Source organism: Sardina pilchardus, chromosome 6 (assembly GCF_963854185.1).
Source record: "Sardina pilchardus chromosome 6, fSarPil1.1, whole genome shotgun sequence".
In the NCBI taxonomy this organism is placed as follows: Eukaryota; Metazoa; Chordata; class Actinopteri; order Clupeiformes; family Clupeidae; genus Sardina; species Sardina pilchardus.
In genome coordinates this window covers 11,839,188-11,961,083 of record NC_084999.1, presented here as the reverse complement: position 1 = coordinate 11,961,083, position 121,896 = coordinate 11,839,188, and the positions used below count along the sequence as shown (strand labels likewise).

General features: G+C 44.0%; 5 protein-coding genes, 1 long non-coding RNA gene and 3 other non-coding genes across 11 annotated transcripts; 4 read left to right on the top strand and 5 right to left on the bottom strand.

Moving 5' to 3' along the window:
- The first annotated feature begins 1,991 nt into the window (after positions 1–1,991).
- On the top strand, positions 1,992–2,182 carry LOC134083491 (U2 spliceosomal RNA). Its single transcript, XR_009939735.1, has one exon. It is a non-coding gene; the product is annotated as a U2 spliceosomal RNA (small nuclear RNA).
- A 1,734-nt stretch (positions 2,183–3,916) lies between these two features.
- On the top strand, positions 3,917–4,081 carry LOC134083496 (U1 spliceosomal RNA). Its single transcript, XR_009939740.1, has one exon. It is a non-coding gene; the product is annotated as a U1 spliceosomal RNA (small nuclear RNA).
- Positions 4,082–7,725: 3,644 nt separating this feature from the next.
- LOC134082614 (uncharacterized) lies at positions 7,726–9,555 on the bottom strand. The gene is made up of 2 exons (XM_062538447.1): positions 8,753–9,555; positions 7,726–8,656 (listed from the first exon to the last, which is right to left on the bottom strand). Exon 2 carries the CDS (start codon positions 8,640–8,642, stop codon positions 7,983–7,985), a length of 660 nt encoding a protein of 219 aa, XP_062394431.1. The 5' UTR covers positions 8,643–8,656; positions 8,753–9,555; the 3' UTR covers positions 7,726–7,982.
- Positions 9,556–11,370: 1,815 nt separating this feature from the next.
- Positions 11,371–12,697, bottom strand: LOC134082044 (uncharacterized). The gene is made up of 2 exons (XM_062537678.1): positions 12,402–12,697; positions 11,371–12,255 (listed from the first exon to the last, which is right to left on the bottom strand). Exon 2 carries the CDS (start codon positions 11,993–11,995, stop codon positions 11,486–11,488), a length of 510 nt encoding a protein of 169 aa, XP_062393662.1. The 5' UTR covers positions 11,996–12,255; positions 12,402–12,697; the 3' UTR covers positions 11,371–11,485.
- A 504-nt stretch (positions 12,698–13,201) lies between these two features.
- LOC134082613 (uncharacterized) lies at positions 13,202–18,969 on the top strand. The gene is made up of 4 exons (XR_009939642.1): positions 13,202–15,411; positions 15,508–15,678; positions 15,867–16,033; positions 16,131–18,969. It is a non-coding gene; the product is annotated as an uncharacterized LOC134082613 (long non-coding RNA).
- Positions 18,970–23,399: 4,430 nt separating this feature from the next.
- On the top strand, positions 23,400–23,590 carry LOC134083489 (U2 spliceosomal RNA). The gene has a single exon (XR_009939733.1). It is a non-coding gene; the product is annotated as a U2 spliceosomal RNA (small nuclear RNA).
- Positions 23,591–24,837: 1,247 nt separating this feature from the next.
- LOC134082612 (protein disulfide-isomerase A3-like) lies at positions 24,838–33,222 on the bottom strand. The gene is made up of 13 exons (XM_062538446.1): positions 32,926–33,222; positions 30,394–30,472; positions 29,931–30,048; positions 29,402–29,509; positions 29,056–29,185; positions 28,439–28,552; positions 28,176–28,301; positions 27,718–27,900; positions 27,007–27,115; positions 26,423–26,551; positions 26,155–26,234; positions 25,525–25,582; positions 24,838–25,426 (listed from the first exon to the last, which is right to left on the bottom strand). The coding sequence occupies exons 1-13, from the start codon at positions 33,084–33,086 to the stop codon at positions 25,337–25,339; spliced, it is 1,485 nt and encodes a 494-aa protein (XP_062394430.1). The 5' UTR covers positions 33,087–33,222; the 3' UTR covers positions 24,838–25,336.
- A 152-nt stretch (positions 33,223–33,374) lies between these two features.
- On the bottom strand, positions 33,375–63,316 carry gon4lb (gon-4 like b). 2 transcript variants are annotated; one of them, XR_009939641.1, is made up of 32 exons: positions 63,188–63,316; positions 62,206–62,447; positions 59,389–59,481; positions 58,896–59,158; positions 58,237–58,311; positions 58,079–58,129; positions 57,947–57,985; positions 57,415–57,513; positions 57,198–57,320; positions 56,748–56,924; positions 54,663–54,885; positions 53,189–53,290; positions 52,364–52,404; positions 51,954–52,072; positions 46,273–46,474; positions 45,607–45,693; positions 44,693–44,867; positions 44,005–44,143; positions 42,555–42,705; positions 42,193–42,309; positions 39,768–42,059; positions 38,281–38,560; positions 37,765–37,928; positions 37,105–37,311; positions 36,750–36,893; positions 36,159–36,455; positions 35,928–36,038; positions 35,622–35,781; positions 35,092–35,407; positions 34,772–34,874; positions 33,970–34,385; positions 33,375–33,938 (listed from the first exon to the last, which is right to left on the bottom strand). XR_009939641.1 is itself a non-coding variant. In XM_062538445.1 (31 exons), exons 2-31 carry the CDS (start codon positions 62,435–62,437, stop codon positions 34,272–34,274), a joined length of 6,696 nt encoding a protein of 2,231 aa, XP_062394429.1. In that variant the 5' UTR covers positions 62,438–62,447; positions 63,188–63,316; the 3' UTR covers positions 33,375–34,271. The 2 variants fall into 2 exon arrangements, 1 of the variants encoding a protein (XP_062394429.1); XM_062538445.1 differs by having other exon boundaries at positions 33,375–34,385.
- Positions 63,317–65,447: 2,131 nt separating this feature from the next.
- Positions 65,448–119,734, bottom strand: npr1b (natriuretic peptide receptor 1b). Of its 2 annotated transcripts, XR_009939640.1 has the most exons (24): positions 119,360–119,734; positions 118,852–118,964; positions 117,259–118,081; positions 102,801–102,988; positions 99,715–99,828; positions 96,343–96,481; positions 86,798–86,892; positions 85,254–85,389; positions 84,009–84,093; positions 83,636–83,756; positions 83,422–83,496; positions 83,250–83,327; positions 82,892–82,996; positions 81,839–81,910; positions 81,039–81,198; positions 80,489–80,644; positions 73,140–73,308; positions 72,535–72,681; positions 72,120–72,243; positions 69,601–69,669; positions 68,403–68,577; positions 67,700–67,798; positions 67,444–67,614; positions 66,834–66,956 (listed from the first exon to the last, which is right to left on the bottom strand). XR_009939640.1 is itself a non-coding variant. In XM_062538444.1 (23 exons), the coding sequence occupies exons 3-23, from the start codon at positions 118,037–118,039 to the stop codon at positions 66,805–66,807; spliced, it is 3,240 nt and encodes a 1,079-aa protein (XP_062394428.1). In that variant the 5' UTR covers positions 118,040–118,081; positions 118,852–118,964; positions 119,360–119,734; the 3' UTR covers positions 65,448–66,804. The 2 variants fall into 2 exon arrangements, 1 of the variants encoding a protein (XP_062394428.1); XM_062538444.1 differs by lacking the exon at positions 67,444–67,614 and having other exon boundaries at positions 65,448–66,956.
- Positions 119,735–121,896: the final 2,162 nt, after the last annotated feature.

Genomic DNA, 121,896 nt, shown 5'->3' with positions numbered 1-121,896 from the left:
AACCAGCAGAGCATCCATCCCAAGAGCCATCGCCTATGGACCCTGATGAGCCGGAGGTGACAGGTGTAGCAGGAGGGACCACGTCCTGTCGAGGTGTCTGTAAAATACAGGTGAGTTTCAGCTTTGTGCAATGCCCAATACAAACTTCAGTGGTTGTTCCTAAAGTCAACTTAAAGGAACACTGTAAGTAACACCGTTTTTTCATATTAAACTACGTTATTCCCTTAACTAAGACGAGTTGATACATACCTCTCACGTTTCAATGCGTGCACTCACTGGCTCTGGCGCGCAGCGCAACTTTGATAGCACTTAGCTAGCCCAATGCATTCATTAGGATCCAAGCAGAGATGAAGTTAGAAGCGACCAAACACCTCCATGTTCTCCCTACTAAAATACAGTTACACGAGTAGTCACATGACCAAGTATGGTGAGACAAAATAAAACGTGGTGCATTTGTAAGCAGGTAAGAGGGATAACTATATATATGCTGCATGTATCGGGCATCAGTTTTTGGATATTTAACATGTGTCATACAATGGTTTCCACGCTGCATTTCGGTCGTTGTTTTTACCTTACCATAAACCGATGCATTCTTTGCCAGTTATGTATCCAACTACTGTCTGCAGCCTACTTCCAAAACTCCAAAGCTGCTGTCAGATTTTGTTCCGAGGACACAAGTTACCAAAACTCAATAACATGTTATGTGATGTACTAATCAATTCAATTCCCAACAATATCACAACAGCTAGTACTGGACTATCCAACTGGCCCGCTTGCTTGCGAGACATCGGCTGCACGGGCTGAAGTTTGATAGCCAAGCAAATTCGCTACTTGTGTAGCTGACTCACTAGGTGCAACACCCAACCAGGTCCGCGTGTAGATACTAATTACATTAGCAATAGCGGCAGGTTCAAACACACCTGGCTCCGCCGAAATTAGCGTATTAGAGTCTTTAGTGCAAGTAGCGAATTAAGGGAGTTTTCCGGGAGAAACAACAAAACGGGAGGGTGGCGGGAGATGACCTTAAAATACCGGAGAGTCCCATGGAAAACGGGAGTGTTGGCAGCTATGAGTTAGATATGGGTAGAGGCATCAGTCATTGGTCAAATATATGGACAAAATAAGAGAAGGTAGAAGAGTTGTAGCAGCAGTGCAAGGATAAGTTTGATAGGATGAAGGTATTTGGGTTGTGCATGTGGGCTAATGTAGCCAGTAAAGTAAACAGTGTCAACAGTACACAGTGTTGTGCAGAAATTCCATGTAAGGCCATGTAAGGTGTATAGGAGGGTGAGGTAGGGTGAGATAAGGAGGTGCAGATATACTATGCATAGAAGTCCAACTCTCCTTTTCCCCTCAGTGAGGAATTGTAGAGTTGTATGGCCCTGGGTACAAATGACTTCCTCATAATGCTTGTATCAACGCGAATATCCATGTATATCATGCTTGTTCAGTGGTTACTTTATGAAGCTAGTGAGTTAGGGGATTTAATTATCATGTTGGTCTATGTTCAGCATTTTTAGTTCTTGCAGATGGAAGTGCTGTATGACCAGTGCTGTATTTACATTTACATATCACATTTATCCACTAGGTGGCGGGATCCCCATCATTATACGTCGATTAAACGTAAATCTTGGAACCACAGTCTTTTCCTGCAACCGCCTATGATGTGATTAGTGTTGCAGGAGCTTTAATTCATAGAATCTATCGGTACAATTTCCCTTAAGTCGTATTCATATTATTTGTACATTTTTAATTCCGTGAACTCGTTTCTGATTGGTTGTGATTGCCTCGCCTAAGCCATTATTCAAAACAGTTGTTCTAAAGTCCGAAATATAAAGCGATTAAATTATTTTAAAACGTTAAGTGGGTAATGACAGGGGAATGCGCAAATATTCTGGCGTCTCGGTAAAAAATGTACCAGTTACTATGAACGCCGCAATCGTGAAAATTGGGACAGAGAATCCAGTCCCTCATTAGTGGTTGAAATCGGTATCGCTTCTCGGCCTTTTGGCTAAGATCAAGTGTAGTATCTGTTCTTATCAGTTTAATATCTGATACGTCCCCTACCCGGGGACCATATATTAAATTGATTTTTGGAACTGGGAGATGGAATAGGGGCTTGCTCCGTCCACTCCACGCATCGACCTGGTATTGCAGTACCTCCAGGAACGGTGCACTCCCCTTTACATGTGAAATACAAATTGATGAATGTTTGACATTTTCAAATGGCTCACATTTTGGATTACGCCATTTCTCTCATGTGTGTTAGTGCTGAGCCTCGTCTTATAATTGTTTGGTAGGTGTATTAACCGTCTTTGACTTCATATTGCTAGTGAATGTTGCATTGTTCAAGTAATGAACATTGCGATTTTGGTCAAGTTAAAACCAGCTGACGCATGGCAGACCATATTACTAACGAGAGAGTTGCGGGATGCTGTTTTTAAATAGATGGTTGTGGTTTCTGTTAAACCATGCAGTGGTACAACCCTCATGTATGTTTCAAATATTGGGGAATGTAAACGTTGAAGGAGTTGTAGGCTACACAGGAGTTTTTTGTAGCAAAAGCAAAGATCCCGCAAAGCTTTGAAGTAGTTGGTAAAATGTCTTTCAGCATACCGTAATATGTTCTCATCGTTGCTCACGTTGTAGACGGAACCTTTGAGCAAACGTGCTCTCTTTCCCCTCGCCGGACCTTTATACATGGTACACAGCTGCGCTGGTTACGTTCGGTTACGTTGTTATGAACTTTTGGAAAAAAGAAATGAGACTCCCAATGAGACAAATATTTATTTTCCTCATGCCGTTGACTACATATAATCAACAATACTTCGATGCCTGTCATATCGAATCGCAGCTGCTGATTGCTTGATGTATGCATGTTTTGATAACAGGCTATCTGCTGTGTGTAGAAGTATTATGAAAACACTGTGATAATAACAGAACTCCGACGATGCATTTGGCCTTATCATTTCGTTTGTAGTGACAGAAATGTCATGTTTTTAACTTTGGTCCATATTTAACGCATTGCAGCATTTTGCTTTTCATACTTTATAAACAGTTAAAGATATTGCTCGGACGTAGTAGGCTATGTTCGAGCAGTAGGCTATGTTCAACATCTTCAAGTTTCATGTGGGATACAAAGTGGGATTTTGGCATGACACAAACACAGGGGAGTTAATGGCAAGTACATTGAGTTGTATTGAGATCCCCATCAATACACGATGCAGCCTCACATCAGATACTATTAATAGGCAGAGCATGCACAAACAGATGTATGTTCTGCCATCATGATCACCATGTGTATCATGCATCACATATTTTATTGTCTGTTTTAAGATTCAGTCTCAAGCAATCTGTTTGGTACAGTTAACAACTGAAGTTATTTTTTATGAAAGTCCTAAGTTCATTTTGTGTACAATGTTGATTGAAGCATTCTACCCTTTCTCAGGTTGACATGTTAAGATTGCTGCTGAATAGAAACAATAGGCTAAGCAACTGCTAGCTAGACACAGCCATCAGTAGTGATCATAGTTTAGACAGAATGGTGGAATACACACACTGCTGCAGAACAAGATGGTGTACTGTTGGTGCCTTTTAGTTTTACAAATGAAGTTATATACCTACTTCTGGGCTATTGAAGACTCCGTGTCCCAACAGATCACATGGGTTGCTTTGTCTATAGCCTTCCCTACGTCATGGCTACTGGTGGGTCATGGTATAGCCAGAATAGCATTCATTGTCTGTTTTATGTCTTATTTCAAGCACCGCATGATTTTAGATTGTCAGTCACCAGGTATAAAGTTGTGCGTGAATGTGTTATTGTTTGGTGTGTTTTATTATAAGAACATCTATAGCATAACGTATATGTGAATTGTATGTCACCTAGTCTAGTACCCTCGCTTGCCAGTAGCAACTCATACTTACCTGGCAGGGGAGATACCATGATCAAGAAGGTGGTTCACCCAGGGCGAGGCTCAGCCATTGCACTCCGTGCTGTGCTGACCCCTGCGAATTCCTCAAATGTGGGAATCTCGACTGCATAATTTCTGGTAGTGGGGGACTGCGTTCGCGCTCTCCCCTGATTTGATGTTAAAAAATAGTGTGTCTGTAGTGGCCAACCCTTTTGGGTTCACTTGCTTAAGATGGGAATGGCATTAGAGTTTTATTGATAAGCATGCTGGTCTCTAAACATATTAGCTCCATTCCACAAGCATGAGGGGAAAAACCTAAGCATTATAGCAACTTTTTATGTACCATCATTGTGATCTAGAGATTCAGATTGTGCGAGATTTGACACCTACAGTTATAATAGTGCACAACTAGTAATGGAACGTAAACCTGGTTAACTTAATGACTGCAAAAAGGAAAATAATATAAATGAAATGCACACAAGAATTATATTAGTTGATAATTAGTAAATTAAATAATACAGTAAGATTAATATAAGATTAAATAAATATAAATATTAGATTATAGAAAATCTGAAAATGTATATGGAGCCCCCAAAAGACCATGGTGGGAATTCTTCTTAGAGGTTGGAGTTTATTTTTAGAGCCCCTATTACATTCCCTCGTAACACTTTTGACTTCGATCAACATTAATATCACGCTAACATATTGGACCTCTTCTCTCTCCTGAGAGTGGCCTTTTATTGTGGCCACCTGTGCAATAATCATGCTGTCTAATCAGCATCTTAATATGCCACACCTGAGGGATGGATGGATTATCTCAGAAAAGGTAAAGTTCTTACTAACACAGATAATAGACTCATGGTAAATGGGGGCAAAAACAAAAGCGTTGCATATATAATTTTGTTCAGTATTTAAGATTAAATAAGTATTAGATTAAATAAAATGTGAAAATGTATGTAAGCCCTCAAGGACTTTTTTGACTTCAATCAGTCAATCAATCAATTAATAATGTGAGTGCTACGCTGATGTTTCTGAACAGAAGCAATTTCTTCACTCGTGTGCAGCCTTAAGGAAATGGGTCCACAAAATTCTGTATCAACAGGAAGGGGTTTATTCCAGTTTTCCAATGTAGTAATCACAACAGCACATGAAAAAATGATTCTTATTTCTCAAATGTATTACGCTACGGTAAGAAAACGGTGTTACTCCATACTTGTAACACCCTCAACTGAAATAATAGTAGTTAACAAACAAAAACAAAGGTGTGTTCTAAGAATGTGGGTGTGTGCGAACCTTGTCTCTCTCCTCTTCTCCTGTCTTCTGAAGGCCCGTATCTCTGTCCTCTCAACCTCTCTTGCAGGATACTGTGCTGCCTGTTGATTTGCCTGTTGAATTGTCAAAGTTAAAATGGTAATTTTGAGTAACTAGTCCATTAGTGTTCTTTCATATTTAGTATATTTATGCATAGATATGCAATTTATGAGGTCAGTTGAAACGTAAGTTATCAGCCCTTCTCCGTAATTCTTCCTTTATGTAGCTTTAAGTCACTTTGTTTCACTTTGAGTTCTCTGTCTAGTGTTGTGTTTCCTTTGTTCTGTGTGTTCATGAGTTTAGATGGTCGATTGTTCATTGATAACCAACGCACACAGCATGCTAGTGCTCAGAGGACACGACACATTATGCCCAGCTAATCTGTTTTCTGTTGTTTGCTTGTTTTTGTTGTAGGTGGTGAAGAAACTGTCTGGGGAGGGCAAGGGCTCGGCCGCGTCAGCAACGAGCTCTCTCAGCTAGTCACCTTCCTGCTCACCTGCGAGGAGTCTGCTGAGAAGCTGGAGCCCACGTGCTGCGGAGTGATGGAGAGATTCCGCCTTGCCAACCAGCCCGTCCCCCAGATCCTCCACATCAACCGGGGCTGCTGCAGGGCCCAGGGTCCGACCACGATGGAGACGCTCTTCCAGCCTTGGGTGGACAATGGGATGGTGGTGTGGCCTTTGACTGCAGCTGACTCTCGATCGCTGTTCACCATCAGACGTGTAGCCCACATCGTCGTCCTCCAGAGATTCGACTAGCTTGTCGGTAGAAGCTTCCTCCTCCTCGTCCTCAGTCGTGTTCCAGCCAAAGATAGCGTGACCTCATACTCCACCTGAGGTCGGCTGGTATGGGGCCTCTCCACTGGCAACTCTGGTGCAGGGGTTTGAGTGGTGGTGTCATCATCACCCGCTATGCTCTGGTGGAGACAGAGGACATCCAACCCCTGGTCCGTGTTACAGGAGTGCGTGTGTCCCTGTATTTGTGTGCGAGTGCACCTCTCTCTCCCTCTCCCTCCCCTTTTCAGGTGACATCGAGTCCAGTTCCAGCAGGAAGCCTTCAGCGCACACTCTGACCTCCTGGCTCAGCGGAATGATGAAGAGGTGGTCCTGTACTTAAAGTCAGAACATGACAGAACAAGACAGAAAGGGCTTGACTGCCCGCTGGGCCCCACACAAGACACACAACACACACACTCAATGGTAGAGTACAAGTAAAATACAAAACTATTTACAGTATTACATACACAGTATGTACACTTCACTCAGAGGCCTGTGACTGACCCAAAAGACTGTCAACTGCCTTCTGAAAGTCCCCAAATGTCTCAAATGTCTGACCAGAAAAGTCCTTTGATGGGGAGGACTTTGAAGCTTCACAGAAGGTCTTCTTCCTGTACTTTCTGTGGCCTTGTGTAAGCTGGCCGCAGAGGGCACAGGCGTAGGCTTTCATCTGGCGTGGCGGTCCAGACCCTGCGCGCTCATCTTTTCTTCTTTTGTAGATCGTTGATCTAGATAGAGGCTGAGAGGACGACGTGGACGCCTGTGACAACGACGACGAGGCAGCAGCAGTTGCCGTGGGAGCCTGGGACCACGAGGACGAGGCAGCAGCAGTTGCCGTGGGAGCCTGAGACCACGAGGACGAGGCAGCAGTAGTTGCCGTGGGAGCCTGGGACCACAAGGACGAGGCAGCAGCAGTTGGCAACTCTGGTGCAGGGGTTTGAGTGGCGGTGTCATCATCACCCGCTATGCTCTGGTGGCGACGGAGGACATCCAACCCCTGGTCCGTGATGTTCTTCGCAGACAAGGCCTCTTGTCTGCGGATGAACTTGGACACACACTTGGTGTTCACTTTCAGGATCGGAATCCCCAGCTTGCTGAGCTCGGCGACATCCACAGTCACCCTCTGCTGCACCCGCTGGTACATCGAGGTGATCTGCTGTTTCTGTGGTGACCCTCGAGCCTTGCCGCCACAGCTGGGATGGAGCCAGAGCTGCTTGATGATGCAGTACATCAACCTGTTCTTCCTGGAATCCAGCAGATGTGCGGCGGAGTACCTCTTGCTGAATTTCAGCTTCTGTACCAACGCCGACTCTGCTGGATCGCCACTGGTGCGGCTGAAGAGGGCATTTCCCCAGCGAGCAGAGTAGAGGGAGTCAAACTGCTGGATGCTTCTGTCGTGGAGGTCCAGCTTGTTCCATGCAGCGATGACTCTCTGCCTGGTGGAGTTGGTGATGGCAAGCTTCCCCTCCTCCAAGGCAATGTCGACCAGGACACGGCTCAGCTCCTCCACATGCTCGTACCCCGGCAGATGGCTGGGCCCGCACACGTCCTCCACACAGGGGTCGAGCTCGGCAGCCACGGCCTGGTCGGTGAGGGAGATGTTCCTACTGAGCGGTGTAAGTGTGTCACCCTCACCGTCAGAGGTGTAGCCTGCATCGCCGTCCTCCTCCACCTCCTCCTCCTCCTCCTCCACCTCCACCTCCACCTCCTCCGCATCCACTGGGGATTCCTCCACCTCATCATCGCCTCATCACGGCGTGTCCAGCAGCAGGTTGGTCCGACCCCTCAAGACCTTTGTGCCGGCCATGCTTGGAGTGGGCACGTACTCCATGACTGGGTAGTCGGGTGGAGGGAGCATGCCAGGCTGGCGGGGAGCAGGAGGCAGCTGCGCACAAGACACAGAGGCGGTCTGCTGGCTGCCTGGTGGCGTGCAAGTTCACCAACCTTTTCTGCTGCCGGATGAAATCCCTAACGGTCTTGGTGTTTATCTTTGGCAGAGGGATACCAGCTTTTCAGTAGGTGTTGTACTCACAAAGGCAGGAGGATTGACCGAAGCAGTTTCGCTGCTGGTCAACGTGATGCGGGGCTCCACATCAGGATGGTCCTCCCCCTCGCTCTCGTACGCCTCGTCAACGTCTGGGTCAGCCTCCCCAGGCTGAACAACCTCCTCGGGCCCAGGACCGTCGTGGATGATGCCCTCCAGAGAGAAGGCCTCCCCTGTGCTCTGAGCAAAGAGGTACTCAAGCCCGAGCAGCTCCTCAGACGGCATGTCAGCCGGGGCCCTGAAGTTTCGCTCCACCGGCTCGCCAAAGAGCTGCTGGCAGCGGGCGTTCAGGCGGTGGATCAGCGGCGCCGAGTAGACACGGTGGTGCCGGCCTCCTCCCCCAAAGACAGAGCTGCGGTCGGAGTTCCACCGGGCGATACCGCTGATCAAATAGACCTGGTAAGGCCTCGCTGCACAGTGGGGACCTGGAATCATGTGGGGCAACGACTTGTGAAAGCCCTCCAGGCTGTTGCTCCCACGCAGGCTCTTGTAATAGGGCAGGTCCACGCCATTGATAGTGGTGGTGTGGGCGACGCGGTACATGACCATGCCTGGGGGGTCCTGGATACATTCCAGGTGTCGCTGCTGGGCCGCCCACATCTCATCGATGGCAGCTGTAAACACACAAACACACACAAACATGCATGTTGAGCTGTAGTGTTGTGCGCACCTGTGTGTGTGTGTGTGTGTGTGTGTGTGTGTGTGTGTACCAGGGGACTTGAAGAGGCTGACGCCGCTCTCATCGAGCCGATGAGGAGGTGGACCAGACGGAACGTCTCCTGGGCCCCGAGGGTGACACGCCGGACATGATGCTTCAGCTGGTCCCGAGAGATGTAACGGCGGACCACGTCCTCGTCAGTCACCACCTCCATGGTCGCCGGGTCTCTGGCTAAGACAGCCGTGATGAGGAGCTGGAGGTCCTCCCTGTTGTAGGCCAGCACCGCCCCGCCCCGCCCCGCCCAGCGCAGACTTGAAGGCCGCGTACTTGGAGTGGGCCTCTGTCCGCAGAGCGGCGTTAAAACGGTGGAGCCAGTGGAAGATGTCGAGCCTCACCACCATGCCCTCGTCCACCCAAGGTTGGAACAGCGTCTCCACCGCCGTCAGACCCTGTACCTTGCAGCAGCCCTTGTCGATGTAGAGGATCTGGGGCACGGGCTGATGTGCAGCTGAGTACCTCTAGCTGAATTTCAGCTTCTGTACCAACCCCGACTCCGTCAGAGGTGTAGCCTGCATCAACCTCCTCCTCCTCCTCCACCTCCTCTGCATCCACTGGGGATTCCTCCACCTCATCATCGCCTTCGTCCTCTGCCTCCTGGAGCGTCTCACGGGCCTGACAGAAAGGGCTTGACTGCCCGCTGGGCCCCACACAACACACACAACACACACACTTAATGGTAGAGTACAAGTAAAATACAAAACTATTTACAGTATTACATACACAGTATGTACACTTCACTCAGAGGCCTGTGACTGACCCAAAAGACTGTCAACTGCCTTCTGAAAGTCCCCAAATGTCTCAAATGTCTGACCAGAAAAGTCCTTTGATGGGGAGGACTTTGAAGCTTCACAGAAGGTCTTCTTCCTGTACTTTCTGTGGCCTTGTGTAAGCTGGCCGCAGAGGGCACAGGCGTAGGCTTTCATCTGGCGTGGCGGTCCAGACCCTGCACACTCATCTTTTCTTCTTTTGTAGATCGTTGATCTAGATAGAGGCTGAGAGGACGACGTGGACGCCTGTGACGACGAGGCAGCAGCAGATGCCGTGGGAGCCTGTGACAACGAGGACGAGGCAGCAGCAGTTGCCGTGGGAGCCTGGGACCACGAGGACGAGGCAGCAGCAGTTGCCGTGGGAGCCTGTGACAACGAGGACGAGGCAGCAGCAGTTGCCGTGGGAGCCTGGGACCACGGCAAACCAAACAGGTACTCCAGTCCTATCCGCTCATCACCAGCCGGAACAGGAGGCCTGTAGTTCACCTCCTCCACCTCCCCAAACAGCTCCTGACACCGCTGGTTCAGGCGGTGGACAAGAGGAGACCGGTACACCATGTGCCTCCTTCCTTTTTGCCCTCTGACACTCGCCGACTCCCTGTCAGAGTTCCAGCGAGCGATGCCGGCGAGGAGGTACACCTGGAAGGGTACGGCAGCACAGTGAGGGCCCGGGATCATGCGGGGCAAGAAGGAGCGAAAGCCCTCCAGGCTGTTACTCCCCCTCACGGTGGTGTAGTGTGGGAGCCTCACACCGTTGCGGATGACGTACCTCTTCACGGTGTACATGTTCCGCCCCGGTGGATCCTGGATGCACTCCAGGTGCTTCTGCTGGTTGGCCCGCACATGATCCCCTGCTGCGGCGTCTTTGAAAAGATGGACCTGATTTTCGTCCATCCCAGCGCCGCCCTTGAGGATGTCGATGGCACTCTGGATGCGCGCAAACGTCTCCTGGGCCCCAACAGTGATCCTCCTGACGTAGTGGCTCAGGTCGCGCTTGGTGACATGCGTCTCCATGAGCTCACCGTCGGTCAGGGAAGGCATACCTGGTCGCGTGCCCGGCACGAATCGCGTGCAGAAGAAGTGCCATGTCGTCCTTGTTGTACGCAAAGACCGCAGCAGACAGCGCCGACTCGAAGACGGCGTACTTGGGGTGGTGGTCGGTCCTGAGGGCGGCGTCAAAGCGGTGGATCCAGTGGAACACATCCAGACGAACGAGCATCCCTGTCTCTGCCCATCCGCTGGACAGCTGCTCCACTGAGGTAACGCCCAGGACACGACAGCAGCCACGGTCCACATACAGGAGTTCAGGCGGTGCCTCTCCTGCCCTCGTTCCTCGCCATGAGCCCCTCAGCCATCGGCCTCATTTTATCCAACGACTCCTTGCAGGTTAGGACCGAGATGAGGATCTGCCCCCTGCTCGTTGGCCACGTTCGTGCACCACTCAGCAGTGCCTTTGCCGTCACCAGACAACTCCTGCACCTGCCTCCACACCTTTGTCATCGTGTTCCCCTCGGTGCGGTCCCTCAGGAGGTGGAGAACACAAGAACTATATATACTGTACTATTTACAATGGGCCCTGAGAAAGTGCATGAACAGTGCAGAGAACAAAAGGTGCAAGTCAAAGGCACAGAACAACAAAGAACGTACAATAGTAACACAACACAAGAACTATGTACACTATTTACAAAGGGCCGGCCATTCACTCCTCCAGTCCGTCCACCACAGAGACAAAGTGCTCATAGTTTTTGAAAGCTCTGTTTTCCAGTCCCTTGGAGGGAGAACGGTTGATCGCAGGGCAGAATGTCTTTTTTTTTTTTACTTTTTGTGTCCCTGGATTGTTTGCCTGCATACCTTGCAGGTCGGGAGATGCTGCACCCTCGTCAGTTTCACGCCCAGCTCGGTGGGGTGGTCTGCCACAAGCGTCCGCTTGTAGTGCGTGGATCGGGACCATGACGATCCTACCTGTCCAGAGGGCGGCGGCTGCTGAACAGCTGGCCTGATGGAAACAGGCAGAGTCTGACCAGCAGGTTGGTCCGACCCCTCAAGACCTTTGTGCCGGCCGTGCTTGGAGTGGGCACGTACTCCATGACTGGGTAGTCGGGTGGAGGGAGCACGTCAGGCTGGCGGGGAGCAGGAGGCAGCTGCGCACAAGACACAGAGGCGGTCTTAGAGGTGACTGCTGGCTGCCTGGTGGCGTGCAAGTTCACCAACCTTTCCTGCTGCCGGATGAAATCCCTGACGGTCTTGGTGTTTAACTTTGGCAGAGGGATACCAGCTTTGCAGAGGACCGGGTCCTCCACCAAGACCCAGTGCTGGATCCTCTCATAGGCCTTGAGGATGCTCACCTTTTCAGGGCTGGAGTGAGGGGCCTGAGGCGAACGCAGCCACAGCAGCTTGACCAGCACATACATCAGCCTGTTGTGCTGCGGGCTGATGTCCTGCTGAGCTGGCGCGTACCTCTTGGCCATCTTGACCCGCTGGACCACGGCGGCGTCAGCCAGGTCGTCCCTCTTTGTGCGGCAGTAGAGGGTGTTGCCCCAGTGGGTCCGGTACAGCTGGTGGTACCGCTGTGGCTGCTTGTCGTGCTCCTCAACAGCGTTCCATGCGTCCAGGACCCGGTTGCGCTGAGCAGTGGTGAGGAGCAGCTTCTGGTCAGTCAAGCCGACCTCTACAAGAGCAGCACAAGCTGTTGGAACCCAGGCAGAGGGTTGTCAGTGCAGACGTCCTCCTGTAAGACACACACAGTAGGTGTTGGTGTGGTCCTCAGAGTCCTTGGCAGCTTTCCGGCAGGCGTTGCAGGCCAGAACCTCCGTCAGCATGGAGTACCAGCCCCCGACGTCACAGATCTGACGGACGGTTCTTGAATACCCACACCTGTAGAGAACTGCGTTGCTCTTGTCCCTCGCAGGACACTCAAGCCTGGGGCAGCGAAGACCGTACCGCCACACCCCCACCGGTCTCCAAAAAAACACGCGGCTCTTGAAGATTCCCCGCTCCTCATCCTCCTTCAGCCACTGCTGATCCGGTGTGGGCAGACCGTGGATAGCAGACTCATCTGAAAGTACAGAAAACAAACAAATAAAGTGAAACCCACTTGGCACACACTAAAAATAAAGAATCATTTTCTGTCGTGCTTTTGTCAGTTTCAAGCATTATCTCAAGAGAGTACAGCCTCTCCTTCAGCCGGCAGGCCTTGAACGCTGGAGGGACAGTGGCAGTGGTGGAGACAGCTGCGGGGGCCTTGAAGGCTGGATGGACCGAGGCAGTGGTGGACACAGCTGCAGGGGCTGCGGAGATGGAGGCGGACGATGCAACAGAGGCCTTTGGGGCACTGGAAGAGGCAGCCGTATCCTGTTGATGTTTCTGTAATATACAGTTGAATTTTTCAAGTCAAGTTTTGAAGTTTATATTGATCATGCATGGTCCTTTTTGTTTTACTACAAACAGGGCCTAACTTACCTCCTTGTCAAGGATATACTGTCTGAACCTCTTCAAGGACTTTGCGCTGATGTCCTCCTCCTTCATGGCCAGCCACTGCTTCACGGACGTGTGTGCCTCCAGGGCCATCCGCCGCTCATGATCACTGCCAGGTTAGGGGTCGGCGTGCAGGCGTTTGTGCAGACTATACCACTGCCATATCTCCTGGAAGGTAAAGGACCTAAAGCGTCCCTGTCCGTAGATCGCCCGGTCTACGTTTACCTCCAGGTGGCAGGAAATGGCAGGGAACAGCTGCACATACTTCACGAGATGGTCTTTGACCCACTGGTCATTAACGGGACCCCTCTCAGGATGGCGGCACTCCGTGCTATGGCGATCAAGGACACTAAAGCATTGAATAACAGTGTTATTTTGTGGAATACACAGCCATAGACACTGTAATACTAATTACTGTGGCATACTTACTATTTAATGTACCCCACATCATTTTCAGCCAGCCATCTGAAACTCTTCCCTTTGTACTTCCCAAAGGTCAGCATCAGCTGGTCCAGGCACTGCACCTCGGTGGGGTCTGGAGTGACCATCCGGCATCTCCTTTTAGCTAAAGACAACGTAAGCACAAATGGTTCTAGTGCCCTGCTTTTAATTACCATGGCTGGATGTAAACACATCTATGACTCCCAACTACAGTATTACCTTCTTCCCAAGCTGTTTTGGGGTCTCTTAACCCATCGTCACCTTGTACCGGATGGGGCTGCCTAACAGCTTTGGCCTCCTTAGATGCCCTTAGGAGGCATTGTTGCCTATCTTGAGGCACTGTTTTGTCCAAAATGGACAGGACAGGCATCAGAGGGTCCATTTTTTTGGGCTGTGAAGACGAGCAGTAAACTCAGAGTGCTTCATGTGGTGGCCGGTCCTGAGGGTGGCGTTGAAGCAGTGGATCCAGTGGAACACATCCAGACGAACGAGCATCCCTGCCTCTGCCCATCCGCTGAACAGCTGCTCCTCTGAGGAAACGCCCAGGACACGACAGCAGCCACGGTCCACGTACAACAGTTCAGGCGGTGCCTCTCCTGCCCTCTCATACCTCGCCATGAGCCCCTCAGCCATCGGCCTCATCTTGTCCAAAGACTCCTCGCAGGTTAGGACCGAGATGAGGATCTGCCCCCTGCACGTTGGCCACGTTCGTGCACCACTCAGCAGTGCCTTTGCCGTCACCAGACAACTCCTGCACCTGCCTCCACACCTTTGTCATCGTGCTCCCCTCGGTGCGGTCCCTCAGGAGGCGGATCACCGCCTTGTCCACACCACGCCTGAAATCACAACACATTGGCAGTCAATCTCAGATATGTTATTGTACAGTCAATAAAGAATTCAAATCACTGTGGAATTATGCTCACTGTAACGGGTGGAAATACGGCTCTGTGCGCTGGGGTGAGTTGACGCAAGACGCCCTCCTCCCACTACAGGAACCGGCCGATGGCGTGGTCCTCGGAGTCCTTGGCAGCTTTCCGGCAGGCTTTGCAAGCCAGAACCTCCGTGAGCATGGAGTACCAGCCCCCGACGTCACAGATCTGACAGACGGTCTTCGAATACCCACAACTGTAGAGGAACGCGCTGTTCTTGTCCCTCGCAGGACACTCAGGCCTGTGGCAGCAAAGACCGTACCGCTACACACCCACCGGTCTCCAAAAACGCACGCGGCTCTTGAAAAAGCCGTCCGCCGAGGGCACTCACCCCCCTACCACGCCAGGGGTCTCGGATGGGTAAAACCACATTCGGTCATCTTTGAGGACTCTCCTCCACCGCGTTCTCCCATATTTGTCTACGTAAGACATGGGCTTTTGGAAGAGTCCCCGCTCCTCATCCTCCTTCAGCCACTGCTGATCCTGTGTGGGCAGACCGTAGCTAGCAGACTCCCACATCCTGTGCCATCCCTCATACTTCATCTGAAATTACAGAAAAAAAACAGGGCCTAACTTACCTCCTTGGGCCTGTTCTACGAAGGAAGTTCAACCTACCCAGATGTAACCCAGGGTTACTTTGCTAAACCGGGGTTGACAAAACCAGACGTGAGGATCTGCCCCTGCTCACTGGCCAGGTCGGTGCACCATTCTGCAGTGCCTTTCCCATCCCCAGACAATTTCGTTCAGATCTGAGAACAGATTAACATTGACAAAACATTAAGAGGCTTGAGTGCCCAGCAAGTGGCAGTAAGACCGCATTATCTGTACCGTTGTGGATACTCCCACACAGTCAGACAGATCTGCGGAATGTCTGGCTGGTTCTCCATGCTGACGGAGTTGCTGGCCTGTAATGCATGGAGGAAAGCGGCTAAAGAGTCACAAGAACACCCCATTGGCCGTTTCCTGTCATGGGAGGCATGCATAATGGACCAGCTCATCCCAGCTCACAGGGCTGTGTTCCCTGCTGTACTTATCTTACGGTGAGTGAGTCTGCATCATTTCACAGCCATTTGAATTCTAAATCATTGCAATACATGAAGATTCGAGGTTATTGAATGACTGTGCTCTAATTTCAGGCGTGGTGTGGACAAGGAGGTGATGCGGCTGCTGAGGGTCCGTACTGAGGGCAACACAATGTCCAAGGTGTGGAGACAGGTGCTGGAGAGCCATTGCGAGGAGTTACCTGCAGAGGAAGGACCTCTATACCACCCTCCTCAGCCAGTGCAATGAACCTGGAAAGATCACGAGTAAGTCAGATTTTGTTTTTCATTCAGTGTTCAGGCGAAGACTACAGTAGTGAGACAGGGCAGACAGACATAACAGAAAGCCTTCATTGTAACAGATGACATAAGCTCTAATGCTACTGTCCTTTCTGAAAATGAGTTTTTCCATCACTAATGAGGTCTGTATCTGTGTATATTTTCTCTGCTTACAGGGAATTTGAGTGTGTCCTTTCAACCTCCTCCACCAAGGGCAGAGCCACCATCAGCAAAACTGCTACGGAAGGCCTCAATGATTGCAGAGGCAGACAATATAGAGGATTATCGCACCCAGATCATGTCGACATTTGGAAAAGTCCTGAAGTATGACTCCACCAAAAAGGTAAATCAACAACAACACCACCACCTTGCTAAAACACAAAAGCCAACAGTGTACCAAAAAAATATCTAATTTTTTGTCAATGTTAATCTGTTCTCAGATCGGCAAGAAATTGTCTGGGGATGGGAAAGGCACTGCAGAATGGTGCACCAACATGGCCAGTGAGCAGGGGCAGATCCTCATGTCCCTGGAGAAGCTACGTCCAATGGCTGAAGGCCACCAGAGCGGGAGAGGCGCCTCCCGAACTGATGTATTTGGCCAGCCTGGGAAATTGGGTTTGATTTGGTTTTCCACCATTTCAGTGGATCCTCTTGTGTAGTTGCAGGCATGGAAGAGTACCTGGACATTTCTAGGGTCAGCATCTGTTCAGACGTGTAGTCCTGTTCTCTATCCTCTTGCTGTTTTCTCATTGTCTTTTTGAGGAGACCAGAAATTCCCTTCGATGCAGAGCTGGCTTGAGCGATGTCTTGAGGTTCTCCAGCAGTTGAACTGGTGCCAGCTTCCTCCACACTCTCTACCTCTCTGTTAAGAAGATGGAGTACGTCCACGTTTTCGACAAAACTCGAAATCGAGGGTCAAGGGCGCATGTCATAATGACCACATCATCTATATTTGGATCTGAGTAACGGGACAGAAGATCTTGCTTGATGGCACTCTTCATACTGCCCACTAGATTGCTGTCCCCATCCTCCATGGCCAGGATATTCTCTGTGAGATGTAAGAGTACTGGTTTGAGGGCAGAGACAGAGATGCAAGTCTCTGAAGACATTGAGTCAGTGAAGGCTCTTAGTGGCTTGAGGACTTTGGCTGTGTCTTCAAGGGTTGAGAGAAATGCCCCTTTGAGCACAAGGTGCCTGGTTTTCCGGTCTGCCATGAGTGTCGCAGCCACTGCAGCATGTTGTTCCACAAACCTGAAAGCACACAATGTAATTGGTTATGTTTATTATACAGCTCTTGCAAGTAGAACGCTCTCTTGACTTGAATGGGCTTTAGCAAAGGTCTATGGTCACTTGTTTTCGTTTCAGTTTTGAATGCAGCTTTCATGTTTGCAGCGTTGCCTGTTGTCACGTTCACCACTGCATTCTTGCTGATTACCCGCTCCTCCAACAGATCGTTAAATGTCTTTTTGATGTTCTCACTGGTGTGGTCGAGGGGGAGTGATGCAGTTTCAAGGCAGGCTGATTTCAGCTCTCATCCATTTGTTGAAAAATCAGTTGTTAAGCTCATAGGTGGCCTGTCACACTCGTCCTAAGATCAAAATGTTCCCCTTCTTGCAACAAGCTCATGACCCCAGCCTTGTTCTTTAGGCAGAGCTTTGGAATCGCTTTCTCTAAAAAAAAAACTTTCTCAGAGGAATTTTATATTTTGGAGCCAGCGCTTTAACAAACGCATAAAATCCTGGCCTCTACACCATTCTAAAAGGCATCATATCTTTAGCAATAAAATAGGTTTAGGCCTAAACTATGGTAACTCTAGATTTTAAATAGGGTTTTAATAGACCATTCCGATCTGTCAATCAAGCCTAGCGGAATATCAGGTTGTCTGATAACACCCACATGTAATTTGTAGGGCTAACATACCACCAGAGAGGGTTAGAGCGGAGCGCAACCACAAGATACTTATGTCAGCAATGGAGTGATTTGGTTACACACCTCTTATCACAGCCGTGATCTTTAAGACTGCAAAAGCCTTCTTTCTCCCCCCTTGTCCCAGCCAGTTGAATTGTTGGGCAAACTGGTCCTCCGTAATGTGGCGCAGCACCTTCCTCACCACATCCCCGGGGTTGCAACCTCCCAGGGTTGCAAGGTATGCAGCCTACAGATAAGAACAGAATGGATACTAGTGTTTCAGAAAGAATAACTTGGTTTGTGGTTTATACTGTACAGTAATTTCCCGCATATAAGCCGAATTGTGCCGCATAGGGTCCCGCATATAAGCCGCAGGACAGTGTTTCATGCAAGTTAAAAAGAACAAAACCATATTAACACCATATTAACTGGCCCCCTGTATTAACCTCATAGCTGAGGAAATTTTGCAAAATCAATGTATAAGCCGCGGCCAATTGTCGGGAAATTACGGTAGTTAGAATAAGGTGGAAAATGAACAGTGTTAGCCATTTCACTAATGAAGGATCTTTGATACCACCGTACTAATGTAACATGGTTTCACATGATGGAGTTTTTAAGTAAAAATGTCTTGCAGCTGCTGTTACATTGTATTACTGTGCCAGCCACCCAAAAGTTTAACGGCAGTGCTATTGCTAACGAACAATAATCAGTCTGTGCTACTGTTCTGTTCATCATGATGACACTTCCACAAATCCTTCATTCAGTCACTCTTTCATCTTCTACTACGCTAACGGCCTTACCAGATATGTTTGTGAGGTACTTACTGTAGGCTATAGCACTGAACTTATGACATCATCTTATGCTAAACCTATACGTTATCTGCTTACCCTCTCCATGGTAACACAATGATTTGGGTGATAGTTTGAAAAATTGTTGAAACATGTATTCACATACATATTGATAATCTGAAAAAACATACTATGTGTGATTAAATATAATGAATGATTAATGAAATGTATTCCTCTACATTGATGAATGAAAACTGTATTGAGTAATGAAACTAACTCCATACTGTAATTAAGGATACAAGGTTATGTAAAATCATATTCTTTGTAACCATGTACTCTTATATTTGATAGATCCTTTGAACAATGTGTTCTTTTGTTTTCCTATGTACCAGCAATCTTTTTATGCTATTGTGTATCAGCAATGTTTTGATATGTTTAGCAATATTTTGGTCTGTGTAAAACACCTGATTTACCAGGGGAGATGAAAGTTTCACTAGGCCCAAAATGTAACCCGCAAGTTCTGTTTTGTTATTGAGAACAGAAGTTATGTTCTGTTTAAAAATATTCCCCCTCTTACACATGTCTCACTTACGGTGGCCGAGAAGGGCCAAACGCGCTCAGTTAGAGAAAGTAGTTTCAAATACAAAACGATGCAAATTAACAAAAGAAACGTGGTACAAATGGAAAAAAAACGCACTGCAAGAAACAAAAGCAAATGCATCTTCATGAAATGCGCGGCAGATAGAGAAACTATGCAAAAAACAAAACGATGCATCTTCATGAAATACGCTACAGATAGAGAAACGATGCAGAATGCCAAACGCGCTGCAAACAGCTCCTACAACGGAAGTGCTCCAAAACTCCAGAGGGCGCTCTCACCGTGACAGCGCCATGGAGAGGTAGGCACACAGGAGGATGATGAGAGAGATAGAAGAACGTTGTTAAACAAAGATAAGACCATAAATAAACAAATTAAAAAGTCACATTACCTTGCTACGCTGTAACTGCAACTACTTCTTGCGATCTGTTAACAGTTTTTGATTGCGACGTTCTTCTATCTTTCTCGTCATCCTCCTGTGTACCTGCCTCTCCATGGCGCTGTCACGGTGAGAGCGCCCTCTGGAGTTTTGGAGCACTTCCGTTGTAGGAGCTGTTTGCAGCGCGTTTGGCATTCTGCATCGTTTCTCTATCTGTAGCGTATTTCATGAAGATGCATCGTTTTGTTTTTTGCATAGTTTCTCTATCTGCCGCGCATTTCATGAAGATGCATTTGCTTTTGTTTCTTGCAGTGCGTTTTTTTTCCATTTGTACCACGTTTCTTTTGTTAATTTGCATCGTTTTGTATTTGAAACTACTTTCTCTAACTGAGCGCGTTTGGCCCTTCTCGGCCACCGTACTCACTGGACAAAAAAAAAGCCAGGGCTAAGTATTGCAGTTTCAACCATGTGAAAATATGTGGCAAAGTGCATCTTAGAGACCCTATTTGCGTAAACTCCTGTATATAAGGAGGTCCTGGACATAATTCATCAGAGTCTGGTGCAAACCTTTTTTTGTTGTATCCTCTCTCTTTGCAAAGATAATACAATTGTGTTGTCATTTGGAATTCACTGGTTCTTGTTTTCATTTGCATACAAACATACAAAATTATCTATCAGTGATGAATTCTTAGGTGAGAAGCCATATTGCTACTTGCGACACTAGTAAGTTAGCAGCCGTACCGGAGCGAGCAGCGAGCTATTCGCTCAGTCCTCCAAGCCATCTATGACCGTTGACAAAGTGAACAAAGTTCCTGTAAACTCTGTTGCCAAGACCCTTGGAGGGTGACGGGTTGAACCCTGAAGAGTTTTACACCAACCTGGGTGGGTTGGTCTCCCGCCAGCTCTGGCTCGGCTCTGGCTTGGGGAAGGGGCAGCACGGGGGCAGATATGGGGACCGGCAGGATGGACACTGGCCAGCACATGAGTCGGTTGTCCTGCGGGCTGATGCCCTGCTGGGTCGGCGCGCTCCTCCTGGCCACCTTCACCCGCTGGATCAGGGCAGGGTCGCGAAGGTCATCCCTCTTGGTCCTACAGTAGAGCGTGTTGCCCCAGTGGGTTCTGCACAGCTGGTGGTGGTACCACTGCGGCTGTTTGTCGTGCTCCTCCACCCCATTCCAGGCATCGAGTGACGTGCTGGGCGGCGGTGGGCTGTAGTTTCTGGTCAGCGCTCCCAAGCTGCACCAGTGTAGCGCAGAAGACCTCCAGCTCCTGGAACCCAGGGAGGGGATTGGCACTGCAGCCATCCTGCAAAACAGCGAGAGGGAGAGAGAGAGAAACTTCAGATGTATGCTATGTTCTTTCTAAAATAAATGTCTAATATGAATGTCTTATATATATATTTATATGTCTATAAATGTTCATATGAAGATGTTTTTGTGGTTCAGCAGCATGCTAGAGACGGATACTCACAAAGGCTGGCGGGTGGACGGTGGCCGTCTCGTTGCTGGTCAGCCTAGCCGAAAAGCAGCTGGCACCAAGTGTTGAGGCGGTCCATGAGTGGCACCGAGTAGACTCTGGACCCCTGCCCCAAAACACAACCGCCATCCCACCGTGCGATGCCCCTGATCCAGTGGACCTGGTAGGGCCACGCAGCACAGCAGACACCTGCAGGTGCATCACAACAACAGAGGTGCATTCAAATTGGCAAACATAGGCGAACGTTTGCAAACAGTTTTCCTTAAGCCTTGAGTTTTCGGCGAATGTTTGTGAACAATTGCAAATAGCCTTAGGAGGTAGTTCTTCCGAACATACTGTAGAACTGGACTTGAGTGTGACGAAGGTAACAATGCAATTGCCGTTAGAATGGAATGTTGGCACCAAAACATTCGAATTGAACTGTTCAAAGAGAACACGTTCAACATGAACGTTCGCCACTTTTTGCCAAATTTGAATGCGCCTCAGGTATGGTATGAGAGAGAGAGAGAGAGAGAGAGAGAGAGAGTTTTTGTAAGGAGTTGTGTGTTTTGTTTTTGAGTGCAAGTTTTTGTTGTGTTGATGAGCGTTGATGTAAGGAGTTGTGCGTGTTGTTTTTGAGTGCAAGTATTTGTTGTGTTGATGAGCATTGATGTAAGGAGTTGTGCGTGTTGTTTTTGAGTGCAAGTTTTTGTTGTGTTGATGAGCGTTGATGTAAGGAGGTGTGCGTGTTGTTTTTGAGTGCAAGTATTTGTTGTGTTGATGAGCGTTGATGTAAGGAGGTGTGCGTGTTGTTTTTGAGTGCAAGAAAGTATTTGTTGTGTTTTCTAGGTCACCTGGAGTCATGTGGGCGAACTTCTCCAAGCTGTTTCTTCCACGCAAGCACTTACAATATGGGATCTCCACACCTTTGATGGTGGTTATGCGATCCAGCCGATACATATTCATGCCTGGTGGGTCCTGGAAGCATTCCAGGTGTCACTGCTGGCTGGCCCACATCTCACTGATGGTAGCTGTAAGCACAAAACACACACACATGTATGTAGTGACTTGGGCATTTGGCACATAATTGACTTTGAGCTTTATCCACCCAAAGCTGAAAGAGCATCTCCACCTCCGTCGGACTCTGGGCTCTGTAGTCCCGACATCATTGATGTGACTTGGACTCGACTTGCCCTTTGTCTTTCCTTGGGACTTGCCAAACAGTGACTTGGTCCCACCTCTGCAGGTCAGAATCGTAAGTCATGAACTTCTGTCAGGCCCCTGCAGTTTGATTGGTAGTCTATATTGGCCACCACAAATGTAAACAGTTTGGCTCTCTGATACTAGTGATTCAACCTCATACAAGGTTTGTGATGTGTTGCTCAAAAACTTGCTGTTTTATGCCGAGACCGTCACGGTGTCCGTGGGACCGACATCAATGCCTCTCGCTTACGGTCCCTTTCTTTAAAATGTGCTGGGATCTAATGATTAAGTTTGAGATTGTTCTTTATTTCTGTAAAATTTGGGGAAAATAAGTCTTTGATATGTACATTAACTTAACATAGTGCTTAAACAATTGTTTAAGACAATGCATTGTAATTATGATATGTCCTCACTATCTGCACTGTGCTTGTAGTACGTGCAATCTTGTGTTTGAATGCAGTTCTAGTTCTGTAAATAGGAAATCGATAATTTGCTCAGAGCAGCATGGATGGTAAGGATTTAATTTTATTGGCTGTTGAGGTTAAATGCCAGCTTTCCCACCCTAGAACTGCAGACCACCACTTATTAAAAACCAACAATGTACCTGTGCTTTATCACAGAAATGCATTTTTTTGCAGTGGCTAATATAGGCTACTCATGTTGCACTATACTCATGTTGCACATGTTGTTTCTGTAAGGATATACAGCACCTCATCCTATGTATTTTGTCATGTAGGCCTGGTAAGAATCCAAACACTTTCTAAACGTTGAGTTTTGGGTAAACATAGACAGGATTCCTGAATCTGCCTTATCATACTTATTCAGAGGTGAATTTCTCAAGCTAGTGCGTTTACGCTGTTTAATTCGAGCTTTGGTATATGATTTCAGGAGTTCTTGACATGCAGTATGACAGTCTGAAATCTGACCAATGCTGTATTTACATTGCCATACCACTTTTATCCACTAGGTGGAAGTATGCCCGTATTTATTCGACGATTCAAATTGGACCTATTTTTTGTAAGACGATTTACGTAAACTTAGATCCACAGCCATTTGTTGCACCCACTATGCGATGAGCGGCTGTGATTCATAGACTCTCCATAAACGTTCCCTTAAATTATATTCATATTCATTTTTCCATATACTCGCTTCTGATTGGCTGAATGCCTGCCTCAACCAACCCTGTATTAAAAGCATTTGCTCAAAAGCCCGAATTATAAAGTGAGAGAGTGACTTTTAAACGTGTATTAGGCATTGACATGGAAAAACGTGACCATTGTGGTGTTCCGGTAAAAAAATATGTACCAGTTACTATGAACGCCGCAATCGTGAAAATTGGGCCGGAGAATGTAGTCCCTCATTAGTGGTTGACATCGGTATCGCTTCTCGGCCTTTTGGCTAAGATCAAGTGTAGTATCTGTTCTTATCAGTTTAATATCTGATACGTCCCCTACCCGGGGACCATATATTAAATTGATTTTTGGAACTGGGAGATGGAATAGGGGCTTGCTCCGTCCACTCCACGCATCGACCTGGTATTGCAGTACCTCCAGGAACGGTGCACCCCCCTCTACTTGTTGAATGGAAGTTCATTGATAGTTAAATATGTGAAGTGCTTTTTTACCATGTGAATCATCAGTTCTTTCGTATTCGTTAGTGCGAATCCTTGTCTTCTAAATACAAGTTTTATTTGATAGGTAGCTTGGACTTTGGCTTTATTTACCAACTCTGACCTGGAGTTGCTAGTGAAAGGATTTGTTCAAGTAATGAACCTCGCAAGGCTGGCTCTTGCGATTTTGGTAAAGTTAAAACCAGGCGAAGTGTGGCAGACCTACGTATTGCTTAAATGTTACCCGACAGAGTTGTGGGATGTTTGTAGCGAGAATACAAAAACATACTGCTATACGTTTTAAATGGCTAAAATCTTCTATCATCAAAATGAAAATGTAGACGGAACATACAAACATCCTTGATGTTCTCGCCGGAGCTTTTTCAGAGGTACACAGTCGCACAGGCGCTGGACGTACTGGACAACTAACTTATAAGGGCAGACGCAGAAATATCAAATTGCGGCATATTTCCTCACGCCGGTGACGGCAAATAATCAACATTACCTCAATGCTTGTCAATAACACGATTCCCAGCTGTTTGTATGATACAGTATCTAACGTTGTGTAGTAGGCTATGCTAATAAATAACACGCGATAACCGAACTCCGATGATGCCTTTGCCGATGCATTTTCATTGTACTTACAGGAATTATATTTACCGTTGTTCCATATACGCTTATTGTCGAACGTATTGCAGCATTTTCTTTCCTATTATGAAATGTATAACATATTTGCCTACTATTATTGATCTTTGCACGTGACGTTAACTTGTGGGTGCCTGGCAAGGACGTCATCCAGCAGCGAAACACTAAACTAAACTAAACTTACTTCACCACATGACCAAATGTCACTCACTTTTTCATTTTCGTAATATGCGTGTTGTCAATGGAAGTATGTTTTCATTAATATATGGTCAAACTGGTGCATCTCAAAAAGGTGGAGTTCATTGACTTTGTGTAATGAATCTAGACTAGAGTAGGCTATATTAAACCTTTTTTGTTTTAATCTTGATCATTATGGCTCATAATTAATGGAAATTAAAAAGCCAATATTTCCAAATACTGTCTACATTCTAGAGCCCAATGCCGTATCTGGGTTTCTAATATCTAGAATTAATTTATAAACCCACTGATTGAAAAGGTGAAAAGGGACAGTCTCACTTTTAACAACATTCCACACAATACAAATGAAATGAAAGTCAATTAGTGACAGTGGCAAAAATCATTTTTATTTTCTATGGACAGAGCTCTAGATTCTTACGACATTTGTCTGCATTTGAACATCAGTAACTCCAGATGTTTTTACAATAAAAGAAGTTTCAAAACTCAGCCATGACATTCATGTAATAATGAGCAAGAGGATCTCTGGCCTAATGAAATGTGAAGTCCCAGAGGAATGAAGAGCAGACAAAAGATGACGCATGGTGTAAAATACACAATTCAGATCGACAGCAATTGTATTTGAGCTTCAGTAGTATTTAACCTGTCACTTTGGGTTCTTGTGTACTGTAAAAGAGATTAAAGGGCTTTCTTACAATGTCTACATTTGTCTTATCCTCAGTATTGCTATTGTTTCAGTGCTTCTCGTAGTGCAGAGACTTAACTTTTCACATCTCTGAATGGTGTATTTGTTGCATTCAATAAAGTCCACAAAAATTCAACATCCCAAGGATCGTTTTTCACAAGTTCTTTTTATCCTGTTTGTTTCACAAATCCTCCCTTGCACTGTCTAACACAAGGGAATTGGTAGCCTCCTTTTCAAGATAGCTGATGAAATCATTAACCTCACGGCCTCCCTATATTAAGGGGAAAAAGATGTATGTATGTAAAATGTATGTAGGAAACTTGTATGTATGTAAAATGTATGCAATTTGGTGAACAGATTACAACTTACCTCATATCGCAAAGGTTGATCTTTCTGTCCTGCAGGTGCAAAGTATATTGAAGGGAATCTAGTGTTCAAAGGAAAGTAGAAATGAGTACTCATGCAGAGGATTCCTTTGTGATTGAGTCTGAGGGTGCCTCTCATTCATCTTTTTACACATTCTCTGTCCTCGTTCCCACTGATCTAGATAAAGAATGATGGGGCGGCAACAATGGGATAGTCTATCCAGTCAATGTTAGTTATAGATCAGTGGGAACGAGCATCAAGGAGAGAGGTTGAGAAGCACCCCGAGTGTCTTTCCACTACACGACTAAAGGTCTGAGGTGCCAACTGTTTTGGTTGCATACTTAATTCTTGTCAGTTCTTTTATTGTTTCTCTCTCAGTAATTTGTACCACGATAAGATATAAAAAGATAGATGGATACTTTATTGATCACCAAGGGGAAATTCAAGAAAGTGAGGACCGATTCAATAGGTGACTGGTATACTTCTGTTTTATACCTTTCATGCACTATTGGGTATTTTATACACCCCACACAACTGTGTGAAGGACAGGTGGTGGTCAATCTCTGTGCGCAGGTATCTAAAGATCTCTGACCTGAGTATAGGGAGGCAGATATTGGGTTTGGAAAATCTTACCCCTGAACATCATATGGAGGTGGAATATCATTTGCAGTGGCGTCCATCTTGGCTATTACAATATTTGGGTCATTGGAGAGCTGGAGCAGCAAAAAACATTCAAGAAATTAAATTGAATTCAAAGGAGATGGCACAGTATTCAAATTACAGGAACAAACACCACATACAGAATTGACACACACAAGTCTGATGAACAACTCAACGCTCCTTGAAAATGAAAATTGATATTGAATAGCTCTACAATGTTCCCGTAAAGTTCTGATCTCACCTTCTGCCCGAGTTCAGTGTATTTAGGATCAAGGCTTTTGCAGTGACCACACCATGGAGCATAAAACTCAATCAGCACATCTTTTTCCATATCATTTACAATGTCGTCAAATGTCTCTGCAACCACAACCTGTTGAGATAGGCAATAACAGTCAGATAATTCAACATTACATGTCTAGGTGTGTCAATTCCCTCATGTAAAAACTACACATCTGAAAGAAAGATATAGGTTACAAATACAAAGTTAATTTTATCCTCAAAGGAGACACATTGGTACATTTGAATCAAAGCACATCTTTGCAGGGAGAAACAGCATTTTTGTAATATTGGTATTGGTAGTATTGGTAGCATTTTGGTTACATTGGTATTGGTATTGGATATTTTTTTTTTGCTGTGATGCATTGCAACAATTACCACTGTACAGAAGGAATTCACATGCTTTGCTATCATTAAATGAAAGACCAATTATTCAACCACGTCGATAAGGTCAATACTGATAAGTATTACCTAGCCATGAATCATGTTATGCTGCAAAGAGGGGAACCAGTGATGAAATATAGTACACATATAAGGACCAATACAGACCTTGACAGGGCCATCATTGGATTGAGGAACAGGCTCAGACTTAATATGTCTCTTCACCCGACCAGCAAAGAAATCCTCCAAAAAGTGCTGAAGGGACGTACCATCTCGCCTGCAGAGGGTTGATAATATCATAATGCAGTACCACAGTCAAACTGCACAGGCAGAACGCGACTAATTTGAGAAAGAATGTATGCCATCTTCTGCTGTAAAGATGGACTTAAAGAGGATCCCGTGAGGGAAATTCGGTCTCTGCATTTAACCCAATTTAACCGAATTAGTGAACACACACAGCACACAGTGAGGTGAATCACACACTAACCCAGAGCAGTGAGCTGCTTGCCCAACCAGCGGCACTCAGGGAGCAGTGAGGGGTTAGGTGCCTTGCTCAAGGGCACTTCAGCCGTGGACTGGTCGGGGATCGAACCGGCAACCCTCCGGTAACAAGCTCGAAGCCCTAACCAGTAGGCCACGGCTGCACATAGATGTGTTTCTCAAGGTCACCGAGTACTGTCGGGACGAAAACTGCTACACTCTGGAGGCATGTTTATGCCTCTTGTTCATTTAGCACTGTAGCTGCCAGGCAGCTTTAGCACTTGGGTGCAGCAACTCGAGCTAGGTAGAACCGATTGTTTTACGACAGTAAACGGTCCAAATTCTAATTTAAAAACAATGGATGGACGCACATAGGCCTTCGCCGCACTGAGAACTTACGAGAACTCTTCCTGCATGGTGTACTTGTGGCCCTCTCGCGTTCTGATGGCTACGAGGGGCAGCTCCCCCCCATCCGAGGCCCCGAACCCAAACTCCTCCTCCAGCTCGTCCTGAAACTCCTGCCTGTCTGCCACAGCATAGCTCAGCCCTTCTGACTGGAACTGAGCAGCCACTTTCATGACCCTGAGGAGAAGACAGCACCTCTGAGCAAGCCACATGTTTTTCTATGTTTTTACGATGTTTTAACAGGAAGAGGGGATCTTTCAAACAACCTTTCCATGTATTGCTTGTGAAGAAGGGGTGAACAGGTCAAATCATTCTGTTTAGTTCAGCTGAGCAAACTTAAGCAAATCTTCATCCTGCCCTTAACCAGCACTGTTTTAACAGTTCCACTACTATAGTACTGCATAAGCCAAATGTTATTACAAATACTGTGTTAAATAAAAAGCAGTACTTGCCTGTTCCTCCAATAGTTTGTACCCTTAGGATTTCTCAGATAATCCACATCATAGTATGCAACAAGCAAGTCTCTTCCTCTTAAATTATCTCTGTTTTCTGCAGTCAAATGAGGACACAAGCCAAACCTAAAAAGAGGAGAACATCAGCATTAACACGAAAAGGTATTCAAGGTAATCACTACAATTTAAGTGATCATTGTGATGTAAATGGAGAGAGGACATGGAGACAAAAGCAACAGTTTGTACAAAGCTATCAGACTTACACGTTATCCTTGATGAAGGAGCGAAGCACTGGTAATGAAATAGAACCAGTGAATTTCACTACATTGTCTTCAAATTTACTGTTAAGTCTTGGTGGTCTGAAGAGCAATACCGAACTGTAGGAATAAAAAATATGTGAAATGTCACTACTGCCTGACATTACATAATAGTATTATCAAAGTAGTAATTTTCCTAAACGTGTGTTCGTTTAAGGGAAAGAGAAGGACACATAGAAAAAGACAAAAAATAGCAAATCAGTCTGCAAGTTAATGGTGCAATCATTATATGACCAGAGACATAGAAAGCGAGAGTTGCGACACTCTTTGATTTTGCCGCAACACGATCAAAAGTTCACAATAAACCTGTGCTGAATGGCTGAATCGTGGCAGGGTGGGATGTACTTCTGGATGCTGGAAGGTGTAATCAATTAAGTCATTGACTACTGACCAAGAGATTGGCTGTACATAGTTCCAAAAGTCCCATAACGAGGAAATAGCCTGGAAAAAGCGCTGCCATTTTTTCCTATGGAGGTCTATGGGAGTGTCGCCACCCTGTTTTATCTACCGCTCTGTAGATGACTACATGTAAATCCACCATACCACCACATTCCCTGACCTACTCTGTTTCCACACCATGCTTGTGTCCAAGGCCCAGATCTGTGGTGTGGGAGAAGCGATAGCTGTCCCTCAAGGCACCGGACACCTTTTGGAACTCCGCAAGCTGCGTGCTCTCAAGCCTCGAGAAAAAACCTGGAAGACAGCATGGAAAAAAAAAAAAAGTTCCAACACGTCTGTTCAGATCAAAATAGTTCACAATTCACTGAATTCAGCATGCACACTTGCTTTTCAGAACATTTCAACGTGTCGACAAGACGGCTCCACGGCCTTTTATGGCCTCTCTCCAGCCAGCTTTGCCAAGAGAAGAATGTTGAAAGATGACGTAACGATGTAAAGAGACAAACTCACCTACAACACTGGCATCAAAGTTGTTGATGAAAGCATCCAAGTGTTCATCGCTTAGTAATGGGGTGGAGCTCGGCCCAGCCTGTTTGCTCATGTAGCTTACAATGCCATCTGTGAGTAGAAAAGGTCAATCTAAGATTACTTATTGTCCTGTAGGAAGTTCCTGGAGGATATGTACCCCTAGCCTGGCCCCCCACCTGACTACATACTTCCGCTCATTTACATTTCTCTTCATACTCCATCTGGTATAGCTTGATTCAGCTTCGTTTACTCCAGTAAGTGCATCTCCTCCCAATCAGCGAACAGAGGGTGTTCCCAAGGCCGATTACATTTGAGTTTCAAGCCTATTATTGTGTGCCCCATGGTTATCATACGTCATTATCAAACTTTAGTGATTGAACTCCAATGAATTCAAACTTCAGACAAGCGTCCACAAACCAGGAAATAAACGTTTGCCAATGGACCTAGGCTGGTCTCCAGGCTAATGTACCCCAGCCCCCGCCCCTGGAATTAAGAATAGTTGAAGGTGTACCTGCAGAACGTGGACCATCATACGCAGAGGAGTCTTCTCCACTCCGAAATATTTTAAGAGTGGGATACCCGTTGACCCCAAACCGTCCACAAGTTTCAGAATTCACCGTGCAATCAACCTGAAGGAGCAAGAAGTAAAATTTGTCAAATTTGAACAGCTAAAATGAACAGTATTGCGCCGCCAGCACACCCAATACAATAAGGGCAATGTTCATTTCAATAAAGAATGCATAAGAATGCAAATCTTACGTAAAACAGTAAATCAAAGGCAATTATGATGACAGCATTAGATATGTTGTCGGTGTCCTTTTTGTCACTAAACATGAGTTTACAAGATGTGCTTATTATTACATTCTGTTTTTTTTTTTATTCGTATTTCACACCATATCCCAACTTTTTCTGATTTGGGGTTGTACTAGCAACTTGCAGTCAACCATTCCGTGTCATAGGTATACAAAACTCACTTTTGCCAAGGGCACTTTGCCTTTCAACTGTGTCGCGGCGGTTTCATATTCTGGGGCAAGCTTCTGACAATGACCACACCTGAGACATCATGAAAGGAACATCAAAAAGAAATGTATAAAGACAGGGAAGACCCACCCAGACAATGTCACATTTTGGGATGTTTCACTAGGCACCCTCCATTTTCTGTATACTTTCTACTGCAGATTGCCTTTTTGCATTTGATATTAGATTAGATTGGTGATAAACTCACTATGAACGACATCCATGCATGGCACACACTACAACCATCATCTTACAACTCTACAGTGTTGTGTTTAACTATGTGTTGTACACTATGGATGCCTATACAGTGCCTATAGAAAGTCATCATACCCTTTTGAAATAGTTACTTTTTTTGTCTTACAGCCTGAAATCAAAACCCATTTTAAAAAAAATCTTTTCCAGTTTTATTAACAAATTTAGCTGTACAACATCAAAATAATGAAAAAAAAGTCAACAGTTCTGAAAATTAATAAAAAAATTAAAAACTAGAATAACAGGGTTGGAAAAGTCATCATACCCCTGACTTAATACTTTGTAAAGCTTCCTTTTGCTTTCATTACAGCCATCAATCTGTTTGGATGTCTCTATTATAGCTTTGCACACCTAGATAGGGGAATATTTGCCCAATTTTCCGTACAGAAATGTTAAAATTTAGTCAAATTCTGTAGGGAATGGCGATGGACTACTCTCTTCAAGTCAATCCACATGTTTTCTATAGGATTTAAGTCAGGGCTCTGACTTTGCCACTCAAGGATATTCACCATCCTATCCTTAAGCCACTGCTTTGTTCTTTTGGCAGTATGTTTAGGATTATGGTCGTGTTGGAAGGCGAATGACCTCCCCATCCTCAGCTGTTTAGGAGAGGGACGCAGGTTTTCCTCAAGAATTTTGGTGTACTTGGCAGCATCCATTTTCCCTTCTATCCTGACCAATTGCCCAGTTCCCGCTGAAAAGAAACATCCCCACAACATAATGTTGCCCCCACCATGCTTCACACTAGGTATGGTGTGTTTTGGGTGGTGTACTGTGTTGGTTTTCGCCAAACATTGCGCTTGGAGTTCAGTGCAAAAACACATATGGAATATTCTGCTACCATGTGGAAAAACCTTATATGGTCAGATGAGACTAAGATCGAACTTTTTGGAGACTAAGATTGAAGTTTTTGGACTGAGCTCCAGGCGCTAACCAAACACAGTATACACACCCAAACACACCCAAAACACACCATACCTACTTTGAAGCATGGTGGGGGCAACATTATGTTTTGGGGATGTTTCTCTTCAGCGGGGACTGGGCAATTGGTCAGGATAGAAGGGAAAATGGATGCTGCCAAGTACACCAAAATTCTTGAGGAAAACCTGCGTCCCTCTCCTAAACAGCTGAGGATGGGGAGGTCATTCGCCTTCCAACACGACAACAATCCTAAACATACTGCCAAAAGAACAAAGCAGTGGCTTAAGGATAGGATGGTGAATATCCTTGAGTGGCAAAGTCAGAGCCCTGACTTAAATCCTATAGAAAATATGTGGATTGACTTGAAGAGAGCAGTCCATCGCCATTCCCTACAGAATTTGACGAAATTTTAACATTTCTGCACGGAAAATTGGGCAAATATTCCCCTATCTAGGTGTGCAAAGCTATAATAGAGACATATCCAAACAGATTGATAGCTGTAATGAAAGCAAAAGGAAGCTTTACAAAGTATTAAGTCAGGGGTATGATGACTTTTCCAACCCTGTTATTCTAGTTTTTAATTTTTTATTAATTTTCAGAACTGTTGACTTTTTTTTCATTATTTTGATGTTGTACAGCTACATTTGTAAATAAAACTGGAAAAGATTTTTTTAAAAAATGGGTTTTGATTTCAGGCTGTAAGACAAAAAAAGCAACTATTTCAAAAGGGTATGATAACTTTCTATAGGCACTGTATTTCCCTCGGGATGAAGTACCTACCTCCACACATCCCTCAAAGTGCGATTAAAGCCTATTGCAGCCTAAATGCATCTTTGTGCCATCAATTTGTAAGGTAAAATAGGAAGTAAACCATTGCAATGACTGGTAGTGAAATGAGCAACGTTAAAATGGTGTTTAGTAGGCTAAAGTGAGCCCTTGAAAGCAGAGATGCCACCTTCGTGGACTGTTCAATGTGTTACAGACCTAGCGAAAGTGGAGGATGATAACAGGTAACATTTGTCAAATGACGGTCTTTCCTGAAACACCCCCCATGAATATCATCCGCTGACAAAATATACCTTAACTGGAAGATAATTTTTCGTCATTACAATTCTCCCTTAATAAATATGCCCTTATGTAAGTCCGAGGAGCTGCAAAGCTACATTTAGTGACGACTAGCATTCACTCAACTAGCCACTTCGCTAACATAAAATATATAAAGTAAGCGATGGCCTATGCGGGAGATGATATCCATAGGGAACACTACAATTATAGTAACACATTTCATACTGCAAATACATACGTGCGTGTCTTACCAAGGGGCGAAAAACTCTACCAACATGGTATCATGCTCGGCCGCAATGTAATCAAAGTCGGCGTCTCCTAGCTCGAGAACATCGCTGGCTTTTGCAAAGTCTTGCTGCAGGGAGATGGCAAAGGAAAAAAGAAGGGCTTTGTACATGCTGGACGGCGACATAACGACAAAAAAAACCCGTTAACGACTTGATAATTTGATCCCTCGTGGCTTTGTATTGTGCCACTGGCTGCACTAACTTGACGGTTCAGTGTGGTCTTTCCTCTGACGAGCGAGGGCACCAGCAGATAACCTACCGTTGGCCACTCTGATTGGCCGACACCTTCATTTTTTCCTGGGTGCTCCTCTCCATCTTTGGCAGCAATTCAGTTTAAGGTGATGATCTTCGCTGTATGTATGAGGAACTCGGAAAACGTAATTGATAATATTTTGTTGATACAAATACTCCGATTTATACAAATACAGCAGCATTTTATTCCACTCAAAGTCCACTCATTAACATTTGCCCTCAATTTAACACAATAACTAGCACAACGAAATGATAACAATAAAAATGACCGTATTAAAAAATACTGTACATTGCCAGATCCAGCCATTATTTACATAATTTACATCAGTACAAAAGAAGCAAAGAAAAAGTTGATTTTGCTTATAGACAACTTGGCTGGTGTTTCACACTGAAGCACGAATGTGACCACTTCAAAGTCTCAACAATGAATATGGGTGCAAAAGGCTTGTGTCCAATGGCCTGAATGAGTAACATTAATTCAATGCACTGTCTGGCTCTGATAGATGCGGAGTGATGGGTTAAAATATATTTTACAGCATATAACTGGTTGTGTGTAGACTAGAGTAAGCAAGATAAGACCATGGACACTGACATGGAGGTGCAAAGCAAATAGCATTCAAACAGGCCATTTCAAAAGACATATACATCTGTGCACCTCATTCACAATATATTGAATATTGTACCATCCTTGCCAGAAGCAAGATGTTGCTTTAAGTGAACTACATCTCAAAGAAGGCAGCAATGGTTGCCTTTAACCTCTCCCTATGCACTTCAATTTCTATACACATCAAAGGGGAGGGCAGATAATAATTTTTTTTTTTTAAATGGGAAATGTTGATAAGAGATTGGCATGATGAGGTGAAGATGGTGGGGCTCTGCTTTGCCTAATACTGCTTTGGATAAACAGTTTCTAGTATCTTCATGTAAACCAGTCAGGAGATGACCCCCCACCCCCATCTCCATAACACCACAAAGGTGTTATGAGGACAGTGCTACTGCACTGCTCCTCACAAGTTCAAGTTCAGCAGTGCTGAGGATATGGGTTCAGACGGTGCTAGTCAATCCTGCTCCTCTTCTGAGTGGTGTTCGGTGTTGCTGGCCTCATCCTCAGAGCTGGCCTGACGAGCCGAGGTGTGGAACAAACGCATCAGGTCCCTGAACCTCCGCGACACCTGCATAGATAGATAGATAGATAGATACTTTATTGATCCCCAAGGCGAAACTCAAGGTCCACACACACACACACACACACACACACACACACACACACACACACACACACACACACACACACACACACACACAACATACACTACAATGTAAACAGGATGAAAAAAATCAAATAAAAAAATCAACATGACTAAAAAGAACAGTGAAATATAAAAACATATAAGAATAAGATGCCAATGAATGTACTGAGGATTGGTACTGTGGTCCAGTATGAGGTGTGTGTCAAGGCATTAAGACGGCCCAATCAAGGAGGAGGCACAATCAGTGAAAACAAAGGATGAGAACAATTCAATGTGGCAGTGTTTTTTGTTCATGAGTGAAGGTGTACCTCGCTAGCAGTCTTGTTGCCGAGCTCAGCAGAGATGGCCTGAAAGGTGCTCTGACTGGCTCCTTGCTGTTGACAGGTGGTAAGAATCACCCGGTCTGCTTCCCTGTTTAGAGAAAACAAGTTTATCATCACACTGCCGCCTGTGTTTAGGGCCGACTTTGGAGTCTAATAAGCTTGCGAAGTGCATTGAAAATGCATTTGATTAGATCTAGCAGATTAATAATTTCACCATGAAAGCAGTGCAGAGGTGGGCAGTTGATTTAAGTCCAATTGAGTTAATTTTGTATTTAAACACTTTGTTAAACACATCCCCTTCTCACCTGGTCCAAAGGATGACCTTTTCTCCAGTGGGGGTGAGGGAGATGTTTTTGGCACAGACAGGGTTGTCTGACGTTGGGCTGGGGCGTGGTTGCTGGGGTGAGTCTCTCTCTCCGGAGGGGGGAGGAGGTGGAGGAGATTTGTCCTCCGCTGTCAAGCTTTCCTCAGTCCTAATGCGCTTCCTGGGGGTGAGGCCATGCTCTTCATCACCTTCCCTCCATTCTTCCTCCTCGTCTTCATCCTCCTCATCCTCATCTCTGCCCTCTCTGCTGGGATGAAGGTCCCCCTCACTGCCATCCCATGTCAGACAACCTTGATCTGTAGTGAGGAGGAGGAAAGTCATGTCTTTACAAGTTAACGTACAGTACCGTGTCACTGCCAACTGTTAAAGTTCAGGATTAGAATGCCAGTTCTAAATATCAGATACTAATACTTGAACGATGACTATGTGCACAGGAAATGTAACTGTTATTACAAAAAGCTTAGTGACCGGACAACGTTCTATTCACAATCACAATCAAACCATCCATACCATGGCGGGGGCTGCTAGCACCACTTCCTATTTCATCTTTGATGTCCGTGTCCACATCCTTCCCCTCCTCTGTTTCTTCTCCGCCTCTGTCGGAGGGAGTCCCGGTAGTGGGGCTTGTGACTGACGGGTCTGGGCTCTTCACCTTGGACACGTCAGAGGCCTGGGGGACCATTTCAGAACACATTTGGCTCAATTCAAATATAGACCGACGTGACTGACATCAATCACTCTTTCACAAATCTGGTCCCCACACAATTAGGAAGGAAGTACTTGTAGTGCCCATCACATTAGATGGGGTGTAGTCACCTTGCTGCTGTGGCAGTGAGAACAGCCTTTTCTCCTGTGTTTCCGGAGTTTAGGGTCATGGACTGTGTCATGACAGGAACAGGGACAGTCTTTCTCTGGCCAATCACAAGCCTGCCATTGACAATATTGAGACAAGATATTAAATTCAGACTGTTTCTCACAGTTAGAGTCAATATAAAGTGGGTTGTCATTTAGAAGAAAAACTACCAAGGCCAAAACAAGACATCTAACCTTGTAATTCTCATGCCTTCCCAGCTCCTTCCTCCTTCTGCTTCGGGCCGTCATTGGTGCGATTTTGTGTACCTCATCCTCCTCCTCTAGATCAGGAAGAGTTACTTCCTCAAACCCGCTAATGGCCACGCCCCCCGAGCCCTGGCCGATGCCCTCCCCTCCATCGTCCTCTGGCCAATTAGCTTCCTCAAACTGTCCTGGGCGGGCTGGGGGTGGGCGGTGCTTGTCAAAAAATAAGCACAATTCTCCCTGCAGATGAGTGTGGCCCTTCAGCAGTGTGGCCATCTGTTGCTTAACCTGAGGGACAAAAGAGCAAACTGAGTTTATGTACAGGTGGCTCTTCTCTCGGTGTTCAGAAATATGCGCAAATATGCGTGTTTAAAGACAAAATTAACTCGACTGGACTTAAATCGACCACCCACCTCTGCACTGCTTTTATTGAGAAATGATTCATCTGCTAGATCTATACAAATGCATTTTCAATGCACTTTGCAAGCTTATTAGACAAATTTTAACAAATAGCCACACAGCCAATTTCCACATATAACGTAGTCTGCGTACATCTACACGAATCCGTGTCCAATCACATACCTCGTCTACAGCTGCGGGACTAAGGCCTGGCACACTCTGCAGCGCACGCACAATCTTCTGATAGTGGGAGGGATTCTCTCCAAAGCTGATCTCCAACTGCCTTAGGAAACGCCTGCTACGCTCAAATGCCTGCTGTTCCGTAAACTGTCAGCAAAAACAGAAAAACAAGGAGAGGCATCATGACACACATGCAGCACAACACTTAAAAGACAACAGCATCATACGGTATATAAGCAAGACAGTGCTGATATATCCTAGAAATCTAGACGCCCCTAGTGGCAGCAGATCTAATTTGCTGCAGGGGTAGACTAGCAACTCTCCGTGTGGACCAGGCAGCAGCACGCGAGACCCTTACCAGCCCACACTCGAGAGCCTGCTCTGGCAGCAGGAACGCAGCAAAGTCCTTCAGGAGGTCTGGCCATTCACGGAGCACAAGCTTGAGCTGGGAGAAGAGCTCGACGGCACTGCGGGTCTCGCCCGTCTTGGTTCTCTGCTCAAACTCATAGAGCAGGCCCAGGAACTCCTCCACCTTCCCTGGCACGTCCTGCAGGGTCTCACGCACCTGCAGAGTAGAGGAGGAGGATACAAAATCAGTATAGGAAATGATGAACTACGGGGTGTATAAATGCATATTTATACAACTTGTGTTCTTGACAGAAATGGTGATGCCTTTGATTACAAATGAAATTGTTCTAATCATACTATTTACTAGAGCCTTCATTCACTCACTTAGTACCTTTTAATATATTTAGCTGGATATTTTAAATAAGAATCCGCACACTTAAAGTCTTTGTGCAAAAAATACTTTTTTGCACAAAGACTTGAAGTGTGCGGATTCTTCTTTAAAATATCCAGTTTACTCTTAATCCTGCACCTCACACGGATGAGCGGTGATTTTTTACTTTTTTGCAATATATTTAGCTGCAAATATTTGATACAGAATATATTAAAGTGGTATGGAGCTAGTTGTTGTAGTGTTAGTGTAGCTTGATTCTTAGTGTAGCTAGCTCTTTACCCTGTTAAGATAGGCCTGAGCAAAGGCATAATCCTTGCTCTCCCTCATGGGATCGTTGTCAAGGATGCGGTTGTCATAGAGCAGCAGCAGCTTGGCCGTGTCCTTGCTGCACCTCTCCTGGCGACGGCTGCGCTTCAGACTCCGCGGCGGAGGCCGGCCACGGCCTGAGGGGTGACACACAACAGAGGGTCACATTCTCAACAGAGCACGAGCTTTCAAGTTCACATGAAAGTAAAGCTTATTTTTGGACTCTGCTACTGAGACTGTGGATAATGAAGCATGCTTAACACAGACTTTCACACCAAAAAAAACACTGGCATCATTTATTCAGGATTGGAGATTACATCTTACTCAATTGTTAATTTAGAATGTTCCTTTAAGCAACTTTGGTAAATGTTTGGTCTACAGCTGAGGTTATGTAATGTATCAGGACTCCTGATTCAGGAGATGAGGTCCATGCCAGGAAAGATCTAAATGATATAAAGATCTAAATCTATATCACTTCTGAACGGTCACCTCTTCCCCGTCCTGCTCCTTTCCCACTGGTCTGCGGTGGGCCGTCCTCCTCCTGGGGAGCGTCTCCTTCGGGGAGCTTGCTTGCGCCGCCGTCCCCAAGTTCCATCTCCTCTCCCTTCACAGCTCCCTCCTCCTCTTCCTCGGAGTTATCCTCCTGGGAGTTCTGGGACACTGGGGAGTTGGGCGAGGCGGGCGAGGTTGGAGAGTTGTCCTCCTCCGAATCACCTTCGCCACAGAGTCTTCTCTCCGACGCAAGCCACGTCAGTTTCTCCATGGTTTCCTTATCAGAGGAAAGAACAAGTTTGATTTGCATTAACATCTCTAAATTAAAAGGCATAGAGAAAAAGCATAATTTGCATTGCTTTTCATGAAAGACACATTGCCACAAAGCAGTGCAAAAGCACAGTAAGTTATAATAAACCGCTCACAAAAAGTAAGGAAACTTGACTTTGGCCCATTATATCTCCACTTTAATAATACCAATCACTAAAGTGTTTTATGTCATTTTCATCGTTTATTAGTCACCTTTCCAATGAGGTATAGCTTGTAAGCATTGGGCTCCCATGGAATGAGCAACACAAGCAAACATGTAAGTAGTGCCAACGAAAAATGTGCCAAAATGGCCTGTTATGCTGTTGGAATTCACCTTTAATACTTCAAGCATTGACGATTGCACTCTCCCACAGAAATGAGGAAAACAAAACATGTTAGGCATACATTCGTTCATTTTATACTCAGTATCAGGGTCCTCAGTAGCGTGTAAAGGATCCATATGCAGCCACAACAGCTTGGCACCTTCTTCTCATGCTGGTCACCAACCTGGCTACATTCTGCTGTGGGATGGCATTCGATTCCTCGATAAGGATCTGATCAGTCAGCCAACCTGGTTCTGTTGGTGACTCTGGTACGTACAGCACGCCCAAGCTGATCCCACAAGTGCTCAATTGGGTTGAGGTCTGGACTCACGTCACGGCAGGCCATTCTATCCTCTCCACTCCCAATTTCTGGAGGCACTCTCTGATGATCCCAGCTCTATGGGGGCGAGCGTTGTCATCCTGGAGGATGGCATTTGGTCCAATATTCTGTAGATATGGAATTGCCACTGGCTCCAGAATCTCATCCCGGTATCTAAACTCACCTGGTAGCACTTGAAGCCCAAAACGAGATGTCTGGCAGCAGAACCCTATTACTGGCCATTTTGGCACATTTTTGGTTGGCACTACTCAGACATTTGGCTGTATTGCTCATTCCATGATTGCCCTATGCCTATTAGCTATACCTCATTGTAAAGGTGACAAATCAACGATAAAAATGATATGAAACACTTTACTGGTTGGTATTACTAAAGGGGAGATATAATGGGCCAAAGTCAAGTTTCCTTACTTTTTGTGAGCAGTTTAGATATGATCAACAAAAATGGAATGCACGTATAACACTTAAGATTCCATTCACACATGTTTTTGAGGCCGACTAGAAATCATTTCTACCTGAAGTTCTGGAATGGAGAGAACCGATTCTTCCGAGGCTGACGACATCACTTCCTCTTCGTCTTCGTCCTGAGTGAGGTCATCAAAGTCCTCCTCTTCATCCTCCTCTCCTGTTCGATCCCTGTCTCCATCTCCATCTCCGTCGCCCCCTTCTCCACTCTTATCTCCACCGCCGTCCTGATCTCCCTCTTCACTCCTTTTCCCGCCATTCTGTTCTGCATCCTCATTTCCATCTTTCTCTCCTCCTTCTCCTCCACCACCTCCTTGACCGTTCTGTTGTTGTTCTTCTTCTTCTCCACCTCCATTTTCTCCTCCGCCACCATTTCCATTGCTTTCCCCTAAAGGTTTGTCCTCGGCTCCTGAAGTCAAGGTGAGTAGCTCTGGACGGCCGAGCCTCTCTTGTCTGTGGTCAGCCACGGGCGATCCCGACTCGCCACTCTCTTCTTCACTCTCCTCCATCCTTTCCATGCCATCAGAATGGCTGTCCAAGCTCCACGCTGGACTAGCGGAGGACTCTGAAAGTGTCAGGAGAGGGTTCCCTATACGTGCTCCACCGTCCTCCTCCTCATCATCTTCCCACTGACCGCTTTCAGTTTCTTCCGTCTCTTCTTCGGCCGGCGGCTGCTCTTCCTCCCAATCCTTAATCCCCTCAATAAGTTTAACCATTCCTTCACAGACTTCCTGCAGAGAGGCATTTGCAGATGGAACCTTTTTTGGAGATTGGACATCTTTTCCACAGTGATTATCACTATTAGTTTGGGGTTCTGGGGTCTTTGGTGGAGGAGGCATGTTTGGAACTTCTTTGGTAAGAGACGCACAATTTCCAATTGATTGTAGAACAGTTGGTCCATTTGCCAACAAGCAGTTCTGAGGAACCAGGAAGAACTTGGGTGCACTGCCAGACGTAGTCTTGACCAAAACCAACTGGGATCCCTGCTGTGATACACTATTCAAACAATTACCACAGTCAACGCTCATCGTGGAGGCCATTACAGTTGTGTTACTGTGGACTTGGGGCTCATGCGTTGCAAAACTGGCGGCATCAGTATTTGAGCCCTGATGACCAGAGCACTCAATGTTTTGCGATGAACCACCTGGAGGACTCTGGGCAGCAGCAGGGCTACATACAAACTCCCCTATTGACCCACCAGTGCTGCTCCTGATTAGTTCTCGGCCGTCTGCTTCGGGGACGTCGGGGCTCGCCTTGCCACTGGTGGATGCCACGAGAGGAGAAGAAGGGCGAGACAAGAACATTTGACCGGTCTTCAGCTGGGTGCCACTATTTGGGGGCGTGGGTGGCGCTATCTGGGAGGGATCCAAAGTAGACAGGATGGGCAGCAATGCTGTTGCCAGGTCTTCTGGTTGGTCACTTGCGGATTCACTGCCCGGTAGGGAGGCAGTGGTCTCAATGACTACTTCTGTGCTTGAGCCAAGGCTGATGCCGTCGGGATCTTGTAAAGAAATGGTTGTTACCGGCATAGCAGCCGAAGGGTTATGAACGACGTCCAGGCCTCCGTTAACCCTCTCCTCTCCAGTAAGTGGAGCAGCCTCCGCGTCCACGCTCTTAACACTTAGAACCGTAACTCCGTGTTCAGCGGTGATGGACAGCAGCTGAGGCAGCTGAGGGGCTTGCTTGAGGGGTGCAGGTAGCAATTTTCGAGGGAGTGTTTGCTTTGGGGGATTATGTTTCATGGGCTTCTGGCTTGGCTGTGCCATACATGGTGTAAGCACGCTCTGGCCAAAGACAGGTGCAGCCAGGGACGTTGTGTTGGGGACCTGGATGATGCCAGGTGAAAAGCCAATGTGTGCATTACCTGGCCCCATGCAGCCAGATGCCTGGACGATCCGCCGAGTGAAAGGTTGCAAACTCACAGGAGCATGCGAGTTCACTGGTACAGTACCATGGGCTGGAGTCAACATCGCCGTTGCCAGTGGGAGGGCCCCTTGAATGGGAGTGTAAGGGGCACTGGCTAATAAAATGAGGCCTTGTGACGAGGGCTGCCCTTGGATTCTTGCCAGGCTGGATATGCCAGTGGCACGGGTAGGAGCTTTAGCCAGGGGTGCCAAGGAAGAACACGAAAATGCACGGAAAGGTCGTGCCTTGGATTTGGAGTTTGCAGCACGATGTTTCCCTGAGGGATGCATGTGTAGGGTAAGATTTTCTGGTATGGTGCGAGGGTAGCGTATGCCTTCAGGGAAGATGTACGGAGGGGATAATCGGGTCTTTCCAGGGGTTGGCTCCAACAGTTTGTTGTACTCTAAGACAGCCCTGTGGAGATGTGGCAAGCTTTTCTGTGGGAAGAACATTTCAGGCATGAATGGCATAGTCACTTTAGGATTAGGTGATCTGAATTAAGTTATGTGCTCCTTCACTTGCAATTTGCTTGCATAATATGATAAAAGCTGAACAGAGGTACTACTGTACCTTGAGCCAATGAGGCAAAAGAGCCTCCTCTCTCTCCACCGGGGGGCGCTCTTCACCAGGTATCACCGGACGACAAGGCAGTTGCAACGGGGGCACCACATTATGCCTGAAGTAGTCCTGTACAAGAGAACAGGTCATAGCTCAGGCATTACTGCATCTGTTTTGTCAACACCGGCATTTGTCGCTCAACAAAAGAGCATGCAAAGACTTACAAAGGAGAATGTTTGATACAAAAATATGGCCGTTTACAGTAAAATGCTATGTTTTACCAGAGCCCAGTTACTTCAGATGAAGAAAAAGAATTCAGAACCACACGCTTTAAAATGCATGCACCCTACAGAGGGTGCATCCACAGTACTGACCTTGATGACATTGTCCATAGCACGTGGGACACACAAGTCCTGAATATGAGTCTGCAGGTTCTCGGTTTTCTTGTTTCTGAGCAAGTAGCGGCAGATCAACTGGTAAGGCACTTCTGTGGCTTTGAAGTGCTTCAGGCCCAGAACAATTAGACTGGGGGGGGCGTAGGGAAGGAGAGAAGTCAGTATGCTTCAGTGGGCTTCAGAGTGTTTACTCCCTATACACTTCAAGCTACTTAGCAGACTGTGACATTTGGTTCCTTTATGATAGCTGGGTGTTTTCATTGGGTTATTTTTGGGGCTCTCTCTCAGAAGGCAGACCAACTTAAAGAGGTTGTTTTGCTAGCTGACCTGCATTACGGCGATGAGTCACTCTAAAGTAGTGTCACATGGTATATTCGCTCATTGTTGTTTTTGAGCAATTATACTGAACTGTATGTGTGTGGCAGATGGGTTCATTACTCAAATGCACTACGAACAGAGATAAGATAGAAGCCCATAAAATACACAGGATGCTGAAAAGGGAAAAATGACGGTGAAGCCATCAGTGAGCACAGGTCAACAAAAAGCAGAGATAAATGTTTTAAAGGGAAACTATGCAGGTTTGGCGATTTCCTCGCCTGTTTCGCTTTTCATTTCCGCTCGTTTCACGCTTGCAGGTTACTCTGCAGATCATCCCCTACAGCTTTAGCGTGTATATTTTACAACACTCCTTGAATTTCCCCTTGGGGATCAAGAAAGGATCTATCTATCTATCTACCTATCTATCAAACGGTCAGTCTGCCTTTTCATGAGCATGATCGCAAGGCCGGAGACTTTCTGTTTGTTTTGTTTTTTCCGCTAAGAGGCCGTAGGGGGAAGCGAGACAGCAGTCATTCAACCCGAAATAAGTCAAATAACCATTCCAATGACTCCAAAGCTGATCAGTTACAGCAAATTAACTTGCTAAAAAACTTGCATAGTTCACCTTTAACAGCAACACAGACAGGGAGACGAGCACGGAAGTTAGACAGACATCCACATTAATTCATTTAGCTGACGATTTTGTCCAGGGTGACTAACAATGAGGTACAATACAACAGCAGACAAGGACACTTATTGCAACAGTAAATCTATTCAATACAAAATCAGGGGATGGCCATGCAGAGTTTAAATTACGCCAATGGGGAAATAGTCAAGAGAGATAGTGAAGTGACAACTGGAGAGAAAGACGACCAAAAGAATGACCTCTGTAGAGGGCGCTGTGGCGCATGTGGTCCAAATGTCCACAGGGTTCCAGGTTGGAGTCATGACTGAGGTTATTTCCTGATCCTACCCCATATCTCTCTCCCCCCCCCCCCCCCCCCACACACTCACTTCCTGTCACTCTCTTCACTGTCCTGTCTGATTAAAGCCATAAAAAGCCCCCAAAATATCCACATGTTTAAGCATGACGTCTGTGCGCCGCCCATACCTGTCCTCTCCCTTGGTGAAGGTGACCCTGCAGGGGGCAGTGTGGAGCGCAGGATCCAGGCTGCAGTGGGGCAGCAGCTCGGGGTACATGAACACCGGCCGCGTGGCCAGCAGCCAGGCCAGCTTTGGAGGAAGCACCGCTGGGGCAGGAGAGAGGAACACCACAGGAGGTCAAATAACACTGCCATCAATATAACTGACAAGGTGTCTCCGGCTCTCTGGGTGACATTTTGAACTCACAAGGTTAGATGAAACTCAAGTAAGAGTGAGTGTGTGTGTGTGTGTGTGTGTGTGTGTGTGTGTGTGTGTGTGTGTGTGTCTCACAGTCAATTCCTTTGAACCCTGTATCTTCATATTAGGTAAAGGATGACGCTGATATTAATCCGATTCACCCATAAAATCAGTATCTATTATTGGAGTGTAATTTAGTTAAATTGTAGTGTTTTAAGCTTTCATCTATGTTCACATCTACGCCATCTTCATTTAAAAAAATGTGGCACCTCTGAGCTGGCACCTCTGAGCTGTAACGTGACAAATACAGATATGAGCTGGGATTAGACCATCGTGAGACGATTAGTTTTACCCTTCTGATGATGTGTTCTTGCAATATAATAGTAATCCTTCTCAGTACGAGAGGAGCTGCAGGTTCCCTGGTTCTGAGGTCTCTGAGCGGACTTGTTTCTGCTCACCTGAGTGAGAGCGCAGGGGTTTGGCGGGAGGCTGGAGGATGGAGGGCGTGTTCTTCAGCTCCTCCAGCAGGTCCTGGGAGGGCTGCAGGTTGCAGGCCCGGAATGCACTCACAAAGCCCGGCTGCAGCGCTGCCTGCATCTGCTCTCCGCGCTCAGCAAACGACTGCAGCTCCGACTGTGGTAGCAGAGGATTTTAGAGTAATCTTTATTTGTAGAACACTTTCAGAAATCCAAGCTACAATAATAATAATAATAATAATAATAATAATACCGGTAATAATAATAATAATAATAATAATAGTAATAATAATAAATAGGTTTTATATAGCGCTTTTCTAGGTACCCAAAGACGCTTTACAAAAACACAGAACAAAAAGACAATACATACATGCATACAAAAACATAAAGATACTCAAAAACGACGAAGATACTCAAAAAATTGTCAGTTGGAAGTGATGTTGAAGAGATGGGTTTTGAGGTGATTTTTGACAAGGTGCTTAACAATGGCAAAGTAACAGAACACATGCAACACATACAAAAAAAATAAATAAATAAATGGTACAACTTTTTTTGTGTCCAATTTGAAGAGAGACGATATATTGGTTCAACATCACAGAAAAGCAGAGTAAAAATACGATGTTGGGAAGCGTGATCAAAGTGCGGAGATTCTGTCTGATACCCGGCAAGCAGAAACAAACATCTGTACCTTCCACTGGAAAACCGAGGGGCAAAAATAATATTTTCTAACTCAAGACATTTTTGTCCATTCTGAGTCCTGACAACACACACACACACACACACACACACACACACACACACACACACACACACACACACACACACACACACACACACACACACACGGTCTACCTCTGTAGCCCTCCCACTCTGAAACGTGCACTCAGTAAACTCACCAGGTACATCTTGGTGGTGACTGCTTCATTGTGTAGAGCTTTCACTGGGGCGCTTAGCATGTTTACTTGTGTGAGCAGCTGGATGTGCTGGGGGGAGTTACACAACGATAAAACACATTAAATACAAACAGACAATTTCTCATTCCAGTAACCCTATAACATATAATAACCCAAAGAGAGTAGGCTGCGTCGGAGCGAATGTTTGATCAGCAAAGATTAACTGAGACAAGTCAATAGAGCAGGTGTTAAAATGGGCACTTCATGACGTTTATAGGAAGTTAAAATTGCATTGAGTAGGTCTTCAGAAAATTAATTATGGTCTTGGTCTTGTTAGATTCAAATAATGTACACACACAAGTTATCTTGTCTTAACCAACAGTTTCGGTTCATGTACCCAAATCCAGCAAATGACGAATTAACGAATGAGCTGCACATTAATTTCTGTCGTGAAAACTGAACACACCTGGCTCAGTCAGCTAGGGGCTTTATAATTTGACAAAATCAGTCTAGTGTGTCTGCCAAAGGTCACCCATGGGTTCCCCAGGGTGGCACTGCCAATTAATCACTGCAAGTGGCCATGGCGCTAACAACTCAATGACAGACAGACAAACAAGTGCTTTGAATGCGAGTGTGTGTTGAGAGACGGAATGAACGATAACACCTCACCTGCTGAACCTGCTGTTGTAGCCGCAGCTTCTGTGCCGACGAGAGCACCAGAGTGCACGGTGGGGGGATCAGGACCACTTGCGGCACAGGTGCACTCTGGGATATCCTGGGCTGACTCTCTCTGCACTGAGGCGGCGAGTCCTGCTGACCCATGACTGTGCGCCGGCAAGCTGTGAGGATCTTGGCCAGAGGCTCCTCGAACCTGAGGTGGGACAGTAAGGCATTAGGGGTCAGTGGCACAGGACAGGTTCAATGGGATCCCACTTTCCAGCGGTATCAGAAATGCTATTGGCACCTTTTTTCAGGGGTGAAAATTACATTCATGACATATGAGCAGATGATGAAGACTATTCCTTACAGACACAAGGAGCCATTTCTAGCCATTTCTTATATATTAAGTTTTTTGGGGGAGATCCAGATAGGATAGTAGAGAGAGACAGGAAGTGAGTGGGAGAGAGTTGGGGTGGGATCCGGTAAGGACCACGGGGCGAGAATCGAACCCAGGTGTGGTGCAAGTGCATACTAGGTATGGTGCAAGTGCCCTTGCCAGTCGCGCCACAGCTGGGGCCCAGCCAGCCATTTCAATACCTTGCTACTCGACTTGACCAGCTGGAGGATGTTCTTCATGGCAACAACTTCAAAACTAGTTTTCTACGATATACAGTCACATGAAGGACAGATACACTCATTGCAACCAACCACCACAGCTATATACCACGAAGTTCTGCAGCTATGCTTCTTCAGTAGTGTTATTCTTTTGTTTAAGCAAAACTAATTGCTTTAATGTCACACTATGCAAGATTTTCTCTTTAATATAACCTTTACAGAGTCAAATTGATGGTAAACGTACTTGCAATAGGCAAACTGTGCTGTTTATGGCTACACTCACACACACTTATAATACACAGCTTTGTGAAATAGCAAAGCGGGATGAGAGCCGTTCGCCTCACAGTAAAAACAGGCCGCACCACACAATGGCCAAGACAACGGTACATTTTGTTTGTGTTCATCTCAAGTGTCCATCTGTGTGCCACAAGTATCTGGTCTCCAGCGGGTGCTGTGTTACATGAGGCCTCGGTCACCTCCATCACAGCTCGATCAGCCTCAGGGCAGCCACGCTCGCTCACACCACCCCGGCAGCAGCCGCTGACCAGGGCCCCATGGAAACAGGACCCTGGCACTGACGTCACGCACAACCTCGTTAACATTTACGGGCCCGCCGCAGGGTGCCCAGATCCCTATCTGTGCCCCGGACAACCGTTGTCGTGACGCCAGCAGCGGCGGCGGCCACTGCCTGTGTGGTGGCGGCCGAGCTTTGGCCCCAGCTCTGTGTACTAAACTAAACGAGGAGCTACATTTCAGATGAGAACGACCCTCTATTTATGACCACATCCATGCACCGCACTGGCAGAGCTTTGAAGCAAGGAACCTGTCTTTGCCTGAAGCTATTGGAAACTTTCAAAGCCCATGTACAATTAAGAACAAAATTGTTCACATCACTGGCATATATTGATTTAATGTGGATTTTCTCTTGACCAAAACATTTGCTATGACTGAAAATGACACTGCCACATACCAAAAGGCTGTAAGACAATCTTATTTTCACCTTTGTAATATTTCTATGTAGTCAGGTAGAACCCCAGGACAGGTGTGACATAGTTTAGGGGGTGTAGACTCAGAATCTGACGGGTGTCGCTCCGGCACCCTTGAGCAGCCCCCTTTTGTTGACCATAAAAAAAGAACTAGATGCACATTACTGTATAAACCCATCATGTATGGTATCAAATGAAAGCTCTTCTCAAACAGAAATCAATAATGTCTATAACAATGCGAAAAATGATTTCTAACTCCTCCAGAGGACATAATAACTGTAACATCTGGCAAGGTCACACCACTGAAATGGTAGGCTGAGCAACAACAAGACCTGACATGGGTTACTTTCAAGTGTCTATGAGTGACCAGTATAGAGAGAGGACAGCTGTCATTACCCTGTTTGGTGTCTTTTCTTAAAGCATTAAAAAAAATGATAGCATGAAAAACAATGCAGGAAACGTTTTCCTTCAATAACATGACGCTAGTGGCACTATCAGTATCATCAATAACGTCCATTGTGTCTTGAAGGCTTAAAATCTTGTCAATTTAGGGATTTTTTTGCAGGAGAATTTGATAGCTTTCTTTAGCTATTAGCCTTTTGTTTATGAGCCCCGCTCTCATACTTTCTTTACGACATTTTCATATTGAACTGTAACGTGAATGACGTATATTTTGAAAAAATAATCAGCTTCTTATTACTACTTTGAATATCTATTTTGGACCAATGAAGTTTAATGTTCATTCTCTTATGTGAATTTTAAGAAATTCTTGTTTTGTTATGGCCAATGGGGGCCCCCCTAACAGGCTGGCACACGTAGGGCCCCTAGGCTGCAGCCATATCTAGCCTATGTGATGATTCGCGCCTGGCCCTCTGGTTAAGAATCACTATCAAGTCTGGGCTGCGGCCCTGTGGTGAAGACTCATTTTGTTCTTAACTATATATGTAATTATCTTTTTCATATCTTAAATGTTCTGGCCCATACCTGAATCCAGGCACAGTGGCTGGGGCTTAAAGTACAGTATACTGTAAGCAGTCAACCCACATGGTTACCAATGCTGCAAGTCTTTACTTATTGTTTCCTTATCACTTCACACATACAAGCTAGAATCATTCAGATAGGTTCCAGTTATATTCCGTCCCCTTCCTTTCCATCAAAAAAATATTTTAGTGGCCTACTGGACAGCAAATTTCCTTCACAGATTACTTCTCTATTTCCCAGTCGACTTGGATTGATGGTCTTTATACGACAGTGCCTGTAAAACAAATCATCCCTGTAGGACATTAAATATTTACTTCAGCTGATGTTATTAAAAGTTGGATATAAGCTGTTTGACATAGAACCAGATTGTTAAATAACTAAGTCTGGGAACTGCACACAAACGCAGTCCCAAAGCTAATAAAAAAAGGCTTGAGCTTTATCAACATGCTCTTGATATATGCCAGATTCATAGAGTAATTGCTAAGCAGAGCTATTAGTTGTTTGCTGCCCTTGTCGTGCAAAGCCGCTTTCACAGCTGAACCAGGAGTATGACAGTAGGGTGATTTCCGTTTCAAGGAAGGTGAAGAGTTTAATGAAGTTGCTCACTGCCAGCTGAACTTTGTTACAGTGAGCAATGCCGCCAGAGGGGACAAACTAACTGCTCTCTGCCAATTCAATGATAAGAGATGGCTGAGAAGAGAGAAGAAGGATGAGAAAGAGAGGGAGAAAGAGAGAGGGAGAAAGAGAGAGGGAGAAGGGAGGGGAGGGTGGTGTAGAAAGATGGGATCGGTACATGAGGGATTTACGAGATACTGAGACCGAGATTGAGGGTGAGTGAGCGAGCCTGGGGGTGGGGAGATAGCAGAAACGGCAGGCAGCTGCTGGCTATTCCCGTATGCCTTCCCTATTCTTGGTTGGTCGCATTGACGTCTCCCCCAAAACACACACACACACACACACACCTTTCAACAGGAGAACTAATTTATTTTCTCAATCTGAGCCCGGATGCTGATGAATGCTTTGGCACCTGGACCAGCTTTGATGTGCTGCCAACAGAGTCCCACAACAGGTCTGCCAGATGAGAAAACACTAACGTCTCCGACTCCCAATCAGTAGGATAGAGAAACATGGACATTTAACGATCACTGCCTCTTGAAATATATTTTTGTCCATAACTTGTCAACAAACATACTCAAGCATGCTGAACAATTATTTTGGAATGGACATGGTCAGGTCTGACAAAAGTGTTATTGAATATGCATGAGTCTGTTGACAACAAATGAGACATCTTTGATGTCAATTACTGGCATGTTAGCTTGTTACGTGTCAATTATCCATAATTGCTCTACAAAATCGCATATGCTCCACAATTACTGAGAATACAGACACATTTCCAGGAAGTCAGTAATGCTTAGAAGGCCATTTGTCTGGTTTGGTGTGATGTTGATGAGGTGTCTTGTAGCTCTGTAGTGCAGGGGCTGCGACACTCATTCTTCAGAGTGGACAGGCTCCCGCACCCAAAGAGCATCTCTCTGCCTCCCTACCCAAACAGCCACAGCACCCCTCTGCTGCACTGTCCCGAAGGGAGGACTGTGTGTGTGTGTGTGTGTGTGTGTGTGTGTGTGTGTGTGTGTGTGTGTGTGTGTGTGTGTGTGTGTGTGTGTGTGTGTGTGAACATGTAATGTATTTTGTGTTATTAACAATGTTCCCAATTCCAATTCTACTGCATATAACTTAGCAACTCAGTATGACAAACGTTGTGTGTATCATCATGTTCTCTGTCAACAGAATGAACAGGTAAGTTCACTTAAAGGGATAATCCGGAGTGAAATGCATTTTAGATCAATTTTTCGGACTATTGGGGGTACATACGTTGAGTTGACACCAAAATCATGTCATTCGGATGTATTTTGAGAAAGTTCGAGCTCACCGTTTTTAGCCATAACTCGTTAGCCTGGAAGTGACCGGGGCGTGTCCTTTCGCCGCTACAAAACGCTATTTTTATACCTCTTCTACTGTTCCAAACAACACTACACTTACGTGGTAGTGAGTAGAGGGTCCCTAAAGCCAAACCGAAGTATCCCCACGTCTTTATGTGGTCGGATAGAGAGTCCAGAATGAATTTAATCGAGTCCGTACCTTTCCGGAAATGTCGCTGTTGCAGCTGGCAACGTTTTAACAACACTTTACTAACATTTCCGGAAAGGTACGGACTCGATTAAATTCATTCTGGACTCTCTATCCGACCACATAAAGACGTGGGGATACTTCGGTTTGGCTTTAGGGACCCTCTACTCACTACCACGTAAGTGTAGTGTTGTTTGGAACAGTAGAAGAGGTATAAAAATAGCATTTGTAGCGGCGAAAGGACACGCCCCGGTCACTTCCAGGCTAACGAGTTTTGGCTAAAAACGGTGAGCTCGAACTTTCTCAAAATACATCCGAATGACATGATTTTGGTGTCAACTCAACGTATGTACCCCCAATAGTCCGAAAAATTGATCTAAAGTGCATTTCACTCCGGATTATCCCTTTATAGTTTATTAGTCAGAAAATAATGGATGGTGTGTGTGTGGGGGTGTGTGTGTGTGTGTGTGTGTGTGTGTGTGTGTGTGTGTGTGTGCTCCTGCTAAATCCATTGTGTGTCCTGGACACACTACAAGTGTGGGTATTTCCAGATACGTGAGTCATTAGCAGCCATGAGGTAACATCTCCTACACCGCAAGTGAAGAGGCACAAATTGTTTTCCACAAGAGGGGCTAACATTCCGTCCTGAACTGCCACATGTGAGCACCTGGTCACGTAGCCATCCGCCGGCCAGCACTTACCCTTACACTGAGTAAACGATCTGCCGCGTATGCTGAGGGCGCTGACTAAGACATACTGTCAACAGCCAGACAGGCTTAGGCAGGGGATTTTTTTTTTTATCCGCCCGGCTCGGTTTTAGGTGAAAGGGTAGAACCCACGCTAACGAGGTGGCCACTGGCGAGAGGTGAAAAAGGTGGTAAAGATGGAGGGAGAGGTGCAGGCGTGTGTGGAGAAGAGAGGAGAAGAGAGGAGGAGAGAGGAGAGGAGACGACTGAAAAGAGGATTTGAGGGATGCTGTACCTTATGGCTTGAGGAACGTTGAAGTTGGGGGCAGTGGGAGGTGGTGGCTCTTCGTCCCTCTCCTCATCCTCCTCATGCCCTTCCCCATCCTGTTCACGGCAACCCAGCTCATCCTGGAACTGCGGAAGGGTGGGATAAATAGAGCAGCCAGCAGAAAGAGAACATCATTGATAAATCATGGCGCCACCACCTTGACAAAGTAGAGAGCGAGCAAAGGATTTACTCTGTGCCCTCCATAAATCAATCATTACTCCATCCATCTACCACACATCCAAGTAGTCTACAGGAAATGAGCACATGCACCCTCGTGGTGCCTATAAATCTCACATCTGAAAATTAATCAAACTCTTTTGAATTAACTGCTCCACTGAAAGAGAAGTATGTGGACTTTTGCTGTTGCTCGTACTTACCGTCTCAAACAACTCCTCCATCAGCTCATTCACTTCCCTTTCTAAAAAAGTGAAACAAGCCATATGCAGTTAGCCACCGTTAACAATTGTGTTACATGTATTATATTTTATGCAAATTACAATACAGTGAGTTACAATACAGTTGATCTAGTCCAACTTTTTAATTACACATCTTGAAGACCATTCATCCCTGCCAATAATGCAGCGAGGACTCCAATAGTTAATGTCTTAGTATCGGGGTTCCCACTCTGATTGCAATGTAAAATTCCATGACTGGAATCAGGGTTCCCACTCTAAATCAAATGTAAAATTCCATGACTTTTCCCCAACAAAAAAATGCATTTCCATGACTTACTACATAATGAATAGGTCAATATACCAACCAATGATTACATAGTGTTCAAGAATCTTTTACTTTTTTAGAGCAAGAGATGAATAAATAGGCATTGAATAAACGCAGTCGAGCAGATATACACAAGATGTGCATGGAAATATATGTATTTTGGGCAAGTACATGTTAAACTGGCACAACAGAATTCCCTGGGTATGACTTTGCCCCAAAAATGATCAAATTCCCTGACTTTCTATATCTGGAATAGACTTTCTAAAATTCCATGATATTCCAGAAATTCCATGACCCGTGGGAACCCTATAGAATAGACTTTCCAAAATTCCATGATATTCCAGAAATTCCATGGCCCATGGGGGCCCTATAGTATTTTCTATGTACCTGACGAGGAATAGCAAAAAGTGTACTGTACATCACAGGAGATGGGACCGTAACAACAACCATCCTCCAGAGACACTGGTCACAGATGAACTTACTGGTTATACGGACAGCCCGGTCAGTACGGTAGTCCTCCTGGTCGGGCTCATCCAGGTCGTCTAGGAAGTTATACTCAGGGTCATCCTCATCGTCACCCTCCTCTGCAGAGACAAGAGAGAGGGAGTCAGGGTGAAGTAGTCAGCCTGAAACCACCAGTGTGTTCGTGTCCAGACCTACAATCTGGCAAAATGATCCAGTGGACAAAGCTTGGCCTGTATTCACCTTCGAAAATTAATTAAGACAGGGGACAACAACACTTTCATGGTTTGTACGTGTGTGTGAGTAAAATTGTGAGTGAGTGTAAATGTGTGTGTGTGTGTGCGTGTGTGTGTATGTGTTTGTGCGTACGTGCAGGTCAGTGAGTGACTGAGCCACAGAGTGGACACATGGGCACAGTGATTCTGGACTACACGTTCTGGGAGCCCAGATGCAGTGATGAAAAGATGACGATGGAGACAAGGAGAGAAAGGGAAAGAAACACAGGGAGAGAGAGAGAGAAAGAGCTGTAAGGAGAGAGAGAGTTAGACTCAGGAAATGGGGAAAAGGTCAGCAGAACATAAACATGAGAAGGCAAACAGAGTGGGGGCCATTAAAGTGACCATCCACGAACAACACAGACGCAAATAGGAGGCCATTAGGACTTTTAAAGGCAGCCAACTGAGAGGTGCTGAGAGGGAGCAATATGGGCTGGGTGGGGGCCATTAGCAGTTTTAAAGGCAACCATCTGAGAGGGGCTGTGAGGGAGCAATCACACACACACACACACACACACACACACACACACACACACACACACACACACACACGTCTCACTTTTATTCACACACATTTAATCAGTTTCACTTACATCTAAAAAAGGTCAAAAACCAAAAATATGAAACGAGTTTGGTTGGTTTGGTCAATCAAACTGTTAAGCACTCAACTAATTCAATCTTTAGAAAAAGAATGAGTTTATCAATCTCATCAAGATGAAATCCTATACCTGGCTGAAGCCTGCTTCTTGGTGGCTCCTGAAGAGCCAGCTCCTCTGAGAGCACTTCCTCTCTGAGCACATCGAACAAACCAACACACCTATGACTTACCCATGCACTTGCCTTCTTCCCTCCTCTCTACTTCCTTCTACCACTGTGATCTTCCACCACACTTTGACTAGTACTTACTATTTACATATTAATACCATACTACTAACTGCCCCGTGCATTAACCTCATAGCTGAAAAAATGTTGCAAAATCAATGTATAAGCCACGGCTAAAGCAAAAAACATAACCACTTCCTGGATCCAGACGGTGATATGGATCACCCCCAAAATGTAATTGTTTCTTCCCTGGGTCATTTCAGACCTTACCTGAAAATTTCATTGAAATCCATCCATGACTTTTTGAGTTATCTTGCGAACAGACAGACAGACAAACAAACAAACAAACAAACAAACAAACAAACCCCAATGAAATCCTGAAAATCTGTCCGCTCACCTTCAATGCCGATGTCTGAGGCCATGAGGCCCTGCAGCCACTCGCTCCAGTCGCGGTCCTCCAGAGCCAGGACGCAGTCGTACATGTCCGGCGTGATGTCGGGGGCGTGGAGCTCTGCCTCCAGCATGCCCAGCGGGACGTCTCGGAGTGGCCGCTTGGAGCGGGTCCGGCACGCCACCAAGCTGTCATTGGCACAATCAGCCCCGCTGGCATTACTCAAGGCCTGAGGGCAAATGGTTAGTTAGATGATGTTAAAGGAATATTGACAGAAACTTTGTAATGAGACACTGCACTCAAGGAATCCTCCATACATGTTAGTTTGTAACAATGGCCAACATTTCACATCACTGTAAAATGACATACACAGTAGACCAGGGCTATTCAATTAGTTTGTAATGGGGGCCAGTTCATGAAAAGTATCACAACTGAGGGGCCAGAGAAATACCGCAAATATGAGTATCACGTACAAATGTAGATACAATAAACTACAACAGCACCAATATGGGTGTTCAAATGTTGCATTTTGTAAATGTACAATATTGTTGATTGGTGGTTATTTTGTTGTATTTGTGTTTTGGGAATATTTCTGCCACAGCCACAGGCCCAGACTTCCACAGTGGTAGGCCTGAGGCCAACATTGGGAAGGTGACACTGGATCTATATTGCTAATATGTTGCATTTTGTAAAAACATATCGTTTTTTTGGTGGTTATTTTGTTGTATTTGTGTTTTGGGAATATTTCTGCCACAGGCCCAGACTACCACAGTGGTAGGCATTGGGAAGGTGACACTGGATCTACATTGCTAATATGGCTAATATAAAATCTGTGATAACATTAACAGCAATGGAATCTGAGTTTTGCGCAGTAACTGCTAGGTCCATACAATTTTCAATGGGTACAAACAGGTTTCAAAACAGTGTTCAAATTAATTAAATGTGCGTAATCGGTCGCATAATAACTCTTCTCAACATACTTGTACATTTAACGTTCCCACCATTTAAATTGGATGAACGTGTTCACAAAGCAATGTTACTTAGGCTACAGTGGACATCAAGGCGATGGATGCGTATTAGTTTCACACTGAAAATATTTGCGTGGTGCAACCCGTTAAAATGTTAGTAGCTTATAAATATACCCCAACGTAGTGGCAATTTACGTTGAAACTAAGATGGAATTTATGTTCAACTCGTTCTAAACGTTGCGTGCAATTGGCTGAGGTGCAGTGGCTGCAGGATTACAGAGCGAGTGAGAGCATGCAACAGAACTGATATGCCACCAAAGTTAAACTTTTAAACCGACTCCTATTTGCTCCAATAGCTACATTACGAGTGGCGAATGTTTTCGCGAGGATGTGCTTGGACTGGAGAAGCACTACCGGTGAGATTTCATGCACCAAAAATGCTTCATGCTTTGAGGGGGAAACAACTTGGATTTGGCGCACGTCAACATGTTGGTGACGCTGCGTAAAAACAAAGCAAGGCACAAGTAACATCTTTGCATAATACACAGTAACATAGTAGCCTACAACGGCAACACACCACACCATTATTTATAGGCACTACTCGCAGTGTAGCCTATCGCTGTACCTCCATTATCGTGTTTTCCACCAGCTATTTACGTCTCCACCAAATATAACGATTTGCTCATATAACAACGTCAGCCAACACTTCAAGGGCCACTACAAAGTATCTCGGGGGCCGGATCCGGCCCGTGGGCCGCTAATTGCAGAGCCCTGCAGTAGACTCTATATAAGTGGAGTTAGTATGTGGCGCCAATATGGCAGTTATCTCTACACACATATCCCGCCCTGAATAGACAAATATCTGCTCGATGACTGTGTAGACGAAGTGCACTACCAAGATGGCCGCCAAGTGGGGGGACTGTGTGTGTGTGTGTGTGTGTGTGTGTGTGTGTGTCTGATTTGTCAGGTCAGGGCCAGATAAAACATATCTGGCCAACATTTCTCAGCACTGTAAAATATACACTGCCTGATATAAACACCACACACATACACTGTAAACTCTTATAGTCTTCTTATAGTCACTGTCTTCTCTATAAGACCAATATTTCATAAAAGTGTATACCTGATAAGGCTCCAAGCAGATGGGACTGAAAGCCAGCTCCTCATCCACAGCACAGAGCTTCTCCATGAAGGTGCAGTCTGGAGGCCCTGTGGAGCGCGGAGAGCTGCAGGACTGCGGAGGAGGAGGGGGGCCCATGGGCACAGCTGCCACTCGCAGGTGTCTGGAGGCCTTTGGCTTCTGGGGGGGGAAGAAGGAGATGAAATCAGTGTTGAAGGCGTCGTTGAAAGTATTAGGTGCTCCTATTGATATTCTGCCAACTATCTATTTCACGTAGACATAATCAATTTATATGTCAAACATATGTCAACGTCCATGGGGCTAGTAATTGTAATTAACTGTTCAAATTAATGTAAGTGTACATGGCAAAAGTGCACACAAATGTTTGAGATGCACTCTTAAGTCTAGGAGAAGCATTATATCACATCAACGCCAAGACTCTTTGGCTCTTACCGGTTTAGGGCTGAGGCACTGCTCATCACCACTCTTAGAATGTCCCCCGGGGGTTCTGGGTCGCCCTACTCGGCTAACCCGGGGTGACGAGGCTGTGCTGTCCACATCACTCTCCTGAAAAGTCTGACAGATAACAAGCCACAACCATGAATCACTATCTACTAGACTCAACTCCGCAAACACACATACTGACAGATGAGCGCAGGTTCTCACGCACATCTTCTGCTGTTTCGTCCTCCTCATCCTCGTCTGGACAGTACTCTTCATCAGAGGTGTCTTCATCTTCCTCCAGGGGGATGTCAACAAATTGTGGAGGCTAGGGGGATTAGAGGAGATGACAATGTCTGGATGAAACGGGAACTTTTTTTTGGGAAGTATACTGTATATTTTTGCCTTTAATTGCTGGGACAGTGAAAAGGCGGGCAGGAAGTGAGTGGGAGAGAGAGAGAGAGAGAGAGAGAGAGAGAGAGAGAGAGAGAGAGAGAGAGAGAGAGAGAGAGAGAGAGAGAGAGAGAGAGAGAGAGAGAGAGAGAGAGAGAGAGAGAGAGAGAGAGAGAGAGAGAGAGAGAGAGAGAGAGATGGGGGGTGGGATCGGGAAATGACCCAGGTCGGACTACAACCTGGGTCCTCATGGGCACTTTGACTCGAATATGGTACGAGCACTGTAGCCAGTTGCACCACAGCATCCCCTGAAACGGGAACTTCAAATCAAACAGAAAGCTCACTTTTAGTGAGGCGCACATACACACCTTGACTTCTTTAGGTGTTTTGGTCCAGATAGGAATTCCCTGTGACAAAAAAGCAGAATGGGTACTCAACCACTGCACAGCATATACTCATTTCCAATAGTGGCACTAAAAATAAACAAATCAAAATGTTACCTCTCCTTTCTCAACGACTTCTTTGAGCTTAGATCTCGTCATCTTGGGCTCCTGCGATTTAAAATAAGAACATTTCAGAAAATAAAGTTCTTGCAATAGACATATTTTAAAAACGGCAGAAGAAAATAAGTCAGGTAGTATATATTGGGGCAACTTACAAACAACGGCATGTCTTGTGTCTCTATGATGGCAGTTTTCATCATTGCCACAACATGCTCGTTAGTGATAACTTCCTGTAAGCAAATAATACAAAAAGTTTAGTTTTCATGAAATACTTCTAGAATATAAAAATAATTTCCAGGCCACCTGCAGTTTCCCTTTTGTTTCTTAAAAATAGCTTGAGATGTCTCCAGTGATTTTCACTTGTTATTTTTCTAACCCAAAGATGTAAAAAAAAGAAATGCTAAAATGCCCAAAACAAAGACAAAACATGCAAAGACAAAAAAAACACAAAAAAACACAGCTACACTCATGCAGCATGCTCTCATAAATATAACATTATTGTACTGTAGACCTAAAAGCATGTCAGCTTTTTGTCAACAATACACAGCACAACACACAATACAAGAACAGCAGTAACGCTATCATCAGAACTACCCAAAATCACACACAAACGGACGAGAAAACCAGTAGAATTATTTGAGCGAAATTAGATAAATTCATCTGTTCAGTTTGAACCTAATACAGAACGGCAAGGACTCTCTACTCTAAACGTACTATATCAACTATAATGTAATTACTACATCTGTAACTTTGATTAGAGAAAACCCTGTTTATTGCCTTTTGAGAGGACACAGAGCAAGTACGGGAGACCTACATGAAGAATGTCCCTGACGTTGACAGCAGTCAAGTTATGCTGACGCGACTTCCTCTCCAGGTCTCTGTCCAGCTTCCCACAGTCATCTTCTGACAGGTCGTCACCACCTTCGTCTTCTGTGGTGGACTTACAGTCCTTCTCCAGCTCATCTTCCTTCTTCTTCTTCTCCTCCTTCTCCTCCCTTTCACTGTCTGTGCAGGTTGTCTTTGCTCTCCGGCCATTTTTCCTCCTCGTTTGTTTCTGAATCTTGCAAAGCTCCTCATCTAAACATGCATTAAACACAACAATAAGAATAGGAGGATGAGACTCCTGGGCACTGAAACATGTATCAACTATTCACAAAACAGATTCCTAACATCACACATAAGACAACATGACTCCTCTCAGAGAGACCAGAGACATTCACTGTGTGATTCACTGGACAGGAAGGGACCAGTAAGGAAGCAGAGTCAGACCAATGTTCTTATTTTCTTTCCTGAAAAGGAGTGCTCACCCAGAGTGATAACCAATCCTGGCTCTGTGTCCTCCTCTGACTGAAGGGAAGATGACAGCAGGCTGGAGGACTGGTTCTCTGACCCACTGTGGTCTAAAAACATAAAAATACAATGTGGATCTACATTGTATACAGACATTGTTTACTGTTATTTTCTGCACTTGGAAGATTAAATTACCTCATTTGCCACCTAGAGTTATAAAGGTAAGAAAAAGTAGAAATATTGACATTGATCTTTTTTTGCAGGATATATTAAATATAAATTGGAATAGGTTTCAACTGATTCCTTTTGTTGAGGAAGCTTGGCATTTTTTCCAAAGTGAGGTCAGTAAAATAATTGATAAACATGCTCCTTGGACTTCAATTAAAGTCAAAGGTAGACATCTACCATGGGTTAACGGAGAACTTATACACCTGTTCAAAGAGAGAGATAAGGCCTGGAAGAGATCTAGACTAACAAAAGATCCTACTGACTGGACTTACTATAAACAATTAAGGAATTCCTGCACAACCAAAACAAAAGATGCTAAAGCTAACTACTATAAAGATTCTTTATCTAATAACTTTAAAAATCCTAATCATTTTTGGAAAACCCTTAATAGTTTAATTAGTAAATCTGATAAAAGTCCTATTACAAAAATCAAAGGCAACAATGAGATTATTAGTGATTCTTCTATAATTGCAAACACATTTAATCAGTTTTTCTCTTCTATCTCTAATTCATGTATAGCTGACTTCCCTTATAGTGACAATAAGAGTACAACAAATACATCTTTACATAGAGGCTCCTTTTCTTTTAGAAAGATACATTCTACTGATGTACAACAGGCAATATCCAACCTAAAATCAGGCAATAGTACAGATCCTGATGGCCTTGACATTAAGTTTATCAAGCTGGCTTCTCACATCTTGGCTTATCCTTTATCTGATTTATTTAATTTATCTCTATCCACTTGCGTAGTACCTTCTATGTGGAAGGCTGCCAGAGTCACTCCTCTTTATAAAAGTGGTGACCCTCTTGATATTAATAACTATAGGCCTATCTCCATCATAAGCAGCATAGCAAAGGTTTTTGAAAAAATTGTATTTAATCAATTATCTAACTATGTCAATGATTTCTCTATCTTATCACCTCTCCAATCAGGTTTCAGACCAAACTTTTCTACTACCACTGCCCTTTTAAAATGTACTAATGATATTCTAGTTTCCTTTGACAAAAGTGAGTCTACTGGTGCAATATTCATTGATCTCACCAAGGCTTTCGATCTGGTTGACCACTACTTACTCCTTGATAAATTGTATGCTATAGGTCTCTCAAAACACACTGTTTTATGGTTTAACTCGTATCTTCATCACAGACCTCAACGTGTTTCTATTCATGGTTGTTTATCACAGTCTGCAGTAATGGCAAAAGGTATACCCCAAGGCTCATCGCTGGGTCCACTTTTATTTTCTATATTTATTAATGACCTGCCTTTAATATGCTCAGACTGCCATATTCACCTTTACGCTGATGATACTGTGATTTATACTTCTAATAGGTCTATTTCCCAAATCCAGCATACTCTTCAATATGAATTTAATAATATTCAAAAGTGGTTCCTCTACAATAAACTTTTATTAAATAAGACAAAATCGTACAGTATGCTATTTGCTACAAGGTCGGCCGCTAAGTATCAAGACACTAATTTACTTGTTAAATTTCTAGACAGCACATCTCTTCAGAAGGTAGAGGAATTCAAATACTTGGGTTTCTATCTTGACTCTCAATTGTCTTTCAAGGCACATATTGGTAGCATTGTTAAGAAGATTAACTGTAACCTAAAACTTCTGTATCGCTCAATCAATTGCTTTACTCTGCAGGTTAGGTTACGAATAGTCTCACAGTTACTTCTTCCTATTCTTGACTATGCTGATATTGTGTATCAGAATACATCAGATTCTAATCTCCTGCCTTTAAATGTTGTTTATAATAAACTTTGTAGATTTATTTTGCGGTGCCCTTACAGAACCCACCATTGCCATATGTATGCATTACTGAACTGGTTTACACCTAAGTCCAGAAGACAGTTCCACTGGCTACAGTTTATTTTCAAATGTATCACTTTGAATTATCCCTCATATCTAAAACAATACCTAATTCCATTTAGGCCATCATATAATTTAAGACATACTGAGCATCCCACATTTGTGGTCTCCACTATATCTAAGGAGAGCGGGCGCTTTGCCTTTAAGTTTAAAGCCCCCTCGGACTGGAACAACCTGCCGAGTTCTCTCTCTCAGATCTATTACATCTTTCCAAAGTTTCAAGTCATCTCTTTTTATGTATTTGCAAACAGCATGCTCATGTTACAGTTAATTTTGTTGTTGTTTTTGTTTTTGTTTTTGTTGTTTTCATACATATTTATCTATTTTCTACCGGCTAATACAAGCTGTCAAGGCTGCTCACTTATTTATATTGTGTATCCTACTAAGTACTTGTTATCTTACTGTATGTTACTTTACTATCCCATTTAACACGTTTATCTTTGGGAACTTGGGGATTTGAGTGTGGCCAGGTATAGGAGAGCTTTTGTGTGTGTGAGTGTATGTGTGATTTGTTTCTCTGTATTGTGTTTTGTATGTCTAAGGACCCCCTCGAAAATGAGATGAATCATCTCAAGGGGCTTATCCTAACAAATAAACATATGATGAATCCTGTTAACTGTTAGTTGTCAACTAACTTGTTCGTTTCCTACTATCAAGAATCAATGTCTTGTCATCTTTTAAGACAAGTTACCGGTACTTTTTCATTCGGCTAATCAATAACATACTCACCCGAATTAGATGTATTGTCTTGACATTTCAATCTGGGGGATTGTCTTCTGGGTGACTGAAGCAGTTTCGCATTCTTCCTCAACTTCTGTTTCTGCGGAGTGACGGCAAGCTTCTTCCCGGGACTGAGCCGCAATCTCTTTCTGGCCGGCGACCTCGACCTGACAACCCTTTTAAGTCTTTTCAAGCGAGTAGATCTTGGTTCTGGAGACTTCGTCTTCCGTTTCTGGCCCATTTTCACGGTGCTTGTTGATAAACAGGAACACACATGATGAAAACAACACGGTTACTTTACTAGTGCCTTAGCTCAAACGAGTAACAACACAAGGCGCGAAACTCCTGCACTGACGTTACTGTTGTTGATAACAAAGCTGTTAACCCCCTATCTCGAACAGAATGTATTGTATGTATCGAACACTTTCCTTTTCCTGCTCTCTGGTTCCGTTGTGATGATAAAACATGGTAAACTGGGTGACTGGTGACATTCAAATACATTAACGATGCAGTTTGCCATAGCTCATCCAACAGTAAGACCTGAGTTCACCTCAAGTTCCAAATAGATAACGTTCAGCTAACTTTGACATCATTGATGAGCTTGGCGGGTTGCATATTTAGCCGGCTTTAATGATAAACTAACGGAAAATTAATAAGAAGAATTTCTGCTAAAACCAATAAAATACTCGTCCTCGAAAAGAATGAAGGGAGAGAATGTCTTTGAACGTAGAAACTATTGGTAACATGATAACATCGCCGAAGCAAACAGTTCTCTCAGATCCAGTTAGCTAACGCTGGCTAGCTTAATTACACTAGCAAGCTATTGCTAACTGGTTGATAGCCAACTAGTTTTCTAGCAAAGATAAAGCAACGATTTGCAAACGGGTGCATTTTCAAAAAGACTGAAGTTTCCCTTTAATATGTACAGTGTTGATATACTCAATAGTACTTTTAAACACAATTAAACGAATGGCAAAAGGAAGCCCCTTACCCAGAACGGTTTGTTTGTAGCCATCAGTGGCTATGCCTAACCAGCTAATGATGCTACGATTCACTGGGTGTGACACTCATATTCGTCCCTAGTACATCTTTGGCCATATATTATGTTCCTCGTTTTTGCCTATGGATGCAAACAAAGTCAGCCAGGGAAAGTTAAAAGAAAGCAAACAACATGATCTGTCAAATATTTAGTAGTTACACATAATATAAATAACTAACCACGTGAATACGTTTAAAAACATTTGTCTAGGAGGTAGGCCTAGCCTTTTGTAGGCTATTTTTGTAGCTTAAATTTAGGTTTAGCCTAGGCCTATGATTTAGGCCTATGCCTCGATCGCCTAACCTGGAATTGATTTACCATATTTAGATAATCGTAGTAGGCCTATGTAGGCTATAATGGTGAAGTATATTGCACTGCAAGACTTTCACACAGATCAAACAGATAGCTTACACTGGGCGGAGTTAGGCTGGTCCTGATGACACAGGTCTAGGATGGGCTATATAACCTTGTCCCAGATTCAAAAGCCAGAGTTCCTAGAGTGGAACTGATTGCTGCCATGAAGAAAGGGAGAGTGTCAGGGATATGCCAACAGAAGAGGCGCAGATGGACAGCACAAAGTGCAATTTACAAAACTCCAAGCTGAACTTCTTATGACCTCATCTGCACATAAACCACTTTTGAAAATGGGGAAAGAAATTCAGTTCACCAAGAAGCTCAGCCAAGACAACGTTATCCGTCATATCAACTATCTTGACACACAGGCGTTTGCACTGAAACATCTTTCATTGCGCGACATGGTGGTGACACCCGACAGTGTTCCGAAATTTACAATTCCACCACTCTGCCAATCACGCCATCGAGGACTTGTTCAGAATCCGAGTGACCGGGAGGACACTGGTTTTGGGACCTTGCGACGGCACACAATGCCGTGGTTAGCGTGGTCGTCTGTCAGAGACAGGCCTTTTAAGTCAAATGCTGGTGCGGACTTCTTTTTGTCACAGTTTTCTAATGACATTTCAGCTGACCCGACCACCAGAGCAGCGATGTCTCTGCCTCACCTGACAAAAATCACCACTCCTTATGGATTTCTCGCGCTTGGAGAGAGCCCCTGCGTTCCACGACGTGAGTCATTATTCTTCGAGGGCCATGCACACAGTGAGTGCGCCACTGAGACCAAAGGCCTACAACATCCTGGGCATCCAACGTTGAGACGCCAGTCTTACTCCCTAACCGACATAGGAAACATTCCACGCGAAGTGAAAACGCCTGCACGTTCGTTGTCCTGTGGTACTACCATTCGTTGCGCGATCGGCCAGGCAGAAAAGTTTTGCCTCGCGGACTCTTGCCAACCCTCCCCTGTCCCACCATGCACTAAAGGACGGTTAAAGCATATACTCAAAAAGCGCTTGGCAGCGGTCAGGGCTTTGACTCCCGGACAGCGCTCCAAAAGAGAAGTTCCTGGGCGCGTTTTGGGGACTCCAAGAGACATTCAGTGAACAAGATGGGGAAACTATACATTTTATCGTTCCCATTAGTCATAATGCATTTTAAATTAAACTGTTCCATAAAGAGGTCAAACAAACTTGACTTGACACAGTCCCTTTGTCTCCATACACTACTTGGCGATGCCCCATAGGTGCCTATTTTGTAGAGCACACCGTCATCATTAACAACTTCTGCTGTAACAGAGATGATATTCTCTGATGAGATAAAATGTCTAGCCTAATAATACTTGCACCATTATGCTGCTTTTGTCTGATGTCCAGAACATCAGAGGTTTCAGCCCAACCTGTGACTTTACTGACCAATGTCTGTTTTGCAGATTTTGTTTAGTGACAATTGGAATGTCTAATGGTCTTTGCAACTCATTCGTCTTTAGTTGGCCTTTGTGTTTGTGAAAAGGGATGTGGTGAATACATGAATAATAAAACACATTTTCTGTAGCGATGCTGTCCATATCCATAATTGTATAAAGTAAAATGTTAAAGGTACACATTGTAGACCATGAATAGATTTAGATCTCCTAAAATAGTCCCTCATCCATTTCTTGGTCTAGCACATAATTACAGCAGATAAATTATGTTTGGGAAGAATGATAAATACGATGAGTCACATAAATCTGAATGGGAAAACAGGGTTATGATGGGTCCAGCTACGTAAGTAAGTTAATGCAGAATATTGAACAGGCCATTGGAAAGGGGGGAAATGGCACAGCCTATTGGTTATCACTCTCCAGAGAAAACACTTCAGGCATTTGATCTTTTAATTCTTAAAAAACAAAAGACACAGACAGGAAAACAGGTTAACGGATCCTGGAAAGCTACAATATTATGTAGGCTACAATGAACTACTTAAACAATGAACAACAAATCACATCAAAGGTAACATAGTCTTTAAACCACCATATGGCACATGTATGGAACATAAAATAAACAATCTCCTATAAGACATTCTTCCTGTAAATCTATTGCCAAAGGATCCATTATTAGAGACAATCTCAGTGTTTCACAATGATAAAGAGAGTAGCTTCATCCATAAACCATTTGAATGTCAGCTGAAGCAGAGTCCTTTCATCTGTGATTTCTGAGCAATGACCAAAACTAGAGTTCATTGTTTTCAGGTCATCGCTGACAGTCTTGCTGATGTACTATATTGTTGTGGCGAAGTACTCAATCCATTTCTCCCATAGGTCAGTTAAACACAGAATCGGGTGAGCTCCAAGACAGGTGGCTGACCTTACTGGCACAGGCAAAAACTTGAGTACCATCACCAAATGTCCAACTTATTGCCAGGTTGTGTGACATAAAAGATATACAATGATACAACTACAAAGAATCACATCTTGGCATGATATTTATACATAGCTGTCATTTTTGACATAATGATATTTCGTGTCAGTGAGCCAATGGTCTTCTGTTTCTATGCAGTTATTCTTTAGTGAGGTTTACTTAGTGTTGTAGGAGTACCAACATAGTTATGCACACACATTCTCTCTCTCTCTCTCACACACACACACACACACACACACACACGCACACGCACACGCACACACACGCACACGCACACGCACGCACACACACACACACACACACACACACACACACACACACACACACACACACACACACACACACACACACACACACACACACACACACACACAGTGTATTCAACATTTCATACCAAATAAGGCTCAGTTGTTTGTTTTTTTGAAGTGCTTGAATTTTCTCCAATGTGCCACGCTCGCCAGCCTAATTACATTACAGGACCACTAGATGGCAATGCTAGATCTCATTAACCATTTAACAAGACGAAGAAAGCCACTGCCACCGCTGGACTGAATTCTTCATTCTTGCAGAACCATATATGAGCGGTGTAAAAAACACTGAAACATCTACAAAGCAACAAAAGGCCAAATCCACACAATTGTGACAAGTGATAATATAAAGTGTTTTTTTTTTTTTCCTTTTTCTTTTTTGGTGGTGGTGGTGGTGGCACGAGGCGCGATCCAAGAGTATGCGTACTTCTAGAGTTTCTTTTGTGTCTCGGCCAACAGTGACCCTCATCCTCCCCCGTTTGTCCACTCTGTCACAGGCCGCAGCGAGTGTTCAGTCACTGTCGCTCGTGCTCTCCCCCAGTAGCCAATAGGTCCTCATCTTCCCCTTGCCTTTCATCTCCACGTCTCCTCTCAGCTCCAGCTGGAAACAGTTGAACTCTACCAGCACATTGTGCGTCGCCTCTGACAAATGGATTCTCAAGGCTAAAAGGTGGAGAGAGGAAGGAAAAGAGAAAGAGCGAATGAGAGAGAGAGAGAGAGAGCACAGGAGAGGCAAGAGATTGAGAGAGAGAGAAAGAGAGAGTGAGAGAGAGTCATTAATTCGTCAGTTAGTAAGAATTAATACATTGCTATGCTAGCTGTGAGATGGCAACATGCAAACATTAGAGTCACCTCTGATGCCAGGTGTGAATGAGCTGTTTGAAGATCATCCACCAGAACCTCAGAAGCCCACCCTTAACTGTTAACCTCACTTTTTAAACACTCTTTTAACTGAAACTGGCCAGCACAGAGCACAGCCCACTGTGGAGCATGATGAGATGTCTATGTTATGCAGACGCATTAATTAGGTGATCTCTAATTTGATTCCAGCCTCACCCAGACCTTTCCTCTTCCATCCCTGGCAATTATACTGCCTTTGATCCATATTGAATGAGGCTGGATCTTTCCCTGGGTGGAGGGTATCAGTTACCTTGTGCCATCTATACTTGCTCCTGTCGTTGTCATTTCTCTAGCAGCCACCGTCAGCTGAATTCTATTCCATTCTCTTATGTTACTGCACAGGGATAAAAATGGAAAGAGCCACCTCAGTGCATAATGATGCGCTGATTGTTCAACGTGGAGAGGAGCACAGAGGATGGGACTGAGAATAAAGTGAGACAATGACTTTGGTGAAAAATGGAAACGAGTCCTATCCTGTAGTTTAAACTTAGGGATTTAAGTGTTACCTTCGCCAGTGGATTCCATGCGAGAGGATGTGTTGACTGTGTCTCCAAAGAGACAATACCGAGGCATTTTCAATCCAACCACACCGGCGCAGACAGGACCTGTACACACACACACACACACACACACACACACACACACACACACATCCAAACAAAGAACATTGACGCTCATCTGGTGCAGAGATCGATGGGAGGGACAGCTGCACAATGCAGATAAAAACACTTCGCTGCTTTCAGCATTTCCTCTTCAGGCTCAGTGGACAAAATCTCTGTAGACAGATAACCTCCTCTTTTAGGGCCAGCGGTCTGATGGTTATTGGCCAAACTAGTAACTCATCATCAGTATCTTCAAACATTAATGATATGGGTTTCATCAGGTCCCTTTCCACCGGTGTATTAATCAAACACCATGCAGTCTGCATTCAAAATCTACAGTATATGTGCTTGATTTGATACACCTGTGCAAAGGGACCTGATGAAACCCATGAATACATACACATGCCTTTTTGCCACTGTATACAGAAAATGGGCAATTCATAGCATTTAAACTACAGGTGTTTTATTGTGAAATATTTGTATGCTATTAACGTGACATTCAATGCATTAGCATGTCCAGCCACGCGATAAAGATTGATACAACCGATATGGATGCTGAATAACGCGTGTGGAAAAACAGTAATGGCAGCATGAAGGCTACACTCACCGCTGTGGAGTCCTATACGCAGCTTGAGCTGCTGATCCGGCCGGTGGCGTATCTTGAATGTTCGCACAGCCTCCAGTAAAGCTAATGACATGCGGGCAATCTCCCGACCATGCATCTTCCCGTTGCGAACTGGGAGGCCGGATACCACCATGTAGGCATCTCCAATAGTCTCCACCTGGTGAATAACCAGGAGAACAGGTATGCAGTTATGAGACTTTTTTAAACAAGGAATGGATTACATTTATATCAATGTGGTTTTTTAAGTGCTTCAGTAGATTTCTTCATCATAAACTCTATCATCCTACATAATAAAAAGAATACTTTTTATTTAAAGTGCATAAAAGGTTGTTAAAATTATAGTCATCTCATAAAAATGAAAATGAAAATAAAAGTCAGTCAGTCAGTCCATAAGCTATCTTGAAGAGATAAGTTTTAAGAGAGTTTTAAGTCTGCTTTTAAAGTCTGGCAGTGAATTCCACAGCTTGTGGGCGATGTAGTTGAAGGCCCTCTCTCACAGGGTGCTCAGGTTCACACTTGGGACAAACAGATGCCTGCTGAGGAGCGGGCAGGGGTGTAAACTTCCAGGGGATCAGTGAGGTAGGTGGGGGTATAATTGTGTAGGGACTTGTATGCCAGGAGCAGGATTTTTAAATGTGTTTTGTAGGCAACTGGAAGCTAGTGCAATTGCATAAGCAATGGTGTTACATGGCTAGTTGATTGGGAGCATGTTATAATCCTTGCTGCAAAATCCTGGATGAGTTGGAGCCAGTGGAGTAGTTTATTAGGATTCCAGACAAGATGAAATTACAGTAGTCAAGGCGGGAGGTCAGGTCACACACATTGACAAGGACTTCTGCACTCTGGTGAGTGCTGGACGAAGCCGTGCAATGTTCCTTTGATGGGAAAAAGCACTTTGAGACACACTGTTTATGTGTGCACTGAACGAGAGTGTATTGTCCAGTATGACACCAAGGCTCTTGACTTGGTTGGAGCAAGGGATGGTGCTGCCATCTACAGAAATGGTGAAAGGTTCCATCTTAGCAAGAGCTGATCTGGAGCCAACCACTAGAAGCTGATACATCATCATGCACTTGTACTCTGCACAATGACAATAAAGTTGAATCTAATCTAATCTAATATACCGGCATCATCAGGACTAAGTGGGTGTCAATAGAATGGTTGAAAATTGACTGCATACCTTGTAAACATCGAAGTTATCAATGATGGCATCAAAGCAGGTGTAGAGATCATTGAGGAGAGTCACAACCTGAGTTATAAACAAACAAAGCGGCAAAGCTGTCAGAGAGAGCCCACAGGAGAATAGACAGATAGACGGAAAGAAACAGAGAAAGAGACAAATGGAGAGAGACAGAGAGAAAGACATGGAGAGAAATAGGTTGACTGGGAATCAAATCAAGTCACTTTATTTGTATAGCACATTTTAAAGAGAAAATATCACTTCACAGGTATGGCAGAGAAGTAATTGCCTGTACATAGAAATGGAGCCCAGGTTTCATTCAAGAGGTAATTCAAGTAAAAGACATGAAAAATAGGGATGAAATAAACAAATAAAGAAAGAAAATAAAACAAAACAAAAACAACAGGCAATAAAGGCATAATCATGATGCAGTTAAAAGAAGAAATATAGCAGCATGTGGGGGCCAAGCTTTGGAAATTTGGAAAGACAACCCCCACCCCCCCCCCCCACCTCCCCCCGTGACCACCATAGAGGAGTATTTGTGTGCTTGTGTCTGGGTTTGAGAGAGAGAGAGAGAGAGATGAAAGCATTACTGAAAAATGAGCTGACTTCCTGTAATGATAGCGCCCCCCCAGCGGTCAAAAGACATGACATGGGAGAGTTGGCGTGTGCAAATGGAACACCCCCCCCCCCCCCCCCCCCCCCCACGACCACCATAGAGGAGGGTTTGTGTGCTTGTGTCTGGGTTTGAGAGAGAGAGATGAAAGAATTACTGAAAAATGAGCTGACTTCCTGTGATTATAGCGCCCCCTTGGTGATCAAAAGATATGACATGTGTTGTGCGTTCTCAGGATGGTGTCTTGAGTCTATATACCAAGTTTGGTTTTGATACTTGAAACCGTTGCTGAGATATGAGCCTACTTCCTGTGATTATAGCGCCCCCTTAGTAGTCAAAAGACATGACATGGGAGAGTGGGCGGGTGCAAATGGAACCCCCCCCCCCCCCCCCCACGACCACCATAGAGGAGGATGTGTTTGTTTGTGTTACATTAATGTTGAAATATGAGCCTACTTTCTTTGAATACAGCGCCACATAGTGGTCAAAATTTGCCAAACTTATTGAGACTCCTCTTCATTGGGTCCTGAGCCCATGTACTAAGTTTGGTCTTGATACGTGAAAGCCTTCCTGAGATATAGGTTCTCTTCCTGTGTGGCGGCTTCGCCGCCAATTTGGATTGGCTATTACAGGCGAGCACTTCCGTCAATTGTTCCACAAAGCAATGCAATAATAAGTCATGGTCTGAAGATGGTGTGTGCAAATTTTGGTGAGTATCGAATGAAATATGTGACCTGTGAAACTTTTTGAAAGTTTTTGACCTTGTCCTGTTGGTGGCACTAAAGCCTGAATGGTAAAGTCTTGTTAATAAGTGGGTGGGGTCATTACTTTTGCCTTAATGCACTGAGCAAGTTTCAGCTTGATAGGTCAAAGCATTGTAGAGCTACTTGCATTATTGTTGTTGAAAAATGTATAAAATTTGACCTGTTGGTGGCGCTGGAGTTTTGGGGTCTGGCGTCTGTAAATTGGGGAAAGTGGTCATTGGCCATAGAGGAATATGTGTATTAAATTTCAAAACGTTTTACTGTATGGTTCTATGGCTTCCATAGAGATATAGGTTTAATGTCTGTGTGGCGGCTTCGCCGCCGATTTTGATTGGCTGTTAAGGGCAAATAATTTTGTCAATTCTTCCAAAAAGCAATGCAATAAGAAGGCATGGTCTGAAGATGGTGTGTGCAAATTTTGGTGAGAATCAGATGAAATGTGTGACCTGTGAAACTTTTTGAAAGTTTTGACCTTGGTCTATTGGTGGCGCTACAGCGTTTGTGGAAAAGTCTTGTTAATTGGTGGGTGGGGCTATACCTCTTGTGTTAATACACTGAGCAAGTTTCAGCTTGATAGGTCTAAGCATTTGAGAGTTATTTGCATTAATGTTGTTGAGAAATTGATGAATTTTGACCTGTTGGTGGCGCTAGAGGTTTGAGGTCTGGAGTCTGTAAATTGGTGAAAGTTCTTAGATTTGTGAGTAGAATAAGTGTGCCAAATTTCAGAACTTTTTACTGTATGGATCTATGGGCTGCCATAGACTTCCACTGGAGAAGAATAATAATAGGAAAAGGTACAATCACTATGGGTTGCCTCGCAGCTTCGCTGCTTGGCCCCCAATAAAAGAGCAAAATTCTTCAGGTGCTCTTTTTTTTAATTTTTTTTTTATTGGGTTTTCAGATTGGACTTGCAACTGTAAGACAGGACTTGATGTAAAAAGGAAACGTGTTCCAAAGCCTAGGCGCAGTGAAAGTCAAATGAAAGAACTAAGTAGAAACAAATCCTAATTGTGTGACTTCCTAACATCAACATTCTTGTTCAAGCCTGTGTGGTGGTTTAAAGATGGAACTGCTGGATTGCACATCTGGTCAAACGGGACAGAGAGAGGGAATGTGCTTGTTGATTTTGGCCTTCCTACCTGCATGGGAGTGCTGGCTGCTGAGAGGGCAGTGAACCCGACTATATCGCTGAAGTAGATGGTGACCGAGTCAAAGGCCTCAGCCTGGACTGTCTCCCCCCTCTTCAACTGCTCTGCAACTGAGCTGCAGACCAGGCAATAAGAATGAGTCAGTGTGTAGGCTCTGTAACTCTGGAAAAATTAATGCAGGGCAGACTTCAATTAACCTTTATTTTTTTATGATGATTACACCATGAGCTCATACCAAGATGTTTACATTGCACAGCGCATTATCTAAATTACACAGTGACGTACACACAGTGACGTACACACAGTGACGTACACACAGTGACGTATTATTGACCCAATCTGCCCTGTCCAAGACACTGCACTGTGCTTGAAACCCAGAGACTGTGGGGGTGAATATGTGACTCACTGTGGAAGGATCTGGTAGAGAAGAGCTTCCGCTTTGCGCTTCTCCTCCAGGTAAGCCTGTGTCCTCTCCTCCACTAACTCCTCCAAGTTGTTGGCATACTGCTCCATTCGCGAGAGCAGGTTGTCCAGGATATTACTGCTGTGCTCCCTGCAGTCAGACACGTGGGAGGGAAGGCGAATGGATGATTAGCGCCACTAATACACACACACACACACACACACACACACACACACACATAGAGAGAGAGAGGGACCAGGGCAGGAGCCTGCATGTCTGCAGATGCTGTTTTCCATGCACGCAATAGAATACACAAGTTACAAATGAGCACAGGTATATGGTCTGACATTGCAGGTCCACATCCAAAATGGTAAATAAAAGTAAATTAGGAAAAATGTATTTAATTGTCACAAACAATTTAATGCAGAAGCCCAAGTCAGTCGACAAGTGGTAAGAACTTCCAGGACATACTATGAGCTTCAGAGCTAATTGGCACAAATGAACTGTGCCGAACTCGGTCGGAATGCACTAATGAAATGATGTGGCTCAGTGAAGCACTTCTCATCCCTTCCCCGGGCCTAAACATTGTGTACAGGCAGCCCACACACCTGTTCTGCTTGCGCAACTGCATTTTGATCTGGTTGAACTCCAGCCTCTCGCAGGGGTCCTCGGCCCAGCAGCGCTGCATCAGCTGGCCCAGCTCCTCGCTGTGCATCTGGGGGTTGACAGTGGGACGCAGGTGCGGCCACTCGCCCAGGGCCAGGCGGTCAATGATCTCTGTGGAGGAGCACAGAGGAGGAGGAGGAGGAGGAGGAGGAGGAGAGGTTAAAAAAGAGAGATCTGTGGCAGAGGGGGCAGCATCCTCCTCTCTCTCCTGGGACTAGGAGACTGGGACCCACACACACACACACCCTTGTCTGACCTGTTCTCCCTTTGTCCTGTCTTATTTGTCTTATATGTTGTGCGTCTTATATGTAACTATATGCCTGCATGGAGAAATTGCCCCTCGGGGATAAACAAAGTTTGTTTCAATTGAATTTAATTGAATCCTATACCACAGTGTTTCACAACCTTTTTTCCTTGAAGACCCCTTGCCTGTGTCTAAGACAAGCAAGGGTCCCCTACCCTACTCCTACCCGCATACACACACAAACTACCCACATACACAAAAGACATTGTCTTACTCAACAATCAGGGTCCGGGGAAGAATTACCCATGCTTAGCTTAGCTCGACCTGAAGGTTGCTTACACAAGTTCAGAGGTCAGAAATAATAAATAGCTACATGAATTTAAATGTGGAACAAAAATATGTTTTAATTTGGATTATGGAGTTTTGATTATCCAACTGGGTGTGTTATGGGGATTCTATACATTTAACGTGTGCAAATATAATTGTGGTAACCTTACAACCTCAACATTGTGCGGACCCCCTGCAATCTTTGGCGGTCCCTAGTGGGGTCCCCGGGCCCCAGGTTGGGAACCACTGCTATACCGTACATATAATGAGGGTCTAGCGCCAACAAGGTCGTATAGGTTCTAGTCTGGCCTGAGATCATTCATTTCTCAGTTCTACTCCTCTACGTCTCTTAGGCTGGGTGAGCCCTGCCTGACCTGCCAGCGAATTTGGATATCGCCTGGCAGCTCAGGCTGGAAAGCTGCACATCTATCTCCCCTGCTTCCTCTCCACAACCTTTGGGTCCAATCACAAACTAGCTTACCCAGAAGACACACCCAGATCGTTGGTCTGATTGGTTGAATGGCTATCCAAGCGTATGGAGTCATCTGAACTACACCCATTGATCACGCCTCTTGTCCAGAAGAAATAAAGCGCAGACTCCCCAGACTAATGTTCAATCTTAAAAGACTGAGCTTAGGATGGTGATTGCCAGACTACAAGTCTCTCCCACTCATCTCCTGTCTTCTGCCCTATCAATCTAAGGGTAGAAAAGCCAAGAAATGAATCTTTTCAAAAATAAGAGAAAGAGAAAACGGATAGCATTAGTTAAGATGCATTAATTGTACATTATTATTATTATTATTATTATTATTCAAAGCTGGTTTGTTTGTCAATCAGAAATTTGTCTCATCCTCTCACCGAGTCTGAGTCAGGAAATAATGTTATCCCATCCCATATCCCATCTCATTTGATGAGAGAAGCCAAACATAAATGAGGTCAAGGACATTTATGATCAAGATCAAGGTCGTATTTTCAATCACGAGTGACTGTCTCTGCCTCTTATCTATTCAGGAAATACACCTATTCTGATTGCTCATTTGCTTGGCTTTGTCTGACTCTTCACCTCACCTATTGTACTGTATATGCATATCCCTTCATCTTTTAAACCCCTTTCATATATTTTTTGCCTGTGTTAGCCTTCATATACATTGTTTGTTTGCATTTTCATCTCATAATGAAAGGCTTTGCAAAGGCTCCAAACAAAATTAAAAGTGTTTTTGGTTTTCTGCATATAATATTTTTCTCTCAGTCTTTTTTTATGCAAATTATTTTCTGGGGGTCATTTACACTTTCTTACATATTCAAACTTCCTACAAGCACACAAAAAATGAAAAAATGCTCAAAGACCCCCCCCCCCCCCCCCCCCCCAATTGCAACTAACACTAACAGCCTGGAAAAGGCTTTTCTACTGTATATCAAATATTATACATTAATCATACAGCCATAGCAACATAGTGCTTTTCCATATAGCTGTAAGTACAGAATCTCAACCTCAGACTGCAACTGACCACATCTGAGCACACTAGCTAAATGATACGGACATTTTCCAGGGCTAGGCATAGGACTATGCACAGAATGTCCTCAAACAGGGAAGTACTGAGGAATCTGTGTTTGTGTTGACAGAGCTTTGTGTTTTTGTGTCCTCAATGAGCTCCAACAGATGGTCCGCTAATGTAATGTTGGAATGTTCAGCACTAGTGCAATTCTGTTACACTCATTTCATTCTACACTCACTCCCTGTCTGTCACCTTTGCTGCAGTGGGTGTCTCAGGCATCCGGACCGGTGCACAACTAATTCTGTGCTACAAGTCTCAGTAAAAACACAAGGCCTATTTCAGAGTACCAAGCTGTTGTTGCACAACATTTTAATAAATCCTGTCAAAGTTGTAGGTATCAATCATATATCAAACATATGTTTACTGTCCTGGTGTTCACTTGCAGCACAATGCACACATACTAACATGCTACCCTGGTTTTATCTCCTTGCTTGCTTGCTCCTGGGGGTGGACAGAGAGTCTATATTGCGAGAGGACATGATCGATGTGAGTGGTCAGCCCATCTTAATGGGGATCTACTCGGATGGTGTGCATTAAAAGCAGGATGTAGCACTGTTAGCGGTGGCTAATGAGTTTAGTGAAACAGAAATAGCCAAGCCAGCTGCACAAAGAAACCTCTCCTCACCGCCTGGTTCGGCTTTTACCAGCCTACTCTCAGCAGGATAAATCGCAAGTCACTTAGAGAGTTTTCCAGCCTAGCCACTCACTCTAATTTTCTCCTCAAACCCGCAACCCCCACCAGTTCTGCAGTTAGTCTGTAAACTGTTATGCTAACACTCAACATCTGCTCAGCACATGATGTCATATATTTGCACATTATGCCTCATCCATTTTTCCATCAACAGGGTTCTCATATTTTGACAGTGATGACATTTGGGTGTGACAGATTACAATGCATTTGGTATTAGGCCTAAATAAGCATAAGCATAATAAGGTCATTGGTTGCCATGGACTATACTAACATGTACGGAATATGCAAAGAGACAAGCAACAATAATTGTGAAAGAGGACAAAGTGTGAGGGCAAACCTTTGAAAAGGCAGATTTTCAGTGGGGTTCTGGGTAGAGAGACTGCAGCAGAGTACAACGACGAAAATAACTCCACATCTAGCCTACCAGTTCAGCACACACTTGAGAACATGAACCATGCTAGTGTGCCCTCCGCATCATCTTCATTGGCAACAATTGGCTGATCTCACAGCAAGGTTATACGATTCAATCAACCCAGAGACTGGGAGCTTCACATAATTGGCCAGACTCACAAGAAAACCACTGCTCCTGTTCTGCACAGGTGCAGTGGGATGGATGCCCATCATGAAAAAAAATTGCTCAATTTCACCAGTTAATGTCAAGAGTGTTTAGTAGTGAGACAGTGAGAACCTGGGGCAGCCCTGCAGTGCTGAGAATGGGAGGGCTGGAGCAAGACAACACGTGGAGCTTGGGGGCCTGTGTGTGATGTGGAGCTCATCTCATCTCTCCACGCAGAGTAACGCAGGAGGAAGGACATGTGCATCTCTCCTCTCAGGCGGTGAAGTGGCCCCTTTGTGATAATTGGTGGAGGAGGGGGGGGGGGGCGGCTCGCCTGGCCACCAGAGAGCCTGAGATGATGCATGGGTTGCTTGCCAAGAATGATCAAATAACTTAATGGATCAGATAGAAATGGGCTTCCCCATCTATAATCTCATTGCCAGAGTGCTTGTTCAGAGCACATCACAAGAGGGAGGGCATGTGCCTGTGAGCTTTATGAAGGAGGAAATTGTATTTGTGTGTGTGTGTCGTTATGTGTTGCTGTTGTTGTTAGGAGTGACAGGAAGTAGTGTTTTTGTTGAATTCTGTGACATATAGCGTTTATTGGCACCCCTGGGAAGGATGACTGAAAAAAGTGATACAAAGAAAATCAATGAACGTATGGTGTTATATCTTAATAGGCTTCCACACTGGACAGCTATGGTGTGCGATGGGCGGAGGAGGTGAGGTGTCGATGACACTACATTGTGTCCGACGCACCACAGGAGATTTCAAATCTGATTGATTTATTGGGGGTCAATTTTACCCCACCGATATCCCTCCTGTAAGGATACCACCTCCATTGCAGTGTGGGCAGAGGTGTCAATGACACTACGCTATGTCCAACCCACCCCAGGAGATTGATCAGCTCCATAGAAAACAAGTGTAGTGAGCCTGAGAAAAGAGGACCTTGGAATTTAAGTCTGAATTTCCCTCACGGGATCAAAAAAGTATCTATTCTTCTGGAGATATTCCGTGAGGAGGAAAGCTCAGAGATTCCTTGCTTTGTGTTCTCTAACTTTATGAGATGTTGTAGGAGAAGGCTAACGCTCTTTTATTGGAAAAGTAAGGCTTTAAAAAGAATACAATACAGGACTGCTAATAATTGTGGCTTGTGTGTGTGTTTTGTTAAAAAATATGTGTTTCTTTAAATTATGAAAAAAAGAAAAAAAACAAAGCAAACGTTAAAAAAAAAAAAAGTTTTGAAATAAGCCTTTAATAAAGCATGGGAATTTGTTAAAAGCCCATGGGCCTTTATCAAAGGCTTTTGAAAATATTTTTTTCTGATCAAAGTTCCTTTGTTTGTTTAATTTTTCATAAACTCACTCACACTCATACAGAAGAGCACATGTTTGATGCGAATGCCTGCATTAGACTATCTGTTTATGATGAGGATTTCTCTTCTCAGAATAGATCAGATTTCCCTCAGGGTTGGATTTTACCTCATTTATTTAAACGTGAAACTAAAACAAAAAAAAAATCTTCCTCATTTACTCATCTCGACCAGGCCACACCTGGTCGAGATTGCTATAATAATACCACTGTAAAAACACCCACAGGTGCAAAGAACTTTGAAGCCGAACATATTTGGATTATGAACCATGAGCTTTCAAGAAGTCTGCCTTTCTGAGTAGCAGTACAATAGACTGTTCTCGTGTTCAAATAAATTCTAGGAGAGAGTTGATTATAGCAGTATTTGAGCTCCGCGTTAGGCTATTACTTGCAGGGCAATGAGGCATGACACCCATTGAGACAGCGGCTCTGCCCAGTTTGTTTTTGTTATTAAGGTGTCATCACATAATTGCAGTTGCTGAGGGTTAAGGATTAATGTTGCTGACAATAAGCTTGGCTTACAGACACCTTCAAGAGATTTCGCAACAAAATAAAAAATCAATCCAAGTCCTTTATCTGCCTCACATTTCTCTCTGGTTCACTCGGCCAAAGTGGTTGCTGATATGTGGCTGTCTCGTGAAATGTTATCATTCCCCTGTGTTGAATTCTAATTAAACAGTCATGTAAAATACAGATACAGAATCATCCAAGCTGTTATGCTCCCTATATGCCAAAACCAGTGTAAAAACACATAAGTTAGTCTGTGTTGGCCCCTGGTTAGAGATCAGCATGGTCAGTGGTCTGCAGTTTGTCAAAACACAATCCTCTTCAAAACTACTGATCTCCTGCATCAATCCAGTGACAGGCAAAAAACATGTGCATGAGTTATGAACAAGGAAAAAGGAAGATTTCACAGTAGATAATGATAAATGCATCAGAGCACCACTGCCCTGCCATATTCCAAAGTTCATGAAAAAGTAATGCATTGTTTTATGTTCTTTTGTTGGTGGGAGACTGCCAAGAAGGTAATGGGGTTATGGATTATACTGGCATTGCAGTTTTAATATTGATAGTCTTTAGTTGCGCTGAAATTGTTTGCTAAGCACACAATTCTGTAAATATTGCATTTTGTCAATAAATCACACTGAAGTGTACACTTTATAACATTATCAGTTAGTATAGTCTGACAAAAAAAAGTGCAATCAAACAATCAGTGCTTAACAAATAAGAATAATTACACATGGTGTGTGTTTGATTAGCCTTTGATGAAAAACTGTAATTGAGTGATTCGTCATTGCCCTATTAATCTGAAATTAGACCATCAATTTGTGTTATTTGGATATTTCTTCATTGTTGTCATTGTAAAACTAAGATAGCACGCTAAAAGACTGTTTTTATAATAATGGAAGTTTCACAAAAGGAACTATATGGATGTAGCACAAAAAGGACCACATCTCCAGGTCAATAACCATGCTCCACAAACAATTAGGCCCTGATTGCTGTATGGCTCCAAAGATTATCCAATCAGTGGAAGTGCTCACAGCGCCATTAAAGACACTAACTGCTCAGCACGACACTGAATTGATCAGTCTGTGTTCCTCTACAAAAAAAACAGGATAATGCTAAGAACTCCGGCCATGTACATGTATGTAAATACTGTGCCCCTCCTCAATTGGCAGAGTATGCTGCCGCTATATACGTAAATGGATAAAATGGAACCAGTAATGAAATGCTAATAAATTCACTGGAGAGAGCCAAGGTGAACATAAACCATGGACTGCGTTTATACAGCATTTTTTAAACTCCTGGGAGCACCCAAAGTGCATTACAATGTCATGCCTCACATTCACCCATTCATAAACACACTCACGGCGGAAGCTGCCATGCAAGGCACCACCAAACTGCTCATCAAAAGCACTGGGGCTAACAGTCTTGCTTATGGTCACTTTGACAGGGTCAGGAGGAGTTGGGCACGAACCAGCGACCTTGCAGTTGCTGGATGACCTCTCAATCCTGAGCCATTGTGACCGCTGTCAAGCACTAGTTTTGAGGATTAGCTAGCATTAGCTAGACATTGTGAATTAATTACCTTAATTGTGAAGCCTACCTTGATCTGAGAGTCTGGTGTGTGACGATGGCAGGCCAGGGCCTTACTAAAGAGGCATTGTTAATCAAACAATAAGCTATCAGTACACTGGATTTGGATTTGAACAAGAGTGCACAGGAGCTGTGACCCTAATCGAAGTAACCTGCCATCTGCCACACATCCAAGCTGCACTACACCATATTTACATGAAAATGATTGTGTTTATTTTCTCGCATTCATCTAAAATGATTTGATCCTTCTGACATTGTCTCAGAGTTTGTGTGATTACGTGATTGTGTGTATGTGTGTGTGTGTGTGTGTGTGTGTGTGTGTGTGTGTGTGTGTGTGTGTGTGTGTGTGTGTGTGTGTGTGTGTGTGTGTGTGTGTGTGTGCGTGCGTGCGTGCGTTATTAATATTTGAGCACTTTCTGGCAGTCTTGTTTTGGCATGTGAACACTGACCCTTCGGACTCAGGGAGTCCCCGTCCAGGTAGAAGACTCCGCAGCGCAGTGCCACTTCCTGCAGGATGATGCCAAAGCTGTAGACGTCGCCTTTCTGGGTGCCTGCCGGTGGAGGGGATTCCATCCTCAACAGCTCTGGAGCCGTCCACAGCCTTCCTGTTTTGAGTGGAAAGGAGGAGGCAAAGTTTACACAGAAGTGTCTGTAGCTAGCTACACTTTTACCCAAACATGCAATGTTATAAACTGTAATTGAGTTGATTGCAACAGAAAAACATTTTTCGCCACTCTGTTGGAGATGAAATGGTTAATCAACAGGAGTAGATGAACCGACAAGCTAATCAAAGATTTAGAGAGTTACTTCACATCAGATGGAGTTGTGGAGGAAGAACTAGCTACAGTATTTACTCCAAAAGCGTCAGAGCAGAGCAGAGTACTCTCTGATTAGGATGCAACCAAAACCATTTAGAATGCAACCAAAAGAGACTATTTTCAAGGATAATCGAGACAGAAGCTTTTCGTCACTGGCTGATAGAGGAAAAGCGAGACTGACGTGCGTAGAAGGAATGGGCATCCTTGATGTCAGAATCAGTTCGGAAGCTGGAGAGGCCATAGTCGGTGATTTTAAGCACGAAGCGATTATCCACCACACAGTTGGAGGACTTGAGGTTGCCATGGGAGACGATCACACTATTATGCAGGAAAGCCATGCCCTGCAGAAGTGATTCAGAAAGCCCTAGTTAGATATGAGCTCCAGACAATGCAAATGCCTATTACAGGAGGAAAAAAAGTTAAGACAGAACTTCACACACACACACTCACGCACACACACACACGCACGCACGCACGCACGCACAGAGAAAAAGAGAGAAAGAGATAGAGAAAGACAGGTACATATAGATGGATAGATAGCTAGATAGACAGAGATAAAGGAAGAGAGAGAGAGAGAGCGAGAGAGAGAGACTTTAACAGCACAGTATCTCCATGCCTTTGATCCATAATGACCATGCTCACAATGGGACCTGTGCACCAATTAAGGTGATATACAGACAGGACCAAAGGAGAAATTTACAAAATGTGGATGTATGAAGGAAAGACACATACACCACCACACCATTGGAGGGATTAATTAGCTGGAGATGGAGATGGCTGTGCAAATCAAATATTTAATTCCTGACAGCACGGTAGACATGGGTTAATGAGAGAGAGTGGCAGAGAGAGAGACAGAGAGAGAGGGAGAGAGACAAAGATGAAAAAGAGCAAAAGAAAGAGGGTAGAGTGTTTTTTTTATTTAAAATGTTGTTCCTGTGTCAAGAGTTTACTTTATTATGCCATAAGAAAATAGTAGCCTACCTTAACAATATCACTGATGAGAGAATACTTGAACATCCAATCCAGCGTGATACTTTCATTCTCCATGATGTCCTAAAGAGGATACAGACACACACACACACACACACACACACACACACACACACACACACACACACACACACACACACACACACACACACACACACACACGCACGCACACACACACACACACACACACACACACACTGTCAACATCCTTCATAGCATGCAGGATGCCTTATTTAGTACAGACCCTCCTTCCATCACTGCATGCTGTTTTCCACTGATATGCAAATCACATCAAGGCACGTGGTCCATGTTAAATTGATAAGAAGCTTTAGCAAGGCTTTTATTCATAAATTCAATTTTTTTCTACCATGATGACAGGTCTCGTACAACATCATGCAAATCAAGTGAAAATGCAATACACCAACAAAGTGAAACAGGCTCAAAAGCAAGCAACTGTCAATCTTACTGACAGTAAAACAAATACAAACAACTAACACATTCTTCAGCCATTCCTCTTTGTTGCTGTGGCCGAATATGATCCACAAGCCCTTGATGTGGGCGCCAACGAATGCCAACAAATTCTTTAGTCATTCTTCTTCGCTGAACATTTTAGAACTTCATAAGTGCACTGACACACCTGAGCGTTGTGCTATCCCACCTGTACAGTACATCACCTGCATGTCGGGTCATGCACGTGTTATTTAATTAGCCTAATGCTTTTTGCCCAGTAATTAAGTTAGCTGTCCTCCATGTGCCAACAGCTTAAGCCTACCTTACACTGACAGACTTTTTACAAGATTTGAGAAAGATTCTTGAAAGATTGTAGTCTTTTTGAGTAAAGCTTGAATGAGGGGCATTTGTTAAAAGACTACAATCTTGTCAAAGTCTGCCAGTGTAAGGTACTGTAGGCTTTAGGCGCATTAACCGCCTTGTTGCCGACCGTTGTACAAATCGCCGTTGTACAAATCAGAGCCCAGTGTGAAGTGGCAAGGTGTGTTGACCTCTGTGGCTCTGAGTCTGGAGTGTGGTGACTGTGAATATTACCTGCAGGCTGCCGCGTGGACAGTACTCAGTGATGATGCAGATGTTGGGAGAATCGATGCAAGAACCGATGAAGCGCGTCAGATGCTCATTCTGGACATCCCTCATCTGGAGTTCAAAGGGAGAGATGAAGGACACAGGAACAGGGATGTACTATAACACTTACATATGCAACCGGAATTTTGAGATTTTGAGACGCTTTGCAAAATGTGAATAAAAAAAAAAGTTGATGTTAAAATTTTACAGAGTGTACCAACCTTTTTGGAATTCGAGTTGTACAAGAACTTATGCAAATACAATTGCACAAAACTCAGACACACACACACACACACACACACACATCTTTTTTACAGGCACTCACGTGTTTCAGCTCAAAGAGCACTTTTCTTGTCAGCTCAATGCGTTTCCTGTCGATATATTTGATTGCGACGATGTTACCCTGAGGAAAACACAAAGCACACTGTCAGCACTCCTCTGACTTCCCAGTCCAGACACTAGATCCTTTCCTGTCAAACACACCTTATCAAACCTACCTTAAAGTAGCCAGTCTTGGCAAACACCTGGAAGTTGCCATCTCCCGTAAGCAGGGAGCCATAGTTGGAGCCTCTCTAGATTGCACAAGAAAAGATAATTTTTTCCCAGAGCACCATAGGTCATGAGTATTTATAAATACCAATATATCAGCAGCACGAATTTGACATTTCAGGCATCTGTTGGAGTGCTGGTGGGGGGTAGTGGACGGCTCACCAGGGAGAGGGTGAGCTTGCTGCCTGCGCTACGCAACACCTTCTCCAGGTTGCTCATCTGAATGTCCTCCCAGGAGATCCTCCAGAGCTGGGCTACCAGCTCATTCTCCAGCTTCAGCTTCCTGTACAGAGGCGATTAAGTGTGTGTGTGTGTGTGTGTGTGTGTGTGTGTGTGTGTGTGTGTGTGTGTTTCAGTGTGTGTTGTGTGTTGTGTGAGTGTGGGGTGGGGGGGGTGTGAATGTGCATGACAGAAATAGAAGAATTAATATTCATGTGACAGAAAATTGATGGAGAATAAGAGGCTCGTTTCTACATACTGCAGGGTTATGAGTGCCGTGTGTGAGTGAATGTAATCATGTGCAGCCCACACTCACCTGTAGACGAACACTGTGACCGTGAGGATAATGATGATGACAAAAAATACCACAATGGTGACCATCTGCTGCATTGTGATAGTTCCTGAAAGACCGGGAGGACAAGGAGGAACTGAATACACATGCGTTTCAGGGACATTTAAAGAAAGCACACCGAGAACTATAAGAACCCCAAACACCTGAAAAAGTGTCTACCAAATATACCATTAACTCAAGAACCAGCAGGGATTTGACAACCAGTGAAAGAGACACAGAACTTGCTCTTAATCTTTCACTGAATTACCTGTCCCAAACACCTCAAATAAACGCCCAACAATGAACACGGCACTTTTAAATGCTTGCTCATCATCACTGAGTTGATGGCTGACCATCGTCTCAATTTTAACAGAAACCAGATTAAATAGCAATGGACTGGCAATTCTCCTGAATATAGCTCTGAAAAATTCTTCAGGGACTGAGAAAAAAGATTGTGAGATTGTTTCTTAATTTGCAGATCTTACCTACAGTGTTGCTTGCATCAAAATCAAAAGGAACAACATTTTCCAAAAAAAACAATACAATCTCTCTTTCAACATGTTGTCTTCGCACTACTTCCGATGAAGTAATGGGTTCACATGATCAATCAATCATTGCATTCTGATTGTACTAATAGTGCTGTGCTGTAATCAAGTTAAAATGAGCATACATTTTTCATGATACAGTCAAAGGATAGTCTGTGGTCTTTAATTATAATTTTCCCTACTGGCCACTATAATTTCTCTATGCACAGGTGTCTACTGTTTAGCACTTTGTATTGCAAATTTGCACAAAAGGTAGGCCTACTTTATGTAATTCAATGTAATTGACTGATTGATTGATAAAGCGGCTGTGGTTCAGGAGGTACAGAAGTTACCCAGCAACCTTGTCACAGTGTCCATAATGATACACTGCTCTGGATGTGCAGGTTAGTGTCTTCTATGACAGCTAGCCTCTGCCACCAGTGTATGGATGTGAGTGAATGTGAGGCATAAGTCTCAAAACTAGAAAAGACATAAAAATGCTGTACTTTTACCATTGACAATAAAGACCAAAGAAAGTAAAAAATTAAGTGATAGTTCTATAGCTTCTCAAGGATGGAAGGGCACAGAAAATGAGGTTGAAGTTGTTAAGCAACTCAAAGCATTACCAAGCCAGACTTAACAATACTCTGGGTAAAATAGCAACTGGAAGAATGAATATAAGTCAGTGGATATCAGGCACACATACTGTCAAGACAGACTGGACTGTCGTTCTTAAAGCCGCATTCGGGCACGTCAGGTGGGATGGAGCCGCCTGGCCACTGGACTACCATCCCTGGAACAGGGAACATCTGCTTCTGAGTGCCATTGTACACCATCACAATCTACAAATCAACCAACAACATCATGTGCATTAGACAGAGAATGGGAAAAGACATAGGAGAGAGAATCAAAAGACGACGCCGTTAAAGTGAGGGGGAGAAGGGCACTTCAAATACTGCCAAATAACACAAGCACACAAGTAAATGCTGCACACACAGTATGTCTCTTTGTACAGCAGCACGGTTCTACTTTGAAATTCCAATTCTCGGCCATTCACATTGACACAACATGTGATGCAAAAAAAGCTTTTTGGGGAATAATTGGCAAAAACGGAGAGCAATCAAACTGCACCAACTTGGAAACATTTCGCGTTTGCAAAGGTATAAGTGGATAATGGAGGTGTAAATCACCTTTAATTTGAGGAGAAAAAAATCTGTAACAACAGACAAAAACATGCTGCTAATCATTGAATTGAAGAGCCTCCGACAAGTAACAAATCAGAGGGCACGCTAGGGCGCAACCTTTGCCCAGATATGGTAGAAACCAATTTTGTAAACCACACTTGACGCTACTCAGCAGCTGACAAACACAGCCTCTCATTACCCTTCCACCAGCGGCTCTCCAAATAGCTGATCAAGTGTCTCGGTGCTGCTACCATCCACCCTGTATACAGTACAGTATTGATTTCTGGCAGCCAGACTCAAGGCCCACAGGAGACAGGTATGTCTATAGGCGGGCGTGTTGTTTCTGCTGTGATGTCTGTGTTAGACAAGCACGTTGACGGAAATGTATCAGTGTATGTCAGCAACGTGCCAAACAACGGAAGCATACATAGGGACATGCCAAGCAGACACACAAACACACACACACACACACACACACACACACATACACACACACACACACACACATACACACACACACACACACACACACACACACACACACACACACACACACAGACCTCATACTGTAGGTACACCATACATGTATGCTGCTTTGAATATGTTTTTCTATTTACCACAATGTAAGTTCTCTCGACATGCATACTCCTCAATATACAGTATGTAGATGTAGTCATATACAAGCTGTATGCAAAACTGATGGAGAGAACATAGCCTATATTCATTGCAATATTCTTGGACAAATCTCAGGCTCAGTGTGCAAGATTACAAAATGATGCTTTCGTTGAATACATCTGTTTTTCTCATTTGCCCATATGTAAGAGGATTAAAAATTATAAGTAAGGCTCTGTTCAGTATGTTTTGTAGCATCTGATTTCGTGTCCACCAAGATAAAGCATTGGAGCACATGTTGTAAGAGTGCATTTTTCCTGTTTGTGCTCAGCTGCACACGTGTCTGTGCATGTGTTTGTAAACGTGTGTTTTGTAAACGTGTGTCTGACTGACATCAAACCCATGTGAGTCCCGTAACCCATGAGACAATATGTGGGAAGACACACTTCAATACCTGGAATACACTCGAGTTGGTGTCCGTCATGTCCCAGAGGGCGAAGTCAGTCTCACGGTCACCGTTCTCATCAATCTGCACTAATCCTGTCACTCCTGCGGGGGAGACGAGACAGTTTGCTCAGATGAGAGGGAGGCACAGACACATCAAGAGGATACAAACCAACCCCATTTAGACTTCAGTATCACAACAACAACAACAACAACAGCAGCAAACGCAATCCTAACTGTTGCTCTCTACCTCTCATGTTAGTGATTGTTTTGATGGTTTCCTGCCATTTACAAGAGCCACATAGAGTACTCATTGTTCAATCTTTACTGAAAGGCGGATCACTGTGAACCACAAGTGTTAAAGTGTTTTCAGCTAGAAAACTCTCAGGATGTGTTGTTGAATTTATGCAAATTACCTGCTGGTCGTGGTGGACTAGACATGCTTAATGCTGCTGTAGTTAAACACTGCTGCAGCCAGTATTGTGGCTACTGCCACAGAAGTACTTCAGCTACTGCCAAGAAAACAAGGCTAAAATTAAATAAACCAAAGACCTGTTTGGTACTTAATCTGCAGATGCGGATTCCTTAACAATATAGTGTTGGGGCTTAGAGAGAACATGACTGTCAAATCAGTTGTAGCCCTTGCGGGATTTGAACACCATTTTGTGTCAGGAAAAAAATTGAGAGAATACCGGTACTTTACTTACAGTATATCCAATTGTTACAGCCTTAAGATATAGGTAAAGTATACAGATCATATGGGGCAACAGGTTATCTCAGCGTATCAAATCCACTCTCCAAAATAAGGCAGTTATGACAGTTGCTCCATAGCAATTCCATTTGGAACACAAATACGTGTTTTTGTAAAATGCACATGTCAAACTCAGCATGAGCAAAGAAGCCAGCTTTACCTTATTCCCTAAAGATTACAATTTCCCACTATGCATCAGTTGAACAAATGTATCAAGCCTGACCAGATTTGACTGAAAAAAAGAAAAAAAGACACAAAATACACAAAAAGACTTGACAATCCCAATGCAATGTGCCCCCCTCAATGTTGTCAAAAAACAGTAAAAACATGTCTATTGTGTTACTTGGATGAAAAAAAAACACTGAATATAAAATGAAAAACCTAAAAGAATAAGAGGCATTTAAAATATCTGGAAATACACAACATCCCAAGACTGACAGCCATTGTAAGGGTTCTATTCACTCTTTCAGTGATTGTAGTCTTTCACTTCATTGCAGAAGCAATCTGGCCATGATTTTAATTTCCTGTCCAGATATGACCAGGCCTCTCATCATTCCCCCCAGGTACAAAAGGACACGGGCAATCATGTGACAAGTAGGTGAGACACAGATCACAATGTATTGAGGAAATGACTTCTGACATTTAGTCCCGTATGAAATGCTAAGCTATTAGCGCCAAGGGAAATGTCAAATCCCGTGCACAAGATAGGGGGTGAGGGGGCTGTGAGAGGGTCAGTGTGACAGGTCCCCTAGTCTTGATAGACAAGGTTTGCGTGGCTAAAAACTGATTAACTGTTAAGGGGGAGAGGACACACTACAGAGGAGCAAGTTGAATGACTTGGCACTGCGATGGCTCTGCAAATGAATGAATTACCTGGGTTTCCAGGAGGAGGGGGTGGGGGGGGAGGGGATGGTGTCTCATGATGAAATGGATATGAAAGGGCGTTGGTTGGGGAGCTGAAGTGTTGTGGAAAGACACTGGGTGGGGGATGGAGACGGGTCAAGGTTAGTGCCATCTGCGTCACGCTCACGCAGCCATTATCTTGGCATCTGCAGCCCTTTGTTTAGTCTGATTTTAATCACAACTCTGACTCATTCGAGTCTTTACAACACAGAGATTGGTAGCGCAAAAAGAGAGCCCTGTACTGTCTTCAGCGATCACATCACTACATCTGAATCCAGCTGTTATTGCTCTCCTAATGGCGTCTCTGTGCAAATTGACAGGAATACATTTTTATCACCAAGACACATCATGCGTGCATTTGCAGAAAGTAATTTATATGTAAATATCGATATAACACTCAGCAGGGAGAAGGGGTCAGATGGCTCCTATTAAAGTAAAACTAAATATGCTGAGTAACTCCAGGAGTGAGGCTGACAAGTTGCATTTGGAATGCTCACGGAGCCCTTCAAAGCCACACCAGAGAGGCTGTTCATTCGTTAATGGAGCAGAACCCAAGGGAAACATGTTGCAACTTGATCTCATCTAACCCACCGTCTCCCAACTTGGTTCTCATCTCAAATCCATCATTGACCCTCTTTTTCCACCCCCCCCCCCCCTCTCCTCATCCTGTCCTCCTCAGATGGGTGTTCTTCTGACTTCATTTCATACTCATTTGGAAACTTTGTTGCCGATAATTATGTGATGCTGAGTTACAATCTTCATCTGAATGTGAACTTTGTGACACTGTCTTTAAACTACTAAACACCATTTTCTAGGCTGCTCTACTGACAGAAAACACTTTGAAACATGTAAAATTATGTAAATAAGTCAAACTTTTCATTGGCTACAGTCTATATCCACTCTAGTGCATAATAATTTATTTACAAAAAGGACCCTGTATGCATTATATTTCAAAATGCCAGCAAATGAAAGGAACAGAGCAGGAGTCTGCAATGGACTGTCATAGTGGTCAAGTGCAAAGCCATTAAGCAAGGGTAAAACATGGGAAGGTCAGCATGAAGACAATGAGAAATGAGGCTGGAAAGCTGAGTCAAGTGGACAAGGATGCCCCTGTTGCAAGGGTCACATATTTATCTATAAATTGCGGGAATGTCTGTCAGTGTCTGTGTGTGTGTCTGTCTGTTTTTCGCATATCTCTCATCTGATGGTCCGATTGATTTCAAACTTGACAGGTGTTTTGCTACTGGCACAAGTAGGTGCAGTGCCAAGTTTGATGTTGTTTGGATAATGAAAGCAAAAGATATATTGGTAAATATAGGCTATTGGTAAAATAGGCACAGGTTGGCTTTCGCCACTCTAGCCACTCCCTAATCTGCGTGTTTGTGTGTTAACTGCATCTGCCAACCGTTCGTGGGATTGATTTCAGACTTGGCAGGTGCTGCTTGCTACGAGTACCAGTAAGTGCAGTGTCAAGTTTGATGGTGTTTGGATAAGAAATGCAAGAAATTGGCATTGAATATATTGACATAGCCTTAGAAACAAATGTTGGGTTTCTCCACTCTACTGTAGCCACTCTCCCACACAGCACAGCGTGGGATCATAGACAGGGAGCATAGCAGCGGAGCTTTGTAGCACTAAATCAGGGCACGGGTCAAGATGTTTGGATGATTATCATGTCTGACGTCAACAATAAAGATTGCATAAAATGATTCCACAGATTTTGCAACAACATACAGTAGGTATGCTGTGGTTATTCAATGTGATGTACAATAAACTGACACGTTGAATAGCAGGCTACTTTGGACTTGAGACTTTGAATAAGCTAACAACAATTCCGACTGCAAAGTTCCAAATTGAAATTAACGATAGGTTATGGTACAGAATTCATAGATTTAAAGATGAGTGTCGTCCGCATAGTCAAATCCACGAGTGCGAATTATCTCACACCTAAGGAAGTGTGTAAACTGGGAAAAGCAGGGTCCTAATACAGATCCCAGAGGCACTCCTGTAGTGAGGTCATGAGACTTTGATACATGTCCCTGCCAAGACACACAGAAAGAACGGCCTTTAAGGTAAGATTTGAACCAATCAAGAGCTTTCCCAGAAATTTCCTTCGCTGAAGCAGTTCAGAGACTTCCTCATCAAGAGGAGTGAAAGAGTCCAGTGATGCCATCATGCTAACACAAGGCAAAGTTCTCCATAGGATCATTAAACTGAGCACTTATTTGAGCAGCTTTCTCAATGAAAAATGTTGCAAAGTCATCTTATGACAGTGAAGTAGCTGATGGGAGTGGTGGAGGATTGAGAAGAGACTTAAGAAGGATTGAGAGGAGGCTCTCAATCTTACTCTAATAGAATGCCTTTTTTGCAAGTGTAACAGTGGATGAAAAAGATGATAGTATTATAGACTGTTTTTTACCAAGGTAATTTCCATCTCTAGACTTACTTATGCTACCAATGTTTTTGAGTCACATCTTTGCAATTCTCATAGGTTGATGCATATTTCTACAAAATGGTTTGTCTTTTATAGCTATTCAATAGGCTAAACAGATAGCCTTACATCAACGCTTTGGGCTAATGACATTTCAATCAGCTATAGAAAACAAGTGGCAGACAGAGCATGTCACTTACTGTTGAGTCACATTTCATTCAATCATGCATCTTTCTACAAAATGTTTTGTCTTCTCTATCAGGAAGTTATTCAATAAGCTTAACAATAAACATGTACAGTAGCCTTAACTCAAAACAGTACAAAAACAATAGGCTAATATATTAGAATATTCAGTATTCATCATTGAATGCTTAGCTGGAATTATGTTTTGCCTATTTCTACAGCAGGTGTACCTGCAGGCATGTAAGTACGGGTTTTCTACAGGAATGGCATGTTTGCATGGGTATTGCACTAGTTACAATTCAAAAGAGGCTCGACTGGCAAAAACCTCATTTGTCGCACACTGTGTGCACTTGCTTCAGTCTTACAGTCAGAGTCAGAGTGCTGTCAAATGAATGTAATGTGCAGCTATGCTCCACATCATCAAAGCATAGAAACCTGAATATGATGGCAATTACGTCAATCAGATGAAGCCATGAGCAAAGGAAGGGAACGTGAAGAACGAACAACGCTGCGGGAGTGGATTAAGGACAAAAGGTTAATATATTTTCAGCATTCTACAGCACATGTAGGGATGTAAGACCCACACCTGCCATTCCTGGTCAATAGATTGACACTATTCCGTTTTCATAAGAAACACCAGGGACAAAATCCTCAGACAAAGCTCCTTCACGCAGTAAAGCAGCCACCCTGACACACGGATATTGAGTTTTACAAAGCCCTCCAACATGTTGCTTTTCGCGCCTTTATACATTATCACATAAGATAACAGAGAAGAAAATCTGTACAAATCGGTATGTGTCAGTGTCCTTCCTGTGTGTCTATATGGGCAATTTCAAACTAAGAAGGTAAGCAAACAGTAAGGACGCTTGTTATTATTTAGCCCACATTAGATAGCCTAGTAGGGATTTTTAAGATATCAGTCTGATCCTTTTTGCACTGTATGTGTGTCTGGAGTGATAGGAAGAGACCTGTTTGATCTGAGTGTGGATGGGATTTATGAAAAACAATGATGAAGGGATATATGATTGTGAAATACCTTAAGTCAAATTCCTACATAATTAAAGTTCAGATAGAATAAATGAGTAGCAGACTTGTATTTTCAATGATGTATCAGTGTGGAGAGATTCAGCCATCATGCACCTATTGGGAAGTGCACCTCACTGCATGGATTCACGTCAGAATTTTTATGTAACCAAGGCGATAAGCCTCAGGAAAAGCCAGAGAACGGTTACCATGCCAAACAAAGCTTTGGCCATGCTGGAGCGGGGGGCTGAGAGGAGAGCCAGTGGTTTCTGGTGAGAACACATCAGGATCAGCGTCCCCCTCCTCCGTCACCACCACCGCACGCCAAGATAAAGCCGCGAATCCAATGCACTCTGGCCAGTGGCACAGAGAGAGATACAGGTACAGAGGAGGAGAGATCGGAGCTGTGACTGGAGTGATGACTGACAAAGACGAGGAGGAGAGGAAGGGGATGAGGGAGGATGAGCCAGATGGACAGAGGGAGATAGGAAGAACGAGAGGAGGCCGGGCGGCTGGAGGAAACGGAGGGAGGGAGGGCTGACAAGAGCATTTTCCAGCAGTGACAGGTCTGGGTGAGCCTGATAGGCTTCGGGAGGTCTGGCTTAATAATAATGTCCTTCACGCCAACTCTGACAAGGCCCTCACAGGGTCTGGCTGTACACTGGTTATTCGAGGGCTTCAGGTGCATGCTTGTAGCAAGAGGGGAAAGGAGAACGATTTCAAAAGGAGAGAGAGAACGACAAGATGTGTGTGAGGGAAATACAGTATCTCTGAAGAGGGAAAAAAAACGATTGACCTGTAGAGCACAAAAGGAGACGGCAAGGAAGGTGACAGGTGACAGGTGACAGGTGAGGAGGGAAACAGGGCATGACGGACACACAATTGACACATTGGTGTGACTACGGCGACCAAATTCTGTAGAGGGGACAACTGAGCGGTCAACGTGACAAAATGCTGGAGCACTCACTAACCACTTTCCAAAAATAAAATGCATTAAAATGCCTGTGGAAGCCTCTCATCTCCTCCCCCTCATCCTAATGAAGTGATTGCATTCATTACGCTCCTGTGATTGGTCCAGCCTGGCATTCCCATTACGGGGACAACAGCTATTCCATAGTGGGGGGCGAATCTCTGCACGTAAGGGACCCAGCTGAGAGGAACAGGGAGCAGGTGGTTGAAATATATGAGCTAGCTAGGAGATAAGAGAGACAACTATGGAGAGCAAAACAAACACTTGTTCAAAGAGATGTTGCAAACATGCACTGTTTGCAATATAAACACCAGAGATGGAGAGGGGGAAGGAGAGACGGAAAGAGAGAAAGAGAGAGAGAGAGACTGAGAAAGAGCGTATACATTAAAGGACCAACCGCTGGTGGTCACAAATCTTTTCTATTACAGGAAGATTTATTTCTTGTCCCCTACCTCAGTCTTTGATAAACAAGTGGTTCTTACAACCGCAATAAAAGACACGCAACAACATGTCACTTAAGATGTCTTCAACCGAGCAATGGGAGTGGGATCCACATTAAAGAAGCGTTGTTTGCTGTGCATTAAGCACAAATTCATATAGTATTGTGTAGAATACATTCACACGGACAAAGAATAAGAGCTAGATATCAGCTTGATGAGAGGGTAAACTAGTCTTGTGTTGACGACAGATTGTGGCGGAGAACTCTGAGGCAGACATTATCACACCGAGATGATTGAAGACTCTGGCTTCTGCCATTGAAGAGTAATTTTCAGAACTTTCAAGAGGCCTTATTTGTAAGGATAATTATTTCAAATTGCAGTATGATCATTATATAAAAGTATTGCCATGTGGGACACTCCAGGACAAAATAGGCCATAATAGACACATAAAAACAGTCATTTGTAGAGTGGAAGCATGATTTGTGCTTTGAAAATAAGTGAGCAGACCAATTACATTAGGTAAAAGCTAAGATGGATCCCTGTACCTACTCCTATTTTTGTTTTGAGTAATTTGGTGAAACTTCCAGCAAAGAGGCCCACAGGCTTTAGTTTGGGATAATTACTCACCCAGCAGAGAGGCACCCAGATAAGAGATTAAACTTGGTGTCGCACTCGACATTTCAGTAAGAACATTGGTTCTTTCCTAATAGTAATGTTAGGAAAAGGTAGTGAGGGTTCGCACTCTGTAAAATATAGACAACGAGCATTGAGAATAGCCGAATGGCTGAAACGTCTGCTCACCCAGTAAAAGAGTTTTTTTCTTCAGCAAAGACTTTGTCTATATTTTACAGAGTGCGAACCCTCACTACCTTTTCCTGATATCTTTTGGTTTAACGCACCTGACTAAAAATAATCTCATCAAGAGCGCAAAGGTATCCCACCTTCTAATAGTAATGTTATACTAGCGATTATTCTTTTCTTAATTAAGTAAGGTATAATATATATATAACGTGGTCATTATCGGGAAAATAAGTCCCGGCAAGGCGAACAGGACCTGAAAGGACAAAGCATAATGGCTGGTGTTCTATACATTATCCCTTACATATTGTAAAGTAGGGTTCAGACCAAAGCGTCCCGACGAGACGAGCCGCGACGTTCTAAAACCTTGCGACTGCGACTCAACGTGTTTAATGCTCTGCGACGGCTTGCGACTGCTTGCAACTACGTGCAACTTCTAATTCACACTGCTGCAACTCAGTCTCGTCGCGTCGGGAATCTTTGGTGTGAATTGGGCTTAAGAGTTACTGTCTTTAAAAATGCATGGCAAATATACTCCACAAATTGCACAAATATGCACTCAAGATAATGATTTTTTTCAGGAAACGTCATTGACTCCCAGGTTTCAACAGCCTATAGATTTTACCATATTAGTCTATAATGACCTTCTATATCCAACCAATTTGTACAGATAAATAAATGCACATATAAGGCCTTGAACAAGCATTATCAGGGTTAAGAGCACATCTTTCCATAATGTCACATCTCATTATTGATCCCTGCAAATTTATCCTGTCTGTTCTGTGTGTGTGTGTGTGTGTGTGTGTGTGTGTGTGTGTGTGTGTGCGTGCGTGCGTGCGTGCGTGCGTGCGTGCGTGCGTGCGTGCGTGCGTGCGTGCGTGTGTGTGTGCGTGTGCGCGTTCAGCTCTCACACACATCACGTTATCTGGACCGGAGCTGCTCTCAGTGGCTCTGACTTTTAGAGATTTTGAGATTAACTGGAGTCAAATTCCTTGTTTCCAAATTCGCAAACCAAGCCAACAAAGCTGATTCTGATTCTGATGATGTCTGAAATCAAAGCATAATGAATCAACACCACTACCTGTAGGCCAAATAATTTTCTTGTTCTCTCTCTCCAAAAATAACAACAACAACTACAAAATCAGTATGTATATTTTCAAGGTTCAGTTTAGTCTCTGAATGCAACCTCGCATTTCATCAATATCTACTTAACCAATACCCCCCCATAAACCTATTCAGACTCACAAGAACGACTCTGTTTACCTTCTGTTTACCTTCAATTCAAAAGTAAATGATCTTGTAATGTTATAATGTGGGTTTTTTTTTGTTTTTTTTTAAACAGTCTCATCTGATAGCAGTTCCTGTCCTATGCTACATCCAAGCTGTTGCTTGGATTGCTTTTAAGGCTTCACTTGCCAACATTGGTCCCTCCACTCCATCTCAAGGCCATGAGCTGCAAGTGAGACTGCAAAACCACTCTACAGCTCAATCGTATCCAGCAACACTCAATAATTCATTCGTCTACACAGGGACACTTTGACTTTGATGAAGAAAGTCAAATCAATAGTTCCAAGAAAAAATAACGCTGAGAGAGAATGAGATTTCTGTAATCACTCCACTATCAACCTCAAATAGGAGTGAAATATCAGACATGGAGGAGTGTTGACACAGGAGGCGCCTTGCATTTGGCAGTTATATGCTATCGACACATGGGAAAGAAGCTTGACAGCTTCTGTACATGTGAAAGTCTTAAATTATGTCTGTGTTTGGGCAGTGGAAAAAAGTGAAGGGAGACATTGGTTGAAAATGCTCCAAACAGGCTTGAAACATGATTTGAGCAAAATTAGATTTCTATCCACTAATCCTGGATTCTTTTGCCTTCTGGTTCCAATCAGCACCCACAATTCACATCAGGACACAATGTCATTCAAAACAGAAAAACAGAGCTCACTGAAAGAGACCACAGCAAACCAGGGCCACAGCAAACAAGGCCGCAGAAAATAAATCCTTAAGGGGGGGTACACACATAAAGATTTTATAAATCGTCCAAACTCACCGTGGAAAGTGCGGTTCCACATCCTCTTGGTGATGTTCTCAGCCACAGGCATCATGCCCTCTCCTCCCGCCATGGACTCATGAAGAGCATGGGCGTACAGCATCAGACCATCATAGAACCCTCCAGAGATGATATTCATCTGTAGGGCAGAGACAAATTACACTTACATACAGTATAGACCATAGACATATATACATATATATATACAGTATAGACCTATGTACCTATATATATCTATGGTATAGACGGTGTGGTGGAACGTTCGGGGTTGCTACGGTAATGCATCTGGCCCTAAATTAACTAGGGCCATAGAACGTTGCTCGATTGTTTATGTTGCTACCGTTAAAAACCGTCTATACTGACCATAGGAAAGATTTAGTTCTCTCGATAGGTCAGGAGACCTTGGTGTGATCTCATTACTAATTCAATAATGTATTGATTTAATCACAGATATTTCTCTAAAAACTTCCTAGGAGAGTAGGAGATTGGAACAGATGTGAGATGAAGCGCTTCATATGCTCCTAAGAGAAACAGAGGATGTAAGAAGGGTGACAGTCAGGCCGACACAGGAGCGTAATGCAGGCAAGGAGTCATCCACAACAGGCCCTAATAATCTTAGGATCTCTTTTTTTTTTTTTTTTTGTTTTTTATGCCTTTAATGGACAGGACAGTAGAGAGAATGACAGGAAGTGAGTGGGAGAGAGAATCGGGGTGGGATCCGGAAAGGACCACGGGGCGGGAATCGAACCCGGGTCGCCGGCGTACGGTGCAGGTGCCCCAGCCAGTTGCGCCACTGCCGGGGCCTATAATCTTAGGATCTCAATGAAAATTCTGAATTCAAGTTTTTTTTTTTTTTATATATATATATATATAAAAAAATATATATTTCTACTACTGGACAACTCATTAGGGCTTGTCCTTCTACTATCCTGCATGCCTTTTTCTAAAGGTATTAGACACATTTCATCTTCATGTGCTTGGTTCTGCTCTTGAACTCATTTCCATCTTCACTGCGCTTGTTCCTGCTTCATCCACTCAGAAACTACTTTCAATACAACTCAAGTGGACACACTTTAATCAAGTGTGTTTAAACTGTTATTAAATAATCTTTAATATCAACTCCTTTCCATTTGAATCGAGAGGTTTGGAGAATTGAGAGATAATCAGAGAAAAAGACCGCACTAAAGGCAGCTTCTAGGCTGGGTGAACCCTGCATGAATTTCTGGCGAATTTGGATTTCATCCGCCAGCTCAGGCTGGAAACCTGAAAATCTATCTCCTCTGTTCCCTGCCAGAACCTTTGGCTCCAATCAGAAACTAGCTTATCCAATAGACGCACTGGATCGTTGGTCTGATTGGTTGAAGGACTATACAAGCGTACAGAGTCATTTGAATGATGCCCATTGATCACGCATCTTGTGCAGTAGGAACACAGCACAGCCTACCATACTAATGTTCAATCTTAAAAGCTTGAGCTTGGTATGGTGATAGCCAGATTAGGCAGCTTCCTTACTGTTGTGCAAACTCATAGAATCCGCATATCGCCAGAAAATATATTTTGCACTTTGGTGTACTGTACTCGTTGTGTGGAAATGTTGGGGTTAATTCAAATATAAAAGATTAATTTGAAGTTCAAAGAAATCCAGTGGGATTTCATTAGATCGTCACAGGTGTGGTGATTTATGTAAGGGTAGTTACTTTCCAAAATAAGTATGTAAAGAGGCCAAGAATAATAACTAAAATTGTTAAATCATTTCAATCCATCTGCTCTGCATTTACTAAACCAACAATCTTGTGGTGGAGAAAGTCTCCACATTTTCTAACAGCTAATAAACGAGAAAAATGTACAGATATTGACAAACAATGCACCGTATGACTGGTATAACAAACACCAGTAAATAATTAAATAAACAAATGGTATAACACATACTGTATGTATCAGTATAACAAAAGAAAACTAGGTGACTACAAGCTGCATTCAAACAGGTAGGAGCCAATTTCACAGAGGATCATTTGAAAAGGAAAGGACAGAGACTTCCACGTTTAGAGCTGCAATGACTTCCCCTGACCCCCCCTTGCAGCCTTTGGATTGATTGATTGATTGGTTGAAAATGGAGTTTCTTTGACTCTCATTTCACGAAATACACCAGAGAGCTCGTGCCGCACCATTCCCGTCTCCTCCTTTTAGCTCTATAACCAGACCTCTAACTCATTTGTCCCCTTATTGCTCACTGAGTGTAGTCGGGTTTTCACCATAATAAACTCAATCTTTTAAGATTGAACATTAGTCTGGCGAGGCAGCGCTTTGTTTTTCTACTGCACTTCGTATCGCTTAAGTTTCGTTTTCGGCGTGTCACCGGCCAATAGCGTGCCAGGACTAGAGTATGGCCGTTTCTGATTGGAGCCAAAAGTTCTGGCAGTAAACAGCGAAAATAGATCTGCTGGTGTCCAGCCTGAGCTGCCGGGTGAAATTCAAATTCTCCGGAAGTTCAGGCAGGGTTCACCCAGCCTACACTGAGTGCTGAATCACAGACGGACTTTGAACCACTGGATGCCCACATCAGGAAGCCCTGTCCTTGCCTGCCTCTTGTCTTGTCTTGTCTTTCCACAAAGAACTTCTGGCCACTTTCATGTCTGCCCAAACAAATAACCACTCAAACCCATTTCTGGTAAAGAGAATAAAAGCACTATGACAGGCGAGGAGGAAGGCCACAGATGCCTTGTGAGGTCAAAGCTCCACGTGACGAAGACTGTGACAACATATCCACTCAAGTCAGAGATGTGCGTTGCCATCAATGACTCAGTCGTCTGCAAGTTTTGCAGCAGATTGAATTCAGTGGTAGATGAATAATGTGGCACAGATTTATTACTCCATACAGAACAATCCCTAAAAAGGTACATACACACTGACAGCAGAAGTGTCCTCAGAGGGTATATTTGGTTTGTTTTTCTAGATGTGGAATCTGCAGATGTATGTCCAATGTAGAGTCACAAAACAGCAAACATTAAAAATGAACATTTATGTGAGTAACTGGCACCATTTTCTTCTTTGACTGTACTTTTCACTCTAGCACTCAGCAAACACAGTCACTTCATTCCTTGAGTTTGGAAGAACACATGAGGCCTGTCTGTGTCCAGTTTTTTTGAGAGAAGGAAACAAACAATCCAGCTAACAATCCAGAGTTCATTGCACATATTAACTACCACAGCTTTCAACAAAAAATCTATCTGTTTCCTCAGTGTCACAGTCAGCATAACAAACCCTCCACTGAAGCATGTATAATTTCCCATCTTTGACACTCCCTCCTTTTTCATATCTCATGATAACTCATCCCATTTTTTCCCTCTGCTTTACAAGAGTGTGTCCTCTTACCAGTGAATCCTCCACGGTGAAATTGAACATCCTCTTGGCATCTGTTTTCAAGTTCATCACAAAGTCTTTGTATTCTGGGTTCTGGGGCTCCGTGTAGCTCAGGATCTTCACGCTCTGTGAGGTTAACAAAAAAAGAAGGCAGATCCTTGGATTATCTTGTTGACAAACTATTAATTCAAGCCATCGCCTCTGATGAAACATTAGTTAATTCAGTAGGAGTTTTGGTCAAAAAGTAGCAAACAGCCTGAAAAGATATGCTAATTCTTACAAACACCAACAACTCACAGGTCAATCAAAGCACTCACAAAATGATTGCTGGTAGCATGCTAACTTGCAATGACAGGTTTACCAGGTGATACCATGATACCAACTTACCCTGTCTCTTTGAGAAACAGCTTCATTACAATGAATAGGACTCCTGACATTCTGAGCTCTACAAGGACAGCCTTACATTATGTAAGTGGTGGGTAGGAATGTCAGGTACATACATCATTCAGAGGTATGCTTCCCCACCACATGTCCTCCTGTGCTCTATCATTAGTAAGGTCCTGATTTATATCCCTCCATTATTAAAACAGTCCATCTTTCTCACTTTCCTTTGCTTTCAAATATATTCAAAGGTGCAGTCAGCGATTTAGCAGAACGTTGCATTTTTGTTTGTGTTTATGTTTATATCTAAATATGTTATATAATGTATTTATTATTAAATTATTATATCAGTTACCCAAAACAATGTACACTATACCTGAATCATGTACCAAAAGTAACACCCCACTACCTTCAGTATTCCCAGAGAAACTCCATGCAAAGTTTCATTCTTGTTAGGGGACAGTCTGCCCCTATTTGTTTCCAGTTTTTCAGAGCCTGTGCTGCCTACAGAGACAGGTTTTTTTTTTTACTCACGGAATGGGCAGCTAGCGGTCGTGAGGAGATGATTGCTGAATGTGACAAAAAAATGTCACTGGCTTGAAATCGCATAATATCTACCTTTTTTCTTGAATTTCCCCTTGGGGATCAATAAAGTATCTATCTATCTATCTATCTATCTATCCTTTTTCGTTTAAGTATATTTTTGGGGCTTTTTGCCTGTATTTGCATAGGACAGTAGAGAGAGACAGGAACCAAGCGGGAGAGAGAGATTGAGTGGGATTGGGAAATGACCACAAGTCGGACTCGAACGTGGGTCCCCATGGGCACTCGGGCCCGTTCATGGCACAAGCACTGTAGCCTGTTGCGCCACAACGCCCCTCATATTATCTACTTTTTACACCTCTTCAGGATCAATCAAACAACAAAATACACACATGACAACATGAAACACATGGCACTTTGTAGTCAAAGTAGACAAATAGATGTTTGATGTCTTAGAAGATAGTGCACAGTGCACAATTTAATCGATTATACTGCAAGTGCATCTATTTTGCATTAAATGACTTAGGGAGGAATAACACTGCTTAACACTGAACACTGAAAAACACTGCTTACACACATACAGTATTAGTAAGCAAGCAAGCAGCGTTGCACTTTCTATTCTCCATTTCTCAAAACTTTGCCTGGTGCTGGTTTTAAAACGATCTATAATCTATCCGATACGTAAAAGCACATTTTACATTTTTGCTCAACAGCGTTTTGTCAGTTCGCCTTCCTAAAAATAAAGACTATCACAAAGAGAACATATATGTTGTTCCACTGCTTGTCTCCCTGAAACACACACACACACACACGCACGCGCACACACACACACACACACACACACACACACACACACACACACACACACACACACACACACACACACACACACACACACACACACACACACACACACACACACACACACAGACACACACAGACACACACAAACACACACACACACACACACACTGCTGACCCTGCCAGAGCTTGGGGTCCATCCAGCTATGGAAACACTCATGAATACAGATGTGTCTTTGCATTTTCCAGAGATTTTCCGCGCACAGACATTTTCCAGACACAACTTTCCCACATCTACCAGGTAGGGTGTTCTGTGGTTGCTTCCTAAGAACTTGTGCAAATCATAAGGCCATAATAAAAATGAAAAGAATAAAGAAAATATAAAAGAAAGTATAAAGAAAAAGGCTTCCGAAAGCATTTCAGTTGTGTTGGAATTAAGCTTTACACAGTGGGATCATGACAAGATTGTTGTAGTGGGGGAGATACTTAAAGACACCGTAAGTGATTCTGAATGATGTCACCTCTGTTTAATAAGTTTAATATGATATGATTATAATGATTAAATTATACACTAAAGAGTGATATAGAGCCTAGAGTTTGCAGGAATGATAATACATAGGCAAAATATTATGGACAAAAATGCATTGGTTTATTTCAAACTTATTTTGAATATTTGTTTTTCATAGACATATCAGGACCCATATATGTACACAGTAATGAAAAATGACTTGCTATGAGCAGCAAGGAGACGATCCTCTGGCCTGGTGTCATTAGGTATTACCACCACGTTACTGCTGGCAAATTGAATTCAATTTACATTTAATTTGCATTAACCATGATAAATTTCCAATTAAATGAATGACTCATCAGTCATTCATGAAAAAAAGTGTTATGCAAAGAGTCAAATAATTACTTTCCATGAATGGAATAGCAGACTTATTCGTAAATATGCTTACCGGTAGTTAAAATGGGTTCCACAATGGACCCCGAAACATTTATGTTTTTTTTTCTTGTGGAATACCACTACCATTGACCACATAATGTTACATTTGAAACATACAAAGACCATAATGCGCTACTCGCATAGCACTCTACGATCTTTCGCATAGGCTGTGGTTCATTGAAGGTACAGACCATCTGTGTCACTCTACTTGGGAGGGATCATTTTATGGCATATGCAAAATATGCAAATCTACACACAATTAAAAGACAAAAATGTTCACCCTTTTTCAATGTTTATTAAGTTTATATATGACGTGTGTGTGTGTGTGTGTGTGTGTGTGTGTGTGTGTACACACACACACACACATATATGATATACATTAACCATTGGTGGTCATGATGCCTCACTTTCACATGTGTGAATTTCCTACCTGAAAAGCCTCTTTGGCAATGGGGTCATCCGGGTCATCCCTAGCCCATGGGCGGGCGTACTGTGAGTTGAGGCTTTGTCCGAACACGTCGATGTAGAAGAAGACATACTCCTCTTGAGGCAATCCTGCCTTCATGAACTGCACCATGATCTGACGGAAGATGTCTGGCGAACAGCAGGCGAATACCACTGTGGACAAGGGAAGAGAGTCATAAAGGTGCACATTCAGATTGTTTTGGTCCTCACAACAGGAGAGCGAACTACATTTGAAACCTCTCTCAACCCAAGGTGGTATACTTTACTTGGTATATGGGCTAAAGACTGCCCTGGGTCATTTCCACCAACAAGTGTGTTTGCTGTCATGAACAACCATCATGGTTGCAAGTAGCACATCAAAGTGTAGTAAAAACCTTTGCATTTAAATTGATTAATTTAGCAGACACTTTTAATCCAAAGTGACTCATGGCAATTATATTAGAAGGGATTACATTGTCCCTGGAGCAACACTACGCTACCACCACCCCCTTTAGATCATTTTGCTAATTCAAATAATTTGAAAGGCCAAAAAATATGACTGCAATGTCTTATGGTGAAGAAATCAGTGCATGTTCTTTTTCTGCAGGAAGTTGTGAAATGTTCCCATGTGGTTATAGGATACGCAGTTCTCCTGTATAGATGCAGGTGTTTCATTTCACATATTAAGCTCATTTCACAATCCAGTCCTGACCTGGAATGGGTGCTCTGTCCAAAGTGAGAGAAAGGATACACAGACACAGGGGTTTGCTAAAGACTGATTGGTGATCCATCAACACACACAATAGCGTAAAAAAAAAATAGGAGATGTTCATGCAATCAGTCAGAAGGAGAAATACCGAGAGAAAGGAGTCTAAAAAGAAGCATCGGTACACATAAAAAAGAGAAAAATGTCATGCCCCCAAGAGCTATACACATGTTCATTTCTTTAATGTTAGGATTTAGGAATGGTAGTCTGCATTGGAACGGAGCTAAGAGAGAAATGGGAGAACAGAAATAAGAAGAAGGGCTGAAAATAGAATAGAGCTGACGACTCACTAGCGAGCGCCTGATAATTGGCTCAACTGAACACCTCCACAGCTCACCAGACTGTTTACTGTAAACAACACAGTGTTAAATATGCATCAAGATTGATGTGAGGCCAATTTCAGCCTCGCATTTAGACCCAAGATGAGAATGGGTGTTAAGCAAGGCTGATTATTATGTTGACAAGGAGACACATGCTGAAGTGAATAATGAGACTAATTGTGAGCCTCAGGTGATGAACGTGATAGAAAGAGCAATATATACATGATAAGATATACTGTAGATACAGCGAGAGAGAGAGAGAGATTGATGGAGGGATTTGAGAGAAAGAGAGAGAGAAATTAGAAAGATGAAATGAGAAATGGGCCTAAATTGCGAGCAAAACAATTAGGGGGAATGAGACAGGAACAACAAGAAATTAAAAGAGGCACAAAGAACAAGTGGATGTAAGGGACAGTCAGGCGACCGACGCCTAAAATAAAGACACGGTGATATGACGACGAAAGCAAGCGGGACTCGGTGTTCTCAATCGGCTCCGACAGGCTCCATTAACCCTGATCTAATCACTGGCGGTGATGATAACGCCATGGAGCTGCTCAGTGCAGCTTGGCCCCCATTGAGAGCCCCTCATTTGCACTGAGCAGCGCAGAGCAATAACCAAAGGCCACTTCTCAGACTTACTGTTGAGCAATGGTGTGGCAGAGGGATTAAGTGTGAAAATACTGGTCTTTCCAACGTATTCAAATGGTAGGCTGGTTGGTTGAGCTACAGGACTATAGTAATATCCTGTTTATTAGCCGCATTGTGTATACAGTACGTAAGCCGCAGGACAGTGTTTTATGCAAGTTAAAAGAAACAAAACCATATTAATACTATATTAACGGCCCCCGTGTATTAACCTCATAGCTGAAGAAATGTTGCAATTTTTTTTTTATAAGCCACGGCTAATAGTCTGGAAATTATGGTAGTAACAACAGTGGAGCACATTCAGGCAACAGGGGGAGATTGGTAGCCTAGCCCACCCACCAAGAGCTTCTTTCAGGGAGATCTAGTCTGGAGCACCATAGCTCATAACCGTTTCCCTCAGACAAGAAAAATGTCAGACCAATCAGTGATGAGCTGGGAAGACAAAACTGAAACGTATTGTGATAAACAGAAGCAACGTCACCTGCAAATGTCAAAAAATGCAGTTGGAAAAATTCAGAAATGTATTCACAGCAAAGGTAGAGTAGACCCACATGGCCCAATGATTTCAAAAGTTGGTGCCCATTGCGATGCAAGTGTTGGAAAAGTTTCCCAATCGATAGTCACTAGACTCTATTCACCTCGAGGACAGAGAGATTGGAGCATAATGGCTGGATTTACAATTACTTTAGTTTCCACTCTGGCAGTGAAGACGATGACACCATGACAACATTAGAGTATGACGTTTACAACAACTGCTCCATGAGCCAGCCGGTTGCTCCCTCTATTGATTGGCAGTCTTAGTTGCCCTTGCCTCTGTGTGAACAGCATCAGAAGCATTCCGTTCTTCTTAGTTTTTGCTTTAAGCAGCTACCAAACTGTCAAACTGTCAACCAATCAAGGACATTAACGGCACAGGCTACCATACTGTATCATTTCATCATGTTTCTCCTTATCTTCAAAAGGTGATATATTTCTGGTATATTTTTTGGTTTATTACTTACTACGTAAGTCACAATCACTAAATTTACTTTACATCCATTATATAGATATCCATTATAGATTATATTATAGAAAACAAAATGTCTCACGATTCTATGTCCACTATATTCCCTATCGGGATAGATAAGGACTCACTTCTATACTATATGCTTATCTGTTCATATCCGTGGACTAAATTCCCAACATGAAGTGGCTCATTAATGTCTAAAACCACTAAAGTGCCTTGTACACATTGGTACCATAAAACCATTTTGAAACACTTTTATTTCAGCTGTCATCAAACCCAGTGTGTGTTTATGTCCACTTGCTATACTCTAAATACCACATGCATCAGATCAATATAGGCATAACTAGAAACCTGTCAACATAAGCCGACAGAAACCTGTCACCAGAACCAGGTCGAAAGTTCAGCTGCTGGCAAGGACACAACACACACGCCTTCATAAACCTGCGTGTGTAAATATGCTTTGTACTCTTGATTGCTTGGTCAACAACAGAGGCCCAATCTTCTCACCATCTTCTAACGGTTAACCCATCAACCTTTTGACAGAGAAAAAGTAGACTCATGTAAAACTCTTCGACACAGAAGTGGTCACGTCAAGAGTTCACATGTTCTGGTGTGACCTGGTTTAATCTATGGTCTATGACCCCTACATACGTACCCCCTATACGAGGGGTGACAAACTCATATTAAGCCGGATTTGTTGAAAGCAGAATATGTGTGGGGCGTCTCTGTCATGGTCATTATCGTTACATACTGTAAATAAATGACCTTTTCTTACCTTAACTATTTCTCTGCACTAGTATCAATGTTGTTTGATTATATACTCCTTCAGTATACCCGCAAGTACAAATAATCTACTGCGCTATCATATCCTGCTCTTTTTTTATTATTTATCTTGAAACACTCTATTTCCATGTCCGTTTTTTTGGCCTCTCCCTCCTGAGGATGGTTTGTAGTGCTAGGTTTAATCAACTTATCATAGACATTGTTTATTGCAAATCACTGAAGACAACTGGATGAGATTAACTTTTCTTCCTTATCTTCCCCTCATACCCAAAACACCTGTACAAAACCTGCCGCAGGGCGTGATCCTCCCCCGGGCCTTATGTTTTACACCCCTGCTCCTGTGCCAAGGGCGTCACTAGACCCAAACCCAACAAAGATACAGCACTTTCCTTCCCTTCAGGAGGTTTGCTGTCGATTTTCCGTTAATATTTCTTACTTCACCATTAGTTCAATGAACACTTTCCCATTTCATATAGTTTGTTCTGTAACTTTACGTCATACACGAGCGATAAGGTGAGTGTAGTAACTCTTACAGTGGAGGCACCGCGCTAATATTTAATTATTGGATTTCTCTTGTTAAACTGCTACCCTACTGGTATCCGGAATATTTTCAGCCAGCTCATCACACCACCGCTGAGAGCTTAGGATCCTGTTAGCGCCATTATTTAATGTTTACTATTTTCATGTAACGTGTGCCTGGTAATGCACACCTAGAAGGGGTTACATTTTATGCAACAGCAACAGATCCAGGGAAGGGCTTTGTGTTTGTAAATAAGGGCACTGAGCAGATTTATTTACCCTTGGATCTATATTTTAACAGCCCTGCTGTCCGTACCTTCTGCCGAGGTTTTTCTGGGAAAAGGGGAAAACAGTAAAAGCACAAGCCGGTGCTATTGTTCAGATTGCAACCACCCCCGGAACTCCCCAAATGAAATGGACAAATTCAGTGCTTTTTGAGTAGAATGAGTACAATGCCTTTCCCCCCCCCCCATTTATAACGTATTATCACAGCTGTCAGTCAAGACATGATGGCAGGGTTTTAATTGGAGTGGATAGCTTCTGAACTTGATTTGAAGAATAGGCTATGTCTGTGACAGCAGTCAAAATCCACTTAACACTTAACCCCTCTGATTGCAGGATATAAAGAAAGCTGAGCTTTTCCTAAAAGGTCAGGTTTCCTTTTTAGTCAATTCAGCAATCAAGTTGCTTCCAATTCAAATGTCAGATTTGGCTTCGCCTTCGAGGTCTACCTAACCTAGCACAGAATAATACTGTTTTATGATCAAAATCAGATTATTGAAGCTATTGCATAAGCAAGAGCCTTCGCTTTCTTTTCTCCTAAATGCATATATGGCATCTTCTTGAATTTCCTACTGTAGCCTATCAAGTAAAATGAGTGTGATTATTAGGGATGCATCCAAACAAGCAATGGCCCATACAGTATAGACACTGTTTGCTGGTATTGGCCTATCAACAAATATGACATTCTGGCCAGTCTGCTGTATCGCATCATCATCTAGCTAGCTAGCTAAATGCTAAATGTTTGTGTTATGGGCAGACTTGGAAATGGTTCATCTATTCTTTTGCCACGGAAATGTTTATTTCTGTAAATTGCCTATTATTAATATCATAATTGACAATAACAACTAAGTAAACAAACAAATAGAAAACATTGGTATCAGTTATTGGCCAAATTGTAATTTTAAACATCGATGTTGTTGGCCCAGAATTTCACAATCAAGAATCCCTGATATAAAGTCATGAGAAACCGTGACCTGAATTCTGAGCAAAACAAATCTGAATTCTAAGCGACAATGTCATTCAGCCCTAAATCTCAAAGGGGCTTTTAGATCTAGATTGTTTCTCAGAATACATAAGTATGGAGGAAGAGAAGGAATGAGAGGGAAATAGTCAGGAAAAGTCACATGTCAGCCCTCTCCTAATAGAGAAAGAGAAAGAGACAGACACACTGCATGGAGCTGACAGAAAAAAACTTAAATAGATGGGGGGAAATCCTCCCCAAGAACAAAGAGTACACACGGGACCAGAAAGGAATCAGAAAGTGATGATGTGAATGAAAAACCAACACACTCGCAAGCAGAAGAACTCCCAATGACTTGCAACAGTACCACTCCCTGTAGTGTCGCTGCAGTGTGTGTGTGTGTGTGTGTGTGTGTGTGTGTGTGTGTGTCAGTGAGAGAGAGAGAGATACAGAGGAAATGCTGGAATTAAAATAGCCCCACATCATCACATACCCTTCACCATAGCTAGAGATTAGCATGATGTTTTTTTCAGTAGGCCTATTAGCCTGTTTGATGCTCATTGAGCTCAATGCAAATCAAACAGGCTAATAGGCCTAGGCCTACTGGAAAAAACACCATGCCATGAAGGGTATGTGATGATGTGGGGCTATTTTAATTCCAAAGGCCAAGGGAACTTTATCAGGATGCATAATATCCTGGATCCATGAAATAAATGGCCTTTAAAAATAAAAACATACTGTATAAAGAATCCTCCTGCTGCTATGGGAATTTAACATAGGGGTCCAATACTTATGCCCCTTAGCATTTAAGGAAGAAAATGTATTTATTTACGATACATTCTTCAATCACAAAGAAAATTGGTGTCCTTAGCGGTTTCATTTTTACTTACTTTTTGAATTAAGGCATTAAGATCGATTGTCAAATGATGATCTTATATATTCCTCCTTTTAGGCAAGTTTAGCATGGTATCAAATACATGTCCTCCCCACAGTATATATACTATATACAGTAATTTCCTGCATATAAGCCACATTGGGTATAAGCCGCAGAACAGTGTTTTATGCAAGCTAAAAGAAACAAAACCATATTAACTGCCCCCCTCTATTAACCTCATAGCTGAATAAATTTAGCAAAATCAATGTATACGCCGCGGCTAATAGTCGGGAAATTACGGTACATATAGATGTATATATATGTATATATAGTGAGAGAGAGAGAGAGGGGGAGAGAGAGAGAGAGAGAGAGAGAGAGAGAGAGAGAGGGGGGGGAGAGATACTGAGGGGTGTTGGCCGACCCACTCTGGCACCGAGGCCATGCTCCTCTGAGGAAATCTCCAGGGGCGTGATGACATTCCAGCCCTTCTGGCTTCCTGCCCAACACTATTGTTTCAGTTCTAATGGCCCGGGCAGGAAACAAGCGGCAAAAGCCTGGAAATAAGCCCAAAACCGATCCCCTCCTCGTGCTAACAAGGGTCTGAAACAACCTGGGCAAGGAAAGGCCAGAGACAAGGGCACACAGTGAGGAGGCGTACCCAGTCATAAAAGTTCAGAGGCTGGAGCAAGGGCCTGACATGTGCCCATGCTGCACTAATAGATAATCAAGCTTCATCTTCGTGGAGAGAATAAAGAAAAAAGATGGCAAAGAAAACGATATCACTTTACTCTGACAGTCCTCCCACAGAGATCATCTGTTAAGATTCAAGCTTTTTGCACTTTGGTTAGACGCTTTTTTGCTCTTCTGTTTAAATGCAAACTGCTTTTCGTTGTCTTTGTACTCTGCACAATGACAATAAAGTTGAATCTAATCTGATCTAATCTAATCTAATCTAATCTAATCTAAAATTCAGGATGTAAACTTGTTACTGAACATCATCACTAACCATAACATAACATCAGTTCTGCACCAGCTAAATGTTGCTATGGGCAGACTTGAAAATGGTTCAGTTATTCTTTTGTAATAAAAATGTTTGGTTCACAGGGACATGTAACAATAAAAACTCAGAGAACTTTCGGTTAGGCTACACTTTAGGCTACATTAAAGTGACATGACACTGTCATTAATGTGTCATATACATTATAAACAAGTCATAAACGTTTATGACATAACACTTATTATCACTTATCTGTCACTAAGTGTTATTTAATTTTTGTCATGACAAGTTCGGGTTAGGGTTCATGTGTTCCTTACAGTGTCATGTCCCTCTTATGTTGATACCTTCAAGTAAAGTGTTACCAGACTTTCCTCATGTACACAGCAAACGGTTTTTGACCTGAGCTCAAAAAAGTAAAGGGGTGGTTTCCTATGGGTTGAGTGGGCATTGTGTGCTTTTTAATTGTTCCTGAACATGTTACAGGATGCGCTATCGTTTCTTGTCTAAAATGCTTGGCGAATGCTGTGATTAATATTCAAATTTATTTTCTACACTTTATGAATCAAGGACAGCACTCAACAGTACTATAAAAACGTTCTAAAAATGCGCCACAGACATTTCAGGCCAGAGAAGCTTCTTCAGCATGCACTGGCGATTTCGCCTTTGACACAGACAGGCATGCTTAATGTCCGTTCCCATGCCTGTGGGGAAATTTAAAAAGCTTAAGAGGTACTGTTGAGTGCCATCCTTTACTTTAAAATGGTACAGTATCACGAGAAGGATTCAGCACCTGATCTAACTGATATTAAGCTGTTGATTGGGTTAATCCAATTTTTAAACAGTTAATACATTTTCTAATGTCTAATTTATTAATACAGAGGGACATACTGTATATTGACTGGAAAAGCAGAGCAAAATATGAGAAAATATTATTTTAGTACAAGAATTTCTTATTAAGAATGGCAACAGCATTTTGTAGCCACCGAAACTGGCAGCAGTTTGGACAAAAGTACACAAATGGACAATTAATCAGTATAAATTAAGAAAATATCTTTCAGACAATAATAAGATTGCTTTAGTGGTTCAGGTATGAGCAGGCCTGAATATGGGTTGATATACACTACACTACAGTATAATGTCACAATAGACCCGTCTCTCACTCATAAACAAAAGAGGAAGATCAGGGAAGGATCACTGACCTTTTTTCCATGGGTGCCGTGTGTTTGTGTTTGTGTGTGTGTGTGTGTGTGTGTGTATGTGTGTGTGTGTGTGTGTGTGTGTGTGTGTGTGTGTGTGTGTGTGTGTGTGTGTGTGTGTGTGTGTGTGTGTGTGTGTGTGTGTGTGTGTGTGTATGCGTCACATGTGACCATATAATTATCACTGTCTAGAATTACTCATGATCTCAAATCGGGCTGTTTTGTAATATCGTCATGAGCTAACTCCCATTACTGTGGATTGGCCAGATGTGCCTCCCCTCTCTCCTGGGGGTGTGCAGACCGACTGGACCTTCATCTAATGTTCAAAACCACCAGACTTGATTTTTCTTCTCCAGAGTACAAATCAGTAAACCTAATTTGCAATTGATTTGCAAGTAGAAAAGTCAAACCCCCACCCCCTTCCCCAGTAGCCATGGCAATGCAAAAATGTCATATCACTACAAGTTGTAGCATATGTAATGTTTTAAGCATGCAAAGGAGTGCGAGCATGAGATATACAGTATATCATGCATGCAAGTTTATATTTAGACTAAGAAAGATAACACCAAAAAATGGCATAATCCACACGGTCATATCCAATTATGATGACACTGCCCAGGGCGCATTTTTAACAGGAACTACAAACAGTGCTCTGACCCTGGCCGGGCTTTTATGACCCTTTCAATCCGAAAGGGATACTACAGTCCTCCACGAGTGCTCTCGTCATGTTCTTGTTATAATTGGAAGCAGGTCCAGCCTTCAGAAACATAGAGGCCACGTCCACTCATGCACATCAAACCCCAGGCACAGCAAGCTGGCTGTGTGGCAGTTTAGCTCACACTGGAAGGCCCAGATCGGGTTTGTATCTGGTGGACTCCAGCCAGCGCAGGCCCATGTTCCAATTCCGACATAGCTGGGTTTGTCCTGGCTCAGAGGACAGGATCTTCTGTGTCTCTTGAGCGATTCCTATATTTTCCACCTCCTTAATTTTTTTTTTTTTTTTTTTAAACAGCGAGATTAATTTTTAACTGAGGCCAGATGGGCTGGGTTAAGGGGAAGACGGAGGGAGGCAACCTATGCAGCATTCCGCGCGGCCTCGCGGGTGGCGTTTCGTTCAGCTTGGGTGATCTCTTGTCTGGAAACTATGGCGACCGGCGAACCTAGTGGCACCACACGCCGTAACTTTCTGGAAGTGACAAAGAGTGTGATGTCAGCTTTGTTTTTGTTTTAGCAGGGACATAACAGTAGCACAATCTCAGGCTGTCGCACCACAATTTATACATTTCTCTTACTTGTCTAATTGCCCTTCCTGTGCCTCTCACACAGCAACAGGCCATTTGAGATTTGGCACATATTAGGTCCAGTCTTCAAATAAGGCCCCTGCTAATTAGAGGGATTCTGGAAGACAGCTGATCCAAACCCGTCCAGGTCCAGGCTTTCGCAGGGAGCCTCCACGATGACACCCGCCTCCCGCACCCCCACCCTCTTCCGCCGAACACGACAAACAAGGGGTGAAGAAGAGCAGCAGGTGTGCAACGTGACGTCTTGTGCCATAAAACAGCAAACAAGATCAGCGTGTCTGTCTGCCCGCGTGAGAGCACTCCTCTCCGACTGATTACTTCCCTGGTGCCCGTCTCTCCGACATCCACACAGCAGCCGCGACAGAAACGGCAGTGTGACGGACGGGAATGATAAAAGAGAGGGATGGGAGAGAGCCGAAGGCAGTGATCCGGGGAGACCAGTTTTCATTAGCGAGGACGATGCTGGGCTACAACTCCGAACAGGCGGGCGGGTGGATGCTCCGACACCTGCTGCGTCCTGCCCATCAACAGCCCTGATTATAGGCAGTGGGACTGGCTGAAGACAGCCGCAGCACGTTTATCTCAGTTCAATTCAGATGTACAGACACGATCAGTGCAGACTTCACAAGGCTTGTAGAGAAAATTGGGAGGACCCTTTTAAAGGGATATTCCGCCATTTTTGGAAATACGCTCATTTTCCACCTCCCCTCGAGCAAAACAATCGATATTTACCTTGTTCCCGTTCATCCAGCCATTCTGTGAGTCTGGCGATACAACTTTTAGCTTCAGCCTAGCATAGATCATTGAATCGGATTAGACCATTAGCTTCTCGCCTGCTAGCTTCATGTTTAAAAGTGAGTAAGATTTCTGGTAATTTTCCCATTTAAAACGTGTCTCCTCTCAAGTTAGAAAGTGCAATAAGACCAACTGAAAATGAAACCTTTTCTAGGCTGATTTGACATGGAACTACACTCTCATCTGGCGTAATAATCAAGGCAACTTGCAAACGTACCATAGGTGCAGTGATATCGTACGCAGCATCTGAAAATAGTCCCCATAGGCAACAAGCAGTAGTAGTGCCAGTAGTTTGCAAGTTGCCTTGATTATTACGCCAGATGAGAGTGTAGTTCCATGTCAAATCAGCCTAGAAAAACGCCAGGTTTCATTTTCAGTTGGTCTTATTGCACTTTCTAACTTGAGAGGAGACACGTTTTAAATGGGAAAATTACCAGAAATCTTACTCACTTTTAAACATGAAGCTAGCAGGCGAGAAGCTAATGGTCTAATCCGATTCAATGATCTATGCTAGGCTGAAGCTAAAAGTTGTATCGCCAGACTCACAGAATGGCTGGATGAACGGGAACAAGGTAAATATCGATTGTTTTGCTCGAGGGGAGGTGGAAAATGAGCGTATTTCCAAAAATGGCGGAATATCCCTTTAAATGCAGAACAAATGGAACGCTGCCACTGCTGTTTGAGGATGAAGCATGCCCACTGCCTGGGGTTGGGCCAGTCCACTACTAAACATTATAGATCAGTTAGGTTAGTGCAGTAGGCTCCTTGGCGTGTCGCCTACCACTTGTGCTTAGAGAAATGAAAATATGATCTGAAAGTGGAGAATGAAAAAATGATCAACTTGGCATTTGCGGCGGCGGGCGTGAGAAATGTGTGAGGGTTGGAAGGATGGGGGAAACACAAGGCAGGGGGGTCAGGTGCTAGCCATTCACACAGTCTTTATTTAGCTCACGCTTTACCTAATCTGAGTTATGGCCGATGCTTTGGCTGACAGGCAGGTCACACAGAGTGTATTGAACTATAAAGGCAACCATGGTTACTGTGCTGTTTTTTTTTTTACCTCCAGTCGACATAAATGTATTTGAGCACTTTTGAATAAATAATGTAGGCAATTGACTTTTCAAACCAATACACAATCTCTGTGAAGAGATATAAAAGACAGGCAAGAATTACAATTACACACAGTAATGCACACAGTACGCTATAGAGAGAAAACCGTAATGATTTCATCTCCATCTAGACATAGGCTAACAATATTCTCCTCCATCTCAAGTGAAAATCACCAAGATAAACAAGATTATGAACCAGTGTAAGCCCATTGATTTGGTGAAGTGCCTTCTCTTAGATTCCATCTAACTACAGCCACTTTCAAAGTGTCATCCTCCAATTATTTCTACGTAAATAGGACTGTCAGAGACATCATACTTCCACTTCAATCAATTCATGAGTCATTGCACTGATGTGACTGGTTCTCACTCGGAACTAGTGAAAATTCTCCTCTCCATCACAATCAGGCAAGTCATTGCGTAGTGACAGTCTGCAAGACTTAACACCCTTAACTTGGAGACATTTCAGGGGTCCAATTCCCTTATTGAAAGCACCATTTCAAGGCTGCAGGGTGCATGCTCCTTGGCATCGTAGAGAGAAGCATAGATAGAGAAAAGATAGTAACAAACACTGAAATACAAAATGAAATCCCACACTGGCCATGTAGTAACTATAGCTGCTGCACATGCGTGCTAGCAGGGACACCCGTGAGCTTGGCTGATGCACAGTGTGTGGGCAAAGCTTTAGTCACACCCTGCTATGTTTGTTCACCCCTCATGTCTATGCCTATGGCGTATAACGTTAATATTAATTCCTCTCGCTCCCTTAAGGCAACAAACGGAGGAACCTCTCTGGAGGGGGTGGCAATGAGAGAACGTTGAAGAGATTGAAGAGGAGAAGGCATATTGTGGCACACCTAAGTCCAAAGTAAAAGGTTATGGCAAGCTAACAACTGTGTGTGTGTGTGTGGGGGGGGGGGGGTGTTTCCTTCACAACCATCACAAACACCTTCCACTCTCCAGCAGGCATCTCCTAACAAAAGGTGGGTGTGTAGAACTATGGTTATAGATAGGTCACATTGTGCTATAAACAACGTTGTTCCCTCACAAGACCATTGTTTCTCTGAGTGCTTTCTGCCCATAATTCACTGGAGTCGTCATCCTTTATTACTATGTCTTTCTTGGAATCCAACATCTTTCCAGTAATTCACGTCAGTTGTGGATTGAGAGATGTAAATAAAACTGTGAGCTGGTCATTTAACAATGTCACCTGATATTATGTTAATTATATCCTTTTTAAGGTTAAGCTTGGTATGACATAATCAGAAATAACAGACCACATGACGAGAACACAAAATGTCAAGTAGAACATTCACAAGGCTGTAGTCTACAGTCTTTGTCTAATGAAGAGATCCAATCTATAGGGAATACATGAGCCCTGAGGAACCAAGCCTGACTCTTATCTGAAATAACAACATAAGTCCCTTATCTCAACATGCCATAAGAGTGAAACCATAAAAATCATATGGACATTTTCACAGAATTGTGCTACAAGGATTCCATTATCCGCCCAACAGAGGTAGTACTGTTTACACATTAACAGAAAACTCTCAGCCATGACGAATGACACACAATAAAACTGAACGACAGACTGTGCAAAATGGACCGATGACAAATTCAGTTTTACAGGAAATGCCAACAGATCTGATATGCTGCACTCGGTTCCCTTATTTGGAAGACATGACTTTTGACCTCTGTAAATGAATGTCTTTCTGGGGACGTTTTTATACCCACGTGGGAACCATGCAAGAGGAGGCTTAAGGTATCCAATCACAGGGTTATTTATTTATCCCCTCATGTGGTGAAACACCGGTGAGTAAGTCTGCCCGGTAAACAGAGATGAGTAAGAGACAGAGAAATGCAGGGTTAGAGGGCAGGGGGGCCGGAGAGTCGCGGAGGTAAAACTGTTATTTATAAGCACTGCATGACTCCACGCACAGGAACCTAAACACTGGAATCAGCTGGCTGGTTTCTTATAGTTTACCTTATATTTATATGTATTTATATAATTTATATAGTTTATAGACTATAACTGGCTGGTTATAGTTTACCCAAAAACAAGACATCTAAGTCTAAAGCAACTATGTGAGATTGACGACGACAATAAAACTAACTCAAACTCAAACTCCCATCACATCACAGGTACAAAGTGTGGATGGCATCCTTCAGGAGAGGCATGAGCGCAGATGTGAATTCATAGTGCAATTTCTTTATTTAATCTCATCCCCTTTGTCATTGTCACAGTCTCAGATGCCTGGAATTGAATGCAGGCATGGGGTTCGCCGCTGTGGAGTGGCATTAGCTAACCTTGTGAGTCCACATCAATTGGCCAATGTCTGAGGACGGGGATTTAGAGCTGACACCCGATACTGACCCTCTCTAAACATCCCGAAACAGTCAGACAGAGGTGAAAGCTGGTGAAAAGAGAGAGATATGTAGGCAGACCTGTTCTTCCTGCTTCACAGCTTTCAGAGAATCTCAATAGAGGACAAAATGGTGAAATAGAGTGGATGCCTGAGCAACTGTGCCCACACTGAAAATGTAAGATCCCTGTCAAGAGAATCAAATGTCATCACTTTATTTCCTGTGCCTATAGCTTCTTTCTGCCATTAAGCAAAATTCTAGAAGCAAGATGAGAATTTGATATGGACATAAGCTCTCTGGATAAGTGGAGCGAACAAGGTGAGGACAGGACCATTTACAGCTCATTTTGACCGACCTTTAGTCGACACTATAGTCTGATCAACTTTTTGAATTTGTTCACTGCTAAATTATTGTATTGTTTTTTGTTTGTATGTCGCTTTGGACAAAGGCGTCTACTAAGTAACATAACCGTAACCGTGACCGTAACCTTCTACACTTATGCCAAAATGCAAACACAAGAGACACATACCTCGACCCTCATTCTGGATCCTAGAGATGATTTCTGTGTAGTTCACGGCGTCCTCCTCAAACACTAGGTCCTGTGCAGTGATGTTCTCGTCGTGTAGTTTGGTGTACAGGCCCTCAGCAGCAAAGTAGTAAGGACGGTCCCCCAACTTATTGTCGCTGAACATAATTATGGTGTGCTGGTGCCACCCAAAATGGCGGCAGATGTGGAGGCCGAACTCCCCCAGCTTGGTGTGGGTCGGACCCGTGTTGGTGATACTGGTGTACATGTCTGCCAGGATGAACCCGACGGCAGGGGCGCCAGCGGTCACCATGGGGATCCCCCAGTGTTTGGTAAACATCCCGACGGGCGACGAAGTGTAGGTGCACCCCGGCCCGATGAAGGCCCAGGGGTCGAAGGCGAACTTGAGGTCGACAGCCATGAGCGGCGCCACGGACTCGGAGCAGATGCCGCGGTGGTCCTCGCTGTTGGCGAACTCCAGGCTCAGGTTGCGGCCGGGCAGGAGCGTGGGGTCCCGGTTGATGAGGTGGATGGCGCGGTCCAGCGCCGGGCCCACTCGCGGCCACGCCCACGGGTACGTGGTGTTGTTCTGGGGCAGCACCACGGCCAGGACGATGTCGCGGTGGCTGTGGTGCTGGTGGCTGCGGTGGTGGTGCTCCCGGTGGTGGTGGGAGAACTTGGACAGGCTCAGCCGAGGCCCACAGGAGAGCATGACCAGCAGAAGGATACCAAGGAGGTGTAGCAGTGGCAGCCTCCCTCCTTCTGTGCGAGAGGATAGATGCATGGCTCCACAGGGTCCCGGGAATTAATTATTCAGATGGTTGGACTAGAAAAACACACAGACATACACAAATAACACCATTCACTATGCATGAGGGGGCGTCAATCACTCGTCCCTAAGCTTGAATTGAATTCCACTTGTTGTCTGTCTGATGCCTAAATTACGGGTCTGACACCTCACTTAAAAGGAAGAGGCATGCAGCACATCACAAGTGGAGTTCTATTAAACACGTTCATTGTTTATGTCGAAAACCTGTGGAATGATGGAGGAATATCTCCAGGCATTTAAAAACAGATTCGTTCCAACCACTTTTATCTACTGAAGAGTATATATTTTCAAATCAGCCGTGAAATTACTTTAACTAAACTAAACACTGCACATTGACAGTTTTTTTTCATATATAATCATTATCTGAAATTAAAACACTGTTTTCCAAGCAGGACAAAAATAATCCAAAATGTAAGGTAATTACACATATCTAAAGGCATGTTGTCAGTCTGTCCAAACAAGAAAAGTGAAAAACAAACTAATTCAGACATTTTGTGACCAGCTAATTTTAGTCTGGCCAATAAGTTTGTAAGACCAAATATTCACCACACACACACACACACACACACACACACACACACACAAACACACACAAACACACACACAGACACACACAACCTAAAGCCAACCTTTCCCTGGTGCGATTGAACAGAGCATATAACACTGCCACTGATTTACACATCAACCTTACACTAATAACCTCTATAATGTACAGACGTGGCGTCACCAACTGCCCTCAAGCTCTCCCATTTATGAAATAAGATTACCTCAAATGGAGGAGTGTGTTATCTCCATATCAGCTTTAGTTCCCGCCGTGGTCTGGGCATCTGTGGGTAATGTCTCTCAGCTGTTGCTGCACACACAGCCAGAGGCTCTTTGACTAGAGAGAGAGCGGGAGAGAGAGAAAGAGAAAGAGAGAGAGGTGGGTGAGAGTAAGAGAGAGGGAGACAGAGAGAGAAACTCCAAAGCCTTCACAAATCTGAAATGGCAGGGAGAGAAGACTATCCACAGAAATGGTCTCCAAACATTATTCCTAGAGGGGAATGAGTTGTGTGTGGAAAAGATTATCTTCTCTCTGGCAGACATCTGACAACATTGGGAAGAAGATAAAGACAACAATGACACTACCAGTTTTCTTGCCTGGAGAGGTCAAGCATCCATCATGGAGAATGCCAGTCAAGTGAACGAGCAAATCCAGTCTAGAGTGAGCAACTATCACAAGTCCAACTCGGAGCTTCGTTAGTCACAAAGTGTTAGAAAAAGAGAAATACCAACCACTTCCAGAACAAAAAAAAACGTCACAATCGTCCGCTCAGCTGAAGAGGTCAGCGGGCTCGCAGGTCTCGGAGGTGATGTCCTCAGGTCGGAGGAAAGCTGCGGAAATCCTGAGCGTCTGCTGGAGGAAGTGCTCGGGGGAGCACTGCGTTGGGGAGTCACTCCAGAATCAGAACGACAAAAAGCAGGAACTCCCTCAGCAGCCAGGTCAAGTCACAGGCATGGGCTCTAGCTCAGCGGCACTCCTGAGCTATAAATCCTGCTGTTGGTGTGTGAGCCATGTGTGTGTCTGTGTGTGTGTGTGTGTGTGTGTGTGTGTGTGTGTGTGAGTTTGAGGGCATGCTGCCTGCGCCGTGCCGCCCCTGATTCCCTCTGGAGGAGCAAAAGTCACAGCCAGCCTCTCTGTCTCTTTTCCTGCGCAAAGCAGCCAAGAGGCATCTAGAGCCAAGGCTGAATGAGTGGAGCGGTCGCTGAGTGGTGCACTCTGAACAGAATGGGTGTGTGTGTGTGTGTGTGTGTGTGTGTGTGTGTGTGTGTGTGTGCGCGTGCGTGCCTGCCTGCGTGTATGCACGCAGTGCGTGTGTGTGTGTGTGTGTGTGTTTGTGTGTGTATGTGTGTGCTTGAGTGAGTGAGTGTGGATGTGTTTGTTCACCTAGGGAGGAGGCGTCTCTTTCAGACACAGGGGTAGGAGTCCGTTTCCACTGGAGAGAAAGCTGGAAGGGGTGGGCTCTTGGACAACTCCGATAGACAGGCAGAGACAACGGCTCTGATTCAAATGTGTGTAATCACTGTTGTCTGTGAAAGCTGTAGATATCCATACACACCCTGGCACACAGCCCTTGGCAAATGGGATGGAGGTTGCTGATAAAATGCCTCTCCTCCTATACGAAAGCAGCTGATTCATGTTAACTGTCAACTCTCTGTAAGACACGCGCTACCTTTTTCTTTCAATCGGGGAGGGAGGGAGAGAGAGCGAGAGAGAGCGCGCGCGCGAGAGAGAGAGAGCAGCTCTTTCTGCGCTTGCTGAGTGTCCGTGGCAATGAATGGTGCGAGGATGCGCGCGTCTCTCCATGAAACGGCTCCACCGCTGTGCAGTATGAACAGGTTTCCTCCCGCGCGCCGCGTGCCAGGAAGCTCTCTGCTGTGCTCATGACATCTTAAGGAGCGGCACAACCACACAACAAATCCAAATGAAATGAATTAATCATTGACGATCTTAACAGTGGAGCAGCACACAACTAAGGCCTGAATAAAACATATGTTGCGCGTAGCCTATTGGAGGAGGGTCCGGGGGTCACATCACAGTATTTATCATGTTTACAAAGTTTCACGTCCTCAGATAGTAATTTTGTCCAACATGATAATTCACATAATTCATCAAAATAATTGTTTTAGCCTACTGACAGACACGCACGTGAATGCGTAGCACACGTTGATTAGCCTCAGCAACATCTGCCATAGCCTACAGTTCACACCTGTAAACCCCATTATGCCTTTCCTAAACTCTTACACTACACATTCATATGATTTACCTGACTTTTGGAGACACACTTACCAACTCAGATCGAGCGAGCCATAGGCTATAGGCCACTGAGGTGGAAGGTCGACGGGGCGTAGGAGTAGGCTAATAAGCCGTCAGATGCTCCTTTCCCTCCAGCAACCGAGATGTGGGAGTGATGGACCATTGGTTTCTGACTGGCAGTAGCCAAAAGTGCACGTAATTGACTCCCACAAGCACATTCGACAAAGGTAGAGGTTTCGTACCTTTTCTGCTCTGTTTTTCTGTGTAGACTAGGCTACCTCAGGTCAACCTGTTGGTCCATAGGTCCATAATCAAACTTTAAGCTAAACCTAGGCCTATGACTTCTGGCTGAAAACCAATCTCATCTAACGGTAAAAATGGTTCAGTGGCTAGATGTTGTGATAGTCTGACAGTCAGCATGTAAAAGTTGTTTGTCTCGGAACATACCTTGGCTTTGTAAACACACCGTAGGCCTATGTTTCAACTGTCGATTATCCTAAGTAGATCAGGAAGGAGGTTAGGATTCCTGAGTGGTTGGCTGTAGTTTACCACATCTGAGTCAGCAGAATAAGAGCATACCACACATCCTATATCCTCCCCTTGCCCTCGATCCGCCCATGGCATTCAGTCGTCTGAGGGACAGCCCAATGACCTGGGCAGGATCAGCCAGAAAGTTATAAACACTAAATAAGTGCATCATGTAATGAAAAATCAATAGGTGATGATCAAGTCTCGGAGGAAGAATCGGTTTGCAGCCACTGAACAGATCTCTTTAGGAAGTATGAGCCTAGGCTATACAATGTCCATTAGGCTATTCTTCAAATGCATCTGCTTATTATGTAGCCTATTACTTTTCATGCATGTGTTTAGTCCTGCATGTGTGTGTGTGTGTGTGTGTGTGTGTGTGTGTGTGTGTGTGTGTGTGTGTGTGTGTGTGTGTGTGTGTGTGTGTGTGTGTGTGTGTGCGCATGCATAGGCTATGAGGTTGAGACGTTGACCCAATTGGCAATGCATT

Bases quoted from the DNA above. Each gene is read 5' to 3' on its own strand.
- npr1b (XM_062538444.1), bottom strand. From the start codon at position 118,039: ATGCATCTATCCTCTCGCACAGAAGGAGGGAGGCTGCCACTGCTACAC. The intron at 85,390-86,797 runs GTATTGAAGTGT...GTTGATTTGTAG, and splicing joins CCAACTCGAGTGTATTCCAG to ATTGTGATGGTGTACAATGG. The intron at 69,670-72,119 runs GTAGGAAGGCCA...TTTATAACTCAG, and splicing joins CAGCCAGCACTCCCATGCAG to GTTGTGACTCTCCTCAATGA.
- LOC134082614 (XM_062538447.1), bottom strand. From the start codon at position 8,642: ATGTGGGCGGCCCAGCAGCGACACCTGGAATGTATCCAGGACCCCCCA.
- LOC134082612 (XM_062538446.1), bottom strand. From the start codon at position 33,086: ATGTCGCCGTCCAGCATGTACAAAGCCCTTCTTTTTTCCTTTGCCATC. The intron at 28,302-28,438 runs GTAAGTCTGATA...TCCTCTTTTTAG, and splicing joins TCCTTCATCAAGGATAACGT to GTTTGGCTTGTGTCCTCATT. The intron at 27,901-28,175 runs GCAAGTACTGCT...TCTTCTCCTCAG, and splicing joins ACAAACTATTGGAGGAACAG to GGTCATGAAAGTGGCTGCTC.
- LOC134082044 (XM_062537678.1), bottom strand. From the start codon at position 11,995: ATGGCCAAGAGGTACGCGCCAGCTCAGCAGGACATCAGCCCGCAGCAC.
- gon4lb (XM_062538445.1), bottom strand. From the start codon at position 62,437: ATGGGCCAGAAACGGAAGACGAAGTCTCCAGAACCAAGATCTACTCGC. The intron at 58,312-58,895 runs GTAGGTCTCCCG...ATTTGCTTACAG, and splicing joins ACGTCAGGGACATTCTTCAT to GAAGTTATCACTAACGAGCA. The intron at 44,868-45,606 runs GTGAGTTTACTG...CTGCTACCACAG, and splicing joins TCACCACCAAGATGTACCTG to TCGGAGCTGCAGTCGTTTGC.